Source organism: Puma concolor, chromosome A1 (assembly GCF_028749965.1).
Source record: "Puma concolor isolate L17-30 chromosome A1, mPumCon1.1.hap2, whole genome shotgun sequence".
NCBI classification, from domain to species: Eukaryota; Metazoa; Chordata; class Mammalia; order Carnivora; family Felidae; genus Puma; species Puma concolor.
Window position 1 is genome coordinate 221,668,509 of NC_141667.1, and position 144,179 is coordinate 221,812,687.

The 144,179-nt window shown below is 42.2% G+C and overlaps 2 protein-coding genes and 4 long non-coding RNA genes across 7 annotated transcripts in view; 4 read left to right on the forward strand and 2 right to left on the reverse strand.

Moving 5' to 3' along the window:
• The first annotated feature begins 21,497 nt into the window (after nucleotides 1-21,497).
• Nucleotides 21,498-24,219, forward strand: LOC147584786 (uncharacterized). Its single transcript, XR_015255968.1, has 3 exons — nucleotides 21,498-21,705; nucleotides 22,811-22,876; nucleotides 24,140-24,219. It is a non-coding gene; the product is annotated as an uncharacterized LOC147584786 (long non-coding RNA).
• Nucleotides 24,220-35,507: 11,288 nt separating this feature from the next.
• Nucleotides 35,508-40,414, reverse strand: LOC147584787 (uncharacterized). Its single transcript, XR_015253427.1, has 2 exons — nucleotides 40,028-40,414; nucleotides 35,508-36,617 (listed from the first exon to the last, which is right to left on the reverse strand). It is a non-coding gene; the product is annotated as an uncharacterized LOC147584787 (long non-coding RNA).
• A 230-nt stretch (nucleotides 40,415-40,644) lies between these two features.
• RNASEH2B (ribonuclease H2 subunit B) lies at nucleotides 40,645-98,490 on the forward strand. 2 transcript variants are annotated; one of them, XM_086712625.1, is made up of 11 exons: nucleotides 40,645-40,776; nucleotides 65,445-65,516; nucleotides 67,382-67,489; nucleotides 71,920-71,996; nucleotides 76,278-76,392; nucleotides 86,045-86,109; nucleotides 87,922-88,027; nucleotides 90,364-90,445; nucleotides 92,011-92,053; nucleotides 96,254-96,334; nucleotides 98,041-98,490. In XM_086712625.1, the coding sequence occupies exons 1-11, from the start codon at nucleotides 40,725-40,727 to the stop codon at nucleotides 98,146-98,148; spliced, it is 909 nt and encodes a 302-aa protein (XP_086568751.1). In that variant the 5' UTR covers nucleotides 40,645-40,724; the 3' UTR covers nucleotides 98,149-98,490. The 2 variants fall into 2 exon arrangements, with proteins under 2 accessions (XP_086568751.1, XP_086568762.1); XM_086712636.1 differs by lacking the exon at nucleotides 96,254-96,334.
• Nucleotides 49,234-58,386, forward strand: LOC147584789 (uncharacterized). The gene is made up of 2 exons (XR_015253422.1): nucleotides 49,234-50,337; nucleotides 50,404-58,386. It is a non-coding gene; the product is annotated as an uncharacterized LOC147584789 (long non-coding RNA).
• Nucleotides 77,909-80,379, forward strand: LOC147584790 (uncharacterized). The gene is made up of 2 exons (XR_015253431.1): nucleotides 77,909-79,430; nucleotides 80,264-80,379. It is a non-coding gene; the product is annotated as an uncharacterized LOC147584790 (long non-coding RNA).
• A 29,263-nt stretch (nucleotides 98,491-127,753) lies between the features above and the next one.
• The window catches only part of LOC112860827 (guanylate cyclase soluble subunit beta-2-like), a 71,879-nt gene continuing 55,453 nt past the window's right edge, over nucleotides 127,754-144,179 (reverse strand). The window contains exons 14-17 of the mRNA XM_086717592.1: nucleotides 142,789-142,943; nucleotides 139,705-139,856; nucleotides 137,024-137,119; nucleotides 127,754-128,111 (exon numbers count right to left, since the gene is read on the reverse strand). Of these exons, the coding sequence (XP_086573718.1) occupies nucleotides 127,966-128,111; nucleotides 137,024-137,119; nucleotides 139,705-139,856; nucleotides 142,789-142,943 (549 nt within the window). The 3' untranslated portion in view covers nucleotides 127,754-127,965. The remainder of the gene's footprint in view (nucleotides 128,112-137,023; nucleotides 137,120-139,704; nucleotides 139,857-142,788; nucleotides 142,944-144,179) is intronic.

Genomic DNA, 144,179 nt, shown 5'->3' on the forward strand with positions numbered 1-144,179 from the left:
GGCTTCTTTCCATCAGATATGCTTGTTATTTTTCACATCTTAAAAATTCCATCTTCCCTCAGTCCAGTTTCTTTTCTTCCTTCACCTCTTGAAAGACCTGCCTATTCTCTGTGTGCTCACGTCCTCACTTCTAACTCTGTTCCCATGCTGCAGGGATTTGCCTGCCAAACTTCCTCCACTCCAGAAACAGGCCCTTCCCCAGGTCCCGTCAGCCTCCTGTTGTCAGTTCAGTGGTCACTTGTCAGTCTCTTAACCTTTCCATTCTTGGAAAGCTCTCTTCTCATGGCTTCTGCTACCTTTGTGTATGGATGCTCTCCCAGATCTCAGGTTGGGCCTTCCCAGTCGTCCTTGTGGGATCCTGTCTCTTTGGCCTTTAAAAGCCAGTCTTCCTCCGGCTTCAGTCCTTGGCCCTCTTATCTCTTGGCTCCAATAATACAACACCTCCTCAGAGAATTCCTTCCCTAAACAACGGATCTGAAACACAGAGTCATTCACTGTCATATTTTTAGCACTAGGACGAATTGAAAATCTTATTTATTGATGCGTTTACATGTTTATTTTCTGTCCCCAGAGGTTCCCCCTCTGGATTGTAACTTCAGTGAGAAACAGATCTTGCTTCTTCAGTGCTTTTTCCTAAATGCTGACAGTGAGTGACCAGTTTGATGAATGAATGAACTCTACACATTCTTTTTGAGCCATTTCTTTACTTCAGGCATTACCTGCTACCTTTATGATAATGACATCCCAAAATAAGACTCACTTAGCTCTCTCTACAGTTCTGTGGATGAATATCAACTTGCCATGAGACATCTCTCCCTGGATATATCATGATCACTTCAAACTCAACTTATTCAGGACTGACCTAATTTTCTTCACTCTTTGTAACTACTCTTCCTGCTGTGTTTCCAGCTCCTCTTCCAGCGTCCCAGACAAAAAACTAGATGTCATTCTTTACTCTTCCCTGTCCTCACCTTCTCCATAAACTCAAGCCTTGTGATTTGTCCATCTGCCTCTGAAATATCTCTGTAACCAACCCACTTCTCTCCACCCACTACCTACACCCTACTCTTACCCATCATCGTCATCTGACATCTGGGTGGCTACTACTTTGTCCTGTTTTCTCAGCTTCTGTTGTTACTACCAGCTAACTCATCTTCCGTATGGCACTCAGAATAGTTTTTCTAAAATACAATCCAACATTTAGAAAAGCAAATGTTCACTAGCTTCTCATTACCCTGAAGATAAAGTATGAACACAGTAAGACAACTTATATGATCTTCATGAACTTGACCATGTTCCAGCATGTGTCAGTTTCCAGCATCATGTCTCTTTCTTCCTCTTTCTCATATTACACTTTGGCCACTTAGTGTCCCATTCACACTCAGCTCTTCGGATTCAGTATACTTTCTCTTGCCACTGGAGCTTTTTCCTATGCCGTTCTTTTTGTCAGGAGCAGGGAGCCATTCTCTTCCTAGTCTAACTTCTATTTCATCGATGCTTAACTTAAGTATCACTACTTCCAGGACACCCTCTCTCACCTTCTAAGGATGTCTAATTGTCTCTTCTATATACTTCAAAAACCCCTATCATACCATTATATTAATTAAAAGCTAAAACAAGTAAATTTCAAAAATTCAGTAGTTTAACACAATAGCAGTTTGCTTCTTCCTTCATTGACTGTCCAGTGAAGATGCTCCTGGTTAATGGGGACAAGAAAGAAGGGCACTCACTCTGCACTTTAGGTGCCAGTGAAGATGAGAGCTGTGGAGATTTTTAGCACCCTCAGTAACTTTGAAAGCTTGACAAGAATATAGCACGGATTTCCATCTCAGGGATGCCATTGTTGCATTTTGGTCCTGCAGGGATCTGAGGACTTTCAGTTATGAAATTTTAGCTCCAACCTAAAACTTTAGTCTGTGCTGTGGTTTCATGGCTAAATATTTTGCGTAAGATAGGATGTTGAGCATTATATGGCTTAAAGAAGTATCAGTCAGATAAAAGTAATACCCCTCACAAAGGAAAGATAAATGTATGTGACAGAGTCGGGTAGGATGTTTTCTTTATCCTCATCAATATCACCTCTAACTTGCTAGTACCCTGGGTTCTCACAAGGCCCGAGGTCTAGCTATGTCTCTGTAACTCATCATATGTGAGCTCTTGAGCAGCGAATTAACTCTTTGGTCTTCGTCTTTCCGATTTGCAGCCTTTACATGTGTGATTTCCAAATATCCCTGCTGGTTCTGATTTATATTTTGTTCATTTTTTCATTCTTTTATTCATTCACTCAACAACTATTACTGAATGTCTGTTATGTATAAGGCATTGTTCTGGATATAGCAGTGAACAAAACCAGGCAAAATCCATACCTCTTGGAATTTATGTTCTATAAATCTGCTTCTTTACCATTAATGCAATACAAATTATAAGTGGTCAGAATGCAAATTTGTTGATGCCTTAGTTGATTGTGACTTACATTTCTTGATTTTTCTGATTCTTTTTTTTTTTTTTTTTAATTTTTTTTTTCAACGTTTATTTATTTTTGGGACAGAGAGAGACAGAGCATGAACTGGGGAGGGGCAGAGAGAGAGGGAGACACAGAATCGGAAACAGGCTCCAGGCTCTGAGCCATCAGCCCAGAGCCCGACGCGGGGCTCGAACTCACGGATCGCGAGATCGTGACCTGGCTGAAGTCAGACGCCCAACCGACTGCGCCACCCAGGCGCCCCTTGATTTTTCTGATTCTAAAGTGAACCCTCAATTGATAATATCCTGGATTAGTGAGGATGTAGAAAACGGAATGAGCAGTCTCTGAGCCTATAGGTACAATGTAAATTAAGTCAGCCATTTTAGAGGATGGTTTGGAGGTATTATTAAGATGTCAACCAAAATTTCAAATGTACATGTATTTTGATCCAGCAATTCCCCTCTGTGGAATATTTCTTATGTACACACCATGTTACCATTCTAAAAAAGGAAAACTATATGATTGTATCAACAGATACAGTAAAGGTGTTTGACAGAATCTCACATCCATTCCTGATAAAACTTGCAGCAAACTAAGAGTGGAAAGGAATTTCCTTAATCTGAAAAAGTACATCCTTGAAAAACTTACTGCTACACCATATGAATGGTAAAAGACTGAAAATTTTCTCACTAAGATTTGAGATGAGGAAAGGATATTATTCACTGTTACCACTTCTATTCAATATTGTTCTAAGAGATTCTAGCTAGTGTAATAAGGCAAGAAAAATAAATTATGCATCTAGTTTGGAAAAGAAAAAGTAAAACTATTTTTCTGTTTGCATTCAACATGATCATCTATGTAGAAAATCCAATGGGAACCTATTAAAAAATCACTAGAAGTAACATGAATATAGCTTATTTACAGGATAGAGGTCAATATTCAAAACTCAATTGTATTTTTATACATTAACAACAAATCATTAGAAATTGAAGCTTTAAAAGAAGTGTCATTTATAATACATCAAAAAGTAAGAAATAACTAGGGATACATTTAACAAAACATGTACAACACTTGTGTGCTGAAAATGATAAAACATTGATCAGGGAAACTAAAGAAGATCCAAATAAATGGAGAGATATGCCATGCTCATTGATCAGAAACATTAAATATTATTAAGATGTCAACTCATTGTAAATGGATATACAGATTCAACACAATCTCATTCAAAATTTTAGTATTTATTTGTATAAATTTACAAACTGACACTAAAATTTATATGGAACTGCAAAGGCCTAAAATAGCCATAATATCTTTGAAGAAGAATAAGGTTGATTTCACAACTTTTTGTAAGCTACAGTAATCAAGACAATTTGGTATTAGAATAAGCTAGGCAAAGAGATCAATGAAACAGAATAGAGTCCAGAAATGGACCCACACATATAGTCAATTGATTTTTTGACAAAATTGCTAATGTAATAATGTGGGGAAAATCATTTTAACAAATGGTGTTGGAATACTTGCAAAGAATTTATAATAGTGAGAATTAATTCTGAAAAGGAAGAATGAAACTATAGAACTTCTATACAGACATTTCAGATAATTTTTTTGACAAAACATCTATCCATGGGGGAAAGGAAAGTCTTTTTACTAAAATAAAGTGCTAGAAAAAAATTGGATATCTATATTTTAACAGCAAACTTCAACCCTCATGTCATTATAAAGAAGAAAATTAATTTAAGATGCACCACAGCCTTAAATGTAAACAATATGTACTTATACAGCTTCTAGAAAAAGAAATGTTCTTAGAGAGGGCTCCAAAAACACTAAAAATAGTTGCAAAACTATTGATAAAATGGACTTCATGAAAACTAAATTTTCTGCTATTTAAGAGCTATTGTTGAGAAAATAAATAGGCGAATCACAGACCGGAGAAAATATTTAAAATTAATATATGACAAAGGACTTGTATTCTGATACATACATGTTAATAATTGAGAAAATCCTATTTTTAAAATAGGCACAAAATTTGAACAGACATTTCACAAAAGAAGCCATTAATAGCCAACAGGCACAAGAAAAGTAGCTGAACATCGTTAGTCATCTGGAAAAGACAAATTAAAACCACAACGTGCTACAATTTCACACTCACTAGAATGGCTTAAAAAAAAAAGAAAGAAAGACTGGCAATAACAAATGTAGAGAGCATATGGCACAGTTGAAACTCTCATACATTGCTAGTGGGAGTGTAAAAAAATTGTACGAGCAACTTGGAGAACTGTTTGGCAGCTTCTTATAAAATTAAACATACATGTCCCCTATGACTCAGCAGTTACATTCCTAGGTACTTACCCGGAGAAATGCAAACATATGTTAACGAAAGGACTTATAAAATTATATTCACAGCATTCTTATTCACAATAGCCAAAAATTGAAAAAACACACATGTCAATCACAGGAGAGTAGATAAACAAACTATGGTATATTCGTGGAACAAAATACTTCTCAAGAAAAAAAAACAGTTTAAAACTATTTATGATTGCAAAATATGCCTAAATCTTACAGGTATTAATCTGATTGCAGCAAATGAACCAAAAAAGAGGACTCACCACAGGTGACCGAATTTTGTCCCCATGACCTTGGTCATATGGTTATGCTTGTGAATATGTTACATAACTTGGCAAAGGGACTTTACAGATGCAATTGAGGAAACTCATCAGTTGACTTTGAAATAGGGAGATGATTCAGGATTATCCTGGGAGGCCTAATTAAGCATATGAGCCCTTAAAAGCAGAGGCTGAAGGGAAAGTCGGAGAGGTTCAAAGCTTGATAGGAACTCCGACTGGTTTCAAGGTGGAGGAATCCATGAGGAAACTGTGCAAAGGAAATGGATTCTGCCAACAACCAGCGCTTGGAAGATGACCCTGAGCCCCAGACGAGAACTCCCCTCAGCCAACACCTGGATTTTGGCCTTGTGAGCCCCTGAGCAGAGAATTGAGCCATGCGGTGACAGATTTCTTACCTACAGAAACTGTGAGGTGATAAATGTCTGCCGTTTTAAGCTGCTCAGTTTGTGGCAAACTTTTATGCAGAAATAGGTAACTAACACGCTATGTGATTTCATCTATTTTAATTACTAGAACAGCAAAATGGATATTATCTATGATAATAAAAATCAGAAAATAGTTGCCTGTTAAAGGAGAGAGCTAGCTAAAAGGGGCACAAGGCAAATTTCTGCGGTAATAGAAATAAGTGTTCTATATCTTATTTTACACAGTGACTGCATGGTTTAGAAAACCTTCAAAATTCAATAAACTTTATATGTCCATCAAAAACAAAGAAACACAATGAATGCCCACCAGAATGCCTAAAAACAAAACGAAACCGAAACCAACCAAACAAAATACTGACAATAAGCATTGGCAAGAATGTGGAACAATTAGAACTCTCCGGCATTGCTGGCCAGAGTACAAAATGGTACAACCAATCTGGAGAATGTTTGGAGGTTTCTTAAAAAGTTAAATACACATTTTCCCCATAACCCAGCAATTCCACTCATAGGAATTTACCTAAAAAAATTAAAACTCTGTCCACAAAAAGACTTGTGCAGGAATGCCTGGGTGACTCAGTCGGTTAAGCATCCGACTTCAGCGCAGGTCATGATCTCGTGGTTCATGGGTTCCAGTCCCAGGTCAAGCTCTGTGGTGACAGCTCGGAGCCTGGAGCCTGCTTCAGATCCTGTGTCTCCCTCTGTCTCTGACCCTCCCCTGCTCACACTGTCTCTCTCAAAAAAAAAACACTAAAAAAAAAATGTTTAAAAAATATATTTGTGCATCAGTATTCAAAGCAGTCTTATTCATAATAGCCACAAATTGAAAAATAACCTAACATTCACCGGTGGGAGAATGGGAAGACAAATTGTGGTATATCCATACCATGAATACACTGTATACTAAGTGGCAAAGAACGATACGGCCACATGGATGAGTCTTCAAAATGGCATATTGAGGGGTGCCTGGGTGGCTTAGTTAAGCATCTGACTTCCTTCCGCTCAAGTCACGATCTCGCGGTTTGTGAGTTCGAGCCCTGCGTCGGCTCTGTGCTGATGCTGGAAGCCTCCTTGGGATTCTCTCTCCTTCTCTTTCTGCCTCTTCCACGCTCTTTTTCTCTCTCTCTCAAAAATAAATAAATCAACTTTAAAAAATTTAATACTAAAATGGCATAGTAAGTAAAATAATTTCGGCACAAAAGAATGCATACTGTTGATTCAATTTATGTGAAAGTCCGTGAACAGGAAAAACTAACTATGGTGATAAAAATCAGAAAATGGTTGACTCTGGGTTAGGGGGATGGGTAATGAATTGGAAAGGGCCAGTAAGAAACTTCTGGGGTGATGGGAGTATTCTATATTTTGTTTTGGGTGATGATGACACAGGAGTAAGTAATTATTAACAATTATTAGACTGATAGCATAATGTATAAGCTTGTCAAATCACTAAATTGTACACCTGAAACTAATGTAACATTGTGTGTTAACTATACTCAGATTAACAACAAAATTATTGGACCGAGCACCTGAGTTCTGTGTATTACATGTCAACTGTATTTCATTAAAAACGAAAAAAAAAAAAAATCCTAAGGAGGCAGGGATAGTATTTATTTAATCAGCATTCACTCTCTTACATAGTTAATTGAGTCCCTTCTATCTGCCCAGCCCTGTGCTGAGCTTTGCATTGGAAGACCATTTTGTTTTGACATTCTCTGTCCTGTTTTCCAGACAGATGTGCCTCACACCAGACATATTCCCTTCCTTAATGGCAATTTCATAATTTCAAACAGATCTCTATCACATCCATAGTGGAAAGCTACACATTATAAATACACTACTAACATGTAACATTTGTGTTTCGCAACAACTATGGTATGAAACAGGACGTAGCTTATTTTCCTAGGAAATGGAAATTGTGTATCTGTGAAATGATTTGATTTAGAATTCTGGGTCCAAGCAAACCTTATGGGTTTGAAAGTTTTGAGATTTACGTGAAGGAAGACAGTGAGATTCATATTCCTTTTTCACCTATTTTTATGCTGGCAGGTGTCTACTATGGATTATTTATTTACTGCTTCCACCTTTGCTGATACCATCCAAGATGTTTTTAATATTATATTGCAGTTATTATAAAGATTTGAAAGTTTGCTGCACAGTAGAGGGGTTATTACAGAGATAGAAAGTTTACTTAAAGATTCCACTCAGCCTTTGCAGAGCATTTTGCTTCAAAATTTAAAGCAGTTCAGGAAAGGAGAAATACAAACGATTAATAAACCTATGACAGATGTTAAGGTCTTCTAACAATAAAAGAAAACTAAATTACGAATTAGATACTATTTTTTTTTGCCTCTCAAATGATCAACGATTTTTAAAAGTGACATTATTCAGGTTTGGCTGGGATGGACCATAGGTTGCATCCTATGGTACCACTTTGGAAAAGCAATCTGGCATGTGTGTCTGTAGCCATCCGAAGGCAGGTGGCCCTCTCTTTTGCACACTGTTGTGTGACACTGAAACTCAATCATATAAGAACCATACAGAGTGAGGGGTGTCTTCACGGCTTTAGACACAAAAACCTCCACCCCCAAGCATCCGTGTCGAGGTATTAAATAGGGATGCCTGAAAAGATTAACTATATTTATTGAGGCATTGTTTATAATAAAAAATGGGAAGTAATCCACATGTCCAACAATAAGGAATTGGTTAAATAAATTCTGATGCTTCCATACAGTGGAACAGCACACTTCCATAAAAATCACGTTTTCAAACAACAGCTAAAGACATTTGGAAATGCTTATGATACAGTATTCAATAAGAAAGCAGGATGCAAAAAATTACATACAGAATGATCTCAATTTTATGTGCATCCGTGCAATCGTGCTCCCAAGGAATATACACACATGATACTATTTTAAATTGAACCAAAATGTTAAGAAAGCTCTTTCTGAGTGATGAGATTATGGGTAATCTGTAATTTTTCTTATAAGTTTCTGTACTCCCTGAATCTTTGTTATGAAACCGTAGCTTTTATAGTACATTTTAAAAATCTGGACCTATACAGAGTAAAAAGTTCAAATTTCCAGCCTACCTCCCTGTACAGAGGTGATGGTCCAAACCATTTTCTGTGCCCTTGCATATGTCTGAAGTTGTATATCCATATTAAAAAATGACTTCATTGAGGTATAAGTTACATATAATAAACTGCAACTTTTTTTAGTTAATTTATTAACAGAGGAGACAGCATGAAGGGGAAGAGCAGAGAGACGGTGAGGAGAGAATCCCAAACAGGCTCTGCTCTGTGCTGTGAGCACACAGCCTGAAGCCAGGCTCCCAGGAACCATGAGATCACAACTTGAACCAAAACCAAGAGTCGGACGTTTAACCAACTGAGTCACCCAGGAGCCTCTAAACTACCTCTATTTAAATTGTACAGTTTCATAAATTTGACAGATGTGCATCCCTGTTCATAATTAATGAACCATAATTATGGCACCATAATTAAAACATAAAACATTCCTATCACCCCCCCACACAAATTTTTTCACGTCCCTTGGCAATCCAATGTTCCCTCCACTAATCGATTTTTTGCTACCATAGATTAATTTTTTTCTAGAACTTTATAGAAACGAAATTGTACAGTATTTAGTCCTTTGCATTTAGCTTATTTTACTCATCATTATGGTTTTGAGAGTCATCTATGTGGTTGTAAATAGAAATAGTTCTTTTTTATTGTTGAGTAGTATCTCAATGCATAGATATACTACATTCTGTTTATGTATTCACCTGCTGAAATACTGGGGTTGTTTCTAGTTTTTGACTAATATGAGAGCTCTGCTTTACCATTTAGTGCAGAAGCTTTTTATCTTGATGAAGTCCCAAGAGTTTATTTTTGCTTTTCTTTCCCTTGTCTCAGGAGACCTATCTAGTAATATGTTGCCACGACCAATGTCAAAGGAGTTAACTGCCTGTGTTCTCCTCTAGGATTTTGATGGTTTCCTGCCTCACATTTAGGTCTTTAACCCATTTGAAATTTATTTATGTGTATGATATAAAAAAAAATAGTCCAGTTTCATTTTTTGCATGTTGCTGTTCAGTTTTCCCAACACTATTTGTGGGAGAGGCTGTCTTTTTTCCATTGGATATTCGTTCCTGCTTTGTCGAGTATTAGTTGACTATGTGGCTGTAGGTCCATTTCTGGGTGTCATATTCTGTTCCATTGATTCATGTGTCTGTTTTTATGCCAGTACCATGCCGTCTTGATTACTACAGCTTTGTAATATACCTAGAAGTCCGTAATTGTGATGCTTCCAGCTTTGCTTTCCTTTTTCAAGATTGCTTTGGCTATTCGGGGTCTTTTGTGGTTCCATACAGATTTTCGGATTGTTTGCTCTAGGTCTGCGAAAAACACTGGTTGTGTATTGATGGGAATTACATTAAATGTGTAGATTGCTTTGGGCAGTATGAACATTCTATTTTTCTCCCAGTCCATGGGCATAGAATGTCTTTCCATTTCGTGGTGTCATGTTCCATTTCTTTCATCAGTGTTTTATAGTTTTCAGAGGACGGATCTTTCTCCTCTTTGATTAGGTTTATTCCTAGGCATCTTATTACATTTGATGCAACTGTAAATGGGATTGCTTTCTCAATTTCTCCTTTGCTGCTTCAATATTAGTGTATAAAAATGCAACTGATTCCTGCACATTGACTTTGTGTCCTGTGACCTTACTGAACTCATTCATCAGCTTTCGCAGCTTTTGGGTAGAGTCTTTGGTGTTTTGCTTTGGGTAGTATGGACATTTTAACAATACTCATTCTTCCAATCCAGGAGTGTGGGATGTTTTTCCATTTCTTTGTCTCATCTTCGATTTATTTCATAGGTGTTTTATACTTTCCAGAGCACAGATCTTCTATCTCCTTGGTTAGGTTTATTCCTGGGTATCTGATGGGTTTTGGTGCAACTGTAGATGGGATCGGTTCCTTGATTCCTCTTTCTGCTGCTTTGTAATTGTTAATTACATGTATACTGGATGATTTGCTATTTTCCCACAGGTGTTTTAAAACAAACTTTCTTTTTTTTTTTTTTTTTTTAATTTTTTTTTTTTTCAACGTTTATTCATTTTTGGGACAGAGAGAGACAGAGCATGAACGGGGGAGGGGCAGAGAGAGAGGGAGACACAGAATTGGAAACAGGCTCCAGGCTCTGAGCCATCAGCCCAGAGCCCGACGCGGGGCTCGAACTCACAGACCGCGAGATCACGACCTGGCTGAAGTCGGACGCTTAACCGACTGCGCCACCCAGGCGCCCCTAAAACAAACTTTCTTAAAGGAATAGTTTTAGATGACAAAAAAAGTGCAAAGATAACATAGTTCCCATATACCCCATATCCGATTTCCTCTGTTGTTAACATTTGGGCCATCTGTGGATCTGCTTCTAATAACATTATTTGTATCTTGACTTTGGGTCACATTGTCCTATTACTGTCAGTAGCTCATGATATTGTTGTTTTATACTGGCCATGTGGTCTAATAGAGCAACAAGGATGGAGGTAAATAATATTTACTCCTACTGTGCAGCATGGATCCTGCTCGTTTAGTCCTCTGTGTTTGAGGGGCTGGTCAACCTGATCTTTAGTTGGGCGGGTTTCAAGCTTTGTTGCAAGTTTTTTGATTCAGTTTATGACTGGTTGCATGAGCTTCAAGAGTGGGATCAGGACTTTCCTTTTGGTATGTCTTGAAACCCTAGAGCCTGCAAGACTCTGGAAATTTCCTCAAGCTTCACAGGCCAGCTCCCAGATTTCCAAACTATGGAAACCTGTCTGTGCTTTATAACCCAGCCACCAAATTTTGGGGGTTGTTGTAGCATTTTCTTGCCCCCCCCCCCCCGCCCCCACTCTGCCTCTTCATCATAGAAGTTTGGGATATCTATTTCCAGTCTGATGCCCTCCCCCCAGCTTCCAGTAGGCAGCTGCAATGTGTTGAGTAAGGGCCTGCTGTGCCTCCAGTAGGGGGCATTCCTGTCAGTTCTCCTGCTTTGCCTCAGTTTCTACAGGCTGCTTCCTGGCCCCCGGTGAGAGCCCGTGCTCTGAGGAGAGAACTCCTCTCAGCTTTGCTGGCTACACCCAAGCTTTGCAAGCCAATGCCTAACAATCAATGAAATTCATGTACCTAAGAGAATCTCTCTTCCCGCTCCCGGTCAGCTTCCACCTCCAGCAGGCTGCTTTCCTGTACTGGGGAAGCCTTGATGTACCTCTCGGGGATATTTTTTGGCACCCCTGCCCTGGCATGAACTTTCAGTGTACTCAGCCCATGTACTCAGCACAGGTATCATGCCTGCCCACATACGATCATTGAAAGTGTGTTTACAGATAGGCTGGTCTCTCCCTTCCTTTGCTATATCCCTTCCAGACTGCCCTAGGGGTGAAAGCAGTGTGGGACTCCTCTTCTAGAAAGTACCTGATTCTTTCTAACATTTAGTTAATTTAGTTATTTTTGCCTCACGAATTCTCTGATGGGTATAAAACAAGTAAACAAAAACAGCAACAAATCCAACTATGATTTTTTAGCATTTCTGGCCTGTTCTTGTTAGGGTAAGAGTGACAGACTTGAGGGGTTTCTGAGTGGTTCCATCAGTTGAGTGTCTGACTCTTGATTTCAGCTCAAGTCATGATCCCAGGGTCATGGGATCGAGTCCCATGTGTAGCTCTGGGCTGAGCGTGGAGCCTGCTTAAGATTCTCTGTCTCTCTTTCTCTCCCTCTGCCCCTCTCCCCCACTCACTCTCTCTCTCTAAAAATAAGATAAATTGTAAAAAAGAGATGAGTTACAGACTTGTAACTTTCTGCATCTTATACAGAAATTAAGTCTTGTCCCCTCATTAGATGTGCATTGTCCTGAGGGGGTAGGTTGTATACCTGTCACAAGGTTACCTGAAATACACACACACACACACACACACACACACACATTCCTTTTAAAAGTGGCTAAACAATGCTTTAAAGCCTCAAAGTTCAACATCCATACTAATGTAAAGGAGCTTAAACTTCCCTTTGTCTTCAAAAATGCCCTCTAGAATCTCTCATATTAGTGATGGACTTTATTCACATAATTCTTTATCCAACAAATGCTTGTTGTGTGCCTACTGTGTGCTGGGGGCCATCTCAGGGCCTGAAGGTACAGGATAAAAGTCCCATGGAGCTTACATTTTAGTGTACTTGTAGAAAAATAAAAGGATCATGATTTAGATGGGAGAACTCCCACAATGTACAAGTTCACCATGCTCTAACATTGGAAACAGCCATTTCAGGAGCCAAATTATTAAGGATAATTTATTCCAGATCTCTGCTGAAATAAACAATGCTTCTGAGTTCTGTACAAATGTGTAGCCAGCAGGGAGCCGCCTGACTCCATCAGTTTCTAGGCATCTTTCAGCAAAGTCAGAGCTCCACAAGGAAAGCCGAGTATTCAGGGCCTCTGTGCATATGCAGGCATGCCCTGGGGTCTCAGGCTAATGAGGGGATTACACTCCTCTTTGTGTGCCATTATTTCATTGGTGACAGACTTAATGTGGACAGCAATGCTCACTTAATAAGCAATGCAGTATAATTTAACAGGAGTTGTGAGTGTACGTTAAAGTGAAGCTTCATCTGCAATTTGAAGAGCTTCATGTCTATGACAGAACAGTGAATGGAGAACTCACCTAAAAATAGTGACATCCCGAATTATGTTATTACATTCAGTTCTTTTACTTAAACTTCTTAGACGACGAAAAGTGGAAAAATATATTTCATGATTCGGGTATAATACTAAGAGCTTAAACTAGAAGATGGTACTATTCACCGAACGTATCACAAGACATGAAAGCATGTTTACTCACACAGTTTTAGCTTACCAACTGAATCAGGGTCATGCGTAATTTGTATTGATCCATAGCTGGCTACAGGCAGAAATCAGTGGCTGTGTGTTATGCATAAAATATGACTCTATCATGCAGATATGTATGCAGACGTACATGATGGAATTTATGAGTGAGTATCATATCAGTACATAATGATGCTGTGCCTGAAGGTAGTCAGGGAAATAGATTTTCAATAGACTCTGATGTAGCTTTCCTCTGGGTGGGGAAGAATTAATTAGATTAAGGTCCCTTCAAAGTTAGAGATGTTTTCAACACCATTCCTTCATCCGGCCAGCACTGGTGTTGTTCACATCATGCTAGGATCTGGGGATTCACAGATAAATAGAAAACAGTATCTGCTCCCAAGGGGACACAGTCTAGTGACAGAAAGTGATGAAAAACTAAGACTTAGAGGGATCTGGTAAGTTCCGTAGTAAAAGCATGAGCAAGGTACTCTGATATGGAGAAATGGAATCTCTCGACTTTTCCTGAAGATATTAAGGAAGACTTTGTGACAAAGGTGTCATTTATTTGGTCTTACAAGAGTCAGTATTTGCCAGACAGACAAAGGGAGTAGATAATTTCAGCCAGGCGGGCAAGTTCATGTCTCTTTCTTCACTTTTCCTTAACTCCCTGCCATTTGGCTTTTGTCTCCGTACCTTAAACTATTCTGTCCTGAAGGACACCAAGCCATTAACAGTTTCTCGGGCTGCATTCTCTCCTTGACCGTTCTGTCTCGTTTCACTTTATTAACCACTATCTCCCTCACGCTTCTTTAAACAGATTCCTCCTTTTGGAAGAGCACTTAACCTGAAGTATGAAAATGACTGCAGGCAGTATTGGTTAGGATTTTATTGTGTTAATCAAAGTGAGAAATGATAGGGCCTGACCCGAGACTTGGAGTGCTAATACAGAGGGGGAATAGGTTCTAGAGTGATTCGAAAAACAGACCCTAGGGAGGAAGGGCAGATTGGAAGTACACTGTGGGAGGTGGGTAGGGTATGACCCCACCAGACTGGACTTAATGTCTTAGAACCTTGACAGAGCACTTAACTTCTCTCTCAGACGGGCTGTCATCCCTGGACACGTTATAAAACAGCTCCAAAAAATAATGTTACTCATTTCTTTAATTATTTTTAAAACTGTCTTAAAACACACATAACAAAATTTATCACCTTCCCTATTTTTAAGCGTGCAGTTCAGTGGCAACAGTTACATTCACATTGTTGTGCCACCATCATCACCATCCATTTCCAGAACTTTTCTCGTCTTTTACAAAACTGAAACCCTGTATTCATCAAGCAATAACTCCCCTAGCAACCACCACTTACATTCTATCTCCATGGATTTGACTGTTCTAGGCACCACATATAGATGGGAGTCATACAGTGTTTGTCTTCTGATGATTCACTGATTTCACCCAGCACAGTGAAGCCTCCTGGTTCATCCGTGCTGTGGCACGTGTTCAGATTTCCCGCGAAAGCGGAACAATATTCCATTGTACCTATTTAACGGATTTTGTTTACCTGTTTAATCATCGATGGATACTTGTGTTGCGTCCGCCTTTTGGTTATTTCCTTGCTTCTTAAGGCTGAAAATAACATTTGAAAGATGCTTATACTATTCCATACTGAAAATATCTGCAAAGTACCCATTCTTTAGAAAAAGCATAAATCTGTTATTTTTTTTTTTTCTTACTAACTCACATCATGGAAAAAAAGAGGAAAGCACCAAGTTTGATCTCAACCAGCACAGATTTCTCAGGATCTTCACCTTCTATTGAGTCTGTTCTCTCTGCTTTGCCCTTTCTTACCTTCTATGATATCGTTAAGAAGAGATTGGCTGTGGGGCGCCTGGGTGGCGCAGTCGGTTAAGCGTCCGGCTTCAGCCAGGTCACGATCTCGCGGTTCGTGAGTTCGAGCCCCGCGTCAGGCTCTGGGCTGATGGCTCAGAGCCTGGAGCCTGTTTCCGATTCTGTGTCTCCCTCTCTCTGCCCCTCCCCTGTTCATGCTCTGTCTCTCTCTGTCCCAAAAATAAATAAACGTTGAAAAAAAAAAAAAAAAAAAAAAAAAAAAGAAGAGATTGGCTGTTAAATAATGGTTGGAAGAGCCGACGTGTATTATGATCATTGCTTGATGGTCGGTGCTTGTTTGTTTCAGTTACATCTTTGCCAAATAAAGCAACGATGCACAGCTTTTCTTGTATCTTAATTCCCTCATCTGGTTTCAATTTTCTTCTGCCAGAGGGGTATCTTTCACAGTAGTTCTTTTAGCAAGGATCTAGTAAATGTCCCAGGCTTTGTTTCTCTGAAAGTCTACTTTGCCCTCGCTCTTGAATGAAAATAATAAGACCATAGCTAGACCTGTGACAGTGAAACTTCAGAACGCCAAAGACAAAGAAGTCTAGAAACTTAAGAACTTCGATATAGACATTTGAAACAGCATTACAAGTTAGCAGTCTTGAGGAAATTGGCTATTCAGACAGACGAAACACCTAAACGTCAGAAAGCAATATTGTAAAAGTTTGGACGAGAATAGAAAAATAATATCTTTATGGCATTAGAATAGAGACGTAATTATTATGTAAAATTCAAGAGCATAAACCATGAAAAATATAATATACTTGAATATCTTAAACTTTAAAAAAATCCTCCACCCAGTACCATATAAAAGTAAAAGTAAAAACAAAAACAAAAACAAGACAAACAAAAAGTAAAAACAAAAACAAAAACAAAAACAAGACAAACAAAACAGAAGTGCAAAAGCAAGATGCACACTAGGATATTTGCATAGTACACAGAAATTGTTAGTATGTAAAGAATTCCAACCAATCAATAAAAAAAAAAAAAAGCCCAACAGCCCAATAGAAAACCTGGACAGAGGATGTGAATAGGCAATTTACAGAAGAAGAAACATGAGTAATCAGTAACCAGGTGAAACGATGGCTAGTCTCACCAGTACTCAGAGCAATTAAAACTAAAACAACCTTGAAATGCCCAAGACACTCATTGGCTTGACAGAGAATACATTTTAACCTGACAACACAGAATGTTGGTGGAGATGTGGGAGAAGAAGAGCTCCTGAAAATCACTGGTTCTAGAGTAAATTGCTACACTCACTTAGGAAACAACTTAGCACTACCACAGGAAGTTTACTGGGGAGTGACCACAGGATCGACACCTGTAAGGGAACGAGAGGCGCTGAACCGGCAGAGGGGCAAGTTGAATCGCAGCTCAGCTGCAAAAGAGTCTGTGTTAATTCCACGGGGTGGTCTGGAGCTGCCTCTCCCTTCAGAGTTCCCCTGCATTGAGGCAAGAGACCAGGTCTTTCCATTGGCTCTCCTCCCCCATTCAGATGCTCCCAGGCAGGAGGTGTGACTTTGGGCCAGGTATCCCCCTTTGGCCAATGGAAATTTTCAGAGAGGGAATCAACCATGGCCAACACTACCAAATAGAGGAAAAGTACCTTGCATCTGACTTCAGCTCAGGTCATGATCTCACAGTTTGTGAGTTCAAGCCCTGCGTTGGGCTCTATGCTGACAGAGCAGAGCCTAGAGCCTGCTTGAGTTCTATGTCTCCCTCTCTCTCTCCCGTTCCCCCGCCTCAAAAATAAATATATTTTAAACAAGTTTAATAAATAAAAAATAAAATGAGGATAAATAATAATAATACCTATTCTATTCTACATGTCTCCCAAGGTTATAATGAGGATACAAAGAAGCATTGTGTGTAAAAATAGCTGGTAAATGGGAAACAAATATTCTGTAATAGTACAAAAAGTTTTCCATTTGTAGTCAGCAGGGCAGTATTGGTGACTTGAAATCTGTTTTCTTTTCTGAGAATGTATCATGACTATTGCAGCCTTCAGGCCTTCCCTGGCCTGGAATGGCTTCTCCTCTTTCCTCCACATAGTGAAGTCCTCAGTGTCCTTCAAGCACACTTTCCCCACTAAGGTGCCCTTCTTTTGAGCTTTTCTGAGTCTCTTTAGTGGAGTTTGTGGGATCACTATTGCATACTATCTTTCTCTGGCCATTGCTTTAGGTCTCTTTCTCCCTTGTCAGGGACATTATTTTATACACCTTCTCCTCTCACAGTACATGACAAAAACAGCGGACTCACAGTAAGTAAATGTTTGTTGAGTAGCGTTAAAAGGTAAACTGAGACCTATCAAAATTTTTAAGAGCATGAGCCAAAATTAATTCGAATCAGGAGGTAGCCAGGAGGTAGAAAGGAACTCTGAGGAGCCATACAAAACGAAAGACTTTTACAGCCAATGTAGCAGGATCAAGGAAATGACACTAGGCAAAAAGGATGCTGGTGATTGCAAGATTATTTTCCTTTGGGGGAGAGCATTGTTCCATCCGGCAGTCTACCTAACTAGTACTGACCAGGTGATTCCTGATTGGTTCAAGATTCCATTTCTGGGAGAAGATTCCATTTCTGTAATTAAGTCTCAGTTTGGTGATGGGGGGCTTAGCATAAGCAACTCCATTTTGGATGTGGTTTTTTTTTTTTTTTTAATTTTTTTTTTACATTTATTTATTTTTGAGAAACAGAGTGAGACAAAGCGTGAGCAGGGGAGGGGCAGAGAGAGCAGGAGACACAGAATCAGAAGCAGGCTCCAGGCTCCGAGCAAGCGGTCAGCACACAACCTGACGCGGGGCTCAAACCCACAAACTGTGAGACCACGACCTGAGCTGAAGTCGGACGCTCAACCGACCGAGCCACCCAGGCGCCCCTGGATGTGTTGTTTTTAACAGTAGTTTAATAATCTCTGAGTTGGCTTGTCTCCATTCCCAAGAGCCCATTATGCATATCACTTCCCAATTTTTCACTTAGTGATGTCAAGTTGGTAGCTTGAAAGTGGCAGTTCTGGAAGCGTTTCTACCACAGGAATTGGCAAATGCTACAAATTATAGCCCCATGCTCTACCATAGCCAACTGTTGACATTTATCAGCACACCATCCACGAAGGTTCTGCATGAAGATGGTCTGCAACGGAGAAGAGAACACAGTTCCTAAGATGGAGTCACAGCTGGTAAAGGGTGCAGAAGGGTGGCCTGAGCCTTTAAAGATAGCCTGCACTGGGGTGCCTGGGTGGCTCAGTTGGTTGAGCATTCGACTTAATTTCAGTTCAGGTCATGATCCCAGGGTTATGGGATCAAGCCCTGCATTGGGGCTTAGGATCCTCTCTCTCTCTCCCTCTGCCCCTCTCCTCGACTGTCATTCATATATATGTGTGTGTGTGTGTATATATATATATATATATATATATCCATATTACAAGTACATGTGAGAAGGCTGCCTGATCTTTCTCCTTGAATTCCACTGATGCCCTCTTTTAATCAAGAGTATTACAACTATGATAGACATATAGGAATAGGGGAGGCAAGGTATTTTTATCATTACTGTCAGGGGTGTAGAAACAAAAAAGCAGTTTAAAAAAATCTTTAAAAATATAGGTGGGGGGAAAATATAAAGGTTTGACCAAACTGTACAATTACACAATTAGTTATGGGGGGAAATGTGATTGCTGGGTCTTCGTATTTTAGCCTTACTATTCATGGCATTGAATATGTTGGCATATAAGAGATTTTGTTTAGAGTGAATAGGAAGTGAGAGAGGATATAATCTCCTGGAGGGTCCAAATGACAGCCTAAAGAAGGAGGGCATGGCGACCAGCCTGGGGTGATCAGGAGGAGAGTAGGTTGGGGCATGATGCACAACCTTTTCTACTAGGTTTTTCAGTCCCTTTTCTTAATGCCAGTTATCCATTACCTAAGGCAAGATAAAATAGAGATTTTCCCCTCAAATTAGGGAATAGGGTTAATCTAAATCGTATGTTCCCCTTTTATGAATTAATACACTTTTTTTTTTTAAAATTTTTTTTTTCAACGTTTATTTATTTTTGGGACAGAGAGAGACAGAGCATGAACGGGGGAGGGGCAGAGAGAGAGGGAGACACAGAATCGGAAACAGGCTCCAGGCTCTGAGCCATCAGCCCAGAGCCCGACGCGGGGCTCGAACTCACGGACCGCGAGATCGTGACCTGGCTGAAGTCGGACGCTTAACCGACTGCGCCACCCAGGCGCCCCTAATACACTTTTTAAAGGCATTGTAAGAGAAGAGTACTTTTTGGCAAACCTCCAGCCAAATGCCTATCAAGATAATGCTTTCCACATAAGTTTAAATCTTCAGTCACCTGACTGATTTCAATGTAGAAATTACAGTATCATAACCTATCACCCTTAAGGGTAAAATCAAGAATAAATAAAGGCCAGCCTTTTGGTCCAACCACTTCCCACTCAATGAGTGATCTCATTATTGTCAAAATATTGGCCTACAGTTGTGGGCATCTGTGCTGCTGTGCACAGTCTCGTCCTCACTGCCACACAGGAAACAAGGGGGGGGGTCCCTGGGCAGTGCAACATAGCGCTGGGATGGTGCCCGTTGTCTCCTTGCTCCTGCTCTGCTGTGTGGGCACTTGGCTGCAGCTCATTTTCCCTGGGAACTCTCATTTTCTCTGAGAAACCTTTCCCTCTGTAAAAGAAACATGAGTCAAAGAGCAGAAAAGAAATTGAGGTGATGGAGGAGAAAAGCAAGAAAGGGAAGATGAACTACAGAGTGTGGTTTGAAATGCAAAGCCTGGATAACAGAAAATTAAAACAGACTAGAGGAACACAAATTTAAAAGCTTTGGAACAAAGTAATCAGAGAAACCAAATTTTAAATCTGGAAAAAGAATCATCTGATTATAACAACGGGAGATGGAGACTAGAGCATCCTGAAGTCTCCTTGATTACAGAGAAGGCAGAACTGGACCAAAGCATTTCCGATGGTCGTTTTATGTCGTAAGGATGGTCACTAAAATTTTAAATGATGAAAAATAGCCTTGTAGAAGAAATCAAAGAACTCGTGTGAGTTAATATGGACCTGCCTGAATGAGTTAAATACATTCCCTCCCTCCTAGTGCCCTGCAGTAGTCAGCTTTCCAATTCTACGGGACCATGACAATCTCAGCTATGCTTGGGATTCTTTCACTTTATAATGTTGGTACCAAAGCCTTATAAAATGCTGTTTGTGTAGAGAACTCAATGATGTTAAAAAAGCAATCATTCGTAAGAAAAATTCCGAAGGGAGCAGTAACACGAAATGATGAAAATGCCAAAGATATGAAAAATAAAGACAATTGTTACAAGACGCAATAGCTCTGAATGTTTGCTTTTATGTGACAGATGTTTTTAACCAAAGCTCAACGTTGGCTGTTTGAGTACACTTATGATTTTAATTTGTGCTCTATTCCCTTTTCATATCGATGTCTACTTACAACATCTGTGAAGGCTCTGTAACCTGAATTTGACAGGGGAAAGTGAACAGACTGCTTTTGGAGTGTTTCCATTAAGTCCACATAACAGACTGTTAACAAAAATCTTAAATAGCTATTCTAATCATCAACAGCAATCTTACACAAATTAAATTAGACCCAAAGGGCCCGATTAACTTTAAAATGCCTTACAGGCATGTAACATAAATTTAACTTTTTTTTTTTCCTTTGGAGAAGAAATAGGATTTTTCAGTGTGAGTCAGATATACAGTTAAAAAAAAAAAAAAAGCCAGCATGCATGTTAGACTCATAATAACGTGGAGACAGGATTTCATTTTCTTTATCAGGAAACCACACTTACGTGCATAGAAATTCAGTTAGGCCGCAACCAAGCTCCCTGTTTACATGCAAAGTAGGTGCATTGAATGAGGTCTTATTGCTGAAGAAAAGAGGCATGTATCAATTGGCCTTAACGTTAAAACGATGCCATGAGCAGAGGTAAAGCTGAGCTAGAATTTCTGCGGTTCGTCAACCCCACCTACCAAGAAATAGGCTGAATTCATGATTTAAAGCATAATTAGACCATGAATCAAGGAAAAACCATTAAAAAAGATATCTTCCCTTCTCTGCTTTAGCTAAATCCCCAGGGGTCTGTCCAAATTCATTTCTTGAATTTTCACTTATCCCAAATCCCAGCCAGCAGGTTCACCGTCTATATATTTAATAGCCTCCATTCCTCACACACGTTGGATACCTTCTCTGAGGCAACTTCCTTCCAGCTGCATGAAACATGTGAGTTCTGCCCAAATCAGTAGCGGCAAATGAGAAACTTCGTATTAAAGACCATAAACTGTCGGAATTACCAAAGCTACATTTTGGACAGCCTATTGGTTTGAGGAAACCGTGTCCTTTCAACTCTTGGAAAACTATCACGGACCACCTCCTTGGCAGGCAACACCCCCTGTGTTCTGGTGCCCTCAAGGTAAGTGTTTTCAACCACTTGGACATGCTCTCTTCTCCCCACCTCTCCAGATGCTAGGCAAGAGTCTTGGGAGACGTTCCTTGCCTGCAGAATATTCATCGGTACCTTACAGTACAAAAGTGCTTTTCAGAAACCTACCCTCTTCCACACATTGCTGGGGGCTTTGACCGCCACCTGGATCATCAACAACAGAACCCGATTAATTCAAGTTCACGTCAATGGCCGTCTCCCAGGCACTGTGTTGGGCACATAATCTGAGATGAGATAGGCATGAGGTATTTCATGCCTCTGATAGACCAGGAAGCAAGTAGCTCCCGTTGCCACTGGCAGCCAAACTGGGACTAGAAACAGAACCAGAACCAGTCTTAGGAGGAGACTAAGGCTTCTCTACCTTCAGGACCTGGGTATAGAAATAAGCATTCTGGTTATTTATGCCAGGTGGAGTCAGGCATTTTGATTCCTCACAGTCGAAAATACTTGGGGCACCGGGGTGGCTCAGTTGGTTAAGTATCTGACTCAGTTTCAGCTCAGGTCATGATCTCCTGGTTTGTGAGTTCAAGCCCCGTGTTGGGCTCTGCACCAACAGTGCAGAGCCTGCTTGGATTCTCTCTCTCTCCTTTATCTGCCCCTCCCTTACTTGTGCGCACTCTCTCAAAATAAATAAATCAACTTTAAAAGGAAAAGGAAAAAACTACTCCACTGATTTAAGTGGTCTTCTGAGCAATTTGTACACCAATATCTCAGAAGTTTTCCTAGAATTCAACCACGAGTCCATAAGTGCTGGACCAAAGAGGCTCTAAATAGCAGACAATGCGCTTCATATTGTCTCCATTCTCCAGTGTTGGAGAACTGATTGTGAACCGTGTGTGTGCGTGACTCTCTAGGACTGAGTTCTTTTCCCAAGAGACTTCCTCATGCAACTAGGCCTCTTCTGCCCACCTGTCAGATATGTCCAGTGATACCCTAGAATATGCCAGGTTAAACTCAAGCTAGAACCCCAGGTACATAAATAAATATATTTAATGTATTTTCATACCAAGTTTGAACTGAAAAATGTTGTTTTGTTTTGTTTTCGTTTATCAGACTTAATTCCCCTTCGTTTTAGATAAAACCTAGACTGGAGAAGTGACTTGACCTGACTTGAGTCCGGAAACACTGAGGAGGCACAGAGGTAGGACAGAGACCACATTTCCTGCTCTCCACTCAGTGCTCAGCCTGCTGCTCTGCAATCCTGAACCTTCGAGCATAACCCTCGTGCCCTTTTCCAGTAGCAGATGAGCATTCTACAAGCATTTTTGGGGGATCTGAAGTAAAACTGTTGAGGTTCTATATTTTAGGAAGTCTGAATTTTTCATGGCTCTGCCATGTTAAAACTGTTACTGCTACTTTCCAAGAAATTGTCCTCGGATGCAATGAAAATTTAAAGAAATACTAACTGTCAGGAAAAGAGTTTTAAGCTCCAGGTTAAAGCTCAGACTAAACTGAATGATAAGAAGGTTATTCAATCATACCTAGGCTTCTTTCCTTCAGTGTGTTCTAAAGTAATTAAGAATAGTCATTTAACAATAACAAAAATCCCAAGTTTTAACATAAAAAAGAAGCAGAGGGGCACCTGGGTGGCTCAGTCCCCGGGTTAAACTTCCAACTTTGGCTCTGGTCATGATCTCCCAATTCGTGGGTTCGAGCCCCATGTCGGGCTCTGTGCTGACAGCTCGGAGCCTGGATCCTGCTTCGGATTCTGTGTCTCCCTCTCTCTCTGACCATCTCCCAACTGCGCGCGCGCGCTCTCTCTCTCTCTCTCTCAGATATCTCTCTCTGTCTCTGAATAAGTAAACATTTTTAAAAATGCAGAAAAACATGCAGACCTTTTATGTTGTACCTAATCCATACGAAATATTTAACTGTGAAAATTGCTGCCAAATAAATCCTGGACACACGCTTTTCAGTACATCCCTGCCCGACTCAAGAGCACACCCAGGCTCCTTTCCCCTTCCATCCTTAATTCTAGAATTCTCTGGCTGGTTTCCAAAGCATTCCGTGACCACACACCACTAATCAACCATCTCACTTCATCACCTCCCATGTCCTCTGAAGCATCTGCATGATAGCCAGAAGCCTCCATAAACAACATTCTCTGATACTCATGAATATTCCTCCCTCAGGTCTGAGCCCACATTTAGCTGACATCTGAAATGCCCTCAACTCTCCTGTGATTGTTCAAGCTCCATCCATCCCATAGGGACTCATCATAAACCCCTCCTCAGTGACAGTGAACCCAGCCCATAATCTTTCCTTGCGTTCAGAAGTACTTGCCGTTGATTATCAGTCAGTGTGTTGTTTTTCTAATTATTTCAAACATACGAGTCCTTTCTAAGTTGAGCGTACACTTTTAAGGATAAGCAGTAATGTTACTCTTCCTATATTCATTCTGCAGAGCACTTTGCACAGTATGGATTTCTAACGCTCCTCTACAAATGCTTATTGATGGCTGAGTAGAAATAACCTGTAGTACGGATGAAACCACACCTTACCCTGCATCACGGATGAAACCACACCTTACCCTGCATCACGGGTTCCCCAGAGCCCTGGTCACCACTAGTCCGTTGGTGTATGACAGCTTGTCATTAATTAGTACAGGCTCTTATAAGGGCTGAGGACCAAGTTTCTTGTTCTCTTCCTCGGTGTTCTTCCTGCCGTGCTGTAGATTCTGAGATCTGTTGAGATCTTCATGCCTGGAGAGTTCACAGACCAAATCTCAAATTTCAAAGGACACCTATGACATTGATAATCCTTTCTAGTTCCAAGTAGGCTAGGATCTCGGCTATTTCAGCAAAGCTCTTGTTCTCCAAATCCCCAGGCAATCTTGAATGTCTTGCAGAGATATGTAGTTATTTCTAATGTCTAATCTAAATCTCTTTGGCTGCAACTCAAGTCTGTTGCCTTTATCCCAACCCTAAGTGGAAACAGGGACCAGGACTTTCTTTGCTGAAAAGCATGTCCACATCATATAACTGATTTCTTTAAATGTTATTTACCAGCCTGTCTTCTTTACAAATTAAGGATGTGGTATAGTGTTTTATATCTGGTCTCAGTTTTGTTTTTTTTTAATTATTTAAAAATGTTTGTTATTTATTTTTTATGGAGAGAGAGAGAGAGCATGAGCGAGGTTGGAGCAGAGAGAGAGGGAGACACAGAATTCAAAGCAGGCTCCAGGCTCTGAGCTGTCAGCACAGAGCCCGACGGGGGCCTCGAACTCACGAACCGCGAGATCATGACCGGAGCTGAAGTCGGACGTTTAACCACCTGAGCCACCCAGGCGCCCCAACAACAAATTATACTTTAAAAAAATAATAATAAAATACAGTAAAATCTTGGGGAAAAAAAGACATTCTAAAAATTTGTGTGCTATCAACAAATTCTTCATTCTTGAGAAATCATTTTGTACTTTGTGCTTTAAAGGCTCAAAATCTTTGGATAAAATTGCCTGTTTAATCCAAAGTGAATCACAATTAATAATCACTAATGATTTTTCTTTTTGTAATTATTCTCAAGCAACTATTTTGGGTTTTTTTAGACTTTAAAAAATTTACTTCCCCATCCATTAACAAGCATTTACTGAGCATTAATTATATGCCAGGTCTTGCTATGGGAAAATAAGACAAGATAGACAGAGCCCTTGCCTCATGGAGCTTACAGACATTAAATAAATATGTAATCACAGGGCCAAGCTTTCACTACCACTGTAATAAGTGCTCTCCAGTGCCCTTCTTCTTAGTCCTCACGTAATGTGGCTTCTTTTCCTTCAGAACTTCATTGAAATTGTCATATCCTCTGAGAATCCTCTCCCTACCTGCCATGATTATCTGGTTTGGTTCAGAGCCCAGATTTAAGAAGCTTATCACAATTTACTATTATTGAGATTATTTATTCTAAAAAGTCCATCATCCTAACTAGACTATAAGCTCCACAAAGACAAAGGGCCTGTTTTATCGTGTTCTGTTGTCTTTGCTGTCACTTGCTAGCATGATGCTTGGCTCGCAGTTGGAACTCTAAAAAATATTTGCTGAACGAATGGGTAAGTGAACCAATAATAGAAAGAGACCTAAGAAATGAATAGGCTCTGGCCAAAGAAATGGAGGACGTGAGAGGCGTGTTGGGTGGGGGTGGAGAGAACGTTCCTGTCAGAAGGAGCAACCTGTGTCAGGTCCTTGAGGGTGAAAGGAGAATGGCATGTGGCAGGAACAGAAAGAAGACCAAGGAACCCTGGCATTACGGGAGGAAAGTAGTGGGCAGCTCAGCTTCTCTTGGCCCTGAATATCAAACTGAGGACTTCAAATTTTATTTGAATCATCATTGGAAGCCACTGGTGTGGTTTAAGTAGGGAAATGACTTGTTCAGCTTTTCTTTGTAAAGCTGCTCTATCCAATATGGCAGCCATTAGCCCGGCATGGCTACTTAGATTTAGATTCATTAAGAATAAACGAAATTAAAATTTCAGTTTCTCAGTCGTACAATCCACATTTCAAGTGCTCAAAAGTCACAAGCGGTTAGTGGCTATCTTAACAGAAAGCACAGTTAGAGTGCTCAGTGGTTCAGAGGACGATTCCACTTTACTGTAAAACTTGAACCTAAAAACCTAAATGTGAGATGTGAAACCATAAAACTTCCAAAAGAAAACATAAGCAGTAATCTCTTGTACATTGGCCTCAGCAACATATTTATGTGTATGTCTCCTCAGGCAACAGAAACAAAAGTACGAATAAACTGTTGGGACTGCAGCAAAATAAAGTTTTTTCTTTTTTTTTTTTTTTTTTTGCATAGCAAGGGAAACCAATAAAAAGGCAACCTATTGATTAAGAGAAGATATTTGCAAATGATGTATCCAATAAGGGGTTAACATCCAAAATATGTAAAGAACCTATACAACTCAACGCCAAACAATTAAATAAATAAAATAAATAATCCATTTAAAACTGGTTAGAGAACCTGAATAGACATTGCTCCAAAGAAGACATACAGGTGGCCACAGACCCATGAAAAGATGCTCTATATCCCTCATCATCAGGAAAATGTGAATTGAAACCATAATGAGATAAATCCTCTCACACCAGTCAGAATGGTTAGTATCAAGAAGACAAGAAATAACAAGTATTGACAAGGTTGTGGAGAAAAGGGAACACTTGTGCACTGTTGGTGGGAACGTAAATCGGTGTTAACTACTATGGAAAACAATATGGAGTTTCCTCAAAAAATTAAAAATAAAAATGCCATATGATCCAGTAATTCACTACTGGATACTTACCCAAAGAAAACAGAAACTCTGATTTGAAGGGATACATTCACCTCTACAGCATCATTTACAATAGCCGAGATATGATGATGAATAGATAAAGAAGATGTGGTATATATATATATATATATATATATATATATATACACACACATATATATATACATATATATGTGTGTGTATATATGTATATGTGTGTGTGTGTGTAATGGAATATTACTCAGCCATCAAAAAGAATGAAATCTTGCCATTTGTGACAACATGGATGGACCTAGATAGTATTATGCTTGGTGAAATCAGTCACACAGAGAAAGATAAATATCATATGATTTCACTTATAGGTGGAATCTAATAAAGCGAATGAACAGGCAAACAAAAAACAGACTCAACTACACAGAACAAACTGATGGTTGCCAGAGGGCAAATGGGTGAGAGGATGTGTGAAATAGGTGAAGGGGGTTAAGGGGTACAAACTTCCAATTGTAAAATAACTAAGTCACAAACAAATAAACTGGAACCTATCCAACGGCAAATGTAAGAACTTTTTTTGCAGCGGAAAAAAATATTTATAGCCCCGATTTAAAACAAATTTTGAGTTTTGACAGAGCAATTTAACAGTTCAGAAAAGGACCCGTGCTTATAAGCTCATAAAAAGAAGCTGCTCTCAAACATGTTGAGAATCCGTCAAAACATTTTGAGATACAGTTCTAAAATTTGTATTATCTAAAAACAAATATATCTAAAGACTGGTCTGGAGATAATGAACAGGAATCTATTAGCAAATTTACTAATTAGGGTTACATCTATGCTTTTATGGAAACACTAAATATTTGTTTATTTGAAGTCAAATCTCTTTAGCCAACTACCACGAATATTGGCTGCCTGTCAAAAATGATGTGCCCAAATTTCATATGTTTTACATCTCCTAGTAGTGATCCAGCCCACGCAGTATTTTTATATAATGACAGCTGTCATGAAAGCAGAATATCGTATATATACCTTGGATTTTGATTAATGAGCTAATGGTAGTTCCCGGTCAAAGTCATTAGGCCCTGTGTGGTGTCTGGCATGCTCAGAGTTGATGATGTCGAGGACGTCATCCATGTGTTAGGATGTAGCTAAAATGAGCACATTACTGACAGCCATGCTTTTTCAACGGCAGATCACAACCTATTACTAGGGTGTGAAATTAATTTAGTCAGTGCTATCAGGGTTGAATAAAGAACAGAAACCTAATAGACTAGAATTAGAGTCCATTGAACGTAATGCAAGTAAGTATTGGTTTGGGAAAAGTTTCAGTTGTGTGTCTGTCCCGTGACTGCTGGGTCATACTGTAGAATGTATTTCTTACTGTGGGTTACAGTGAAAATAGGTTTTTCATGTTTATTTATTTTTGAGAGAGAGAGAGAGAGACACAGCGCAAGTCGGGGAGAGGCAGAGAGCGAGAGAGGGAGAGGGAAACACAGAATCTGAAACAGGCTCCAGGTTCTGAGCTGTCAACATAGAGCCCAAGGCGGAGCTCGAACCCACAGACCGTGAGATCATGACCTGAGCTGAAGTTGGACGCCTAAGGAACGGAGCCACCCGGGCGCCCCCAGATGTTACCTTTTTTAATGAGGCCTGCTATGACTTCTTTATTCAGGACTGCAACCCGCCTCATACTCTTTCCTCGTAACCCCCCTTTCCCTGCTGATTTCATTCCTCCATTGTACCAGCCACCCTCAGTTGTACCATAGAATTTATTTATTATGTGTATTGTTTGCCTTTCTCCCTCTACTATATGTAAACTTCAGGAAGGCAGGTATCTTTGTCCCTTGTATTTACTGACAACCAGAGCAGGGTCTGGCACATAGCAGGTGTCAATAAATATTGTAGAATTAATTTAGATTGGGCCCACATCAAGAGAGACCAAGCATCAAATTCAAAATTACCAGATGGATTTTGCATTCATAGGTTATTTTCTGCATTTTATCAGAAACTTCTAACCCTTCTTAAAAAGCAGGCATTCTAACTTACATTTGCTCCTTATAAGGCTCAGTCCACATTTGGTTCTATAAGCCATTAGACCAAGAGCCTCCACTAACTTCTTAGAATCCATCCCAGAGGAGTATAGCATAAGAAATGAGCCTCTGGTGATAATTTATAGATTTAATACAGCTAATCTAGGTAAAATCATCAAAACATGTGCCTCTGCTGAACGCGCTTATTTATCCAACATGGAAAATGAAATAGTAAAGGAGGTCAGAAAATAAATTACAGTGTCACGTGGTTTACAACTTAAAACTTAAGGAGAAAAGTAACCGGATCAAGGTGATGGGCCCTGAAATTTTGGTTCCGAAGCCACCCAGTTCAGGGAATAAAGGTCCCCAGTTCAGGGAATAAAGGAGTTGGCTCTGCCACCCAGGTAGGAGGGTTATGTTCTTGGTACATTTCATTTATCTTGCAGGGACTACTCCTGGCATCTAAGGGAATCACCAATGCCTTTTTGTACTTATTCCAAAACAAGTTACCTTGATCTGCTTAGTGTTATGAGCATCATATATGAAGTAGTTTCCATTTTTAAAAAGCTGGGAGATGGTTGGGTCACCTGGGTAGCTCGGTCGGTTGAGCGTCCGACTTCAGCTCAGGTCATGATCTCGTGATCCGTGAGTTTGAGCCCCGCGTCGGGCTCTGTGCTGACAGCTCAGGGCCTGGAGCCTGCTTCGGATTCCATGTGTCCTTTCTCTGCTCCTTCCCTGCTCACACTCAGCCTCTCTCTCAAAAATAAATAAAGATTAAAATTTTTTTTAAATAAATAAGTACATAAAAAATAAAAAGCTGGAAGATTGTGAAATAAATAAATAATTTCTGGAAGAAATGGTAGAAATATCATTTTGGGTTTGTGCATGATTGCAGTATGGATGCCATTTATAAAATGGCTCACAGAAGACATATTTGATGTTAGAAATAACAAAAGGAGGAGACTTCAAATAGATTGACATCATATAAATAGCAAAAAACTCCAAAACAAGGGCACCAGGGTGGCTCAGTAGGTTAAGTGACCATCTCTTGGTTTTGGCTCAGGTCATGCATGATCTCATGGTTTGTAGGATCGAGCCCCACGTCAGGCTCTGAGCTGACAGCACGGGGCCTGCATGGGATTCTCTCTCTCTCTCGCTCTCTTTCTCAAAATAAATAAATAAGCATTAAAAAAAAAAAAAAAAAAAAAAAAACCCTTCCAAAACAAAATATAACCAAACACTTCACAAAAGGGATGCCTACACATTTGGCCACTTATTTTAATCATTATCTTAATTTGTGCTTATTTATTTACCACACTGTTGTGAGAAACTTAAAGCTATATTATTTTTCCTTTTGTCCCCAAATCTATCCCCCCTTCCTCCCAATCTGTACTGATATTTGAGGAATTTGAACATAAACTCAACTCGAAAGCTTTCTTCTATCTCAGTGTTTATCTCCAAAGCCAGAAGAATTGCACCAAATCTTATTCATACTTCTTAATATTGTTTTTATTTTAAGCTACATTTTAAATAAATGGAAACATGTCTGCATGGTTCCTGTCTACAAGAAAGATGACAGAATCTGTTTCATTACAGGCTTGTCACGGTTCAGTCAATATTGCCAAAGCTGTGGAATAAATATTGCAGCCTTTCAGGGTAGGGCAATTCTTTCACATCTTAAATCAATGTTAAACTTTTAAAATGTCTCTGTTTTTTTTTTCCCAACTCCAGAACAAGGGGTACTTACTTGGTTACAAATTCTTCACCTCTTGGCATGATCTTGATAAGAAATACATGGGATTAGGGGTGCCTGGGTGGCTCAGTTGGTTAAGCATCAACTTCAGCTCAGGTCATGATCTCACGGCTCATGAGTTTGAGCCCGGCATCGGGCTCTGTGCTGACAGCTCAGAGCCTGGAGCTGTTTGGGATTCTGTGTCTCCCTCTCCCTTGGCTCCTGCCCCACTCACATTCTGCACTCTGTCTCTCTCTCTCAAAAATTAATAAATATTAAAAAAAAATTTTTAATAAAAAAAGAAATACATGGGATTCATTTGTTTTGTCTAGAGGTCTTGATAGGTTTTTTTTTTTAGTGTGTTTCATATTTACACTAAAACGTAGAAAAAATACATGAGCACTTTTAAAAGATAATCATTTTATTAATTTAACTAAGTTCTTAAAGAATTAGGGATATTTATGAACTAACAACATTCATTTGTTCTGTCTTGAGATCTAGATGATTTTTTTCGTAAATTTTCTTCATGGTTATGCTAAAAATAGAGAAGTTATAAGCTCTTTTAAAGGACAGTCTTTTTATTAAGTTCTTAAAGGATTAAGGATATTTCATGGACTCTGAAGAAGACTCTAAGACCTAAGAAAAGTTACATAGTCAATGTAATTACAAAGCTTAATGTGAGGGATGCCTGGGTGGCTCAGTTGGTTAAGCATCCTACTTCAGCTCAGGTCATGATCTCATGGTCTTGTGAGTTCGAGCCCCTAGTCAGGCTGGGTGCTGACAGCTCAGAGCCTGGAGCCTCCTTTGGATTCTGTGTCTCCCTCTCTCTCTCTGCCCCTCCCCTGCTCTCTCTCTCTCTCTCAAAAGTAAATAAACATTAGAAAGCTTAATGTGAAATTAAATATCCTGTAGAAGATGCAGAAGTTCCTCTTTAATCAATATTACTAATTTTTGCTGTTGAGCAAAATGTCGGGTGGACGTCACACTACCAGGAAAATTGTTCATCTTTGGTGATGCATTAGTCATATTTGGCAGTTGCAGTTCCTGTTTTCAGATGGTCGGACAGGATGAGTTCCTAAAATATCTCATTACTATTTGAAGAATATTTTACTTGTAGGCAGAGGGCAGCAGAAATGTACTGCTTTGATGTAATCAGTGAACGTGTATCCTCAACCCTCCTAATTGTGAGATCATTGGTAAAGGTAATCGAGACCAAAAGGGAGTAAGAATGTTATTCTTTAAACAGATTGGGGGTGGGGGGGAGGGCCCTGGGTGGCTCAGTCGGTTGAGTGTTCAGCTTCAGCTCAGGTCGTGATCTCGCGGTTGCTGAGCTCGAGCCCCGCGGCGGGCTGTGTGCTGACAGCTCAGAGCCTGGAACTTGCTTCACATTCTGTGTCTCCCTCTCTCTTCTGCCCCCCTCTCCCCAGCTCATGCTCTGTCTTTCCCTCCTCAAAAATAAATAGCCATTAAAAATAACAACAATTACTACAAAAAAAACAGGAGGAAGCACAGAGTAAAATGAAACTAGAAATTAATAATATATTTTTAGAGTACATTATTTATTTATTTAATTTCAAGTTAGTTAACATACAGTGTAGTATTGGTTTCACGAGTAGATCCCAGTGATTCATCACTTGCATATGACACCCAGTGCTCATGCTAACAAGTGCCCTCCTTAATGCCCATGACCCATTTAGCCTGTCCCCCACCTACCTCCCCTCTGGCAACCCTCAGTTTGCTCTCTGTATTTAAGAGTTTCTTTTTTTTTATATATTAAATATGATTTATTGACAAATCGGTTTCCATACAACACCCGGTGCTCATCCCAATGTATTTAAGAGTTCCTTAAGCTTTGCCTCCATCTCTGTTTTTATCTTATTTTTCTTTCCCTTCCCTTATGTTCAGCTGTTTTGTTTCTTAAACTCCACATGTGTGAAATCATATGATATGTCTTTCTATGACTGACTTACTTTGTTTAGCATAATACACTCTAGTTCCATCCACGTTGTTGCAAATGGCAAGATTTTATTCTTTTTCATCGCCAAGTACTATTCGCGCGCGTGTGTGTGTGTGTGTGTGTGTGTGTGTGTGTGTACCACTTCTTTATCCATTCATCAGTCAATGGACGTTTGGGCTCTTTCCATATTTTGGCTATTGTTGATAGCACTGCTACAAACATTGGGGTGCATGTGTCCCTTCAGACCCGCATTTTTGTATCCTTTGGATAAATAGCTAGTAGTGCAATTGCTGGGTCATAGTGTAGATCTATTTTAAATTTGGGGGGGAACCTCCATACTGGAGGTTCTGGAATCACATTCCAGAGTGGCTGCATCAGTTTGCATTCCCACCAACATTTCAAAAGTGTTCCCCTTTCTCCTCACTCTCACCAACATCTGTTGTTTCCTGAGTTATTAATTTTAGCCATTTTGACAGGTGTGGGGTTGTATCTCATTGTGGTTTTGATTTGTATTTTCCTGATGATGAGTGATGTTGAGCAGCTTTTCATGCGTCTGTTAGCCATCTGGATGTCTTCTTTGGAAAAGTGTCAATTCATGCCTTCTGCCCATTTCTTCACTGTCTTATTTACTTTTGGGGGGATGTTGAGTTTGATAAATTCTTTATAGATTTTGGATGCTAATCCTTTATGTGATACATCATTTGCAAATATCTTCTCCCATTCCATCGGTTGCTTTTAGTTATGTTGTTTCCTTTGCTGTGCAGAAGCTTTTTATCTTGATGAGGTCCCAATAGTTCTTTTTTGCTTTTTTTCCCCTTGCCTCTGGAGATATTTCTAGTAATAAGTTGCTGCAGCCGAGGCCAAAGAGGTTGCTGTCTCTTTTCTCCTCTAGGATTTCGATGGTTTCCTATCTCACATTTAGGTCTTTCATCCATTTTGAATTTATTTTTATGTATGGTATAAGACAGTGGCCCAGTTTCTTTCTTCAGCACCATTTGCTGAAGAGACTTTTCCCATTGGATAAACTTTCTTGCTTTGTCAAAGATTAAGCTGGCCACACATTTGTGGGTCCATTTCTGGGCTCTCTATTCTGTTCCATTGATCTATGTGACTGTTTTTGTGCCAGTATCATACTGTCTTCATGATTACAGCTTTGTAATACAGATTGATGTCTGGAATTGTGATGCCTCCAGCTTTGGCTTTTTTTTTTCAACATTACTTTGGGTCTTTTCTGGTTCCATTCAAATTTTAGAATTGTTTGTTGTAGCTTTGTGAAGAATGCTGGTGTTATATTGATAGGGATTGCACTGAATGTGTAGATGGCTTTGGATAGTATAGACATTTTAACCATATTTGTTCTTCCACTCCATAAACATGGGATGTTTCTCCATTTTCTTTGTGTCTTCTTCAGTTTTTTTCATAAGCTTTCTATGGTTTTCAGCATACAGATCTTTTACCTCTTTGGTTAGGTTTACTCCTAGGTATCTTATGGCTTTTGGCACAATTGTAAATGGGATCAATTCCTTGATTTCTCTTTCTGCTACTTCAGTACTGGTGTATTAAAGAAGCAGATGCAACCAATATCTGTACATTGATTTTACATCCTGCAACTTCACTGAATTCACATATCAATCAGTTCTAGCAGTTTTTTGATGGGAGTCTTCCAGTTTTCCATGGACAGCATCACGTCATCTGTGAAGAGTGAAAGTTAGACTTCTTCTTTGCTGATTTGTATGCCTTCTATTTCTTTTGGTTGTTTGATTGCTGAGACTAGGACTTCCAGTACTATGTTGAATAATAGTGGTGAGAGTGGACATCTTTGTCATGTTCCTGATCAGAGGGGGAAAGCTCTCAGTTTTTCCCCGTTGAGGACATGGCCTTCGTGATGTTGAGATATGTTCCTTCTATCCCTACTTTCTTGAGTGTTTTTATCAAGAAAGGATGCTGTATTTTGTCAAGTGCTTTTTCTGCATCTATTGAGAGGATCAGATGGTTCTTATCCTTCCTTTTATAATGTGGTGTATCACATTGATTGATTTGTGAATATTGAACCAGCCCCGCAGCCCAGGAATAAATCCCAATTGATCATGGTGAATAATTCTTTTAATGTACTGTTGAATCGGATTTGCTAGTATCTTGTTGAGAATTTTTTCCTGCAGCTTCATCAGGGATATTGGCCTGTAGTTCTCCTTTTTAGTGGGGTCTTTGTCTGGTTTTGGAATCACGGTCATGCTGGCTTCATGGAATGAGTTTGAAAACTTTCTTTGCATTCTACTTTTTGTAACAGTTTGAGAAGAACAGGTATTAATTCTTCTTTAAATGTCTGGAAGAACTCCCCTGGGAAGCCATCTGGCCGAAGAGTCCTGTTTGTTTGTAGATTTTTGATACCTGATTCAATTTCTTTGCTGGTTATGGATCTGTTCAACTTTCCTATCTCTTCCTGTTTCAGTTTTGGTAGTAAGTTTCTAAGAATTTGTCCATTTCTTCCAGATTGCCCAGTTTGTTGGCATATAATTTTTCATGGTATTCTCTTATAATTGTTTGTATCTACGTTATTTGCTGCCTGTGTGGCTCAGTAGGTTGAGCGCCCGACTCTTGCTATCAGCTCAGGTCATGATCTCTTGGCTCTGAGACCCAGCTCCGTGTTGGGCTCTACACTAGTGTAAAGCCTGCTCGGGATTCTCTTTTTCTCCCACTGCCCGTCTCCCCACCCCTCTCTCTAAAAACAAAATAAAAATTTTAAAAAATATTATCCAATTAAAATATTAATCACACAATTTAGAAAATACACCAAAGAAAGAAAGAATGAAAGAACAACTCTGGTTAGATTTTAGCCACCAGTCTTTTATTTCTGTTATTCTTCTTAGTTGTGACCATACTTTCTGTACAAGTTTGTATCCTGCTTTTGAACATAAATATTTAAATGAAAAGTAGCCGATATTTGAAACATTTCTCAATTTATTGACTTGCTAGGTAATTCATGGCTTAAAAACACACATCTCAAAAGCATTGTACTGTTGAAATATTAGTATTATATGAGAGTAAATTAAATGAGTAATGAAGACATCAAGTTATCAAAATTTTCTGAAGTGTATGATAATTGCTTCATCTGTCATGCAGCAAACTATGTAATTATCTAATTATCTGATTCATGTGATCACGGTAGCCTATCTTTACAGATAGTTCAGGCACAAAAGTATATTTTGGAGTTTGAGTTGCCTGAGATTTCTTGCTACCTTGATTTTATGTAAATATATATGATGTTTATAACTCTATATGCACACACAGACTGGAATGTGTAAGCCTAGTGCCAATAAGCTTCAGCCAAAGACTACTAGAAACACACCTGTAGTTGAACAAGTTCAACTTGTCACTTGTTGCAGGGAGGGTGAATACACGCCATGGGAAATCATGGGTCTTAGTAAGATAGTGTTAGAAGGAAGCTTCAGTTGTGTGACCCGGGGGAGAGCCTAAGGAAGCAGACATGGCCTCCAGATTGGGTGCTGTTGGAAAGTGGGGCAATTCTGTGATTGAGGGTCTTAGTTGAATCTCATCTACAGGAAGGGAAAACTGGAATGAGGATAAAGCTGTACACGGTAAAGAAGTAGCAGTCACTCATTTGGTCTAAGAGAGGGGAGGTGTGTGGCATTTTGTGGGTGGCACAGTGACCTGTTTTTGTCTGTGCTTGGGCCAAAACCATGAAGTGGTCTGGCTTTGTCTCATTTTCTTCTGGTTTCAGGGCAGGCTTGTGTGAGGCTGGTATTCTGGGAAATTGTTTTTGTCTCCTGGCAGAGAGAGTCACACGGTCCAGCTGTGAGCCCCGGGCCAGCTTCTCAATGTCAAGGGTGGTTCTTCTTCCTTTCCTAATAGCTTCAGTCATTTTTCTTCTAGAACTGGCAGATCTCACTAGTTTACACGTGCCACACTGCCCGTCTGCAACAAGTATAATCCAATTTTAGGTTGGGTTGGATAAGAGAGTGAACATAAAGGAAACATTCTCCCCAGAAAGGATGGTTCACTACTACTCATTGGTCCCCTTTGTAAACAATTGGCTCTTTTGAGAGCTGATCCTTTCCTCCTCCCCAGCTTATGCTCAATGTTGTCTTCTCTGTTGTCACTAGATGAACACTTGGCAACAAGACAAAAACAAGGCAACAATCTTTTCTTATGGTAAAAGTGATGATAGATGTGAATTTTCATTTGCATTTTGTTTTGAAAGAAGCATTCTCATAAGTTTTTAATAATCTCTAAGAGAAAGAAATTGTTTCTCTGCGCCTTAGCTCAAGGATTTTGTGCTCTGGTCACCACTAAGCATTGCTACAGGTCATTTGATTCTGAACGTCTTCCTCCCAGTTCCTTTTTTTTTTTTTTTTTTTTTAAACTAGAAAATGAACATCTCTTGCTTTTGGCATTTAGAAGAGCTTCTGTGATTCTCTATTGAATTCTCTACTTGCTGTTTCTTTCTTATTCTTTGGAGAATGACCTGCTTGACTTTTTGCATGTTAGCATGGGCTAGTATAAAAATTAATTTCTGGAATATTTTTTGGTATATTGGAAAATCCATGTGTTCTTGTTTGTAAAACTTAGAAATACCAGAAGCCACACTGTTACCATTACTGCCTATTTATCTACATACATATTTATTCAAAAGATATATGCTAAGCACATGGTGTGCCCATAAGCTTCGTCCTAGACATTGGACACCAGGGCAGGAGGGAGGAAGGGTGAAGAGCCATCTAGGGGTTGGTATTCCTGCTCGGTCACTTGCTGGTTGGGCATGCTGAGCAATTAGTTATCTCTCTAAATTTACATTCTTCCTCTGTACAATGTGGGGATCCCACTAATACTTCCCCTTAAGGCTGCAGGAGGATGGAAAGAGATCATCTGAGTTAAATGTTTAGTGCGGTGCTGTCACGGTTAGTACTAAAAGAAAGCCATTGTTATTTTTAGAGGATTAAATGGTGAATAACTAGATGCTATCCTTCCTCAAGGAACTGGTGGAGGCTTGGGCTCCCCTACCTAGTGATGTACCTGGGAAGACTGGAGGCATCGCATTCATTCTTGGGGAGGGTGTTGGGGGGCAGCAAGACGAGTGCTGTAGAGAAGGAATTGCCTAAATAAGACCTGGTGGGTGAGTAAAAGTTGGCCAAGCCGTGGTGGAGAGTGAGAGAGAAAGTGAAGGAATGCGGCTAGTGGAGAGCAGGGTGTCCCTGCAGTGGGAACACAGTGTCAAATGCTCGATGTGACAAGGGCAGTTCCTTGTGGCTAGACTGTGGACAGGGAGGGAGGCAGTGGGAAGTGTGGTTGGAGGGGCAAGTGAGGACAAGATCTCAAGGTCCCTCTGTTCAAAGCTTAGTATCTTGGACTTTATTTATCCTGAGGACAATAGGACTCTGGAGTCAGTTTCCTATATCACCACTGGTACCCCTTCTAAGAAGGTACTCAAATTAAACATTTTAAGTGGATAAAGGAAATCGTTGAGAAATGTTTGTTGGAACAGATTTTTAAAAAATGTTTTTATCCCTGGACCGAAATGCCAGAAAGTAAATTATACTCTCATTCATAAAACATAGTGACAGTCGCCCATGTGTGCCCTGGCTCCTCTCTTATTTGACTTTTCTTGCCCCCTCATTCTTTACTTGTCCCTTATCCCATTACCCTCCATTTTGAAGATGCCATTCCTTATGCGTTCCATCCATGGTCTTAAAACTGCATGTATCCTTTTAAAAGATACAATGTTTTAAGTGGGTTTTATTTTTTGATGTTTATTTTTGAGAGAGCCAGAGAGCGAGAAAGCATGAGTGGGGGAGGGGCCGGGAGAGAGACTGGAGACACAGAATCTGAAGCAGGCTCTAGGCTCCAAGCTGTCAGCACAGAGCCCCACGCGGGGCTCAAACTCACCAACGGCGAGCGAGATCATGACCTGAGCCGAAGTCGAACGCTTAACCCACTGAGCCGCCCAGGTGCCCCTTATGTGGGTTTTTGATTTATCTACTTGGTATTCTATTAGTCCTGCATCTTTTTTTTTCTCTTGATATGAAGCATCCATGTTGCTGTGTGTACATGTAGTTCATCATATGAACATCTAGTCCATTGCTTTGAACTGCCGCAAAGTCCATGTATAGTATGCACTGTAGCATTATTTATAACAGTTTGAAATAACCTAAATATTGCCCACTAGGGAATGGCTAAGTAACCTTGGTACATTAGCAGTATGAAATAATGCCTCCTTTAACAATACTCTGGATGCCATGGGAAACATGTTTATATAATGTTAAGGGAGAAATGCAGACAAAATTGTCTTTACTCTGCGCAAACTACCTCCTGATAAATACATATTCATACAGCCAATGGCTGGAAAGGATCAGAGAATGAAAATAATTCTGTATGTCAGAGCAAGGGAACTGTGGGTAACGTTTCTCTTGTAGCTGTTAACAGCGATTATGGTGTGCCTGGGAATTTAGCCTACACACGCTTTTCCCCTAGTATAATCTTGGGGGAGGGAAGAGATCAGAGCAATACTAATCTGCCGCCTGTCCCAGCGTTGGCATCTGGATGTCCCTCCTGAGGCAGAAGGGTGTGTCCTCCAGTCAATTTCAGCTGCATTTGCCACCACCACTCCCCATGGGAAATTGGACTGAAATTAAAACTCCTTTCAGAAGGCTGAGATAGATGGAGTTCTGCCAAAGTTAACTATCTTCAAGAAAAGTGAAGTGCATTAAGCTATGTAAAATATTATTCTTCCATTCGTGCAAAAAGACACGGACTTGTACGTGCATGGAAAATTTTTGGAAGAACAGACAAGAAACTGTTAACAGTAGTTGCCCATGGGGATGGAGATTGGGGATCTGGGGTAGGAGGCAGACATATTTTTCTTTACAGTATAAGAGAAGTATTTATTATTTTCTTTTAAGAAACCCTGTACCAGGTACCATTTTCAATTAAAATTTTATTTTTCAAAGTTTAAATCACCAAATTTCATGAACTTAACTTTTAAACATCGCTTTGATTAAAAAAAAAAAACAACTTTTTTTTACTTTATTTGTTTAGAGAGAGAGTATTGGGGGGGGGGGGGGTTGTGCAGAGAGAGGGAGAGAGAATCCCAAGCAGGCTCCACACTGCCAGTGCATGCAGGGCGAACTTACCAACCCTAAGATCATGACCCGAGCGGAAACTGAGTCCCACGCTTAAGAACTGAGCCACCCGGGTGCCCCTTAAATATTACCCTTTTAAAATGTCTTACATTTTTAACTCATTACAAAGATTCTCCCCAAATAACAAATTCGTATTTTGAGCACCTCTTTTTAGTGGTGAGAGCTAAGCCCAATTCGAAGACTACTTACAATGCATTATGAATCCACAAAGCACAAAATACTGTGACCTCAATTCCAACGCAGAATGCAACCGACAAACAAGATATACTAACAAGAATGACATCAGGATTAGAATCTGATGGCAGTTGTCCTTAACACGGATCTGCTGCAGGCTTTTTCCTCCACGCTTGGTGTTCGCGCTCCCCAACCCTCCGGGTGCGGCGGCCTCATCCGTCCCGGCACCCCCCCCCCCGACCCCCCGCTCCCGGGGCGGGGGCGGCCTCGCTCGCTCTCCCACCTGGGACTCCTTCCGCCGCCGTCCGCGCCACCACTTCGCGGGCCGAGGCTCCCCCGCCCGCCGCCGCGTCCCAGGGTGGCCGCCCCGCGCGCCGCGTCACTCCGCGCCCTCGGTGAGGACCTACCACTGGCCGCGCAGCGGAGGGGAGAGGGCGCGACCCTTCCCCTGCCGGCGGGCGACGCGCCACCACTCGGGTCGCCTCGGCCTGGCGCTAAATTTAAAAACGTTCACAGGCGCGGCCGGCTGGCTGCGGAAACGAAAGTTAATTCGTCCCGCGGGCCGCCTCCCGGGCTCCGCCGGCCCCTCCGCGCGCCGCGCTAGCGGGGATACACCCTTCCCCCGCCATCTTCCGCCGGCTCCGGGCAGGTCCCGCGCTCCGCGGGTGAGGCCTGCTCGCGCCCCGCGAAGAAGGCGGGCGGCAGGGACGGCATGGACGGCGGGGACCGGGCTCGCGCCCGGCAGCACGTGTTCCTGCTTCCAGGTAAATACGCCCGCCCCGAGCGGCGGCGCGCCTCGCCCGGACCTCCGCCCGCGCGGTCCGGCGGCGGCGGCGGCGGCGGCGCGCGGCCGGACTTCCACCTGGGGCGGCGGGGCGCGCCCCACGTCGGCTCTCGGCGCTCGCGGCCCTGCGCGCGCACCCCAGCGGGTCCCACTCCCGCGCGGAGCCCGGGCGCCGCGGGCACGGGCGCTGCGCGTCCCCGGGCCCCCGGTGTGGGACCAGATTCTCTCCCCGACGCGTCGCACCCGCTCTTGGTCACTCCTTACAGCTGACTGCGGGGTTTGCAACCCAACGCCGAAAGCGCAGAAACGGGCCGAGCGTTATTTCTCCCGCTGCGGTGGGCTGCAAGGAGCGGCCCAGGCCTGTGGAGAATGACGCGGGCTCAGGGTCTCGCGGCACGCTGTGGGGCCCGGAAGTGTCTGTTTCGGGGGGCAGTTTGCTGTCCCCCTCTCTCTCCCCACCCGGCAGCTGGCCCAGCTCTGGGTTCCTACTGGATAGGATCCAGTGAGCCCGGAAAGGCCTCAGACGCTGTGCACCTTTCTAACAAGGCCCAGATGATGGTAGGGGTTAGGACAAGTCTTCAAAGAAAGTCAGGTGGGTAGTTAATGAAGTGATGGAGCCAGGCCCTTTGTCAGCCTCCCCTAGGTGGTGAGGGGCCATCCGGGGTCTGCAGAGGATTGGAGAAATAGATACCGCACGCGATGGGCTCCAGTACGTGTACACCCCTGTCATCATCCCCCAAGTCAAGATGTAGAACTTTTTCAGCAAGCTCATGCTTGCTGCTGGATAGCCACGGGTCAGTGCTGACCTTTGTCAGTAGAGATTTGTTTTGCCTGTTTGGGTAAGTGTGTACTCCTATAGGTCTGGCTTCTTTCACTCAGCAGTATTTCTTGAGATTCATCCATATTATGTGTAGCAGTGGTTTGGTTTATTGGTCGATTTGTGTTTTCATTGTTGTGTGTATTTTATTGTATGAATATCCATACTGTTTATTTCCTCTGCCGTGGGTGGACATTTGGATTGTTTCCACTTGGTAACTATTGTGAATTGCACTTTTTTTTTTTTTTTTTAATTTATTTATTTTGGGAGCAAGCAGGAGAGAGGGAGAGAGAGAGAATTCCAAGCAGGCTGTGCACTGTCGGCACAGAGCCCAATGCGGAGCTCAAACTCACCAACCTTGAGATCATGACCTGAGCCGAAACCCTAGAGCCAGATGCTTAACTGACTGAGCCACCCAGGCACCCCATGAATTACACTTCTAAGAACATTCTTTTATGAGGCTTTTGGTAGAAAGAGGCACTCATTTCCCTGGCGTGTGTACCCAGGAGTTCCCATTGCTTCATATCTTCACCAGAGATTTGTATAGGCAGTTTTTTAAAAATTTTGTATTTGAGAGAGAGAGACAGGGAGAAAGGCAGAGAGAGAGGGAGAGAGAGAGAATCCCAAGCTCAACATGGGGCTCCATCTTGCGACCCTGAGATCGGGACCTGAGCCAAAATCAAGAGTCCGACACTTAAACAACTGAGCCACCCAGGTGCCCGGAGATGTATATATACTAAAACCATTAAAGCAAATTTCAGGGTTTTGATAGAATCTAGCAAAGGCCTACTCGTATACATGTTTTACATTAGAAAAATCTTCTTCTTGTTTTTTCACATCAATTCAGTGAGATTTTAAGGGTAGGAACTCCAATTCTTTCACAATCAAGTGCATTATTATTATTTGGATACACACAACAGCTGCTGATAATTTGGGTTTCTTATTTTGTTCTGTTTAATTGGTATTGACATTTTCATTCTTGAAAATGCATATATCCTCATCGTATTAAACACAAAAACCTGGGGCGCCTGGGTGGCTTAGTCGGTTGAGCTTCCGACTTCAGCTCAGGTCATGATCTCACGGTCTGTGAGTTCGAGCCCCGCGTCGGGCTCTGTGCTGACAGCTCGGAGCCTGGAGCCTGCTTCAGAGTCTGTGTCCCCTCTCTCTCTGACCCTCCCCCGTTCATGTTCTGTCTCTCTCTGTCTCAAAAATAAATAAACATCTTTAAAAAACCCACAAAAACCTTCATTAACTATTGCATCCCTGAAAATTAAAAAAAAAAAATTTAATGTTTTACCTATTTTTGAGAGAGACAAAGTATGAGCAGGGAGGAGCACAGAGAGAGAGGTAAACACAGAATCCAAAGCAGACTCCAGGCTCTGAGCTGTCAGCACAGAGCCCGACGCGGGGCTCGAACCCACAGACCGTGAGATCATGACCTGCACCGAAGTCGGATGCTCAACCGACTGAGCCACCCAGGCTCAGGAAATATATGCAGGAAATATATGCAATTTCCATATCCCGGGAAATTTTAGGTTTAATGTGTTTACTGCTGGACTGTGAGAAGTTCAGTCTGCTTCCCGTTCAAAGCTGAGATGTCCTGTGGCCTATGAACTCATTGGAGAGGGCTGAGCCAGCTGCTCAGGAGCTGCGTTGTCTGGCTGGCTTGTTCTTTACCACTACTTGAGCTTCCTGTTCCTGCCTGTCCGGCCGGCCTTTAGTGCCACCTGCAGGCTTTGAGCGTACAAACATTGGTGGTTTCACAGTTCCTGCAGTGCAACAATGCCACTCAAACTTGAGGGCGTAGGTCACCTGGGGAACTGGGCCCCACCCCCAGGGTTTTTGATTCGGTGGCTCTCGGGAGAGGCCTGAGAATGTGCATTTCAAACAAGTTCCCAGGTGATGCTGATGCTGTCGGTCTGTGGACACCACTTCGAACCCCTGCACTGAGACAGCCCTTGGGAGTGGGTAGGGAGGAGTAGGAATGGCCAGCCCCAGGTTTAGCTCTCTTTTCGTGGGCCGGAATTTGTATCCTCAGGGGTGTGCATGTAAGTCCAGGGTATGAGGCCCATCTTCACAGATACATATTTGTGGGTTTTTTCTAGCAGATGAGAAATCAGCTACGGTAAGCTATGCATTTGAGACGAGGAGACTATATCCTCCTTGGAGTGAGCACTTTAGCGCCAGTGAAATTGGGCCCTTAATTAAGAAAACAAAGATTATAGAAGATTTTTCAAGAATATTTGGTGGAAGCCGTTTGTACTCAGTTTTAGGAAATTTCTGGGATCGTTAGAACTTACTCTGTCACTGGAACACAAGCTCATTAGCCAACAGATTAATAGAACTTTAGAGATTTACCCATGAGGCAAATGCAAAGCCACTGGTCCTTGGGATGACACTTTTTTCTTGCCATTTAGTTCATGTTGTTTATCAAGTTGTCTACAATAACATTGTGTTATACGTTGAAGGATATATTAAAAAGGACTATTTAGGCCTCTTGCTTTTTAATTCCTCTGGAGAAGTCAAAATTCCCTGAGAAACAAAAACTGAAACTTGGAAAGGATACTTGTGAGGTAGTAAGGCTTAGGGCCTTGACTTTCATAGGCTGCCAGGGACAGAACTGCCTCCCATGCAAACAAGACAAGCATTTCTTGTAGTTTGGGATGGTCTTCAGTGTTTCTCCAAAAAGGCCTGTAGGTTCTAGCCTATTCACAGTTTTAGTTACTGTAAGAGACCATTAACATCTCTATCTTTTAGAATTTGGTGTAAGTTTCTGTCTCTCTTTGCTGCCCTAAAAATAAATGTTTAAGTCATATTCTTAATATTTTTCTCTAGTCTAAGTTTTGTACACTTGTCAGCTCTACTAGGTTGGGATAGACCCTAACGTGAAAGGTGGGCTAGGAACCGATTCACCAAGTATAGAAGTCTGTGTGGATTGTTTGTGTGGCTGCACCCTGTGGCTGGACCATCTCCAAGGAGATGTCAAAACATTGGAAAACCCTAATGTTGTGTGAGGGAAGAAAGGAAGGACGGAAATGATCTCAGGACCACTAAATTGATTTGGGTTAGCTTAGACTGAAAGCATCCCTCATTCAGCCCCCTGATTAAAAAGCCCCCAGATCAAGGTAGATGCCACATCACATTTTCAGTTGTAGACAAGTTTTGAAATAAAATTATTCACCTTTATCTCCAGAAAACACACGTTCAAAAGCATTTTAAGAAGAATTGTATTTGTAATTTCTTTCCCCACAGCATGAATAATGCCAGCTTTTGCATGGTAGAGGATGGGTTGCTTTTGGGGGGGAGGTAAGAATCACAGGCCGGCCTGCCTGCCTACCTTAGACATTCCAAATACATTAATGAGCCTTTTATGAGAGGCAGCATGATGATCACAAACAATACGATCCTCTTTGTCTCTCCAAATAGAATACAGAAATAGATTTGAAAGCATTGTGAGAATGCAGGCTTTAGAACCATGTTCTAATTAAAGGATTAAAAAAAATCAACTTTAAAAGGCAAAAGTAGTTTTTGTAATTAATGGTAGAGACAATTTATATTAATGTTATTTCTGATTCGAGTCTTGTAACTTTTTAATAAGCCCACAAGAAACACCTCTTATTTTGAAAAAAAAAATAATAATAGTGTGAAGTATGTGGTAAAGGAAGAATTGCTATAGACCCAAATGACTTTTTTTCCAGTGACCCTAAGACACATAAATAAATAAAACTTTTTTCCTCCTTTACCTAAAGGCACATGGTTAACGTCAGAAGAAAACTGTAAGCAGATTTTTTGGTTTTTTGTCAACACTGTTTACACATATGCATGTTTGTGTTTGGAAATCTAGCGTGTGGGCTGAAAGCTTCCTTACTTTCAGAAGAGCTTATTCACAGGGCAGGAACCTGTACTGTACTTGGTAGGAGACGGGGCACAATTCCAGCACTGGTTTTAGACCATCTCTGAATAACTAAGCTCCGCTTCTTGGGAGATTCGTCTTTTACTGAATAGTCTTCCGCAGGCCGTCAGCAGCACGGGAGTCTCTGAGTTCGCCAGCATGGAGCATGTTTAACGTTTTCCACACAAATCCTGAGGCTGGTTTTGTCTTTACGAGGCTTTTTTTGGTGGCGGTTCCACCGACCTTTTCTCAGACGGCCACTGGATCTGCCCTATCTGAGCACACTCTGAAGCGGGTGAACTTAGTCGCTTGTCAGTTGTGCAGTCAAGCTGAGCCTGATACTGTCCCGCTAGTAATTGTTCCGAAAGATTTGGGATATTTATAAGAACTTTTAACTCTCACATATTTATCCTCCAGGGCAGAAAAGAGTTTTCATAAAAGGAAAGTAAGAAACGTTCACAATTTTTATTTGAGTATGGTTGTCCCCTAATGTTACATTAGTTTTAGGTGTGCAACATAGTCTTCCAGCCACTCTGTGCGTTATGTGTGCTGTGCCCACCACGAGTGTAGCTGCTGGGTCACACTGGCTGTTCTCCCCATACCCTACCTTTTATTCCCATGACTTGCTCATTCTGTAACTGAAACCTGGGTCTCCCACTCCCCTTCACCCCACCTCTTCTCCTCTGGCAACTGTCAGTTTGTTCTCTGTATTTATGGGTCTTTTCTGCTGTTTGCTTTGCTTTGTTTTGTTTATATTCCACATGTAAGTGAGATCATACGGTATTTGTCTTTCTTCGTCTATTTCACTTAGTATAATACCCTCTAGGTCCATCCATGTTGTTGCAAATAGCAAGATTTCATCGTTTTTATGGCCAAGTAATATTCCATTGTGTATGTACGTATACACACATTTTACATGCACACACACACACACACACACATAATCACATCTTCTTTATCCATTCATCTATTGATGGACACTTGGGTTGATTCCATATCTTGGCTGCCGCAAATAATGCTATAATAAATATAGGGATGGCCATAGCAACCTTTTTCTAGATAGGTCACCTAAGGCAAGGGAAACAAAAGCATGTCAAAATAAAAAGCTTTTAAAAAAAGTTTTGACTACATCAAAATAAAGAGCTTCTGCACAGTGAAGGAAACCGTCAACCGAATGAAAAGGCAACTCACTGAATGGAAAAATATATTTGCAAATAACATGTTCAATAAGGGGTTAATATCCAAAATATAGAGAGAACTTCTACAACACGACATCAGGAAAACAAATAATTTGATTAAAAAATGGGCAGGAGACCTGAATAGGCATCTTCCCAAAGAAGACATCCAGATGGCCAATAGACACATGAAAAGATGCTCACCATCACTCATCATCAGGGAAATGCAAATCAAAACCACAATGAGATGTCACCTCACAACTGTCAGAATGACTAAAATCAAAAAGACAAGAAATAACAAGTATTGGTGAGGATGTGCGGAAAAAGGAACCCTCATGCACTGTTGGTGGGAATGCAAACTGGTACAGCCACTGTGGAGAACAGTATGGAGGTCCCTCAAAAAATTAAAAGTAGAATTGCCATATGAGGGGCACCTGGGTGGCCCAGTCGGCTAAGCCTCCAACTTTGGCTCACGTCATGATGCCTGTGTTTGAGCCTTGCATTGAGCTCTGTTCTGACAGCTCAGAGCCTGGAGCCTGCTTTGGATTCTGGGTCTCCCTTTCTCTCTTCCCCTCCCCCACTGCACTCTGTCTCTCTCAAAAAATAAACATTAAAAAAATAAAAAAGAAATGCCATATGATCTAGTACTTCCACTACTGTGTATTTACCTAAAGAAAACATAATTTTTTTTTTTTTTCAACGTTTTTGGGACAGAGAGAGACAGAGCATGAACGGGGGAGGGGCAGAGAGAGAGGGAGACACAGAATCGGAAACAGGCTCCAGGCTCTGAGCCATCAGCCCAGAGCCCGACGCGGGGCTCGAACTCACGGACCGCGAGATCGTGACCTGGCCGAAGTCGGACGCCAACCGACTGCGCCACCCAGGCGCCCCAAGAAAACATAATTTTTTATTTGAATAGCAGAAAAGGGGGGCACATGGGTTTTTCCCATATCCTCTAAGCTTTTACCATGATGTTAAGACACAAACAACTTATCAGTATTTTCTAAAGTGTTGTAATAAAACATACCTAAAACTAGATTTATGCTATTTGTTGGCTCTATGTCCTCGGACAAATTGCATCTTCTTTGTAAAGCCTCAATGTCCTCATCTCTACAGTGGGGAGAACAGCTCTTTCTCCTAAGCTCCCCTTTGCACCCCAAGATCTTAGTCGCAGACCTGGGACAGAGTGGGCATTCGGTAAACATTCACTGAAGGATGCATGTCTCACGTGCCGTTTTTTCCTGCAGAGTCTTTGCTACACTGCCCTTTGTCCTCCTTTTACACTTCTATCCAAATCCTACCCCTTTCTTCAAGGCCTGGTTCAAAGTTAGTTTCCACAAAGCTAAGCCATTTGTATAGACCACAAATGAATTCCAGTATTCTTCAGTTTTTCTCATTTTTCTATTTCTGCCTTTATTTCACTCTGCACTCATACTACTCGCTAAAATACTCAGGGTTATTGGGGTTATACAACGTATCTCTGTTTGAATGCCCGTGACTTTGGGTCTGCCTGGACTCTCCTGCCTGCTCATCTTCACGTTCTCTGCCTGGCAAATGCCTGCCTGTCTCTTAACCTCAGCCCCTGGCTCCTCCAGGCAACCTTCCCTCCGAGCCTCTCCCCTGTGAGTGTGCGAGCTCGTGGTACCTTCTCGGCCACCTACGCATCTTGTGATTATTCTGTCCACTATCCTTGTTATGTAAAGACGTATTGAACCCCCAGTACATGCCAGCAGCTGGAGAGAATCCACGTGCGTTCTGCCTGCATCACCACCACCGGCTCCTCAGTGCTGGGCACCTTGGCCTGAGGCTCCAGAGCCCTCCCCTGCCCAGTGCCTCTGAAAGCAGAGGCGTGCCACTGAGGACTCCCAGCCTTTTTGTTCAGAGGTCCTTTATCTGTGCCTTTTAAATATCTGCCTTTCTAGGTATACCTTGCCTTTCCAGGTATGACTGTTGCTAAAGTGGAATGGGCTGCCTGCTGGAGTGGTCAGATCTGCATGGTCTCATGCCTGTTTTATCATCTGCCTCTGAAACGCCGAGGATCCAAGCTGGCCGAGGTCTCTAGGCGGAGCTAATTTCTCTGCAAGAGTCTAAGACATTTGGTGAGGCTCTGCTTTATCAGTATAGAATAGTATAAGTTAGACTATTCTGTGCTATACTATGCTATACTATACTGTATATTTTAATAGTAGAATATTATTAGAACAGTAATACAGACCCAGTGCTGTATGGAAACTTTACCCAGTTCCCAGTATGGAAACTTCAGCGATGCAGAAAAATATAAAGAAGGACATAATTTATCTATCATCTTGCCACTGAGAAATAACAATTTTGGAAATATTTCTTTCCAATCTTTTTCTATTGTATGTATCCTAGTGTGAACTCAGTGTTTTTCATTTTTTTTCTCATTTTTCTATTTTTAGCTTTATTTCACTGTTTATTCTTTCTACTTATACTATGAATTTATTTCTTTTTTAAGAAAAAATTTTTAATATTTATTTTTGAGAGAGAGAGAGACAGACAGACAGAGCATGAGCGGTGGGGGAGCAGAGAGAGAGAGAGGGAGACACAGAATCAGAAGCAGGCTCCAAGCTGTTAGCACAGAGACCGGTGCGGGGCTCCAACTCACAAACCGCGAGATCATGACCGGAGCTGAGGACGGACACTTAACCAACTGAGCCACCCAGGTGCCCCTGAATTTATTTGTATTGTAACAAATATACCAAATAAGTTTTGCTTCAGGGCACCTTGGTGGCTCAGTTAAGCCTCTGACTCTTGATTTGGCCTCAGGTCATGATCTCATAGTTTGTCCCTGCATCAGGCTCCGTGCTGTCAACGTGGAGCCTGCTTGGAATTCTCTCCCTCCCTCTCTCTCTCTCTGCCCCTCCCCTGCTCATTCTCTCTCCCTCTCTCTCTCAAAAAACAATTAAAGAAAAAAAGTATTACTTCACAGCATAGACTGCATATTTTGAATGGATTATCTTTAAGAGTGGGTAAAGACTGAAAATACAAATAGATGCAGGAGAGGTGAACGTAAATTCACAGAACCGTAATGGCCACAGTGGCAAGCTGGGATTCTTTGAAAGCCATTTGAGGTTGAGGTTTTTAGGACAACCATGGCCTCCTGCAAACATCCCTTGGTGTGCTTACCATATATAGGATGCCAGTTTGAGTAGACCATGAATCTAGCTTGGTATGGAAATTACTATGCATTTAATGTTGAGACCTTCATCCTAATTGTGTTGCAAAACCTGGCTTATACTTCCTTAGGGGTTCCCTAGCCAGTTCATTGATCCCTGGTAAGGGCCAGCTGTGTGTTGGGGGTAGAGGCGGGGTGGAGAGTATACAAGCATTGGAACTAGGGTGTTGCAGCACTTAGAGGTCCAGGGCGTATGTCCCCCTGAGAGTTTACTTCCTCTGCTCAAACCAACTTCCTCCACTTAGTAGATAATAGGCTGCACGCTGCACCCACGCCTCAAATCCCCCAGTGTCTACTGGGAGAAGCTGCCCCCTTTTCTCTTCTTCTCTTACAGCCTTTTGACTGGCCCCACTGTGATCACATGCAACCCCAGCCTCACCCCCTGTTAGCTGGAGCCTTGGAGGGGCAGCCTCCACTACAGCACCAGGTGGGAGACGGGGAGGACAGAGGGGTTCTGAAGGGTAGGGAATAAGCAATAGCTATATGTCTTCCCTTTCCCTTTCTGAAGGGTAGGGAATAAGCAATAGCTATTGCTTCCTTTTCCAGAAGAAGGAATGGCGAGGCTGGGCAGCGCAAGAGCTAGCTGCTGCCCTCACCCCCCGGTGTGCCTGAGCTCTGGCCAGAAGCCTGCACTGCGTGTGACGGGGTGGTCTCAGCCAAGCATTCTCAGTTTCCCAGTTCTTGGGGGTCTCTTTGGCTAGATGGCATATAGGTGGGGTAGAGGTTTATCATATGAAGAAGTAGATTTGGGCTGTAACTTGCGCTCTTCTTCGTTTACCCAAGGTTTGTGTAATTTCTAGGAAGCCCAACTTCTAGGTCCTGTGTCTTCTAGCTCTTATACCTTTGAGTACACTTTGATGTCTGCTGTTGTATTTGACCCTCACGATGGCCTTGCGAATTAGTCAAGGCAAGCTTTATCATCACCATTTTACAAGACTTGGAGAAGTCAGACAATCTGTCCCAACACCCCACAGGAATTAAGTGGCAGACACTCCAGGCCCTCCCTGGGTGTCTAGGACCCCTGCTGTAGGCCAGAGGCCACTCTGCTGGCCGAGTTGTGGCATCCCACCAGGATGGGAGAGGCGGGAGGATCAGAAAGGGCTGGGGTTCCCTCTGTCGTCAGTTTGATGACCAGGGACCAGGCACACTGCCTGTCCTGGTGCCAGCCCTGGTTATCAGTAGACATCCCAGTCGGATCTGTCCTTTCTGCCTCTCTAGAATATTCCTGCTTCGCAGATATTTCAAAAGCTTAGCTCCATCTGTACGTGTCGTTGGTCTTCGTGACTCTGAATTGCCTGCCACCCTGAAGTTCTTCATCAGTTTCTTCTTCAGCGCACAGGTCCGTCCTAGAAACATGGCTATTGATAGGGGCAGCCTTGAGAAAATGGAAAGTTTATCTTCTGTGGCCTTGGTGAAGGCCAGTTTTTTGGTTTTTTCTTTTTTCTTCAAAGCTTTAAAATTAAAAAGACATTCTTAGAGGAACCCATTACTTGAGAATTATTTTTCTGGTGCGTGCCTCTGTCTAGCTTTCTTGGTTTGCCTCCTGTGGCATTGAAGGAAACAGAGTGCCCCAAAGCCAGGAAAGTGACCCAGATCTCTTTGATGGCAGTGGTTAACATCTTGGGAAGGGAAGACATATAGCTATTGCTTAAATTAACATTCCTGGAAGTGGCAAGTAACTTAAAAATTATGCTGATTTGTCTTGCGTGCATTGCAAGTGTCCTAGCCAAGTGTTCCCAAGGAGCTGTCCCTGGCGATCAAACCAAAAGGAACCAAGGGGGGTGAATATGTTCTAACGGCTGATGACTGCAAGAAAATGAACCAGAACCTATTTAGGACAAGGTATTGCATGAGCATGAGAGTGATGCTCTCATCTTTTTTTTTTTTCTTTTTCCTATTAGATCTTCTTAAGGAAACTGAATAGCCTTGATATAGTATCTAAAAATAAAGTAAATGGTGCTTTGATGTCTGTCCTTTCTTCCCCATGTAATGGCGGGTGTGTGTTTCTCAGAGCTTATCTGCTGTGTGCCAAAAATCGGACAGGGTCACGGACAAATGTCCGTTGCTTCCAAGTCATAAGAACACTTGGCAAAAAGGTGGCTCTTTCTGCTGCCTCATGTCTTTGAACTTTAAATGATACGAAGAAACTTGTCTTAACCAAGAGAGGGATAAGAAAGAGCTGCCAAGTTTAAAAACTGGTTGATAAGTAACTTCGTATCAACGGCACAGCCCATACCATGTAGTCTGAAGATGAAAAATAATGTTGCATTTTGGCTTCTACAAGACTTCCTGACTAACTTTTCAATATTACATAATGGTTAAGTCTGTGCAGTGATACATGCTGTGTACAGGCAAGTTTTCTGTGAAAACTTGGGGGTGTATGTAACTGTGCAGAGGATGTTATATTCTCCAATGGGAAGAGCAGTTTCCTTTTCTTACCTTTGGTCAAACTTCTTTATCTGTTTTTATCACCTGATGTTTCTTGTTTCCCACGACAGATTTCTCTCGTCGTTTGTTCGTATATTTTTTGATCCAGCCCTTTTTGTCTCTCTCGCTTTCCCCAGCACCCCCGCCCCTCTCTTCTTTCTGCGGCACCCCTGGCAGTGTGGGAAGCCGGCTGGATTGGAGTGGGGGCAGCTGATTAGACGACCCTCTGGTCCTCAAAGCCGAACAGGACACAACAAGAGAAGACCAATGGGTCTGCGACGTCTTCGTTGTAAGAGAACAGGCGTGCAAGATAGTCCCTGCGCCTCAGAGCTGCAGTTTGTGTTTTCTGAGTTAATGCGGATGGGATTTGAGATTAAGAGTTTCTCTCAAGTGTCTCTTAAATCTTGGCTCTCTGTCCAGCTACATAGCTCTGAGACCTTGAACAGGTTTCTTAACTTTGGGCAAGTTTTTCACCCAAAAGAGTGGGAATCAAAATAGCACCTACCTCATAGAAATAGTATAAGGATGACATCATGTAACTTGTATCAAGGACGTTGCCTGGTGTGGTAGATGCCCAATACGTATTAGCTATTATTTGCTGTTTTACATTCATTGGACACAGTTGTCTCTTGATCACTGGTATGTTTTCTTTAAAGTTCAAATGTCAGGAAGGTAGCAATGAGACTTTCCTTTCTGTTGAGGTGTTTAGATCGGGATGGTAAACAGATGGAGAATTTGCTGCTAGAGTTAATGGTGACCAGTGGGACATAAAATTGGGTCTTTATAGAAAACACAAAGGCCATAAGAAAACTGCCGTGGAATTGGTTAGACAAAAGCTAGCAGGGCTTGAGACAATTGGCAATTAGCAAGTTTGAGATATCACTGAGTCCAAAATGGCCCAAAATACCAAGTACCTATGTCTGAATTTTTTTATTTTTCTGAAAACACTTTTGGCCAGCATGGCTTAAGTCATCTCTTACGTAAGAGAAAACAGTCAGAAAAAGAAGGGTGGGAAGCTTACTCTTTAAAAAATGCAATTTGAATCTTATTTTATTCAGTGTAGCTTTAGGTGTTTCATATGAGTCAATTCTCTAGATAAATGAAGTTCAACTTGTTGGGTATCAAAATTTGTTTTACTGTTTCTTACTGAGCTTTTTCTAAAGTCAAACAACACATTCATGTAACATTTATTGAGCACATTCCATGTGCCAAAAACTGCTGGGTACTTTACTATATATTGGATTATCTTCATTTTCGCACCTAAAATGAATATTGTGTTTTGGCTTTTAGAAAAGGATATCCTGGTCCTAACTTAGTCTCTTCTTAAAAAGCTAATCATTAAGCCCTTAGGTAATTCTGTGTTTAGAATTTTTAACCTTTATATTTTGATCTTATTATTCCCTGCATATTCTTAATGTTTCCATGTCACTGAGAGAAAGGGAACTGATTTTTAATTGTTTATTACATGTTCTAGGCACTTTGACATATATTTAAGCTTAAGAAAAACACAAAATTTGGGGGTGCCTGGGTGGCTCAGTCAGTTAAGCGTCCGACTTCGGCTCAGGTCATGATCTCGCGGTTTGTGAGTTCGAGCCCCACGTCGGGCTCTGTGCTGACAGCTCGGAGCCTGGAGCCTGCTTCGGATTCTGTGTCTCCCTCTCTCTCTGCCCCTCCCCCGCTCATGCTCTGTCTCTCTCTGTTTCAAAAATAAATAAAACATTAAAACAATTTTTTTTTCTTTAAAAAAACCTATAAAATTATTTTATAAATGAAACAACTGAGGCACACAGTTCATACTGTGCCCAAGTTCATACTGCTGAGCAAGAAAAGGAACTGAGAGTGGGTTATGCGGACCTCTCTGTCTCTGGATCTTGTACTCTTTTTTGTGCTGACATTATCAAAGAAATAGGCCTTAGTTACAACTAGGTTAATAGAGGACAACCCTTTTCCAATTCCCACTCTCATACACTTCTTATTCTTTCTAAAAGCAGATTTTTTTTTTCCTTCTTTAATTAGTTTTGCTATCCTTCAGCTGTGCTAGATGCAGGTAAAAGTTAGAAAAAAGATAGAACTTTTAAGCTTGTGGGTAAGGAAATAGTCCATAGGATGACCCAGAATTTTCCAGATTTAAATGAAAATAAAAAAACTGTAACTTTTATAGAGCCTTTAATTTATAGTCGCAAGTAACTTTGTGTGCCTAAGGCCAGGTATAGACTAAAGAATTTATCAGAAGTGTTATAGCAATATGAGTTCTTTCCTCATGCTAAGCCTTCAAGATTCGGTGGGGGTAAATCCACCCCTCCATAAAGCAATGAAAACGTTGGCAAAGATGGCCAAAATCAACTTTTTCAAAACTCTTCAAATTAGCCAAAGTCTTCCAACAATCTGAGAAGTGTTTATTCAAGAAAAACTGCTGAATCTCATTAAGCAGGGTTTGTGGCATTGTAACTTGAACTGCTCACATCTCCCTCTCTCCAGGTCTACAGGAACCTTGAAAACCAACAGTCTTGCAAACATGGTACTTGTAAAAACCATCAGCATTGCAACCCCTGGATGGGATAGGCCTTGTTGGAGCTTCTCCAAATGTTCCATTCCCAGAGCATTGTCCCTATTTGACCTGTCTTGCAGTTCCCTAGAAAAGCTAGATTGGAGCTCAGAACTTGCTCTGCAAGAAATACCCTGTCCCCAGGGCCTTTGTCAAAAATAATCAGTGGCAATTGTTAATATATCAGCTCCTGACGGAGCAATAGCAGTTGGGCAAATAAGAAAGAACCTGGCCAAAAACTTAAAAGGAAGATATGAGGAGAAGATATCCATAAGGGACTTTGAAAAGCTCTGACATATTCCTAGGAAATTAAAAGGCCGAGCACATATTCAGGACGGTATGCATGCCCAGGAAAGACCTGAGAGGGCCCTAATCTCTCACAGTTAGGTAAGCAGTAAATAAAAGGTAAGGTAGAAGTTTAAATTGGTTGAGTGTTGAGGGCATGTCCCAAAACACATGAGAACTCCTTAGCAAATGTTGGAAGGCTTCTTTGTTCAAAACATTTAAGGGAATCTCTGACTACTCATTAGCTAACCACTAAACTAACTGAGACATCAGTGGTTACAAGCGTAATAGACTTTATAGGATTAGTCCAGGAAGGTCACTAAAAAAACAGCAACAACTACAATGATGACAAAAAGTAGCAACAACAATACATCTTAGGGACTTGGGGCAGGGGGTTCTGATTTTCAGAATTGTCACATCAATCACTATATTATCTAAAATGTCTAGCTTTTTGTTTTTTTTTAAGGGTGTGGGACACCTGAAGAAATAGGAAAGTAGGTTTATACACAGGAGAAGAAAAAAGTAGTCAATAGAAACTGTCCCTGAGGGGGCCCAGTTGTTGGACTTGTTTTGTGAAGATTTTAATCAGCTCTTATAAATACATTCAAAGAACTACAACCAATTATATCTAAAAAATTAAAGTAATGTAATGAAGTCTCACAAAATAAAGTATATCAATAAAAAGAGATAGAAATTATAAAAGAATATATAAATTCCAGAGTTGAAAAGTATAATAACTGAAACGAAAAATTCATGAGCAGGTTCAATAGCAGATTTGAGCTGACAGAGGAAAGAATTAGCAAAACTTGATGATAAGCCAATTAAGATTATCTAGCCTGAGGAACAGAGAGATAAAAATATTAAGAAAACTGAACATAGTCTCAGAGACCTATAGCATACCACCAAGCATAGCTGATATATGTATAGTGGGAGTCCCAACAAGAGAAGAGAGAAAGAGGTAAAAAGAATATTTGAAGAATGGCCAGACCCAAATTTGATGAAAAACATTACATATCTAAGAATCTCAACAAACTCTAAGTAGGATAAACAGAAAGAGATCCATGCCTACACACAGCATAGTCAAACTGTCAAATGACAAAGAAAGAATCTTGAACGCATCAAGAGCAAGTGATTTATCAAGTACAGAGATCCTCAGTAAGATGAATAGCTGACTTCTCATTAGAAATCAAAGAGCCCAGAAAATAGTTGGATGGCATATTCAAGATGCTGAGAGAAAAAGATAACCAAGAATTCTGTATCTGGCAAAACTACCCTTTATAACTGAGGGATTCTCAGATACAGAAGAACTGAGAGAATTCGTCACTAGTAAACTTGACCCTCAAAAATCATGAAGTTAGTCCTTCCAACTGAAAGGAAAAGAGACTAGATGGTAACTTGAATCCACACAAAGAATGCAGAGCACTGGTAAAGATAAATATCGATAACTACAAAAGACAGTAAAAATGTACTTTTGTTTGTAACTCTTTTCTATCTGATTTAAAATATAACTTCATAAGCAAAAAATATAAAATGGTTGATGGGCTTATCATAGATAAAGATAATTTGTGTGTATATGTATATATGTACACACACACATAGATATATGGCACATAGTAATAGCACAAAGGAAGGAGGGGAAAAGGAATATATTGTGGGAAAATTTCTAGATACTATTGAAATTTTCAAGTTAATATTAATTTGAGCTACATTGTTGTAAGTTAGGTTGCTAATTATAACTCTCAAGACAACAACTGAGAAAATTGCTCCCCCAAAAATATAGTAAAAGAAATGACAAGGGAATTAAAATAATGCCCTAGAAGATATCTATTAAACACAAAAGAAGGCAATAATAGAGGAATACAGGATCAAAACCATATGACATATAGAAAATAAAGTTAAATGGCAGATATAAATCCTACCTTATCTGTAATTACATTAAAGGTAAATGCATGAAACATTCCTATTAAAAGGCAGAGATTGGCACAATGGGGAGGCATGATGCAACTATATGTTATCTACCAGGTGCACACTTTAAATTAAAAGACACAAATAGGTTGAAAATAAACAGATGGGAAAAGGTATAATGCAAACAGTAACCAAAGGAGAGTTGAATGACTCTGCTAATCATATGAAATAGACTTTAAGACAGAAATTGTTGCTAGACACAAGAGTGGATACTTTATAATGATAATAATGTTAGTCTATTATATAACATATATACACCTAACAACAGATCCCCAAAATATACAAACCATAAACTGATCAAATTGAAGGTATATATACACAATTGAATAATATTAGTGGGAGATCTAAATAATCCATTTCCAATATGGCTAAAACAACTAAGAGGAAGATCATCAAGGGAATAGAAGACTTGACCAACACTGTAAAACGACTAAAGAGACATCCATAGAACACTCAATAATTGTGGAATATGCATTTTCCTTAAGTGAACATGAAACATTCTCCAGAAAAGACCATATCACAGGCCATAAAACAAACCTCAGTAAATTTAAAAGGATTGATATTATACAGAATATGCTCTCCAAAAACACTGAAGTGAAAATAGAAAGCAATAACAGAAAGAAATTTTGGAAATTCACAAATACGTGGAAGTTAAACAACACACTCTTAAAATAACCAATGGATCGAATGAATCGAATGAAAATGATACATTATATATCAAAAACAGAAGAGATGCAGACAAATGAGTGTTTAGAGCAAAATATGTAGTTGTATATGGCTATATCTAAAAAGGAGAAAGATCTCAAATAATCTAAACTTCCAGTTCAAGAAACTAGAAAAAGGAGAACAAACCAAACCCAAAGCAAGTAGAAGGAAGGAAATGAAGACCAGAGCAGAAATAAACAAAGGAGAGAATAGAAAAACAACATAGAGAAAAATCAATGAAGCCAAAGTTGGTCCTTTTGAAGAGATCAATGAAATTGCCTAATCTTTAGTTAGAATGACCACAAAAAGAGAGGGGAGGGGAGAGAAAGAGAGAGAAGATTCAAATTACTAAAATCAGGAATGCAAGAGGGGACATCACTAATGATCTTACAGAAATTAAAAAGGACCGTGGGGAACGCTATGAACAACTGTATGCCCATAAAATAGATAATTTAGATAAAATGCACAAATTCCTAGAGTGGCATAAATTACCAAAGCCAACTCAGGAAGAAATAGACAATCTAAATGGACCTATAGCAAGTAAAGAAGTTAGTAAATTAAGTTTCCCATAGGAAAAAAAAAAGCCCAATCCTACATAGCTTAACTGATAAAGTCCACTAAACATTTAACATATTGGGGCGCCTGGGTGGCTCAGTCGGTTAAGCGTCCGACTTCGGCTCAGGTCATGATCTCACAGTCTGTGAGTTCGAGCCCTGCGTCGGTCTCTGTGCTGACAGCTCAGAGCCTGGAGCCTGTTTCGGATTCTGTGTCTCCCTCTCTCTCTGACCCTCCCCTGTTCATGCTCTGTCTCTCTGTCTCAAAAATAAATAAATGTTAAAAAAAAAAAAAACATTTAACATATTAATATTAATCCTTTATAAACTTTTCAAAAAAAAAAAAAAGGAAAAAGAACATTTCCAAACTCATTCTGTAAGGCCAGTATTACTTTCATACCAAAACCAGACAAAGGCATAGGAAAAGTATAGATCAATATCCCTAGCAAACATAGATGCCAAAGTGCTCAACAACTAGCAAACTAAATCCAGGAGTATGTAGAAAAGGATTATAAACCATGAGCAAGTGGGATTTATCCTAGGAATGCACGGTTAGTTCAACATACCGAAATCAATCAATATACCATTTTAATAAAATAAAAGCCCCAAACCACGTAACCATCTCAATAGCCACAGAAACAGCATTTGAAAAAATACAGTACTGGGGTGCCTGGGTGGCGCAGTCGGTTAAGCGTCTGACTTCAGCCAGGTCACGATCTCGTGCTCTGTGAGTTCAAGCCCCGTGTTGGGCTCTGGGCTGATGGCTCAGAGCCTGGAGCCTATTTCCGATTCTGTGTCTCCCTCTCTCTCTGCCCCTCCCCCGTTCATGCTCTGTCTCTCTCTGTCCCCAAAATAAATAAACGTTGAAAAAAAAAATTAAAAAAAAAAAAAAATGAAAAAATACAGTACTTTTCATGATTAAAAAAAAAAAGTTAAAAAATTAGGAATAGGGAAGTTTCTCAGTCTGATAGAGCACATCTATAAAAAACAGGTAACATGCTAACACATTTCACACGAAAGTTTTTTACATGTTATGAAAATACTTTAGGTATATTGGGTTAAATAAAATATATCATTGACACTCATTTTACCTATTTTTAATTTTTATTTTACCTATTTAAAATTTTCTAAGTGACTCACATTTGTGGAATGCATGTTATTTCTGTTCTGGACCCAGGGCCTCCGGGTTCTTGGTACATGTGGGCCCTATCCCCTGTCCTGTAGCACTGGATGATTGAGAGGTTAAGGGTAGAGCATGGGGATTGATGAAATGGGGTGGAGAAGAAGTAGACGGAGATGAAGGGGTGTAATGAATGCAGTCTTGCTCTGAGAGCCGGGGCCTTGTTTTATTCACAGCTGTATCCTCAGTGCCTAGGTTAATACCTGGGCTGGTAACAGAAAACTGGTAATAAAATAAAATAAAGATTGGCAATACAACAAAAAAGATTCAGTAAGAGGGTGGTGTCTATTACTAAATGGTTATTTATTCAGCACTTGATACTTGTTAGGCCCTGCTGTGGGTACACAGAATCTAGCAGACAAGAATGCAGTTCAGTGAGGACATATGTGGCATCTGTCAATGGTCTGACCATGGGATGGATGTACGAGCTGCCATAGGGGAATACGGGAACTAGAGAGTGGTAGTTGGGGTTTCACAAAGTTAGCTTGTTGTTGCCAGGTTTCTTTGATTGCACAAGGCAAAATCTTTGCCTAGTAATTTTTTTTTTTTCACGTTTAGGGAAAATATACTTAATTTGCAGTCTGCACTTTATGTAAAATCACCTGATTTCCGAATATTGGCACCTAAATTCAGATTTTTTTTAAAGGCGCACATCAAACAAAACCCTTCTGTGGCTTGGGTTGGGCCCAGGAGACAAGGGAAGATTTAGCTGGTGAAGTGAATGCATAATTCCTTTGACTTCTTAGCCATCAAAGCAAAGTACTTAACCATTGCTAGGCACCCGAGGCCTTAGACCTCCTTGTCTCTGTTGTTATCCTCTGTCTTAAGGTCTCAAGTTCCATGTCTTTTTTCAACTTAGCAGCTGTTATGTTTGGAGTCTGCATTTGTGTGATTATTTCACCCAATATCTTTCTCTTCCATGGAAAGTCCAAAAGCGTCTCATGGGTAGAGGCTGGGTCGGCTTTGCTAATCAATAGTTAATAAATGAATGACTGAAGTAGGGAGGAGAGATTAGTTTTAAAATCCATTGTGTCGTTGAAGAGGAAAAACAACCTGAGTATAGCATCTCACTTGGAATTCTGTGTTGAAAGATTGAGTCCAACAGCAGTTCATTTTATTGGCACGACTGAGAAAAGATGACTTTTTTTCCCTACCAAATAGACATTTCAGCATTATCTACACTAATACCTCTCAAAGTATATTCCAGAGAACCCTGGCATTTGCAGCAGAACACATTGTCAGTATCTATTTGTACTTAGTAAATCCAAAGTTCTTACAGTTTGACATTTTAGGCCATACCTAATCCTCGGACTTAGTGCTCTTCCTGAGAAAAATGGAAACAGTGCTTCCCTTGTCTAGTTGTTAAAAATACATTTTTTGGCCCTTTGGTGTTTGTAAATTTTAATTATTTTAAGCTCTGCAGGAATGGGAAGGCTGAAGGAGACCTGGCAAGAATCACCACAACTGGCAGTTTCTATTAAAAAAAAAAAAAAAGGGAACAGAAAAAATCAATAATGATTCACCGAGTTAACGGTGAAAGATTTACCGTGGTATTGATATAAAATAAAGGGTGTATTGCCGAAAGAGAGAGGTCGCCTTTTCTGTGCCTGGAGACACAATGGAGATAAGCGAGGCTGGGCAAGTGAGAAACAGCAGGGGCAAGGAGAGAAGCCAAAACCTGTTTTCGTTTTGTGGAAAAGTTTTTAACAGCGCTAAACTTTATCCTGTACATTTTTACAAGTTGCAGAAAGGAAAGTCTTAAAAGATTCTTAAAATTAAATCGGTATGGTTCCATTTGTATCACATTCTCAAAAGCACAAAACTGTAGAGACGGGGAACAGATTTAGTGGTTGCCAAGGGTTGAAGACGGGGCAGAGGGTTCTCTGAGGGTTAGCACGTCCTGCGGCTCTGTATTTGTGAGCATAAACATTTAAGATTATTTCCTCTTGGTCTTTTTCTCATTGTGAAATGACATGACCGGCTTTAAAAAAATTATTTTTTTAAATTCCAGTAGAGTTTTTTTTTTTTTTTTTAATTTTTTTTTTTTTCAACGTTTATTTATTTTTGGGACAGAGAGAGACAGAGCATGAATGGGGGAGGGGCAGAGAGGGAGGGAGACAGAATCGGAAACAGGCTCCAGGCTCTGAGGCATCAGCCCAGAGCCCGATGAGGGGCTCGAACTCACGAACCGCGAGATGGTGACCTGGCTGAAGTCGGACGCTTAACCGACTGCGCCACCCAGGCGCCCCTAAATTCCAGTAGAGTTTTATTGGCACATACATACATTAGTTTCCGGGGTACAATACAGTGATTCTACAATTCTATACATTATGCAGTGCTCATCATAGTACATGTATTCTTTGTCCCCATCACCTATTTCACCCATCCCCCAACCCACCTCCCCTCTGGTAGCCGTCAGTTATCTGTAGTTCAGAGTCCGTTTTTTTGTTTGTCTCTTTTTACCTTTTTTCGTTTTTTTTAAATTCTAAATATGAGTGAAATCATATGGAAAACGGTATGGAGTTTCCTCAAAAAACTTAAAAATAGAATTACCATATGATCCAGTAATTTCACTACTGGAAATTTACTCAAAGAAATGAAAACACTAATTTGAAAAGATATGTGCACCTGTATGGTTATTGCAGCGTTATTTACAGTAGCCAAGATACGGCAGCCACCCTAGTGTCCGTCGGCTGATGAGCGGATAAAGAAGAGATGATAAATATATGACGGAATATTACTCAGCCATAACAAAAGAATGAAATCACCGTTTTCAGCAACGTGGATGGAGCTAAAGGGTATAATGCTAAGTGAAACCAGTCAAGTCAGTGAGATGACCTTCTTCATTCCTGGTAATATTCTGTGTCTGTTATTAGCAGAGCTATTTCATCTTTGTCTTTATAAGTAGCATGATAAGGGCGATGTATCTTCTTCCTTCATTGTAACCTGCTAGTGCTTTCAAGTGTGTCTCTTACAGGCAGCATATGGTATTACCTAACTTTTTTAACCAATCTGAAAACTTCTGCCTTTGAATTGGGGTGCCCAGAGATTTATGTCACATGTGATGATTCATAGGGTTAGGTTTGAGTCTGTCAGCCTCTGTTTGTTTTCTCTTTATCTCATCTGCCCTTTGTAACTGCTTTTACTCTCTTTCTGCTTTTTTAAGACTGAGACGGCATAAGAAACTCACAGCAGTATGCTTTCATTTCCCCCACCCTGGCCTTCGTGCTATTGTCGTCATGCATTTCGTTTATATGTAGGTGGTAAGCCCCACACTAACTTGTTATTTTTGTTTAGTCAGTGATCTAAAGAGATTCAAGTAATAAAAAAATTCTTATTGATTTACCCCTGTAGTCACCATTAACGGCACTCTTCATTTCTTTGTTTAGATACATATTTTCATCTGGTATCGTATTCCCTTTTTCCGGGACTTCTTTTAGCATTCCTTGGTAGTATGGGTCTGTTGGTGGTTATTGCTTTCAGCTCTTGCTGTCTGAAAAAGTCTATTTTAATCACCCTCATTTTTCAAGGGTATTTCTCTCGAGGATCATCATGTTTTCTTTCAGTGCTCTAAAGATGTTTCTGTTGTCTTCTGGCTTGCATTATTTCCAACAAGAAATTTGCTGCCATTTTTAGTTTTGTTCCTCTGTACATAAATGTGTCCTCTTTTCTTCTGTCTGTTTTTAAGATTTGTCTCTTTATTACTGGCTTTGAGCTATTGATTATGATGTATAGTTTATTCCTCTTTCTGTCCTTTGGGTTTATTGAACCTCATGGATGTGTGGGTTTATTGTTTTCATCAGATTTGAAAATATTTAGCCATAATTTCTTCAAATATTTTTTCTGTTCCCCACATCCCCTTTCAGAACTCCAGTGACATGTATATTATTAGGATGCTTGAAGTTGTCCCACAGTTCACTGATACTCTATTTATTTTTCATTCTTTTTTCTCTGTGTTTTCATTTTACATAGTTTCTATTGCTATGTCTTCAGTTCATTAATCTTTTCTCCCACCGTTAATCCCATATAGTGTATTTTTCATTTTAATTTGGGTCTTTAAAAAAAAAAAAACTACGTCTCTCTATTTAATTTTTTGTGCATGAGGAATACTGTTCTTATGTCCTTGCCTGTTCATTCTAACATCTGTGTCTAATATCAGTACCCTTCCCTCAATATTGATTTCTTTATTTTTCTCATTATAGGCCATATTTTCCCGCTTCTTTGAATGCGCAGCAACATTCAATTAGATGCCAGACATTGTGAATTTTACCTTTGTGGCTGATGAATACTTTTGTATTCCTATAAATAATCTTGAGCTTCATTCTGGAGCACAGAGGAGGTACTTAGAAACAGTTTGATCCTTTTCGGTTTTGCTTTTAAAATTAGTTTGCTGGGACCACAGCAGCATTTAGTCTAGGGCTATCTGCTCCCCACTGTTGAGGCAAGGCCCTTTTGAGTACTCTGAATTGTGAGGTTTTCCAGCCCATCTGGAATTTGGAGCCCTGAGTGAGTGTGAGGTCCTATTCCCTCTAATCCAATGCGGGTGGCTCCTCTCCTGGCCCTCAGGTAGTGTCATCATATGCATGCACTGATCAGTACTCCGTTGAGTATTCAAGCAGTACCTTTGCACATCTATGGCGTTTTCTTTCTTTGTAGCACTCTCCTTTCCCGTAAACCGCCCTGTGAACTGTAGCCCTGGTGTCTCTAGAACTCTCCGCTCCACCTCTAAAAGGGAGTCTGCCAGGCCTCACCTGGGGCCTTCCATTCCGCTCTGTAGCCCGGAAACTCTCTCAAAGCAATAAGCTGGGGCATTCACAGGGTGCACCTCGGTTGTCTCCGGGGTCACTGTCCTGCAGGGTTCAATGCCCAGTGTCTTGAAAACAGTTGTTTCATGTATTATTTTATTGTTGTTGTCATTGTTGTTACTGTTTTGGTTGTTTCAGGTGGGAGGATAAATCAGCTTCCTGTTACTCCATTTAGTTGCAAGTAGAAATCTCAAAATTAGGGTTTTTAAACCTTTATATATTTAGTGTTACTATTATTTTAAGAAGAAAGTTGTATTTTAACCATGTATGAGTAAGCCGATTTCTAATCATGCTTGCTGTATTTAAGTTTATGAAGATCCGAAATGGGGTGAAGGGAACGTGGGCCACAGAAAAGAAAACACACCGAAGTGCCAGTCCTTACCCCAAAGCTCTCCCATTTGCTCTTTGGTAGGTTGTTGCTCTGCTCGATTAGTAGAGCCCCTTTGTTCCTCTTGGAGAGAGATTCTCCAAATGACTTCTATGAACGTGCATTTAAAACGTCTAGAAGAAATGTTATAAATAAAATTGTCATGATCTTTTGTGTTTCGATCTACACAATTAAAACTTGGACAGGAAAATATTGTAGAGGAAACATACTGCGAGAACTTACTTCAACAGGTAATAAAGTGCATTTTAAAGCTATAATAATTGAAATATTGAAGTAATAATGCTAAAGCAGACACAGATTAGTGGACCAAAATAGAATTTCCATAGACAGACTTATAAATGTATTTTAAACATTCAGCATAAAGGAATTGTTTCAGTAATGAGTCCTTCAGAAGATAGTGTTGGGACAACTGGACAATTCACTGAAAAAAAAAAAAAAAAAAGCTGGATCTCCTCTCCATATCTTACACCCAGATATATTTCAGATAGATTGGAGATACAACGTTAAGGTGTTTGGAGAAAATGCAGGTGATTCACATAAGCTTGAGGAAGAGAAGCCTCTCTAAGTATGACCCAGAAGGTCCAACTCTAATGAAGTTAAAGATTTTACAAAGAAAAACCATATAAACAGAAGGAAGAAAAACCAAGTAAACTAAATAAGGTGAGCAACAAAGCAAATGCCCTTTAATCTTACAGACTCATTGTTTCTTTTCAGAATATTTCAAAGATGCTTCAAAGAAGATGAAAAGTGGGCTTATGTTTGTCAAACTGGTGAACCCGTGTTCAGGTAAGCTTTCCTCCTCTCTCTTCCTCACCACCTCCGAGAACTGTAACTTTAATGTTTTTTAAACACTGCTGCCCCAAAGTGTATATACTTATTACCGTGTATGTTTGTCCTTCCTTAATAGCTTTGAAAGGTAAGCTGGCATTACTGGATGATCAAAACAAGCTTGACCTAAACATTTTTTGTTGTTGTAATTTAAATCTGTAGACGATTCGCTCGCCAGAAATGCATGCAGGACAAAAAAGTGGCATGTTTGGTTTCTCTCGGAAAACGGACTAATTTTCTTTAGCTTTCGTAAGCCAACTCTTCTTAGAGTAGTTATCCAACATTAGCCTCCACTTATATTCATTTTATGTTGTAAAGTAAAATAAACAACCAGAGTGAAAAAAAAAAAGTTTTTGCTTGACATGCCAAGATTTTGAGTGGTTTCATTTTTAGCGGTACTTTCCTTATTTTGTTCTGACCAAAAGGCAGTATATTCGTTCCCAGTCAAGGGGCGAATTTTTTATATTAAAAGCATTGCATACGGAGATACCTATTTTATTGCAACCCGTTTTAGTTTCACTTTATATTCAGTGCATTTTGTTTTCTAATTTTTAGGCAAAAATGTTAAAGTATACCGTAAATATACTGTAATATTGATATTTGTCTTTATGTGGGATTGTTTTTTCATTAATTTATTTTACAAGGTTTATGTTATAAAGTTATTTTATAAGGCTTTGAGTAGACACCTAATACTTAGCAAATTAGAGCGTTGTGCTGGCGGGTACAATATTGAATAGTGAAAGCAAGGGAAAGCCAATGGGTAGTGCCTTGTTATTATTGTTGATGGAAAGACATACAAATAGAAGCCACAAGTGAGGCAGAATTTCCTGGCTTCCTCCAGTTTTCTTTCCTCAAGATGAAATTGAATTTGAATTGAAAATGAAATCGGTCAGCTACGTTATGTGGCACTTCTCACTGGATGTGAGACTAAGCTGAGGTGGGCAGTTTTTTTCAAGAGAAGTCTTAGGTAGTGGTAAAGGTTGTAAAGAATCAAACGAAAATAAAGGTATAAAAAAAAAGCTAAGCTTCTTGTAAAATTTCCATTTTGTCTAAATTGTCTGTAAACAACAGAAGAACAAATGTTTGCATCTTCTACGTTGGCTGTGGAAAAATAAAGGCTAACATTTGCTGAGCGTTTACTATGTTCCGAGTACTGTTTTAGGAACTTTACATATATTCTGTCTTTCTACGCCTTACAAAAACCTGTGAGGTAGCTTCAGTATTGCTTCCGTTTTACCGGAATGGAAACAGAGGCACAGAAAGGTTTCCATAACTTCCCCAATGGCACACGCCAAGCATGTGGTACCCACGGATTCAAACTCAGGGTCCTTGACAGTGCTGTGGTTAGAAAAAGATTTCATGCATTGAAGGGCCCTCGCCTTTTCTCACTTCGAGCTGGCCCTGGGGTGTGTAGGATCCATCCCTCTCTTGGGCCCTCTGTGTGCAGAGCCACACGCTGCACTGTTGACAAGGACCCACATGCCAGCTCAGTTCATCTGGCTGAACCATTAGGTTTGGGTAGTTTAATAATGGGCTTCCCCTCATGATCTAATGGAGGATTCAGTGAGAGGCTTTGTAGCAGTTAAGATGAATGGCTTGTACTTTTGTATTTATTGGTTTAAGTTCAGTGAGGATTATAGAGCTGGAAAACAAGCATCTGTATATAATAGCTATAAGCTTTCCTTGGAGTCAGTTTGTGTAGAATATATCTATGTATGTTTATGTTCATATTAGGAACATTCCTCAGAACTATTGGACAGTCTTTTGATTTTGTGTGTGTGTGTGTGAAAACTTACAAATAAAAAACAGATTTGTCTTAACAGGGGAAGGAACCATTTACTTGTTCAATATGTGTCTTCAGCAGCTGTTTGAAATAAAAGTTTTCAAGGAAAAACACCATTCTTGGTTTATAAATCAGTCAGTTCAATCAGGTAAGTGACTAGCGTATACGTTTCCATTAACTAAACACATACTCTAACTTTTCCAACCTTCATGCATGGTGGGGGTGTGGGGGTTGGTACAGACCTGTCTGCCCAGTTTGGAGTCTGGTCCATGCCTTAGCCTTCCTTGGCACCAGAGCAGGGCTTAATCAAGGGGAAAGGAAAGATAATTTGAGCAAGTTTAAATCAATACCTACATGTCTTAGATAGTAGGAAAATTTAAATGAATACCTCTGCTTTGTCTCCTAAAACACTGACATGTCCTTAGTCAGAAATTAGAGGATCTTCCTACCACTGAAAGTACAAATCTTTCATTTTCACTGCACATTGCGCAGACTGGGAACTCTTTGCTCTTCTGTTAGACACTTTTGAAGATTTTCAAGTTTTAACATCTTATTTCTTTGCAAATGGATACCGATATTGCTTCTAAAATAAGATAGAATATAACAGATTTTTTAATGCTTTGTCATATAAATCACTGCTGCCCCCACCCCAACATACCCCCAACACACACATATACTCAACACTGAAGAAAGTTCTGTTTATTTAATGTTCTAATTTGGGGGTAGTATTGACTCAGAAGGAAAAAGGAAACCGCATGTTGTTCTGATGGTTCTGGCAGTTGGGGGGAGTCAGGGATAGTTGAGGCATTCCGTATTCTCTCTGCCTATTTTCTCATTGTTTCCAGAGAGTGCTTTCTGTTTCTTTCTAAGCCCTCTGCTTTCTGTTGACTGTGTATGTCTCCACTTAGTGCCAAGGTAGAAAAGCCACTTTGTCTTTCTTCTTCTCAGACATTCCAGAACAAGGGTTTATTGCTGGTGATAAATTTCACATGCTTGTGTGCATGAGAATATCTGAAATGGCTTTCAGTTGCCAAAATGCAATGGCAGTCTGTGTATAGTCTGGCAGGTGGAAAGTATATATTCCCTTTTATTGTCACTGCTATGCTTATTCATTTGGCAATATATGAGAGTTCTAACTTCTAACGTAACACACTTGCAGTTGGGTTTAGCTCGATAGACACAGTAATATCCAGATAAAACTGGGATACATTGGGAGGCAGTGATTGATCATCTCTCCCTCTGAGCTGGTACCTGCTTTTTTTTTTTTTTTAATAGACCTTATTTATTTGAGTGGTTTTAGGTTCACAGCAAAGATGTCTGCTTTTTTCATCATTGTCTTCTTTTAAACTTAGCCTTGAAGAAAGAGCTGTTTTTAAGAATAGCCACCAGGATATTAGAAACCTGTTCCTAATTTCTGACTATCATGGATGCCTCCTATAAAATGAGCTTACAGATTGTTTTCATACGTTTCTCTTCTACTTTTAATAAAATAATCAACTAATATAATATGAAATTACTTTCTTAATTTTTCTTTTACTTACTATGAAATGGATTCACATATATAATTTAGGGTTAGAATTTCTTGGCTGTATAGATAGGTTGTTCTGCTAGGGAATAAAAGTAAGTACACGTGTTTCTGAAACCAAAATAAGGATTGGAGATAAAGGAATTGTTTATTGTTCCATTTGATGAAATACCTCTTCTGGCTTACTCCCATGGGAGAAGGAGTCTTGGATGCTTGGAGGGGGCTGTGACAGAGGAAAGAAAAGTGGGGAATAGGTAGGCTAGTTTGTTTGATTCGCCTTTTTTCCCTTCAGCCTGGATGGTAGAGTTAGACTCTTACTGCAGAGTTTCCTGTTTCTTATGCTCAGTCTTGTTAGATTCCTTTCCTCTTGCCTTTTCTTCAGAAGTAGGAGGATAGGGTAGGATGTGGATAGGATAGGGTCTGGGGTGGGGAACCACCTTCTGAGCCTTCGATCATTGGAAGTTCCGAGCTGTGAACCCACAGACCATAGAAGGAGCTATGTATGGAGAGAATACTATTGCTTGCCCATGGCCTCATCCTCAAAAGTGTAGGAAATTACATTTTACTGCAGCTTTATAGATAGACTTCTACAGGTTTTGTAATGTTTTGCTGGTTCATGTTCTGTCCATATTTCCCCCAATTCTTGCCTTTTTAGGGGTGGTGGGAGGACCTCTGCTAAAAATGATTTCTAAATATTCCACACACACACACACACACACACACACACCCTATCTTCTTTATTCATTCATCCTTCAGTGGACACTTAGGTTGTTTCCATACCTTGGCTGTTGTAAATGATGCTGCAGTAAACATCAGAGTGCACGTATCTTTTCAAATTAGTGTTTTCATTTTCTTTGAGTAAACACCTAGTAGTGGAATTACTGGGTTATATGGTACTTCTATTTTTACTTTTTTGAAGCATCTCCATAATGTTTTCCACAATGGCTGCACCAATTTGCATTCCTGTCAGTAGTGCACAATGGCTCCTTTTTCTCTGCATCCTTGTCAACACTTGTTATTTCTCGTATTTTTGATTCTAGCCATTCTGACAGGTGTAAGGTGATATCTCATTGTGGTTTTGATTTGCATTTCCCTGATGATGAGTGATGTTGAGCATCTTTTCATGTGTCTGTTGACCATCTGGATGTCTTCTTTGGAAAAATTTCTGTTCAGGTCTTTGCCCATTTTTAAATCAAATTGTTTTTCTGGTGTTGAGTTGTGTAAGTTCTTTATGTATTTTGGATATTAACCCTCAATTGGATGTATCATTTGCAAATATATTTTTCCATTCAGAGATTTCCTTTTTGTTTGGCCGATGGTTTCCTTCACTGTACAAATCTTTTTATTTTGGTGTAGTCCCAGTAGTTTTTTTTTTTTAATGTTTTTATTTATTTTTGAGACAGAGAGAGACAGAGCATGAGCAGGGGAGGGGCAGAGAGAGAGGGAGGCACAGAATCCGAAGCAGGCTCCAGGCTCTGAGCTGTCAGCACAGATGATGACATGGGTCTTGAACTCACGGACTCTGAGATCATGACCTGAGCTGAAGTCGGACGATTAACCAACTGAGCCACCCAGGAACCCCCCAATAGTTTATTTTTGCTTTTGTTCCCCTTGCCTGAGGAGAAATATTTATATACAATGGAATATTTTTTTAACTTGATTTGTTTGGGGAGAGAGAGCACAAACAAGGGAGAGGCAGAGAGAGAGAGAGAGAGAGAGAGAGAGAATCCCAACCAGGCTTCATGCTGTCAGCACAGAGTCCAATGTGGGGCTCGAGCTCACAAACATGAGATCATGACCTGAGCCAAAATCTAGAGTCAGACGCTCAACCAGCTGAGCCATCCAGATGCCCCTATATACAATGGATATTAGTCTGCCATAAAAAAGAATGGTATCTGGCCATTTGCAACAACATGGATGGACCTAGAGGGCATAATGTTAAATGAAATAAGTCAGAGAAAAATAAATATCATATGATTTCGCTCATGAATGGAATTTAAGAAACAGAACCAACCGACAAATAAAAGAGACCAAAATAACAGACTCTTAAATACAGAATAAAAACTGGTGGTCACCAGAGGGAAGATGGGCTGGGAAGATGGGTGAAATAGATAAAGGGGACTGAGAGGCACACACTTCCAGTTGTAAAATAAAGAAGTCACGGAGATGGAAAGTACAGCATAGGAAATATAATCAGTAAGAGTGCAGTAACATCATTTGGAGGCAGATGGTGAGCACTGAGTATAACGTATGAGCACTAATGTATAGAATTGTTGAATTATGTTGTACACCTGAAACTGATAACATTGTATGTGAATTATACTTCAGTAAACAACAACAACAACAAAAAGATGTCTAAAGACAAAAGGAATTTAAAGATCAGTTTCATTGTCTTGGCTGTCCTCTCCACGTACGGATTTGAAGCTTTTTGGAGTAGAATCTCATGGACCGCATTCTGCCTTTTGAAAGAGTTGTGTAGAATCTTGGGCTTGTGGAGGAAAAACTTCTGAATTTGGAGTTTCACATATATTTTTCTTCTTTTTAAAAAAAAATTTTAATGTTTATTTCTCTCTGAGACAGAGACAGAGCATGAGTGGGGGAGGGCAGAGAGAGAGGGAGACACCGAATCCGAAGCAGAAGACACAGAATCTGAGCTGTCAGCACAGAGCCTGACACAGGGCTCGAACTCACAAACTGTGAGATCCTGACCTGAGCCCAAGTCGGTCACTCAACCGACTGAGCCACCCAGACGCCCCTCTTCTTTTTTTTTTAGATGTTTATTTAGTTTTGAGAGAGGGCACGAGCAGGGGAGGGGCAGAGAGAGAAGGGGCCAGAGGATCTGAAGCAGGTTCTGTGCTGGCAGCAGAGAGCCCAACGTGGGGCTCGAACTCGTGAGCCATGAAATCATGACCTGAGCCAAAGTCGGTAGCTTAACTGACTGAGCCACCCAGGTATATTTTTCAGTAAATGGTTTCCCCACTGGGATTAAGATGAAATAACTAAGTTGTCTTTCCAAGACATTTAATTCCCTTTGTTCTCTTTTTAATCTATAGGAGGTCTTCTCCACTTTGCCACACCTATAGACCCTCTATTTCTGCTTCTCCACTACCTCAGAAAGGCTGATAAAGAGGTGAGTTCCCAGTTTGGGGTATTAACAGAATGCACTGTTTTGGCTTGATCTTCTCTCTCTCCTTTTAATGATCCAAATGTAGATTCCCCACAATTCACATTTGATTCAATTTAATTCAGGTTGGTATAGAACAACTGTATCACACGCGCTGGTATGGACTCGATCACTGACTCAGATCTGAGAAGCAGCACTAATCTCAGACTAGTTTTCCTGTGTCTTCTGAGAATCGCCTAGCCCTCCATGCTATGTACCTTACTTGTTTGACTCAGCCTGACAGTGAAATTTTTATCATTAACTACCCTTTGATACTACTCCAAAAATCAACAAGGAGTAGAGGTTTCTGAAAAGTTAGTTGCAGTGTGGAATCTGAAACCCTGTTAATGAACTTCTCATGCTCTGTTCACATGAAAATCGATTGGCCTGTGTTGCACTGAGAATAGATTTTTTTTTCCCATGTATGACTTTGTAATGTCATGCATTGATCACTTAGAAAATATTGTTTCACTGAATTATGCAGATCTTACAAATGTTGGCACATCTCATTACACACACATAGATTCTCTCTCTCTCTCTCTCACATTTGTTAATATTACCACTGGTCTCATCAGAAAATTATTATTATTATTTATTAGGAAGCTGTCATAGTGGCAGATATAACTTTTCTACAGTTCTAATTTTTGCTTAGAAGTTAAATTTGTATCATTGGTTATAAGCACTGTCAGTCTTTTCCTTGAAGTGACAGGTTCACTTCTTTTATGTTCTATCAAATACCTAAGTCTAAATAGCCATTGTCTGTAACGTTTCCTTTTTTTTCCGGTTAAAAATGGTATCCTACAAAAAATGATTATTTTTGCTCGTGGCTCAGTGACGCAAGCACTTTTCCTTGAGGTGATCACTGTGCCTGGGTAGTGGCAGAAGGACTTTAGCATCTGTCTTAACACACAGAGTATTTAAGTTTATTTATGTATTCTGAGTGGGGGCAGAGAGAGAGAGAGAGGGAGAGGGAGAGGGAATCCCCAGCAGGCTCTGCACTGTCAGTGCAAAGCCCGCCATGGGGCTTGAACTCGCGAACAGCGAGATCATGACCTGAGCCCAGATCAAGAGTGGGACACTCAACCAGCTGAGCCACCCAGGCGCCCCTAACACACAGAGTATTTAAAAGATTTGTACTCAGGCTCAAGGTTTAACTAAAAGTAGTTGCTTTTGCTCCTTGATCAAGGATATCCTTAAAGTGAAACTGGCTTTTTAAAAAAAAAATTTTTTAACTGCCCTGCATGGCCATGAGGAGTACAGGGACTCCTGGGACAGTTTGTTGGCATGGCCGTGACTGGTGCTAAGGAGCCTGCAGTTTAACCCACCTTTGCACTTGAATCTTCAGTGCAAGTGTCAACACAGTGAAAATGCAGATAGCATCTTAGCATTATTGTGCAAATTGTTTTGCGTTTGCGGACCCCCTGAAAGGATGCTGGAGACTCCCAGGGATCTATCAACCACAGTTTGAAAATCTGTGAATTAACAACTTTAAGGAGTAAGTTGTTATTCAAACTGCTCAGAAGAATCTGGATTTTCGTACCCTGGTGTTTACTTACAGTTTAAATGTTTATAGCTCATCTTATTTAGTCCTTAGACCAAATTTCCAAAACTTCCATATTGTAGGTGTGTCAGTTTAATTTGCCGTAAAAACTGAAAGTAATAAAACTGATTTCAAACTTTTCAAGTCCTGCTTTCTCCTGATGCAGCTTAACTTCTTTTGTTCTCCTCCTTTCCTACATCCTCTGTCCTTTAGTGTGGATTAGTGAAGTTGTATTCCTTACTTCATTCACGGTGCTCATTATCATGGAGCCAGTCTATTTAAGGCATGTAAGCAGTGAGGCAAGTAAGTCTTATATCTCTAACAAACAGAAATGGTTCTGGTCACCACCACGAAGGCCCTAGTAGTATTCAGGGGGGAAGCTGAAAACTTCCATTGGCTCCCATTTACTTTCTAAGATACATTAACCGAGAGAAGGCCGTGAACCAGTACCTGTAATGATGCACATTTAAAGTGCCTCCCCACCATGTTGTAGTGATGTTTCCCTAAGACCATGACTGGGGTGAATTAACTCTCACCTTGGCCATCTGTGAGTCCTGAGTGTGCTGTGGCTGGTTCAGAATGGCACAGAATGAAGCAGAAATCCTGCTCAAAGTGGTGCTTGGCTTTCATTGTAAGCTGTCTCACTTCCTCTTCTGAAATACTTGAAATGCCCTATAAAATAACTCATGAGACATTTAGGTAGTTCCTTCCCTGCATTTTAGACATGGTCTTTTCCTGTTTAGTTAAAAAATATCGGTATGCACTTTTAAAATGTTGACCATGGCGCCTGGGTGGCTCAGTTGGTTGAGCGTCCAACTCTTGATTTCGGCTCAGGTCGTGATATTGCAGTTCATGAGTTCAAGCCCTGCATGGGGCTCCGTGCTGACAGTACAGAGCCTGTTTGGGATTCTCTATCTCCCTCTCTGTGCACCTCCCCTGCTTGTACTCTCTCTCTCTCTCTTTCAAAATAAATAAATAAACTTAAAAGAAATAAAATTAAAATGTTGACCTAGTTTTTTTTTTAAGTTTATTTCTTTCTTTTGGGGAGTGGGGGCAGAAAGATAATTCTAACTAGGCTCTGTGCTGTCAGCACATGGACTATGAGATCAAGACTTGAGCCAAAATCAAGAGTCAGACGCTTAACCGACTGAGCCACCCAGGCACCCCAGACCTAGTCTTTTTTAATCCTGAGTTTTAACATCAGGACAATTCTTTTTTCTAGCTGTCCCAACTGTTGTTAACTTTATATTCAAAGCAAGTTGCTATTACATTTCCCTTTGGGGCATGTATGGTAAAGAAAATGAGGATAAAATGTTAGTTAATTATGAAATTATTATATCATAACTGTGTGGCAGTCCATTGTATATAATTAGAATATTTTTTTTAAATTGCTAAATATTTAAGGTATTGGTTGATCATGGAATATAGATTAAGGTAGAAGTCTAAGAGAAAGCCACTAACCAGCCTTAGTACCTATAATGATGCACATTTAAAGTGTCTCCCTCCTATGTAGTGGTGATGTTTCCCTATGTCCCCTTAAGACCACGGGCGGGGGGTGCGGAATTAACCCTCACCCTGGCTGTTTGGAAGTCCTGAGTGTGCTGTGGCTGGTTCACAAGGCACAGAATGAAAGTAAAATTAAGTAAGTAAGTGAAAGTAAGACTTGGAAAATCCCTGGATTATTCTTACACTCTGAAGGAAAAAGATAGCATTTAAATTGAGGCACTTCTTGCCACTTGTTGACCTAAGAGAAAGTATGACAAGCTTTCACATGTGCTGCTAAATGAATGAGATTTCATCTCAAAACCAAAGAAAGCTGCATTTGCAGAAAGAAAGATGATCAGTTTTTCTGTCTTCAAATGGAGTTGTCACTAAAACAGAAAGGCATAGCGAGCTAAAAGTGGGACACGGGCAAAAGAATACATTTTTTATAAAGTCTGGTATCGTTAAGTCAGGGAACTAATCATTTAGACAGACTTCACCCCTCCATGCCCCTGTACAGTTAAGTAAAAATAAACCTGACTGAGAAGAAGAATGTTCTGAATTCCTATGTTCTGCCTTCTGGCCCATTGACTACCAGGCCTTATACACGTATATAGATGAGCCTGATTTAATATGCATGCACCTTCACTGTACTCATCCATCCGGCTATCTTTTCTTTTATTACGGTCTGCATTCGGAAGTACTTCAGACAGCTCCGGCAGGAGTGGATTCATTTTGATAATTTTCTTCTTGCTGTGGGATTTCTTTCTTCAACCTGGAGTAAGGATAGGGAGCGGAGCAGTTTGCTCCGGGCATGATCTGGGCTTATTCCCGAGTGGTGGTCAGGACTCCTGCTCTGTTCACTCAGCTGGTTCTTCTTCATGTTGAAAGGGTCGGAACGGCCCCAGGTAATATCTGCCATCTTCGCAAGCTTCCGTGGCTTCTCTCATTTTGTTCAGAATTTTGTTCCCCTGTTTTATCCAGTGGCTATGCCTTTGATGTGGGTAGTATGCTGCTTGGAACCCCAGTGCTTTCAAGAGCTTGCTGAAGGGAGCTGAGAGTCCGTTCTGGCACCAGTCCCAGTGTAGGGGTTCCTTAGGTGGAACCAGTGGCTTTGAACTTAGTTTAAAGGTTCAGTTACAAGATGATGTATCTTTTCCTCTTTTTTATGTGTGAGTTTGCCGACTGGAGTGCCTACATTCTGACCGAATAAAGTCTTTTTTCAGGGCAAGTTCCAGCCCCTAGATCAAGTCGTGGTGGATGACATGTTCCCAAATTGCATCTTGTTGCTGAAACTTCCTGAACTTGAGAAGTTACTTCAACATGTGACAGAAGAGAAAGGTATAGTACGTGGCCTTTGAAACGAGGCTTTGGCTGCTGGAAAGGCTGGGCGTCCGTCCCACTGAATGTAATACTTGCTCTAGTTTGGTTATAGGGGAGGCCGACATTCAGACTTGCTTCCCCTTGTCAGTACTGGTCCTCTATTCTACTGGATTGTTCAGCCTGTGAAATTCCAACCAGTGGAATACAGTGGCCTCTCTCCTACAGGGCCAGGAATCGTGAAGGTTGGGCTTTGGTCTCAGTTCTTCTTTTAACTAGTCTGTGGCTTTAGTTAAGTTTCTTGCTTACTTTCTGCCTTGGATTTCTCACTTGTAAAATTACATAAAATCTATACCTTCACCGAATCAAGAAGTGTTTATTGAGGGCCAACTAAGAAGCATATGTTGAGCACTAGGGTTAGACTCTAAGCTAGGTATAAATAAGACACCATCCTTTCCCTCACTAAGCTTTGAGTCTGCTGGGGACAAATGCAAGTAGGGCAATGACAGGAAGGAGTCACAGAAGTGAACTCTCGGTTTTCTGGGGATGCACAGGACAGATTCATACCCGGGCAGGTAGGGAGTGCAGAAAGTTGGGTATTGTGTTGCTCTCCTGGGGGAAATGACCTCTAAATGGATCCCTGAAGTGCTCTTAGAGCTCTAAGTGGAGCTCAAAGAATAGCAGCATGACAGGGGCATCAATATATGGGAAAGTGTCATGTTTAGGAAGCTCCAAGGGGTTCAGGGTAGCCAGCGTATAGGATGCCTGGGATGCATTTAGGTTGCTAAGGAGGGAATGGGGTAGGATGTAGGGCAAGGGCTCACATGGTGAAGGGTCTTGTATGTGTCTGACTCTGCCTCGTGGTAGTGGAGTGTCGGCAGAGTTGGAGCAGGGCAGAGCTATAACGTGGAAAACGTGCTAGAGAAGCCAAGTCCAGGTCCATGGAGGCTGCCGCGGCGGTCTCGGCAGGAATGGTGGTGGCCTGAGCTTAGCGCCTGCAGAAAGTAGCACCGAAAGGGAAAACCGGCCTCATTTAGTGTTGGGTGGTAGTCAAGGAGAAGGAGGTGGCAAGGATGACTGTAGAGTTGTGCCCTGACCCGCAGTGAGGTTGGCGTCCTGGAGACACAGGCGAGAGGAGCAGGCTGAGGGTAAAGAAGAGATGAGTAGCAGATACTCTTCATTTGAATTCTGAGGGGGGGGAAGTGAGTCGATAAGTTGATAAGTTAGAAACACTACAACCTTAGTGTCAGTGTCTCAAAAAAGTCATCCAGGTAGTTTCAGGGTTAACATGGAAATATAGCGTGGGACCCAAAACAACAAGCTGATGAGCTGTGGTTGTTCGGGGTCACGGTCGGTTTGGCAACTATGACGGATCTGAGACCAAAGTAGCAGTGGTTCCAAGAAGTGTGAGCTTACTGCGGGAGAGGGGAGAACCTTACTGACTGCATTTCACATTTTAGGTTCTGCTAAATTCACACTTGGCCAGGCCCAGGGCTCCATTCTGGATATGGTGTGTGGCACCAAGGTTTTATTAAAACAGGCCCGTTAAAGACATTCCCTGATGCTGAGCTCGGAGAAGATGTCCATCGTTTTGTGGATGACAAAGAGCCATTTCTGAAAGCTTAAGTAGTGACGAATAATTACAAGTCATTTTAATTTTGCCAAGTTACCGGAAATTGAAAATGCAATTAATTCATTATCCCAGATTCTTACATTAGCTGAATAAAGAACAATTACCTTAAACCCAAACCCAGAAACCCAAATTCAGAAGCAACGTTAACACACTGGCATTTGTTAGCTTACAGCCTGCATTTCAAAGCAAGATCTTCTGTCTCTCTCATTCCTTCCTTCTTGTGTGCTGAACTTGTGACCATTTACTGAGTCATTATCTGAACTCCTGTCGTCATCTCTTTCTGTCCTCAACATCGCCTGATCATTGGAAGTTCTACTGCAATAGAAAGTACGTGCCCTACACTTCTCTTGTTTGACCAGCTCTAAATAAACTTCAAAATACGATGCCTTTCCCTTTGGATCTTCCTGGAAAAAGATGTCTGACTCAGTATGCTGTCCTTGTATTCAGAACTGATGTAAAGAAAATATTTCACATATTTGTGTTCTGGATTAGGGGTGAAATAAGTAATGTGAGATTGCTTATGTGTATTTTGATGAAGAGGCCTTTTTGAGGGTGAAAAATAAGAGATCCTACTATTTCCTTTTTTTGTATTTGTTCTTAAAATTTTTGGTGTTGCTTTTAAGCCTTCCATTATTTTAAGATTTACAGAATGCAGTTCTTTAGGGGAAGAATTTGATTATGAAGAAACTGTCAAGGCTTTTAGAGAACTTCATACATCTTTTAGTATATGAAATGTAATCTGAATTACTTTATGTTTTGCCTTAATATCACTGAGACAGAAAGAAAAATTTGAGGCCTGGAATGTTTAGAAACCTGGTTTATGTACAGGCTGATACTATATCTGCTTTGAAAATGAAAGTACATGGGCAGGTAAAATAATTATTTTAATTAAAAAAATCAAAGATACAGGAAAAACTCAAGAAAAAAAAATGCAAATATTATTTGTACCCAACCCCAATAATCAACAAATGTTAATATTTTGATACAGTTGCTTCAGATATTTTTGAGGAAAGAATTTTTTAAGAACAGTCTGGTAATCTGATCTCAGGATCTGATGGCTTGCAAGAAAAATTAGAAGTGTATTTACTATATAGTTTTGAAGGAATCATTCAAATTTTTCATCATCTTTGGTTTGTAAGATGAAGAGTTTGAAGGGTTGAGAGTATCCCTCATACATTGTATTTACTACCTAGCAAAGTTGTTCTAAATCACAAAATAAAGCTTTTTACTCTTAGCTTTATAGCATTGAGATTACTGAATGACCAGGAATGACCAGAATGTGAACATTATTTAAATATTGCAATTAATAGTGTCCGGTATCTACCTTAAAGAGATGTGTCTGGAATTAATAGTGTCTGGAATCTACCTTAAAGAGATGTGCCATGTCCTACAAGTAACTGAGTGCCAAGAGAGTACTGGATATATAGTAAGTGCTCAATAAGTGTTCATACCGTTAAGGCTGCTAAATTAGAAATTTTAAATTCTTTGCTGATGTTTAAGTACTATATACACTGATACACATGTGTTTTTGAAGGTCCATTGCTAAATTATATTCAAATGGTTTAAGTAGAATGGGGATAATCAGATAACAATAAAAATATCTATCTACCCTATAATGAGAAATTATTATGTATCATTTGTGTGTCTGCTGCTTTACATATGTTATGGTATCCTTACAGTAATTTCCTTTCACTATTATTACAACCTGCATTTTTACAAATGAGGAACAGAGGCTCAAAGAGTTGAAGTTACTGGACTAGAGTCACAGAGGTAGAAGTGGTAGAATCAGGATTTGAACCCGTGTCTGACAGCAACTCTTTCCTTTCCTTCTTGCAACTGCAAAACACTTCCAGAACACTCCATTAGGATTGTCAGTTGGTGTCTCCTGTAAAAATAGAAACATCCAAAAAATCTTGTATACCCCATCTTAAAAGGCAAAAAGAGATAGGAAAGAAGACAGAGAACTTCAATAACTTAAGGAAAAGACGTCTAAGTTTCTCATCCCAACAATGAGCTTTCTTCCGTTCTCAGGTACCCATTCCCCTCTTTTTTAGTGATTGCCTTGGGTACTGGTTGCTTGTTTGAATTTGGTTTACTGTCCATTTATAAGTTAGTGTTTGGTTCTGTTCTGTGTTTTACTGCTAGGATTTTCAAAATAAGTAACAAAGAGGACTGCTAGGGAGTGGTCAGGTGATATCCATGAGAAGGAGCAAAGATAAAGAAGAGAGCTGATTATCTTTAATGTCCTTCTTTCCCCAGGCACTGTGCAGACAGAGCAAAACCTGAAACACTCACATTCCCCAGCCAGATGTTTTGATATTAGACTCCAGATGCTGTCTCAAAAGTCTATGGCATTAAAGACCTGGTTAAGCCTGCTAGGTTTATGACAACCTCCCCCTGCTCCAGTCGTCCCTGCCGTCCCTGTGTCCCTACCGAGTAAACCCAGCCATGGTTGTTTGCATCCCAAATGATGATGGTGGTGACCTTAGTTAACATCGCCTGCTTTGTTAGTGAAGGAAATGATGTGTCTCTGTTTGCTAGCTCTGGGGCCCAGTATATTTTTTGCCAAAGAAGCTCACATTCAGTGGAGGGATGACAGAGGAAAGGCCTAATAAAGGCTTATGAACTTCATCTTGAGTGTAACACTGTTTCGTATTGCAAGCCAGAGCTGCGCTGGGCTGTCCGATGTGATTAACAGGAAGAGCCAGGAAAACTTACCTGATTAAAATACCCCAAGTACAGTTGCCAAGTTTCTATCCCCAAGAGGCAGGAAAAAAAAGAGACCATATGAGTTTCTCCGTTATGGAAAACATTGAGAAAGTAGATGTGAGAATGTGCTCTAGGCAGTTTGTTCAACAATGCATCAGGGAAATTCAAGATTGTGAGCCGATTACCCAATTGCTGAACATGTTATTTAATTGTGGACTCACTTTTATTCCATCTTTATTTTGTAAACCCAATCTTTCCAGATGTTTGAGACCAGTTTTATCGGCACCAGACACATTAGGGAAAGAAACCTTTCCAGCATGTGCACATATTATCTAACGCACCAACTCTTGCAAATATTAAATTTAAGACATGAGCAAACATGTTATGGTATTTTTCATAAGTGTGGGTAAATTCATAATTGTGAGCCTTTGTGGATATTTTGAACTCCCTTGCTTATCAAAATTTGATAATTTCAAAATTAAGCAGTAGTTTAGCACTTGATCCTTTTGTAGCATTCTGGGATATCCGAGCTGGATGTTTTTTAGTGACCATCTTGTCCTGGGAATGTTTAATTAGAAACAAATTTATAATTAAAACCTTCCTAGAAAAACTCCTCCAGGCCCAACTAGCTTCATTGGCAAGTTCTGCCATACTTTAAGAAGAAATAATACAGTGGAATAAAAACATACCATTCATAATATTATCAAAGATCATGTAGTTTTAGAAATAAATATAACACAGTATGTGTAAAACCAGTACACTAGATATTATAAAATATTGCTGAGAAATTAAAGAATTAAATAGAGAGATATACCATCTTCATGAATTTGAAGACTCAATATCGTTAAGATGTTCCTTCTCTCCAAATTGATCGATACATTTAATGTAATGCCTATGAGGCTTTTTTTTGATGGGAAGTAGAAATTGATGAGCTGATTCTAGAATTTATATGAATTTGCAAAAACCTGCAATATCCAGAACAATTTTGAAAAAAAAAAACAAAGTTGTAGAACCTACACAATCTGATGTCAAGACTTACTCTAAAGTTATAATAACCAAAGTGTGGTATTGGTTTAAGAGTAAATATATAGATAATGGAACAGAATAGAGAATGTAGAAGTGGACCCACACTTATATAGTCAATTGAATTTTTGTCAGTGGTGTCAAGATAATGGGAGAAAAGACAGTCTTTCCAACAAATGATCTAGAAAAACTGGATATTCATATAAAAAACAATGTTAACCCTCACCTCACAGTCATACAGAAAAATTAACTCAATATGGATCACTGACTTAAATGAAAAATCAAAATTGTTGAACTTCTAAGAGGAAACTTTGTGACCTTGGGGATAGGCGGGGATTTCTTAGGACACAAACCCACTAACCATAAAAATTGTAAATGTAACCATAAATTACATTTCATCAAAATTAATATCTCCTGTTTTCTGAAAGATACCATTAAGAAAAAAGAAAAGAGAAGTCATAGTTGAAAGAAAATGTTTACATGGCACATCTGATAAAAGATATGTATCTCAAATATATAAACTCTTAACGCAGTACTAATATACATATACAGCCTAGTAAAAATGCAGCAAAAAGTTTGAACAGACACTTGGCAAAAGAAGACTTATAAATAGCCCATAGGCACATGAAAAGATGTTCAATATCATTAGTCACCAGGGAAATGTAAACTAAAACCACAAGGAAATGTCATTAGCATTCACCAGAGTGGTGTGAAATAAAAAGAAAAACTATAAATTGAGGAACAACTGGAACTCACCTACCTGGTTGATGGAAGCATAAAATAATATAACTACTTAACAATTTCTTATGACTCAGTAATTCTAATCCTAGAGATTTACCCAAGCCTTACAAAAACATATCTCCATGTAAAAAGACTTGTGCAAGGATGTTCAGAGCAGCTTTTTTGTTTTTATAGCAACTTTTCCAAAATAGCCCCAAACTGGAAAAAATCGAATGCCCTTCGGTTGGTGAGTGCGTAAACAAAATGTAGGATATCCATACACAGGATACTACTCCATAATACAAAGGAAGGAACTATTACTAGCTGCAACACAATGGGTGAATCTCACAGAAATTATGTGGAGCAAAAGAAGATGATCACAAAAATATACTTACTGTATGATTCCATTTCCATGAAATTCTAGAATCAAGCAAAAACTAAACTCTAATGACGGCAGATCAGTGGTTACCTGAAGTCTGGGTAGGTGTAAAAGCATTGACTACAGAACGGCTCAAGACAACATTTTGGGGTGACAGTTACGTGACCATATGTATACATTTGGCCAAACTCCTCAACTTGTACACTTAAAATGGGTGTATCAACCATATGCACATTATTCCTAAATAAAGGTGATTTTTAAAAAACTAAAGTAGTTACTGATCCAGCACAAGAAGCTAAGCCTCCTCATTTCTGATACAGTGTGTTTTGTGTTTTGTTTTGTTTTGTTTTGTTTTGTTTATTCCTACCCCACAGCTCCCACAAGGTAATGCTGGAATCCAGTGATAGAATGTGGGAAGCAAGGCAGGAGTGAGTAATGGCTTTGAGATTCAAGCCTGGTTGACCAGGAGGATGGTTTGGGAGGAAGCTGAACTGTCTGTCTTTAGATACAGAGCCTCAGCTCAAGCCTTTGGACTTCCTGATTGGGTTTGTTTAGTCTGAAACAAAATGAACTCCTCCCCCCACCCCCCGACCCCCCTGCAGAGAAAGGTATAGTTAGCCTTGGAGCAGGGGGAAGCAGAGCCAGGAAAGAATCAGAGGAAAAGTCATCAAAGACAGAAGAACCAAGAGGAAAATTTTTGTAGAACCTAGAACCATGGAGGAGTTTTTCCCACAAAGAACAAGGTCAGAAGTACTGAGAAGGGTGAATACCTAATTGATCTCAATAAAATGAGTATCAGATCCACAGCTCTGAAGTCATCTGGAGTAGGAATCTGGTGCCTCTGCTTACTAGCTCAGTGACTTTGGACAGTCTAGTTAACTGCACTCTAACCCAGTCTAGGAAGGTAGGGACAAACAATGGTTTTGACCTGAGATCTATTCTGAACATTCAATGAGAAATGTATATAAAGAACTTACAAAGGCTTGACTGTATATTTGTTTCTGATGCTGTTATCATTAACAAGCTGTCATTTAATCTTTTTTTAAAGTAATATTAAGTATTTGTTACATGCCAGGTGCTGTGCTATTGGCTTTGTGTGGATCATGTCACATAATAGGTGACACTGTGCCCTGGGTGGGTCGGAACCCAGGCAGTATGGCTCAGAGCCTGTGGTCTCCGCTTCTTCTGGTAGAGTATTAAGGAAGGGCCTACAAGGGGCTCAGGGAGTGGGAGAGAGGAAGGAAACTGTGGCAGATTGTGGAATGTTCTTGCAGGAAATGCGGAGGTGGAGGCCAGAGAGAAGTGAGCAGCCGAGTCAAGGTGGGATTTCTTAGGAGAGACCTGCATGCTGAGCTTCTCTGGAGATTTGTCTCGGGCAGTGACCAGAGCTTCTTTAGAAGTTTTAACCCATGCAGCAGCATACATTTATTAAGTGATTGCTGTATGCTCTCAGAATGCCCCTTACTCTTGCACATGGGTAGGACACTGTCTCCAGGGAAGTCGAGTCCAGCCTTGCCTGGTTCCACAGCAGACTGTTGCCCCCGGTGGTCCTGGCTCCAGCATGACAGACTTTGCCCCTTGGAATTCTCGGACTCCTGACAGTGCCACTTGCGGCGGTCTCCTTTTCATTACGCCAGTGACACACGCCGAGGGGATGGATGCAAAGGCCCAGCCCGTGCTCCATCATGCCTCCTGTTGCCCACAACGTGAACAACCGCAGGCTGCAATGGGGAGGAAGACTACAGGTGCTGAGGCCAGCCCCTCTCCCATCTAAGCCGTCTCAGGAATGCAAGCAATTTAACAGACTGCAGGAAACGATCCCTCCCTAAGCATTTCCACTTCCCACAATGATTATGGAAGAAAGAGAAATTGTCATTCTGCATGGCTAGCAGCATCACATGGGGCAAGTCTGCATCTGGCCTTAGGATATTGAAGGGTCCCCAAGATAACTCCTGCACTGGGCAGGAGGCTGGGAGTGCAAGCCCCGCCTCTGCTGACTGCACAGAAAGCAAGAAACTCCATGAATGAAGTGTTACCAAGGAACTAACAGCTCAGGTCACAGTATGCAAAGCTGGGTGGATTGTAGGGTGGGGGGGCAGTATAACTTCCAAGAGGGGAACCTTTTATCCCTCATTACGGGCCAAGTCAAGCCTATCATAAATCTAAATTCCCCTGAATAGCTATGGTTAGACTGGTGATGTGTTCAAAGATAGGCATATCTTTTCTTCCTTCTCACTAATCCCACCAGGACAGTACTAAGTAGTTAACGAGATTTTTTTTTCCCTGAATGTTTGCAACACACTTCATATGCATCTCCTTTTAGTTTTTGTTTTCTTTCTTGGGATTTCCATTTTTATTTTAGAAAAGAAGTCTTTCGGGGCGCCTGGGTGGCTCAGTTGGTTAAGCATCTGACTTTGGCTCAGATCGTCATCTCACGGTTTGTGAGTTCGAGCCCCGCGTCGGGCTCTGTGCTGACAGCTCAGAGCCTGGAGCCTGCTTCAGATTCTGTGTCTACCCCTCTCTCTGTTCCTCCCCCTCTGACACTCTGTCTCTGTCTCTCTCTGTCTCTCAAAGATAAATGAACATAAAAAAAATAAACATTAAAAAAATTTTTTTTAAAAAGGAAGAAAAGAAGCCTTTCATTGAAAACACTGAGGTAAGCTTAAACTTATGTCGACAAATGAAGGTTGCTTGGCATGGTTCATTTGCTGAGTTTTAAAAATCACAGATTTTCTACAGATTTGTTGGTAACTTTTTTCCAGTTTTACTGAGAAATAGTTGACACACATCACCTTATAAGTTTAAGATGTACAGCATAATGGCTTGATTTACATATATTATGAAATGATCCCCACAATACGTTTAGTTAACATCTATCGTCTCCTATAGGTGCAATAAAAAGACAAGAAAGAAATTTCTCTTTGGGATGAGAACTATTAGTATAATTTGATGATTTTCTTAAATTCCCATTCATTTAACGGTTGGATGAAACCTGAGTCACCCAAGTTCTGGCTTGGGATGATTTTTTAACTTCTCACGTATGTTCTCAGGCTTAGAGATTGACTTTTTTAAGAATATAAACTGTTACAAAACATTTTTAAATTATTGTGGATGTTACATACATATCTTGTATACGATATAACCTTATGAGTCTATTTTTTTTGCTTAATCCACGCTTCTGTTTTGTTTTGTTTTTCTCTTTAATCCAGAAATAGACAAAAAGAAATATTACAAGTACAGCAAGGAGAAGACGATAAAGTGGCTGGAAAAAAAGGTAGAGTACGCCTCCAGTACCTTACAGCAGAAAAAGTTTTAATGCTCCTTTTAAAAAATATTTACAGGGGCGCCTGGGTGGCGCAGTCGGTTAAGCGTCCGACTTCAGCCAGGTCACGATCTCGCGGTCCGGGAGTTCGAGCCCCGCGTCAGGCTCTGGGCTGATGGCTCAGAGCCTGGAGCCTGTTTCCGATTCTGTGTCTCCCTCTCTCTCTGCCCCTCCCCCGGTTCATGCTCTGTCTCTCTCTGTCCCAAAAATAAATAAACGTTGAAAAAAAATATATATATATATTTACAGAAGGAGGTAAGTGTGAATCTAAAGGGCCATGTTGTTTATCCAGCTAAAATACAGAAACTGTATAGAGATACCCAAATACTCTTCATCCTCCCTAACTCATGTATCTCTGGGTTTAGCTCCATGTTTTCCTTTGACCTGCATCCCCATTTCCCATGATCCTCACCCCTGAATGAAAGAAGTTCCCACCATTTGGTGATGGATATTTGAGCCTTACAAGCCAGATAATACCAGGAGTGACACGCACTTACTGCTTTCAGTCCCTGTCTCAGAGGTTGCTCACACAGCGAGGCAGGGGGCTGAGGCAGACGGGATTCAGGCCTAGGGGAAGTGTGTTTCACCTTCAGCATCCGGATGCTGGAGGGAACTTAGTGATCCTAACATCCCAGAACTAATCTCAGGTCTGGGGCAATGGTTTTCAAATAGATTCTGTGGGTCACAACCAGTGTTTCTCTTGAATGGAATGGGATTGGGGTGGGATGGGATGGGATAGGATAGGATAGGATGTATTAAAATGTAGCACAGAGTAAGGGCAAGTATTAACTATGGTTCTATGAAGCATATATATGTGTTGAAGTACTGGGTTGCTGGGTATTGCTTACTGTAGGTGTAGTAGAAACAAACTCCTTTGAAAGCCACTGGTCTAAGAATATTGTGGACTTTCATACTGATTAAGAATCTCACCAGTCTAGGTCTACTGATGACAGAGTTTTTCAAGTTCAGTATAGTACTGATTCTGAAGATTCTCTTCTGTCTTGTATATGGAAAACACACTTGTCGTACCATGTTACTGGGCACACGGGGAACCCAGAAACATGGAAGTGAACCTTGCAGAATTAATCAGGCTCCTACTATACAAAATAGTGGAAAGATTTTACAAGTGCCCCCATGGTTCAGTTTTCATTTGCATTAGTGGTAGGTGAAAAATAAGGGTGAGTGCTGAGCAGGGTCTCGGCATTTAGGTTTTGTTGTTAGCAAGTGATGATGATGTGAATCGCAAATTCACATGTATATTTATCAATTGTGTTTCTTTTCTTAAATTCCTAGGAAGTGGGATATTTATATGATTTATTCCATTTAGAAAAAAATTATTGCATATAAACTTTGTGCCAGGCTCTTTTCTAAAGGCTTTACATATATGAACTCATTTAAGCCTCACCACAATACTGTGCATTAGGTACTATTTTTGTCCCCATTAGATAGAGGCACAGAGAGGTTAAGTAAGTAGTCCATGGTCACAGAGCACAGCCAAGTAGCCTGACTCCGGAGGCAGTGCTCTCATACTGCGTAGGCATTTAGAGGTCCATGTTTTGACATCATCCCCAAATGCTGCCGCTGTTGCTCAACTCCTGTCCAAATGTGCATCTCTCTCTCATTTTCTGGTATCTGGTCAAGACATTTCTAGGTCCTCAGTTACTTCTTCCTGGGTCTTAAATGGATCGAGGATCATCTGGAAGGTTGTGGATCTCTAAAGTTCCTTGGAAATACCCTGATGTTTCCCTTTTGGTTACTTTATAGGTTAATCAGATTGTGGCAGCCTTAAAAACCAATAATGTAAATGTCAGTGCCCGGGTACAGGCAACTTCATTTTTCTCTGGTGACCAGGCTTCCAGTGACAAGGAAGGTAAGGAAATCAGTTTTGTTAATATTATGTATTTATTTATTTATTTTTAATTTGAGAGAGAGAGAGAGAGAGAGAGAGAAAATGAGCATGAGTGGGGGAGGGGGCAGAAGGAGAGAGAGAGAATCTTAAGCAGGCTCCACACTCAGCATGGAGCCTGATGCAGGGCTCGATCTCAAGAATTATGAGATCATGATCTGAACCAAAATCAAGAGTCTGACACTCACCCAACTGAGCCACCCAGGCACCCCGGTAAATCACTTTATCAGAAATTACTTTTGCCTGGAGTAAGTTGCTGATTTACAAATGCCTGCCTTATGGTTTTAAAATCTTAATGTCCCAGAAGCTTCGCATTCGTGGCCATGTGTTCTCATAGATCTTGTGGCAGTGTGCACTTCGTTTCAGAACCAAGTGGTACTTCTACCATAGATCGCTGCCGTCACTAATCGATGCTTAAATAATTCCTTCGGCAAGTACTTATTTTGCAAAAACAGTAATGGCCACCCTAACAACTCTGGCCGTCATTCGTTGAGATCATGTTGTGTGCCAAGCCCTTGGCTCATTTGCCAGTATACACACAGTATCCCAGCTAACACTCCCCTTAAGCCTCACTTTACAGTGAGAGTCTGGAGGCTGCACCCAAAGCCACACAGCCAGTAAGTGGTGAAGCCGAGCCTGCCTGACTCTGGGGCCCACACGCTTCCCCTTTCCGTCATACTGCTGTGTGTCCCTAGGCTTCCAACAGGCTGCTTCTGTTTGCATCTTGGTCTCCAGAAGTGTATGTCCTACTATGGATCTTAATATTTTGATCTTCGATGGAAATTGATGCCCTTGGCAATTTTTTTCTTTTAGATTCTTAAGGTACATTCTTTTGCTTTTTCCAGTGTAGTGTCCCCTTATTTTTGTACGTATAGTTGAATAAAAACAGCTGTATAATACAATTAACATTCTCAACTGTGGGACAGAAATTATTCTGGGGACGCCCAGGTGGCTCAGTCGGTTAAGCGTCCCGTTCTGGATTTCAGCTCAGGTCATGATCTCATGGTTCATGAGACGGAGCCCCGCGTCAGGCTCCGTGCTGACAACGCAAAACCTGCTTGGTTTTGCCCCTCCCCTGCACTCAATCTCTCTCAAAATAAATAAATAAACATTAAAAAAGAAAAAAACTTATTCTGAGTTTAAACTCCAATTCAGTGTTCCCCTGTTCTAGACAGGCATACCACTCCAAAGCATCAGAATTTCATCATTAAAAAAATTAAAACTAGGACCAGGGATCTGTTTGTGATTGAAGGTAATTCAGGCAGTCCTTGATTTGCAGAAATCTACCTTAAAACACCTTACACATGTAGATGTTAGCAGGCTCCAGGCATTCAGGAAATGGTGGACAGCTCTGCTGAGCTGAGTTTACTGAGTTTACCAGCTATCACTGGTTTTGACTGGCTTTAACAAAAGAGAAGGGATTGAGTCAAATGGATGGATGGACCCCAGATTTTTTTTTTTTTAAGTAGGAGAAGGGATGTTAGACATTATTTAGATAGACCTCATTTTAAAAGTGAAGACTCATGGTATCAGAGAAGGAGATGACTTATCCAGCGTCACCCATCATAGCTAGTAGACTTCTGTCTCTGAATTCAGTTGGGCATCTGACTTCGGCTCAGGTCACGATCTCGTGGTCCATGAGTTCAAGCCCCGTGTCGGGCCGTGTGCAGACAGTTTGGAGCCTGGAGCCTGCTTTGGATTCTGTGTCTCCCTCTCTCTCTTTCTCTGTCCCTCCCCACTTGTGCTCTATCTCTGTCTCTCTTTCAAAAGTAAAATAAACATTTAAAAAATAATAAAAAGAAAAAGATGATGAAAAAGATCGGCCCCTCTTTGTTATGCCTAATTTTTCTACCTTGAAGTCACAGCATTCACATACCACAGACCATAGCGACTATTAAAATATATAAAAACAGGGGCGCCTGGGTGGCTCAGTCGGTTGAGTGTCCGACTTCGGCTCAGGTCATGATCTCGCGGTCCGTGAGTTCGAGCCCTGTGCCGGGCTCTGTGCTGACAGCTCGGAGCCTGGAGCCTGCTTCGGATTCTGCGTGTCTCTCTCTCTGACCCTTCCCCGCTCGTGCTCTGTCTCTCTCTGTCTCAAAAATAAATAAATGTTAAGAAAAAAAAATTTTTGTTTTTTAAATAAAAAAAGAACAAATGACAAAACTGAGGCTGTGAGTTTAAATGAGTCTCTAAGGCCAGCTAGAGCCAGAATTTTAACTCTGGTCAATTTGGTTGTAAAACTATCATAATTGTTACTAATTTTTTTTTTTTCCTTTCACTCTCCATTCTGTTTCTTTCAGAGGATTATATTTGTTATGCCCATGGTCTGGTATCTGATTACATCCCTAGAGAACTCAGTGACGACCTGTGTAAATATTTAAAGTAAGTATCATTCCTCTAAAGTCGTAATTAGGAAGTACCTCGGCGCTTCCTGGTCTCCCAGCAGTAGGTCCTTTATGGCTCATCACATCACATCACGATTTTTGATAAGAGAGTATTCTCGACTTACCTCCTGGACCGTGTGGTTTGAAGGTAATTTTTAGTGGACACTGGTGGACTGGAACAAATTGATTTGGTGGATACTGATTGCGGAAACTTGTGAATGTTAGGACTGGATTTTTGGATTGGTATGATTTTAGAGGGTAAACAGTATTAAAGTTGATCCCCGGTTACACTTAACTAATTTGGTTCTTTGTGATGATTTTAAGAGAAATAAAGGTTAGAAGGAAAGAAGAGATGGCATGTGGAATATTCTTGAAAGCTACATGTAAAGGCTTTGTACCATATTTACTGTCATTGGATACTCACCAAATACCTTCATTTTGCCCAGCACTTGAAGCTGAAAGGATGAAACACAATCTGTGTCAGAGGGCAGAAAACGGGTTTAAGAAGGACCTGATTTGTGTTATGTCCTTCATAAAGATATTTAATATACTATAAAGACTTTACCTTAGGCTGAAAAGAATGTGTTTATTTTCTAGATTTTAGCGACTATTGTTAAGATTTTATGGGTGTGATAATAGCTTTCCCTGATTCTTCTAGTAGCTTTCTCCTTTGATACATAAACATAAAGCGACTTCTTAACAGATGCATAGTTGCTGTTTTTAGCAAATTACTTAGGTCCTACTTTAAAAAAAAAAAACAGTAGTGGGGGCGCCTGGGTGGCTCAGTCGGTTAGGCATCCACCCAACTCTTGGTTTCAGCTCTGGTCACGATCTCATGCATCGGGCTCTGTGCTGTGGCACAGAGTCTGCTTGGGATTCTCTCTCTCTCTCCCTCGCTCTCTGCCCCTCCCCAACTCACGCTGTCGCCATCTCTCTCAAAAATAAACTTAAAAAAAAAACAGTGGGAACTGGTTTCTAGTGTAGTTGAAGTGCTTGCAAAGCCTGCTTTCAATCAATAACCCTATCTTTCTGTTTAATATTCCCCTGGGTTTCTCAGTGCCTGTTTGTCTCATTGGAGACCTATGTCTCTGTACTCCCATTATTTTTTAGATTCTTTTCTTTACCCTGAAGTGTTTGAAGATTTGGGGAGAAAGATAGGTCAATTAAACTTCTCTTTAATTGAAGAAAAGTAAAGTTCGTGTGACTTTTTGTCAACAATTAAAATAATTTTCAATTTCATATATGTGCTGCATTCGTTGTTTTTGAAGAAAAAAAATCCTACAATGCCAGAATGCAAATTTCTAGAGGCTAAAGTAAAGCAATTCCATTTCAACAATGAGTTCTAATTTTGTTTTTTAGTTCAGACAGTTTCACTACAAGGAAAATGAAGATTTCTTCATTTAGAGAAATTTCATTCCTTTCACTGAGGCAGTTGTACAGTCAGATACATGGAGGTGAAGCTATTCCATAAAAGTGGGACTTGTAAGTCCTAAGCTGGCCCAGACTCTCTGTTTGCTTGTCTATGAAAAACAATGACTATGATTCTTATTTTTCACTCCTTAGGCTTCCAGAACCTTCAGCTTCATTGCCAAACCCTCCATCAAAGGTAAGGAGCTGTGACTAAGCTATCTTTGGGGCACTTGGAAAAATATTTCATTTTTACCACATAAGTTTAGTTTGTTCTAGTACATTTGAAAGCTTTTTTTTTTTTAAGTTTATTTATTTTGAGAGGGAGAGAGCACAAGCAGGGAGGGGCAGAGAGAGAGAGGGAGAGAGAGAATCCTAAGCAGGCTCTGAGCCATCAGTGCAGAGCCCGACATGGGGCTCAAACTCACAAACTGTGAGATGGTGACCTGAGCCGAGATAAGAGTCGGATGCTTAACCGACTAAGCCACCCAGGCACCCCCATTTTAAAGCTTTCTAAATCCACCTTGCATGGATTGATGTTGTATGGATTAAAGATTGTAATGAGCTGTCCATCGGTATTTTTTATTTTTGTAGATTTTACCTGAATGATAAAGTGCTGTGAAAACCAGATTAGAGTTGGTTTTAGCCAGATACCTACGTAAAAGTCTTAAAGATACGTGACGAAGTCTTCTTGAGTCAGCCAGATCCTGTAATTAACTTTATTAATCATCAGGAAGCCTCCATGTATAACTTAAACTCACTTTGCCAGATCTAATTGTTACTGGCACAGAGGTGAGCAGAGCATGATTTTTGTAACACAGAGAATCCTTTGAACAAAGATAGCCAAACTTTTTTTTTTCCTCCGCTTGAAATGATCATCGCAACTTTTGTGTTGCACAAAACCCTTCCTCTTCCAGCTGTTCTCCGACCGCCACCCACCGCTCCCCTGCTCCGTGGGCCGCAGCTTGTTTTTGTCTCCCAGATACAGAGAGTAGAGAAGGCAGCCATGAACCACACCTGATGGCACACTGTGGCGTCCCTCAGTCCAGGCCTGATCTCAGACAAGCGAGCGCTGCTCAGAGACAGGGAAATAAACACATGCATCAGCTTGTCAGTGAGGCCATTCTCCTGCCAACAGAATAATGGATGCCCTGAGAATGTACAGTGGACACGTCATGGATGTTAAAGCACTTTCTGTCTTCCCGGCCTTCACGATGGCCAACATACTCGGGGTCGTTTTTGTTTGTTTGTTTTTGTTTGTTTGTTTTGTATCATGTCCTGTTAAAGTGCATCAGGAGTAGCTATGGGACATTTTCAGCAGAGCGTCCGAGGAGGGGCATCCTTTTCTCTGGAGGAATAGCACTGGGCAGAGGTCAGTTGCTAAAGTCATTCTAGGTCAGACCCACACTTCTTCCAGTCTGGTAGTTAATCTCTGACAGTAAGTAGCTCTAGGGGACAGAGACATGATTGCCTTCCTGTAACTAAGGAGATGGGCATATCCGTTTCTCTCTCATATCTCTCCTTCCAAAACCTAAGCATCTTTCTGTCTCCCAAATATCCGTCTTCCATAGTAACTTAGAGGTCATTCGTGAACAGATCGAAGCCTGTTCTTGAAGCTTTTGGCCTCTGATAGCATCCGGGGTAATGCATTTCATACGTTTGCTTTTAACCCGGTTTTCTATTTTCCTATTTTAATTTCCAAAATGTAAATCATTTGTGATGTCATTCATCATTTATGATTTAGATCGGAGGTCAGCAGACTTACTCTACAAAGGCCAGAGAGTGAATACTTGAGGCTTCACGAAGCGGCTGGTTTCTGTCACAACTGCTCAGCCCTGCTGTGGTAGCACAGAGACAGCCACAGACGATTCATAAACGAAGGCGGGCGGCCGTGTTCCAGCCAAACTTCATTTATAAAAACAGGCGGCCGGCAGGGCTTGGCCTGCGGGCGGTTTGCCAAGCCCTGATTTAGATCTCCCAGTCCTGTTTCCCCTAAATCTCAGCCTCATCTCCTGGATTGTTTAGTTGCTTTTTGAGGTCTCCCGGTCTATTGTGTCTTCCTGGGGCTCCGGCGTGCAGAGTGTGAACTGCACTGGATGATGTACCACGGCTTAAACAGGCTTAGGGTAATGTCTTCTGCTAGCTTTCTTGTCTGCGTCCAGGATTTGATTGATTTTTACAGTAATAGAGTTGACCGTTTTCAGGAAATACGTTCCAGTGGCTATTAGGTATCTTTGTATCTGTCTGTAACGATGGCACGAAGCCTGTCATCCTTAATATGTTTCGCATTATTTTCTTACTATCACATGTTTGCCTGTATTGAAGCCCTGCTTCCACCCGTCGCCCCCTTCCATCCTTTGAATTTATCGCTGGCAGCTGGCAGAGCCGAATGCAGTCAGTAGGTTGGAGACGCCCCTGAGCTCCTTCTTGCAGCTCATTTGTAAGAATCAGACCATCCTAGCATGAATCCCTGTGGTACTCTTCTGTTTGCCCCCCTCTCTTTCCAGAACTGTACCCGCTTAGGCATACCCTTTGTTACTGTCTTTCTGAGCCCTTTTCTATTTCTTCTGAAACATCCCTCCAAACCTATAGTGATTTGGTCTTTTAAGCAACAAACATTCAAGTGAGTGTAACAACTATGACTCTTTCAAGGGTATTCAACGTGAGCTGTGAATAACACTCAAGAAAATTCCAGGCAGAGCCTTCCACAATCAATTTCTGCTATTGTGAGCACTGACGACTGGTGTCTTGCTTAGCAGTGAGCCATTAAAACACCTGGACAAGTCAGTCATCTTACGAGACATTTTATATTTGTAAAGAAGCACTTTTCATCTTAACCTTTACCTTGAACATTTTTCATTTGACTTCCTTTTCAGTGAAAAGTAAACACGCCCAAGGGTTTATAATGACATCTGTAGAACATTTTGCCACAGAGAAGGAAAGCAAACCACCTTATAACGTTAAGCTTTTTGCAGTTTGCATCAGAACCTTCATCGTTATTCCCTGCGAGTTCCAGTCTCTTGGCTGAAGAGACTTTTCTAGTAAAAATATGCATCACCTAAATACCCCTTACTGATCTTAATTTAAGTAGAAACATGTATTCTTAAGTTCCTTGTATACATACTTTGCTGGTAGGTAGTTCATTCGTGATAAGCTAGTCTTTTTCTTTTGAAGGTTCCCTTCTTAGATTGTGGTGTGCCCAAGAGAAGGTTTTGCTTTATAGATTTGCAGGATGCCCCTGTTTTTTTTTTTTGAGTGTCACATAATGTTATAGATTCCCAGGAGTGCGCCCCCCCTCCCCGCCCTTATTTAGAATGAAGTATTTCAAGACCTGTTGTTTTATCCCCTTGGGTTTCATTCATGTGCCAGGGTATCTTTTAGCCCTAGCCCTGCAGTTCTTTGTTTAGCAAAAGCTGGGATATGAAGAGGGAAGCCGGGAACAAATCTGCATTTCCCAGGGAAGAGTCACATTAGATCTTGTCAACCCAGTGTCTCCACAAAGAACCCAAAGATCTATAGAAGACCAGGTTGTGGTCACTGTGCAGTTAGTTCTCTGCGTTAATCATCAAGACTTCCCTGCCCTGTTGTGTGCCTTTTACATAGTAAATGTGTCACGATTCCTTCTGTAATGGGACCATTAAGGCCACAGTCTAGCTCTTGACAAGATTCTCCCATTCCTTGGTGCACGAGGCTCATGTGGATGGTGAAAATATGAGGTAGAGGTGGGCTTGGTTGCACCGGGCCTCATGGAAAGAGCACTTGTTAAGAAATGGAGATCCCAGCCCTTGTCCTCTGCTAGGTGGCCTTGATCATTTGTTTAGTCTCTCTGTGCTTCCTTCTGCTGGCTTCATGCTTTGCAGGGTTGTCCTTGTGTGGACAAACTGAGAGAGTTCAGTTGAAAGGAGGTAAGAACATGAAGCTATACAAAAATGGTAACAACAGAATCATGGTGTGCCTTCTTCCTCAGTGGACGTTACACCAGCCCAGATGGTGAATGCAGTGGGGGTTCTGGCTGGACACCTGGACCCCTTAAAGGAAATTCTTGTCTTTGACCCCTGTGCCTGCCTTCACCCCGTTAGACTATCCTGGAAGTCAGCAGTCACCTAGATACCTCCTGGTCCTGGTACATACAAAATATGTGATCAGTACCACTAGACTGCCCAAGGGGCTGGGTCGTGGGCTCACCTGATCATATCCCCCCATCACCAAGGCTGCTTTTCAGAAGGGACGTGTGGCTTCATTCCCCAGACAATTGGCAAAATGCAAAGTAAAGCCCTTTGCCGGGTCTGTTGTTCCATTTGGCCTTGATGTGGGTCCAGATTGGCCCTGTTGTTTTCTTAAAAATGGAGTGATGTGTCGAGGTGACATTTTATACCACTTTACTGCTCTAACATTGCAGAAAGTAAAGTTATCTGATGAGCCTGTAGAAGCAAAAGAAGATTACACTAAGTTTAACAGGAAAGATTGGAAGACTGAAAAGGTATGTGTGTCCAGCTGTAGTGGCATATTCTTGGATCCCGTAGGTGATCCTGCATGAGGACACGTAGGAACAATTACATGCTTGATTGTGATTTTACAGTTTTAACCATGAAGAATTATTAGCTTGCATTTCTGCAACTCAGTAATTCAAAATTGTGAATGACAATGGATATGTCAAGTCAAGAAGACTTGTGAGGCACGAAGGCAATATGCTTAGCAAGAGTGTGCCTACCCTTTGCTCTATATTAAGAGTAGGGGGGCACAAAGAGAGGGGGCCTCCACAGGTCATTTTTTGTCAACTCTACTACCTGGAAGCTTCCCGGAACTTATGACGAGGACCATAATTACTAATATGAAATAGGGTACAAATAATTTTCTAATCTGTGTTTATCCTTTTCATTTGATTTTTTTAACAGCTTTAAGTTTTTCTGAGGATTAAATAATAGGAATTGTTTCTTCTTGTGATTTTCTCATTATTTTTATGCTTAAAAAGACCTTGCCCAATCCAAGAAAAATTAACTTCCATTTGGATTTTAACATTTAACCCCCCACCTTAGAGCTTAATTTTTTTTTTATAATTTTTTTCTTTGATCTATACGTAATTCATCTGGGCATGTGACGTCAGGGGAAAATCCAGGTTGAGATCTGGCAAGACAGCTGGTCACCTCAATGGCTTCTGTAAGCGGGCGGGTTTTGGCATTTTCTGTGAGAACTGCTTCTGCCCCACCCTTGGAACTGCTGCTTTCTGTTGTATCTATTTGGGTACCGCCCCAGGGAAATGAGGGGCTGGACCCGGCTGTCTGTTAAAGACAGGGGATAACTTGTCTCGAAGAGACTGCCACTTTTCACCATCCCGTGAGAAAATAAGCCTTCTAAAATAGAAGTACAGAACGTGAGAAGCAGGGTTTCAGGGATCAGACACCGTGCCCTTAAAAGGTTCTCTGTCAATGACTATCTCACAGTTCACAGGGAGACACAGGAATTTTTTTCCTTCGCTGCTTCCCATCGCGTATGCTTCTGCTGAGAAGTTATGATGCACTGAAGGAAACTGGCTACTATTTACCTCCTGTTAGTGCCCGTTCCAGGATGTGGCAACAAACCAAAACAAACCAAAACAAAACATACAGTGACCATAAAGAGATAGAAATTTAAAAGGCAGAGTCACTTGGAGTCAGCTTTTTGAAAAGTTCTTAGGTGGAGGCATCCCAGGGCAGTGGTCCTGCTGGTCCGGGATGCTCTGCAGTACAGGTTATCTTTTGAATATTATAGTGTTGGCCTTGGTTTCCCGGAGAGCCTATGAATAAACTCCAACAGTAAATTGTTGTGAATTATTCATCGTGCTGTAATACCAGGCTGTAATTCCTCCTCTGACAACCGCAGCCTATGTCAGTTCCTTTGTTGGTATTATTGCACTGAAAACACCCTCCAGAATTATTCCCCTAAAGTAAACCATTGGTTGCAACATTCCCCTCCTTAGAAGGTGGCCGTTTTGCGTCCTGGTTCTTTTAACGTATTTTGTGTCTTAGGTCTGAATTCTGAATAGAAATCAGAACTTTAAAAAAAAAAAATTATCATTCCCTTATGAAGCACGTTACCAGCAAATACTTCTCTTAATGAACCTTGAGACATGCGTGGTCTTGTTTGATTTGCATGTATGATTCATAAATGTTACATTTGTAACAATTGTTCTCTTATTTTCCTTAACAGAAAAATAACAAAATGACCGCAGCTCAGAAGGCTTTGGCTAAAGTTGACAAGAGTGGAATGAAAAGTATTGATTCCTTTTTCGCTGCAAAAAATAAAAAAAAAAATTGAAAAGACTTGAAACTTTGAAAATGAAATCTAGCAAAAAATAGTCGCCTTTTCCAGGTTCCGTTTTTGTCCTTCCTCCATGCCACTCTACCTCCTGACCCTTAATTACCACCTTTTGAAAAAATAAAACAAAAAAACTTTTTTAAAATGAGGGCAATTTTCAGAGTTGAACATTTCTTGGCATTTGATTTTTGTGTTTCTGAACAAAATATGGGAAAGTAATTGGGTAACTTCATGGCCTGTGGCCTTCAGAGTCTTGTCTGACATCATGAAAAGTCATCAAGTGAACAGAGCTGATCTGTAGCTAGCCTCACAGTTTCCTCAATAAACGAACATGTGACCATATTTGAGTGTATGCCTGTAATTTTGCACAACTTTGCCACATGGTACCTGTAGCAATCTGGTTTTCAGGGTACCAAGAGAATTCAGATAACAGCTGTCAGAAACTACTAGTTTGCTAAAAGCCTTTAGTTTTTGGTAAATCTTTTGTTTAACACTGTCTGTTTTATGAGTACCTGTTCTTTGCAGAAAATAGAGAAAAGTAAAATTAAAATTCGAATCTCCCATTTTGACATTGGCTGGAGATAATATGGCCTGTGTTTTTATAAGAATAATTTTTTAAGGAATCATAGTAGTAATTTTATAATCTTTTTCCTTGACAACATCATTTCGTGAGCATTTCCCAGGCTGCCAAAGTATTTTTCATAGATATGCTTTTTAAATGATGGTCATTTTAGGGGCGCCTGGGTGGCTCAGTCGGTTAAGCGGCCGACTTCGGCTCAGGTCATGATCTCGCCGTCCATGAGTTCGAGCCCCGCGTCGGGCTCTGTGCTGACAGCTCAGAGCCTGGAGCCTGTTTCAGATTCTGTGTCTCCCTCTCTCTGACCCTCCCCTGTTCATGCTCTGTCTCTCCCTGTCTCAAAAATAAATAAAACATTAAAAAAAATTTTTTTAAATGGTGGTCATTTTAAATTATTTGGATACTTGATTAGTTCATGACCATGACATTTAGATTACTTACACTGTTTCACTGTTTGAAGAATCACATTATAAGTAAATATTTGTCCAAGCCTTTATTTATTTTTTTATTTTTTTAATGTTTATTTACTTATTTTTTTTTAAATTTTTTTTTTCAATGTTTATTTATTTTTGGGACAGAGAGAGACAGTGCATGAACGGGGGAGGGGCAGAGAGAGAGGGAGACACAGAATCAGAAACAGGCTCTAGGCTCTGAGCCATCAGCCCAGAGCCCGACTCGGGGCTCAAACTCACGGACCGCGAGATCGTGACCTGGCTGAAGTCGGACGCTTAACCGACTGCGCCACCCAGGCGCCCCTATTTACTTATTTTTGAGAGAGAGCAAGAGCAAGAGAGAGAGAGAACAAGCGGGGGTGGGGGGAGGGGGAGCAAAGAGGAAGGGAGACACAGAATCCGAAGTGGGCTCCGGGCTCTGTGAGCTATCAGCACAGAGCCCGAAGAGGGTCTTAAACTCACGGACTGCAAGATCATGACCGGAGCCGAAGTCAGATGCTCAACTGACTAAGCCAGCCGGGTGCCCTTTGTTCAAAACGTTTAGTTCTCCCTTAGAATGGATTTTTAGATGTGGGCTTCCCAGTTTATAACTAAGCTTTCCAAATACATACTTACGGGAAGATCTTTCACAGAAAGTGTATGGGATCTTGTACTGTATCATATGGTAGTATCAGTTCTTGTCTTATTCGTGCCACCTGGTTAGCTTTGAATGTTATCTTTGCAAACAAGTGGGGCAAAAGGCATTTTATTGTGGTTTTAATTCTCATTTCCCTAATTAGTAATAATATTTAATATTTTTTCACATTTCCTTCACCATTTGTCATCTTATAGAGAATTGTCTGATTATGTCCTCTGTTAAATTGTTGGAGTGTCGGGGCGCCTGGGTGGCTCAGTCGGTTAAGCGGCTGACTTTAGCTCAGGTCATGATCTCGCGGTCCGTGAGTTCGAGCCCCGCGTCAGGCTCTGTGCTGACAGCTCAGAGCCTGGAGCCTGCTTCAGATTCAGTGTCTCCCTCTCTCTGACCCTCCCCTGTTCATGCTCTGTCTCTCCCTGTCTCAAAAATAAACGTTAAAAAAAAATTTTTTTTTTAAATTGTTGGAGTGTCAGTATTTTTCTTATGGACCCTAAAGATATTCTATAACTTAAAGACATTCTTGTTTGTCCACTATATTCATTGTTAATTTTTTTCTTGGCCTGTAAATTGTCTTTAATTTTGTGTATGACATTTTTGTCATGCAGATGGTTTTGGTTTTTAAGTAGACGTGTATGTGTGTGTGTGTGTGTGTGTGTGTGTGTGTGTGTGTATAAACTTTTCCTTTATATTGATGTTCTACTTAGAAGGATGTTTCCCTTTGCAGGAAGGTTAACCACTTATTTTCTTCTAATTTTTCAATAATTAATTTTTTGTTTTATATTTAATTCCTTAAATCATCTACAGAATTTGTGTTTAAATGTGCTGTGAGATAAAGTTCTAATTTAATTGTTTTCTCACCTGTTTATTTTTCCATTGGCTCTGTTGGATTATTTTGTCAGGTTCTAAGAATAAGCTCCAATGAGATTTCTATTGAGATGTTGTTAAATCACTAATATTTGGAGACAAACAGATGTCTTTATAAAATTCATTGTTGTTATTCAGGCATGTAGTAGTTTTGCATATTTCCTAAAATCCTAACCATACCTTTCACTAACATTTGGTTCTCCATCTCCATATAGGTTCTAGATATTTCTCTAAAGGCATATCTCTAAGGTATTTTTGTTGCTATTAATGAAATCTTTTTTTTTTTCCTTTAGTTAGATCTTCTAACTGGCTATTTTGTGGCAAAGTTTTACATTTTTACATATTTATCTTTTAAATGACCAGTTTACTAAACTATTAATTTAAATATTTTTATTATATTCATATTGGGGTTTTGATGCATAAGATACGTATCTTCAAAAAGTTGTGTGTAACTCTAATTATTATATCTCTTATATCTTTTATGTCCTTTTACATGGGTTAATACCTGGAACAGTTAAAGTGTAATAATGGTAGTCATTCTAATTTGTGATTTGATTAATGTACGTTTCCATTAATTCTGACACTAGCTGTAGTTAATATAAGGAATGTCTATTTTTTGGGGCGCCTGGGTGGCGCAGTCGGTTAGGCGTCCGACTTCAGCCAGGTCACGATCTCGCGGTCCGTGGGTTCGAGCCCCACGTCCGGCTCTGGGCTGATGGCTCAGAGCCTGGAGCCTGTTTCCGATTCTGTGTCTCCCTGTCTCTCTGCCCCTCCCCCGTTCATGCTCGGTCTCTCTGTCGCAAAAATAACTAAATGTTGGGAAAAAAAAAAAAATTAAAAAAAAAAAAAAGGAATGTCTATTTTTGAAATTTCCTTTCATACTTAGTTTCCTTAAAGTTTTAATTAGTAATTGGTGTTGTTGGCTGTTATCGTATCTTTCTGGCATCTCTTGAGATGACAAGAGAGTTTTTATCACTATTGAACTGTACTTGAGTTCCTACCATAAAGTCCACCTGACATTAGATAAAGAATACCATAGTGTATGCTTTCTATGTGGTTTAGCCATGTCAGTTTGTTTTTCTGGGCTTTTACTTAGAATTTTTGCATCTGTATTCAAAAGTAATATTGCTGTTATGTTTAGCGTTAGAATTATGCCACCTTTCCATATTGACCAATGTTCTGGAAGGAATAATTTTGCATAGGAATATTCTAGTATTGAAACATATTAAAGAAAACGTTTGATAAAACCACCTAGCACTGAGACTTCTTTTTCATTGTTGTTACAGTCTTTAATCTGGAAGAACTTCCCACCTTTTCTTTGTCTTACTTGATCTTGACATTATTGAATACAGGCCATTACTTGGTAGAATGTTCTGTACTTTGAGTTTGCCTAATGTTTCCTCTTGATTAGATTTGAATGATACCTAATGGGCACCCACGGAGGTGATGATGTGTCTTTCTCATTGCACCATATCAGGAGTCACAGTGTGACCCAATACCAATGATGTTCACCTAGATTAAGGTGGTGGTAACCTTTGATACAGGTTTATCCACTGTAGAGTTACTGTTTTTTTCTTTATAATTAATAGATAGTTTACAGATAAATACTCTGGGATTTTTAACTATACTATTCCTCATCAAACATTCACCCACAAGGTTTAGAATTGACTGGTGATTTTTCTAACTCCTTCATTTCTTCTATATTTATTTCTTTTTATTTAGCTGGCATTTTTAAAATAACGAATAGCTTTCCCTTCTTTACTTATTTTTCATCTATGAATTTGTATCAGCATGGACTTGTAGATTTTTTACTTTGCCCACTGTGTTATATTAAATTATTTTGTTGTTCATATTGTCCCAGAAGGGCCAGTGGGAGCCTCTTCTAGCTGGCCTCTGTATCTTCTTGGTGTGTTTCTATTATTCTTTATTACTTCCTTTCTTCTTCTGTGACAGTTTATTCCAGGCTCTGGTACTCCTTCTGCCCAAGCCATGAATCGGCCTTTTTCCTAAAAATCCAGGGTTCCTTATCATGGAGAATGGTATTTAGAAACCAAAATCTAGGCACAAAATGTGCTCATTGCTTCTATCAATCGATGTGCATGGTTTTTGTGGATTTCTCTCCTACCCCCAGTTCACCAAGAGTTTTGATCAGGAATGGGTATTGAATTTTGCCACATTTTTTTTTTCCTAATTTATTGAGATGATCATGTAGTTTTCCTTTAATAGAGGAATATCTCTTAATATGTGAAGTATAATGATTGATTTTGGAAAATTAAAATATCGTTAAATTCCTGGGAAAAAACCCTACTTGGTTTATAGTGTATTATTCTTTTCACATACAGTATTGTGTTTTACTTCCTAATATTTTGTAAATGATTTTTGTATCTCTGTTCATGAAGGATGTTGGTCTGTGGTTTTCCTTACTTGTAATAATTCTGTCTAGTTTTAGTGTCAGAGTAAAACTGACCTTAGAAAATAAATTGAGAAATATCCTCTCATCACCTATTTTCTGAAAGAGTTTATATGAGGTTAGTAATTGTTGCTTCCTTTTATGTTGGACAGAATTCACCAAATGGAGCCATTTGGGCCTGGAATTTTCTTTCTGGGGAAATTTTTAATTACTAATTCAATTTTTGTAATAGATAGAGAGCTATCCTAATTTTCTTCTGTGTGTGCACCAGTTTAAGTAATTTCTTTCAAAGAAATATGTGTTTCATCTGTATTGTCAAGTTTATTGACATAAGTTGTTTCTCATATTTTTATTATCTCTTTTATATCTGTGGATCTGTAGTGATTTTCTTTTTTCATGCCTGATTGGTTGTGTGTGTCTTTTTTTGTTTTTGTTTTTGTTTTTGTTTTTGTTTTTTTTTTGGTTGATCCAACTAAAAACTTTTTAACTTCTTTGATCCCTTCAAAGATTCATTGTCTTGTGGCTTGTGTGATTTCTGATGAGACATCTGTGATAATTTTTGTATTTCCTCTAGCTTATATAAAGTGTGTTCCCTTGGGGCGCCTGGGTGGCGCAGTCGGTTAAGCGTCCGACTTCAGCCAGGTCAGCCAGGTCACGATCTCGCGGTCCATGAGTTCGAGCCCCGCGTCAGGCTCTGGGCTGATGGCTCGGAGCCTGGAGCCTGTTTCTGATTCTGTGCCTCCCTCTCTCTCTGCCCCTCCCCCGTTCATGCTCTGTCTCTCTCTGTCCCAAAAAATAAATAAATGTTGAAAAAAAAATTTTTTTAAAGTGTGTCCCCTTTCCTCCCTGGCTTCTTTTAAGATTTTTCTTTATTGTTAGTTTTCAGCAAGTTGATTATGATGTGTTGAGGTGGGTTTCTTTGTGATAACTTGTTTGTGGGCCTATCGAGCTTCTTGAATCTTTGAATTTGTAATTTTTTATCAAATTTGGAAAATTTCTGGTCAGTGTTTCTTTAAATATTTTTCTGCTTTTTTTTTTTCTTCTCACCCCCTCAGCTTCTAGGACTTCTATTTACACGTATGTTAGACCACTTGATAATAGCCCACCAGTCCTCTCACTGAGTTTCTGGATTTTGTTTTATGTTCCATTTTAGACAGTTCTCCCATTGTGTTTTCAAGTTTACTTTATCTTATTCTGTGTCATCTTCCATTAACCTCAGCTAGTAAATTTTTATTTCAAATATGGTAATTTTCAGTTCCGGATTCTCCGTTTGGTTCTTTTTTATGTCTTTCCATTTCTCTTCTCAAATACTTCATTATAGTTACAATAGTTGCTTAAATGTCCCTGTCTACGGGTTGCATCATCTCTGTCACTTCAGGGTCTCTTTCTCTTTCTTTTTTTCTTTACTTTTTAATTTTGGAATGATTTTAAATATATAGAAAAGTTGCAAAAGCAATAGAGTTTACATATACTTTTCACCCAGCTTCCTCTAATGTCAACACCTTATGTAAACATAGTATAATGATCAAACCCAGGAAATTTACGATAATGCAGTAGTATTAACTGATTTACCACCTTATTTGAGTTTCACCTATTTTTACATTAACATTTTTCTATTCCAGAATCTTTTGAAAACAATTTTTAAGTTTATTTATTTTGAGAGAGAGACAGAGTGAGCAGGGGAGGGGCAGAGAGAGAGGGAGAAAGAGAATCCCCAGCAGGCTCTGTGCTTTCAGCATAGAGCCTGACGCAGGGCTTGAACTCATGAACTGCAAGATCATGACCTGAGCCAGAACCAAGAGTCAGACGCTTAACCGACTGACACTCCACGGCTCCCTAGGCGCCCCTCTACTCCAGAATCCAATCCACCATCACACACTGCATTTAGTTGCCCTGTCTCCTCTGATTTTTCTAACATGTGAGTCTCTCAGTCTTCCTTTGTCTTTCAATGGCTTTGACAATTCTGAGAATACTGGTCAGTTATTTTGTAAAAATGCCCCTCAGTTTTTGAAACTATGCTAATATCCTGTTTTTCATGTGATCATTCCATAATACTAAGAACTGATGATTCTAATAACCACGCACACTGTATAGCATTTATGTATTTCTGCTGTTCTGAGCACTTTACATATAATAACTCCTTGAATCCCCACAACAGCTACAGTCGTAGGGCAGGGTGACATAGGAGCCAGGATAGTGACGTCTAACCCAAAGAGCTTACTTAAATCTCTTGGTCCTTTGCTTCTGTTACTTAACGTTATTTATCTTTTTTGATTCATGTGCTGAGTTCAGGTAAGCTTCAAAAACTTCTGCAAACTATAAAACCACTTAGGTACTTACACAAGAGCCTCCGTTTTCACCAAACCATACATAATTCTGAAGCGGATCTCAGAATTACCAGCGTTCTTTTCTTTTTTATGTCTGGTTTATCTTCGATTTAAATGTTCCCTGCACCCCGCCTCTCAGGCTCTCTCATCTTTCGAGGCTTATACTTCTCTGGTCCTGCGTTCCCGAGGAGATTCTCCTCCATCCGCTTTAATGTGGATGTCAAGTGGATTGTGTTGTGTTAGTTCGGGTGTGTTTCTCGTGTGCTGTGCCCATTCCCAGGATCATGTTTCTCTCATGAGGAAACTTAGCAAGACACGAAGGCAATTTGGAAGTGAGAAACTAAAAAGCATCCATTTACTTACCCAATGTACAGTGTTGCTTTTGTTATATGCGAACTTATGACACTAACAGGAAACAGATATCTGAATCTGTAAAAATGTAATAAAGTGAAAAGTGACCAACAACCACCGTGTTTCCAACTGAACTAAAAAGTTTTAAAAAGTAAGAATAATTGGTCCAAAAAGACCGGTTAATTTACAGTAGCTGGATTATACTGTCCCTGGAACCTGCCTGAACTCTGTGGGCCCGGGAGCAAATCACTAGCTTTGCTGGCCCACAGCCGTGTGTTCCCTGTGAAATGAGTCTCGATCAGTGAGTCCTTTTATGTCCTTCCCTGCAGTTGCTGCTGGGTGGGGAGCCTCAGCTCCTTTATACCCAGGAGAAGAATGCTTCAGAGTTAGTATCCATCCAGTACTTAGCATGCATCAGGCACTCCTCTGAGTTCTTTAAGTGGATTATCTTACCTGTTTGACTGGAAGAAAGTCTGAAGGAAACCTGCCAACATGCTCGTTCTGGCTCTTGCGGTGTGCCTGGTATAGACTTGTCTCTTTTCTTCATTTTCCTTAGATTACATTACCTCACAGTGAAAAAAACCCGTGAAGAACACCATTTGGGGGAAGTAATAACAAAGGCTCACCAAGTGCTCAGCAGATGTTAAGCACTTTTCACGTGGATTTATGTGATTGATCCTTCCAGAAACCGTAGGGCACAATTGGCTATTATTTCCCCCATTTTACAGTTGGAAAAGCGAAGTTCACCTTAGGTGCCTGAGGTCACTCGGCTGATAAAGAGCTGAGCCAGAAGCTCACCTCAGGACCCTGACTCCCAGACCAAACTCCCTCTCTCCAGAGGAACTGACTTCCGTCACACTCTAGGAAGTCATGCCATCGCTAGATTTGAAAGATAGTCTCCTCACATGGTTAGGACGGACTTCCTCCGTTATTAAAGGTGACGGAACTTGCTGGACGCCATGTATCACATGCGTCCTCCCACAAGCCCTCTCTCCAGGACTAATGCAAGCTCTGGAGAGCTCCAGAGTCAGCTGCATTGAAGAGTCAAACCTCTCTGTAGAAGACAAAGAGCTCCTGGTCCAGGAAGGGAGGTGCACTGGTATTTTCCTAGTGTCCTTAGAGGATGGCCACAGGCTTTGACTCGTCTGAATAATGGGAAGAAGCGATCAGGCTTATACACCTTTCATACACTGGTGTTTATACACTGCTCAGGGCCATTAGACTGACAGAGCAGTTTCCTACCTTGTGTTTGAATAGCCCTTTATGGTTTCCGCAGCCACCACTTCTCAGTAGCTGCACTGATCCTTACAACAACCCTCTGACGTAGACCAGAAAGGGAGGGTGTCCCTGTTCCATGTTGGTCACGGTGGGTGGCACAGACTGAAAGTGGCTGAGCCCACCGCTGCCCTTTTACCCTCCGGCCCAGGCCTCTTTCCTTTCAGCCTACTTCAAAGGTACCTTACTCATACCGTTGTGTGTGTAGCTTTAGGGCCGTTTCTCCTTCGCTAGTCTGTTTTAATCGTGAGTTTTATCTTAAGGAAGGGACACTCAGATTTCCTGGGCTTCATCTTCTTGCCGTATTCAAAACGGGTTCTGCAGGTCCGTGCATCCTCAGCAGTGGTGAGCCAGAATTTAAGGAAAGCCTCTACTTAGCTGGTGCCTCTGCACGTCAGATCTTCAATTCAGCCTCAGCATTTTAGCATTTCCTGTACTTTGGTTAATAAATGTTATTTTGATGGCCTCACGTTAGTCAAGCCCGTGTGAGAGGGAGGAAAAACACCATATGTGATTTATAGAGGAATCGACTTCTTCACACATGTTAGAAGAGGTGTTACCTTACACGTGTATTTGAATCAGAAGATGTGTAAAGTTAAAGTTAGTCATGGTATTTGCTCTTTGAAAAGAGAAAAAAGCCAAGGGACAAGCGCAGATTCATTTATTCCTTTAAAAACATATACCGAGCACCTGCTACACGCCAAATGTCCTGGGCGCTGGAAATGCTGTTGTCAACGTGGCCAACAAAAAACACCTGCCTTCAAGAAGTTTCTGGTCTGTGAGCAGAGAGGTGGGCATGTCATGTGGTGCCAGGGCTATGGCAGAAGGGGAAGGGAGGGTGATAGTCCTGGGGAGGCAGGTGCTTAGAGAAGGTCATCCCCCATTACGGCACGGAAATCTGATTTCCATTAACTTAAAATAAATCTTTGAGAACACAGCTCCAGAATAAATGATGTTTGAACTTGGACACGGAAAACAGCAGATCGTAATTACACGTGTTCAGAGTCAAGTCTTCTTTAGGGACGACAACTTCCGCCAACAAGTCTGTAGATACCTATTTTTTATACACTGGAGTCCACATAAGGCCTCCCACTGTCTCATAAAAGGATCTGCGTTTAACAAAAAAGAAAGGAAAAGGCAAAGAGTAGAAGGATTTAAGGATCATTCATCGTAGAACCTTGTTTTCATAGGTTTCTTATATTTTTTTTGTTAAAATGATGGTGTCCATCCCATAAATTCGGGTGAACTGAAGATTCGTCTTTCACTCCATTTGAACAGTGGAAAGAAAATACGCTTCCTCCCCACCCCTGCTCCTGGAGACTAATACTAGCTCCAGAAGGAGCTTGGGGATGGAGGCTGGCCACGACGGGAGCCCTGGCCCTTACCTGAGGTCTTCCCTCAGAGGCAGAAGTTTAACCGCTGCTGTTTCTCAGAACTAGAACAGCCCGCCTCGCTTTTCTGTTCTAGAAGGTGCAGATAGTGCTGGGGGTGTCAGGTGACTGCTTCTCCTCAGCGGAATACAACATATGTTTTCCTTTTCTCTCTAGGTGGCAGCACAAAGACAGAGAAGGGACAAGTGACAGCCGTTCCACTCAAAGCTTGGCTGCTTCTTCTAGAACTTCAGATACTCTCAAAGGGCTAAGACTGTTTCTTCTGCGCCTCCTGGAAATTCTCCAAATGCCAAAAGGTGTATTTTAAAGAACTACCCACTGATGATTCATTTCATCTTTGCTACCGCCCATCCATTGGTTAATGGCATGCCACCCTGGAGGCAATTCCGTCCCTGGAACTTGAGAGCAGCCTCTGGGTGTGAACCCGCCTGGGGTCTGAGGAGCTCCAGCCACACCGCCCCTCTGCCCGCAGCCTGTCTTCTCTTCCACAGCCTTGTGCTTCTGATTTCAAAGCAGTGGGAGGAGAAGGCTCTTTGTGAGATTGGGGTCCTTTCGAAAACCTGACCATGCTGGCCTAGAAGTAATGCCTCCCTGGGGCCAGGTGAATGTGTTTTAGGGATGTGTGTGCTGACCATAAGTACTTGATTTCCACACACTAAAAGCTCTGTTGAACCAAGTTTCTACCCTTACTTAAAAAAGAAAGAAGGGGAGGGGAGGGAAAGCCTGACTTTTCTTTACTCTTTATTAATTTGTCAGCTTCTTCTAATTCAACGTGGTAGCTGAACATGGGTATCTTACGACCTGCTGGAGTTATAAACATTGACATTTTTAAAAGAAGCCTAGTATGTGTGTTATTACTATTTTTAAAAGTGAGGACCTAAGACATGGGGGAAAGTGGCAAGTACCTGCCGGAAAATTTCATGGGGAAATCGATGCACAGTGAGTATGTTGTAGGGGGCAGTGGAGGGATTTGTGCAAAGACATCCAGGGATTTGAGCGGGCTCGTCCACCGGACACACAAGGGGAGCAGAGTAGAAGCCACTCGGTGATCTTCCCGCATTCAGACAGGACCCCGAACCTCTTCTTCTTAAAATAGCTTTGTTTCTGATTCTCTAACTCCAGCAGGTAAGTAGAGCCTGGTTCTGGAAAGTACTTTGTAATTTTTTTACACATCTCCTTCCACACAGAGAAATTTGCATTAGCCTTGAAGGACTTTTAATATTCCCGTGCTCTGTAGTTGGTATGTGAACCGTCCTCTTCAGAAACCCAACTCTAGAGAGTCAGCTGTGGAACGAGGGTGTACCTACAGGCTTCCAAGAGGGAGCACTTGGCAGAAATCACCTGTTTGGAATCCAGGCCATTTGGGTAAGAACCAAGAACCTGACACCTAGTTCAACATACGGTTGTAGAGTTAAAACCTGGCCTTTTCCGTCCTCTCCTTGCATAATCTCAAGCACTGTCCTTGGGGTCCAGTGTATATTTTGGCCCAGAGCAACTGCCAGCCCTGGAGTTTTATTGCAAAGTGTGCTATATATCCGGAAGCAACTCGGTTAGCCTCTCAGGACCTCGTATCAGGGCAGGAAAGCCAGCGGATGTGACAGCTGTCCCTTATCTCTTTCTCCTCCAGAAAGACACTGCTGGGAAACCTTGCGTGGGCACCAGGCTCCCACATGGACGAGGCTTCCCCAGCTTGAGAAAGTCTTGTTGGAACAGTTCTGAGTCTTCCACTGGATCCACTTATCAATTGTGTCCTTGCTCCTCTGCTGCTTTCTTTTCTCCTCTTCTCCCCTCCCTCCCCCTCTCTGTCCCTTGCTACACACACACACACACACACACACACATACACACGTACACATACAAATACACACACAAATATCCACACACATATGTACACATACACATAAACACACACACACACACACACACACTACCTCAAATATAACCCCCTCCTTGGTGGCCAAAGTCATGAACACAGGTGACACCTAACTTGTCACCGGAAGCCCCACTCTCTTACCGACCTCATATTTATTTCATTGACCTTGGAACTGTGAAGAACTACCATCACTTTAAATTCAACACACCTAAAATTCTAAACATTCATTACCTTTTTAATCTGTACGCAGCAATTCATGAGACATTCCCAAAAAGTTTAAAAGACAAGAGAAGGTGAAAACAATCCCTACCCTCACCACTGCTCAGGCTCCTCTAGGTGGGGAACCAGCTTCTTTTCTTAGCTGTTCAATTTCCAATATCGAGTTTCTACCCTTTTCCAGCGGGCAACCCCACACTCACTTTTCATGCAGTCTCTTTCATTGTTTCATCTACGTGGTTTTCATGTCATATACTTATAAATGCCGTATATATTGTGTGTTACTATGTTGTCTTACTGGTTCCTTCTTCAGAAATAGTTCACAGGGAAACTAAAACTAAAGTAGATCAATGGCACTAAAACCCCAGCACTTTCAAAAAAAAAAAAAAAGCCCATTCCTCCACACGCCCGCTGCCCCCAGGTTTCAGGCTGTTGCCCACCTGGATTGTCGGCAGTCTTGAGGGTAGAGACCATGTGGCCCGTGTCTCTAGTCCCCACAGAGCTGAGCGTGTCTCACGTGTTCCCCGCTCAGTACAGGAGTTGCCGACGCACAAATACAAGGAGATCCTCCTTCCTCGTCAAATTGTCAAGGACTTTTAAAAAACAGTCCCGCGTAGAGCCAGAGAGGGTGCTGGAAGTGAACACTGCTGGGAAGAATATAAAAAAGGATAACTTCGGGAGGCCGAGTGGGAAAATAATATCAAAGGCCTTCAAATGCTGCATTCCCTTTGCCTCAGCTGTGCCCACCGTGAGCCACAGAAGAAATAATCACGAATGTGTACAAAGATTCAGCCACACTGTGTGACCCCCTCAATGGAGAGAGAGAGAGAGAGAGAGAGAGAGAGAGAGAGAGGAGCATGAGGAAGCCTGCACAGGATTTCTCCCGACCACCTGTGTCTTTGTCCCTTATGATCTGGCTGTATTCCCTCCATATGCCGCTGTAATGAATCTTAGCTGGGAATACGGCTATTTGCCAACTCCCGTGAGTCCTTATAGCAGATCTTCAAACACGGCAGTGGTCTTGAGGACTCTCCCAGCACCATTGTGTCCCCAGAAACTTGCACAGTATTTGACATTTATTAAGTGCTTTATTATCTATTTTTTAAATGAAAGTGAACATGACTTCAGAGGGCTGGGGCTTAATCTATCCTGTGGAAATTCTCAAAAGAACTAAGAAATATTATAATTTATTAACTATATCCCCATGACCCAAATAAAGAATGCACAAACCTCCCAAAAAAGCGGAATAAGAAATGATTCCGGAAATTTAATACAGTCAAAGCCAGTCAGAATTTTTTCTCAAGACAATGAATTTTCTGTGTCTCAAGTCGGGGGAGGCACGGGGAGCAATGGGCTAGAACCTTCACTCTGGCCCAGGTGTGTCTTCCCTGGCTTTCTTGTCTCCCTGCTGCCCCACCACCCATTGGCTATCACATAGAGTGACACTCAGCGTGGGGAGCAGTGAGTGCGTCCCAACTTTGACTGCGCATTGGGAATCATCTGGAAGTTTTAAAACACAATGACGCTGGGGCCTCTGCTCTAGGAATTCTGATAGAATTGGTCTGAGGTGTCGTCTGGGCACCAGGATTTCAACGTGCAGCCCCTCCTGACACCCGCACTGCCCTTCTCCCCCCGCCCCCCAGGCCATGTTTTTTTGACAATCATATTTCACAAGGCCCAGGCTTCTAGTCAAGGCCAATTTATCCTTATTTTTGAAAGACTTCTTAAAACTTCCGTTTTCTGGCATCTTCGCTCACAACCAATAGGCAGGCACACTGATAAGAGGAAGAAATAACACCTCGTAATCTCAGCAGGGCAAGAAGGGGGGAACAGTTAGGACATGCAGTTAGAAGAACTCAAGGGGCGCCTGGGTGGCGCAGTCGGTTAAGCGTCCGACTTCAGCCAGGTCACGATCTCGCGGTCCGGGAGTTCGAGCCCCGCGTCGGGCTCTGGGCTGATGGCTCGGAGCCTGGGGCCTGTTTCCGATTCTGTGTCTCCCTCTCTCTCTGCCCCTCCCCCGTTCATGCTCTGTCTCTCTCTGTCCCAAAAAAAATAAATAAAAACGTTGAAAAAAAAAATTTTTTAAAAAAAAGAACTCAAAACCATAAAAATCAGGATGATTTCAGAGTGGGTCACTCCTAAGAACATCCCTATAGGGCTGAACATCCTTCGTGAGAACGTTGTGTTCAACAGTGAGCGTCTACACCACCACTTAGTGCCATGCCCATCATACTACCTCACTTTACGTATAAGCTGAGGCCAATTAATTTTAATATTGGTTGTATTTGGCAAGAGCTCAATATCAGTAATAAGGATGCATATGTTACATACCGTCTTGGGGAAGCTCTCTCCTCCAGTAAATGTAAACCCATGCATTTGCTATTTTTAAACTTTTCTCTAGGGAAGACCCAGACTATGAGGCGCAGCAGCCGTTAATTGGCAAAGCTGTGAGCTCTCCTTGCAGGACCCAGCATGGCTGCTCAGGGAATCCGGGAGCAACGTGTAGCAAATTGGGTGAGGTCAGGTTATCCAGGTCTTGAAAGCCAGGCAGAGGAGTTTGGCTTGGAAATGGATGGAAACGTAGGTTCTCAAACAGAATAGAAGAGCCACAAAAAGAGATACGGATTGTGGGATACAGACTGGAAGGTTCCATGGCGAAGGTGCACCTGAGCTGGGATGATTGGGATCTAGGCAGGTGCGGCCTGAGGCGAGGCCCCAGGGAGAGTGAACTGTCCGTGCGCGCGCAGACTGCGTGCGCCCCAGCCCTTCCTCAGGATGAGAAGCAGATGAGAACTCAGGAGGAAACAGTCTCAGCACCTAAGGGTTTGGAGAACCTCTTTGGGATCTGATGTCACTTTTCTCTGCCTGGTGCCATGGCCTAAAGGTGGCAGCAATAATTCCAAGTTGAGTGGTGGTTCGAACCCGTGCTCCAAGGAGACACCACAAAGGCTGACTAACAGGTCTGTGAGGAGCGCCTGTCCAGGGGCCCTGGAGTCGGGCAGGCCCAGGCAGGGCCCCAGGAGACCCCATCTACCCAGGTGCGGAGGAGGAGTCAGCTTTCAAAGCCCCTCAAGTCAGCTCTCCGTGGTTAAGCCCAGAGGTAAGTAATCACTAAATGGGCACTAATCATTTTACTGCTCATTTATCTTCCCAGGCGATGTTTTTCAACACAAGTGTTTATATTTCCAAAGAATAAAGACTTGTAAAAAAGGGTAGTGGAGGTTATGGCTGCAGGAAACTGGCTCCCAGTTTCCTCTGCTGACAGGTTTATAAGGCCAAGGAAGTTCATAAGGTAAAAAGAATTTCTGGGGCGCCTGGGTGGCGCAGTCGGTTAAGCGTCCGACTTCAGCCAGGTCACGATCTCGCGGTCCGTGGGTTCGAGCCCCGCGTCAGGCTCTGGGCTGATGGCTCAGAGCCTGGAGCCTGCTTCCGATTCCGTGTCTCCCTCTCTCTCTGCCCCTCCCCCGTTCATGCTCTGTCTCTCTCTGTCCCAAAAATAAATAAACGTTGAAAAAAAAAAAAAAGAGAGATGAGCTCCGTGAAAGGTGCCTTGGGTCTTCTAATATATGTAGTTTGTCTAGTTCAAAAATGGCTGATATGGCTTAAAATTAAAGTTTTAGTAAATGAATACCGTGTTGTTTAGAATATAGTTTCCAGAGCATTAGCCTGAACAGGCATAATGTAGTTACCTTAACATAGCCTAGATGTGGCCATTGGGGGATTACTAGCAGAGTGCGTCCAATTAACTTGGTTGCATCCATGATTATATCAATATGATGTGTATTAAAACATCTGGTCTTTTAAATAATTACCATGGAGATGGGACGGAAGGCAGGGAAGCAGAAGGCCTTAGTGACTGGGAATGTTACCACGGCCCATGCATTTCAGGCAGGACAGGCCTGCACACCAGAGAGAATTGCTCTAGAAAGAGCACTGAGCTCCAAAACCAAGAAGGTCAGGGTTTCTGTCTTGGTTCTGTCATCTTGAATAAGTTATCCAACCTCTTAGAACCTCATTTTCCATGACTCTAAAATGGAGCCGATAATAATACCTGCCCCCGTGAACATTAATGTATGTTAAGTTCCTAGCACAGAGCCAGGCAGATGGTAACTTCCCTGTACAACTTAATTCTCCTCTAACTCAGGGCCCCAAACTTCCCCCCCATCCAAGTTTCCTCATGCCCAAGTTTCACCGCTAGTCATTAATTTCTTGGAGTTAAGCCTGGGGTTGTCCACTCTGTCTTAAGGTGTTAGAGATCCTTTCCCTTCATTGGAGAAATGAGGTCCAGAGAGATAACTTGCCCAAATGATAAGCTAAGGAAATGTCCTGAATACTTTAAACCCATCTTGAGACTTCAAAACATCACATGCTCTGGAAAGTGAATCCCGTATTGTTTTTCCTTAAAAGATTTTCGAAATTAGCTGCTTTAATCCTTTAGACTGTTGGCATTGAATCTGAAATATGAATGTCCATGAACTTTTCTTATAGGAGTGTAAAGATGGAAGGTCTGTCTCTCTCCCTTCTCTGAAGTTGTGGAACGCAAAAGTAAAATAAGAAATGAAAATAAAATACCCATTTTCAGCAAAAGGAGGAGGGAGTTAAGACTAAGAACAGCAAAATAGAGGGAAGGCCTGCAAATTCTGGAGAGCAGGGAAGGGGAGAGAGGAGCACGTGGCTTCAAATACCAGGATGAATCAGTAAAATACGTTTGTTAAAAGGGCACAATGAGGTGAGGAACAGAATCTGGGGCTCGTGTTTTCCTACAGAGGGAACAATGTACAAACAAGGGTGGCAAGAACTTTCTGGACCCAATTTGGTTGTGATAAGTAGAAATGATGGGGTTAACACACAGACACGCGCGTGCACACACACACACACACACACACACACACACACACACACACTTGCAGGGAAAGCCCTATCTGCCAGCAGCAGGAAAGAGAGGAGTTTTTTGAAAACCCTACTGCTGCCTGTCTTTATTGGCTGGGGAGACTAGATCTAAACCTCATGCACAGGGGCGCTTGGGTGGCTCCGTCGGTTAAGTGTCCGACTTCGGCTCAGGTCATGATCTCACAGTTCATAGGTTCGAGCCCCGTGTCGAGCTCTGTGCTGACAGCTCAAAGCCTGGAACCTGTTTCCAATGCTGTGTCTCCCTCTCTCTGCCCCTCCCCTTTTCACACTCTGTCTCTGTCTCAAGAATAAATAAACATTAAAAAAAAATTTAAAACTCATGCACAAACTCTTGATTCATAAAAAAAAAAAATTCCTACTAGGCTTGGATGGGACCCTGCAAATATTTGGTACAAGAAAAACTCACTGGCTCCAAAAGCGAGACATCAAAAAGAACCCACCCAAATTATTCCAGAGACGCAAGACATAAAACAAGATCAGGAAAAGCAAATGGCAGATAAAATGTTGCCAAAGAACAGATGAAAATAGTATAAAGTATTGTACTACAGATGTGAAATATTTAGTGATGAAGTCACCTCTACAAAGTTGGGGCACAACGCAGAGGTGCAGCCCTCTGTTAGCAGGGACGGCAAGACAAGAGACCGAGAGTGAGCTGGCGACATCCAGGGTAGAAATGGAAGAAAAAATGAACCATCAAAGAAAGAGGATGAATTGGGAGAGAAAATGGATAATAATAAAACATAGGAAGGAGCTTAGAGGGTCAAAATGAGAAAAGCAAACAAAATGAAATGGATATGGGTGTAGAAAAGACGTATTAAGAAGAACACAAAAGTGAGCATAATATTGAATTTAAAAACCTGATAATAACTGTAAATTTTTTTAAATGAAATAATTTTAAAATGCCGATGCAAAAATACAAAGCAAAGTTCTACCGAGTAGACTCAAGCAACTCCTTAAGAGAATAGGATAGCATGAAAAAGGGGCATTTATTCTATGCAAAGATGGTTCAATTTCAGGAAGTCTACTTATATGAATTCACCATATAAATGATCAAAGAAAAGAACTATGTATTTATCTCTTTAGGTGCTTTGAAGATATGTAGTAAAATTAAATTTCCATTCTTGATCTAAAAAATTCAGTGAAATAAGAATAGATGTGCACCTGCTAGGATAAGCCAACTTGAAAGTCAACATATGTTTAAAGGAGAAATACCGGGGCTCAGTCAGTTGAGCATTTCTTGATTTCAGCCCAGGTTATGATCCCAGGGTCTTAGGATTGAGCCCCACTTTGGGGTCCATGCTGAACATAGAGCCTGCTTGGGATTCTCTCTCTCTCTCTCTCTCTCTCTCTCTCTCTCTCTCTCTCTTTCCCCCTCTGCCCCCTTCACACTCACGCTTTCTCTCTCTCTCTAAAAAATAAATAAAGTGGAAATACCAATATCATCCCTACTAATGTCAAGAATAAGCTAAAAATGTTACAAACAGGAAAGAGAAATTAGACACAGAAAAATTGAAAAGATATAAAATTATCATTATTTGCAAATTATATATTTGTATTTTTGGATGTCCCAAGAGGATTATCTGAAAAAGATTCTGAAAATAAAACTTGAGTAAGGTGGCTTAATATAAAATCAATATATAACTTTCAAAAGCTTTCCTTCATTTATGCAGCCGATTAGGAGACGTAATGGAAGGCCTTTTTACACTTAGCATAACAACAAAAAAGCTAAAATAACCAAGAATAAGCCTAAGAAATGTTCCACATCTTTATGAAACAAAAACTTTAAACTGCTCCTGAAAGACACAAAAGCAGTTTTAAACAAATGCAGGCATACCATATGCTTGGATAAAAGGAGTGACTATCTTCAAGATGGCAAATCTCCCTAAATGAAATCTCCCTGTGTTGTAATTCCAACCCATATACTGCCAGATTATGTGTGTAATTCAACAAGTTGACTCGAAAGCTCACGTAAGAAAATAAGAAGAACATTCAGGAGAATCCTTTGAAATAAGAATAACAAGACACGGGGCGCCTAGGTGGCTCAGTCGGTTGAACGTCTGTCTGACTTTGGCTCAGGTCACGATCTTCTGAGATCTCATGGGTTCGAGCCCTGTGTTGGGCTCTGTGCCGACAGCTCAGAGCCTGGAGCCTGCTTCGGATTCTGTGTCTCCCTCTCTCTCTGCCCCTCTCCTGTTTGCTCTCTGTCTCTCTCAAAAATAATAAACATTAAAAAAAATTTTTTTTAATAAAAAAAGAACAAGACGTACACTAGCCGTCTCACATATTAAACTATAGTTCTATGTTACAAAAATTAAGAGTGCAGTAGGAAATGAATAGATGATAAAGAATCAGAATAAACATACTAGGGGTAGACCTAAATGCATACTAAAACTTAGTATATGATAAAGGTAAAATTTCAAATCAGTAGCAAAAATATGGATCTATTTCATACATGATTTTAAGACAAGTAGCAATTTAGAAAAAACAAAGTTAGATGTGTGCATCAGGATGAATTCTAAATGGATCAAAGATTAAATGATAAAAGATAAATGAAAGAAATATGGGAGACTTAAAAATAGAATTCTTCCTGGCAAAAATCAATATAAGCAAAGTCCAAATACAAAATAAATGGGAAAAACTATTTGTATCTCATTTCACAAAGACCCAAGTTTCTAGAAACTGAGAAGTAAAAGAACAAGCCAATAGAAAAATGCACAAGGAATTGGCACTTTAAATGAATGGAAATTCACCAAATTGCAAATGCATCTGTCCTTTGACTCACTATCCGGTTCTAAGAATTTATAAACCTGCAACTGTGCAAAACAGTATATAGGTAAGATTATTCATGACCTCATAGGCTGACACAACAGAAGATTGGAAACAACCCTAATGTGTGTTTATAAGGGGCTAACTAAATAAATTATGCATATCTGCACAATGTGTTCCGGTTATCAGTTGCTATAGCCAAATGACCCCAAAATACAATAGTTAGAACAAAAACACATTATCATCTCTCAGTGTCCTGTGGGTTGACTGGACTCAGCTGGGCGGGTCTCACTTCGGAATTCTCGTGGGGTTGCAGTCAGATGTTGGCTGGGCTGAAATCATCTGAAGCCTCCACGGTCTTCATTGCCATGTCTGGTGCACGGGCCAACATGGCTAAAATAGCTGGGACTGGCTGAGATCTCTCTGCACACGGTCTCTCCACATGGCTGGCTTGGCTGCCACACAGCATGATGGCCGCAGGGTAGTCAGATTTCTCCCCAAGCGTCTTTCCCCCCCAGGGGAGTGTCCCAAGAGGCAGGAGGGGGAAGCAGCCAACCTCTTCGCTCTTGACCTACATGCACGGCCTCACTCGCACTGTGTTGTGTTAACTGAGCAAATCACTACGACCGGCATGTCTTCGAGGGGAGGGAAGTAGAATCTACCTCTCAGTGGGAAGAGGAGCGAAGAATGTGGGGCTGTCTTCAGTGTGTCACCTAATGAAAACCTACACAGTTGCAAGAAGAAGGAGGATGTTCTCTAGATACCGACATGAAAAAATGTCAGGTTCTAGTGTTAAATGAAAAAAGTAAGTGTAGAACCACGTAGATAATATCTCTTGGGGAAGGTAGGTAGGTGTGGGGAATGAAAACACCTATGTGTGCGTGCTTCCAGTTTCATAAAGAAAATATTAGTGAGAAGTTAATTTCAAATGCTGATCTATAATGACAGCAGTGGGTGGATAGGTTCAGAGATTGGAAGAAGACATCCTCACGTATGCCACTTTATGGTATTATTATTATTATTTTATGGTATTACTTATCTTGACTTTGGAAATAAATTGGAAAAAAAATACTTAAAGAAATCCAAAGATGCTCCACCTTGCTCCTTCCCTCAGGGTGCCAGAGCTATCTGGGGACCCGTGGAATGGACTCTGCTTTGACAATCCCATTGGTTTCCAAGAAATCTTCATCTCATCATTGCAATAATAAAGACCAACCCAGAAAATAGTCCATTTGGCCACATGTTTAGTTATGGCTAATGGCCCCTACTAGTAATATTGTCCCCAAATTCACTGCCATATTTGTGCTGGCCCGGGGGTATGGAGAGGGGAGTTATTTTTTCTTCCCTGTGAATCCCAACCTGCCATTTAAAATGCAATGTTAGAGGTGCCTAGGTGGCTCATTTGGGTAAGCGTCTGACTCTTGATTTGGGCTCAGATCCTGATCTCATGGCTGGTGAGATCAAACCCTGCGTAGGCCCCCGTGCTGACAACACAGAGCCTGCTTGGGATTCTCTCTCTCCCTCTCTTTCTGTCCCTTCCCCACTTGTGCTCTCTCTCTCTCTCTCTCTCTCTCTCTCTCAAAATAAATAAATCAACTTTAAAAATAAATCCATCCATCCATACATAACATGCAATTTTCAGATGTAGGAATCGTCAAAAGAGAAGTTCGCCAGTGGCATGCTGGTTCATGAGAGCGAATTGTTAAACATTCAGGAGTTTCCCAAGCCGTTTGCTAAACCACTGGTAGCTTAAAATCAACCACGGTGACTACTTCCAGCACATATAAACAAATCAGCTAGGGTCAGGCTGCAATGGGCGTATGAATGAAAAACACAGGGGAGTGTGGAAGAACAGGAGCCAGAGGAATGCTCACTTACACCAGGGATCAGGCAATGTGGCAAATGGAAATTACATTTGGCTTCATCAGTGAGACTTGGGGTTTCCGCTTTTTCTATTTCTGTAAGAAACCGTACAGACATGGGCCGTTAAAGGATTTTTCTTAAATGGTTAACGTTTATTGCACAGTTCCGTGCCCGAGACGCTATGTGTTTTGCAAGAATTATCCCACTAGCCATCCTAACAACTTTCTGAAACAGGGACTATGATGGTTGCCATTCTACAGATGACATGGAGAGCCCAAAGGTGGAAAGTGATTTGCATAAGCCAATGAGCCACAAAACCAGACTCCAAACCTGGGTGGCTTGGCTCCAGTGCCCATTCATTTAATCAACGTGCTATAAGCCCTTTACATTATTCCTTGGAAAACTCAGAAACTCATGATGAAGAAAAAGAAAGTCAGCCATAATTCTAGCTTCTAAAGATGACTGCTATTAACATGTTGATCTAAATCAGTGGCTTTCAACTGTTCCTTCAATTCCGATCCATCTGAGAACTGTGACTCACTTCTGTGAGTGACTGTGGCTCCCTTTGAAAAGATTTTCTCAAGGGTGTGAAGGGTGTAATCTGAAAAATCCCACATGTGTTTTTTTTATATGGTCTGCTTGCTGTCTCATTTTATTTCTTCTTCCAATAAACGGCACGGTTTTTCAAAGTTCACATTGTCCATAATCACGTATAAAGAAAGTTGATATGTTTTTACTAGAATGATTAATGGAAAGCTTTCCTGCACTGTTGCATTCCCACTGTACTCTCATTATACAGCAATCTGCTTTACTTTTCTTAAGATGCTAAGTACTGTGGTAATATGCACACAGTCACATACAGAGTTACGATACCTAGATGACCTGAGAGCCAGGTTCATATTCAAACACACACACACACACACACACACACACACATACACACACACACAATTTTTTGGAAGAGATGGGTCAAAATCAATTTTGATTTTGCCAATCATACTCACTTTGAAAAAACTCACAATCACAAGATGACCATAATATTTACAAACAAATGTGTTAGAGACAAGAAAAAAGCAAAACCAAACGTAAAACAACTTTTTTATTTTTTTTTAATTTTTTTTAACTTTTTTTTTTTTTTTATTTCTTTTTGAGACAGAGAGAGACAGAACATGAACACGGGAGGGTCAGAGAGAGGGAGACACAGAATCTGAAACAGGCTCCAGGCTCTGAGCTGTCAGCACAGAGCCCGACGCAGGGCTCGAACTCACGGACCGTGAGATCATGACCTGAGCCGAAGTCAGCTGCTCAACCGACTGAGCCACCCAGGCGCCCCGTAAAACAACTTTTTTAATCAGAGGTGGTTTTTTAAAAAAAACTTTCAAAATGGTAAATGGTTGAACCTGAAACATTTTTAGAGATTTCTCTGTGAACTGATTTATTTTTTGTCAAATGTTTAATTAAAAATACTTTTGATATGGGGGTGCCTGGGTGGCTCAGTCTATTCAGCGTCCAACTTTGCCTCAGATTATGATCTCATGGCTTGTGAGTTCGAGCCTCGCATTGGGCTCTGTGCTAACAGCTTAGAGCCTGGAGCCTGCTTTGGATTCTGTGTCTCCCTCTCTCTCTACCCCTCCCCTGTTCAAGCTTTCTCTCTCTCTCTCTCAAAAATAAATAAACATTAAAAAATACTTTTGATAGTTAAAGAACATATAATGAAGATGTTAAAGTTCTTTGTGGAAAGATATTATAGGCTAACTAATCATGGACACTAGCCAGTGTCCAGCTGGTTAGCTATGGCATATATTTTGAGGCTCTTAACCTCTGTTTTAGCTCTTTTTGATTTAAAAGAAAATTAATGTTATTTATTTATTTTGTGGGGGGTGGGCAGAGGGAGAGGGAGAGAGAGAATCCCAAGCAAGCTCTGTGCTACCAGTGCAGAGCCTGACATGGAGCTCGATCTCATGAACCATGAGATCATGACCTGAGCCAATATTAAGAGTCAGATGCTTACCCAACAGCTACCCCAGTGCCCCAGCTTTTCTTGGTTTTCAATGAAAAAAATTTTCATGTTTATTTATTTTCGAGAGACAGAGACAGAGAGACAGAGCGAGAGCCCAGGAGGGGCTGAGAGAGAGAGACACAGCATCTGAAGTAGGCTCCAGGCTCCAAGCTGTCAGCACAGAGCCCAACGTGGGGCTCAAACCCACGAGCCGTGAGATCCTGACCTGAGCCAAAGTCGGACACTTAACCGACTGAGCCACCCAGGTGCCCCGATTTTTTAGATTTTTTAGTTCCTGATTTTTAATTAGTATTCCCATTTTCTTTGCTCCTATTTTTCCTCCCTTCGGTCCTTAGTGCTTGGTCTCTATGACACAAGTCCTTGCTGGGCTCATGGGTTCCTCAGGACGGTGGGCCCACCCAAGGGATGAGGTTCCTGCTGCTTTGCTGAGCTCCTGAGTGGCCCATTCGCGAGTGATTTGTAACTTCAGTCTCTTGTACTTGTCACTGGTGTTTTCAATCCTTTTTAATTGAGGTCTTTATGTAAGAGAATACTTTAATGATTTTTTTTCACTTCTGCAATGCAAGCTTACCATTCTAATCTAATATCTTCAAACAAATGTGTTCAGCAGAAATGAAAAAAGTAAGACTAATTTTCCATAAGAAGAAATGTAATTTATTTCCTAGCCTATGACAAAGCTAACAGTGCAAAGAGTTGTCAGTCTCCTTAAATGTTCTTCCACCCTCGGACAGGGTAGAACAAGTCACGATCAGAGGGCGACGTGCGTGTGACTGGTGTTTACTGATCACCAGCAAATTAGTAAACCTTTTGCCTCCCGCTGCCTCTGGTTTTGTTGGATTAATGTTTTCTCCCTGTCACGGTGCTTCAGGCACTTTCAAAGTGGCGTTTGCTGATCTGAGAACGCGTCAGCGATTCCTATGTAAAGCTGTTTTATTTCTTTCATCATATGCTTAGTTTAAAAATACGGTTTCTGGAAGATAAAACGTCTTCCCTTTTTTCTCAGTGTTATTTGGCGTCCGCTTTCATGTTAATTTCCTGTTAATCCAAGGCAGCCGAGAGTAACGGGGGATCTTCAGGGACTGCTCAAGTCCAAAGCGATGGGCCAAAGCCTGCTCCGAGTTGTTTCTTCCCCGACAGGAGAGAGCAATGAGCAGGATTTGGGGACACTTTACTTCTTGGTAATATAAATGAATTTGAACTCAGTTTTAGACACATCGAGCGATGAATCTTACGGCATGCTTCAGGCTCCAACTAACCATTCGTTTAAACTGCTGGATATTCTATGAGGAAAAAATTCAGTCTTAACTTTCATGTAGGTCTCTCCTATTTAGTTAACTCCAACTATATGTGTCTGACCTCAGGGGCTTTGTCGAGGGAGCAGGCGCGAGCATGCACCTTTCCTCCTACGTCTGTGGAAGCATCAGAGAGGCTGCGAGGGGCCTGAGCCAAGACCAGAGTTGGGGTGGGAGTCGGGGGCTAGAGCCGAAGCCCCGTTCTCGCACTCAGCTCTATGCCTCTTTCCCCAGCTGTAACGTCGGATGGTAACAGTACTCATCTCACACTCACAGGACCGGGGCACCCGGCTGGGGCTTGGAGCCTAACACGGACGCAACCCCTGGTGGCCGCAAGAGCATTGCCACCACGGTTCCCAGCCAGCATGAGCACTCCATGTCTAACGCTGCATGTTGACAGGAAGCTGCTGGTCACGTAGACCTCAGGCTACAACCAGCCCCTCTTGTCTTTAAGCTGAATGGAGCCCCCTGCGAGAGGGAGGCAAAACAAGGGGAAACACTCTGAAGCCGTGCATTGGGAAACTGAAAAACATGCAGAGAAGGGCGTCCGCCCGTGTTTGAATGCACATTGTGGTCGGTTTTCTAATGCTGCCTTCACAGGGATGAGTTAAGCAGTTCGTTGACATATCATTATCACATTTTGAAGTTAAACAGCCACAGGAGCTATGAACTCGCATCACACGGCTCATTATTCCTCGATTTTTCTGCACTCTGCAACATATTCTATTTATTTCACCATCTCCTGGGAGCGCTGGTCGCCTTTGTCCCCGTGACACAGCCAGTGGTGTAAAACTTCTGCATCTGTCAGATGTCTCCATGTGGAGCATAATTGCCTGATTTCCATTTGAAAGTACAGCCCTGACGTTACAAGTACATAGACCCACCAGTGATAACAATGATGCCCTGACACCTACAAGGGGGCGGGGAGTGCATAACGCTGTAACAAACGTGTGTACCAAACGCGGGCTCGCCTTCGGAGGGACCAGGTCTCAGTTTACAGCTGCAGATGAAGTGTTCCTCGGGAACAAAAAAAAATGAAAAAATAATAATAACAAAATAAAAAAAAAAAAAGACTAAAGAAAAAGAAACCAACGGATTAGCATCAGCGTGGGTCTGGTGCAGCCAGATGGCTCTCTGTGGAAATCGAGCTTTCCCGCTTTCTTCCAGTAACCCCGACTAGCAGACAGCAAGCCTGCTAAGAGGGGAGAGAAATGATCTCATTCCTCAGCCAGGCGCGTGATTCGCCTTCTTTCTCGGGCTGAGGGAAAGCTGGAAAAGAAGACAGGGTGAGAAAGAAAAGGTGGGGGAGTTCGGGCTGTTGTAAAGAATGAGCACTGGTACCTAGAGGAGGGGAGAGACCCCAGCCCCTGCCAGGCCTCGGCGTTCGAAAACCAGGCTCAGATGGCCCTGGAGAAAGCCAGGTGGACGGGCAAAAGGGTGGCAGGAGGGGCATCCCGGCATATCGTCGTCCCCTCCACCCGCGCCCATGAACCCCACCTCCAGAGGCTGGTGTGTAAGGGTTGGGAGGTCGGGCTGGCTGTAGAAGCCACAGGATTAAGCTCTGGGCTCCCGTGGGGAAGGACGGTAGATGGTGTTTTCAAGTTCTTGCTGATGAAAACGTCCACCTCTCTCCGTGGGCTGGAGGCCAGCGAGTCCGTAATAGCCCTTGGCTAGCTAGACCGGGTCAGAAGCCATCTGCTTGGATCTAAGTCGGCCGTGCCCAGGACTGTGGCCTGCGGTGCAGGGGGCCGAGGGGCTGGCACCAGACAGGGTGACAGGATGAAATGAACCTAACAGGTGGTAGGTGTGGGAGGGTCCCTCTCCCCCCAAGGTCCTAAGGCCTGGAGGGGGCTCCGTGTGGACTCGTTGCGCCTTCCCTGCTGAGCAAAGCATTCGCGGCTCATAAACAAAAGTCTGTTTCTGGAGTGACAGCCAGATGTTCAGCGGATGGGCATCAGGCAGACCACCAGATGTGGTCGGGAGAGCATAGCACTTGCAGAGGTGTGCAGAGGTACAGGCGTCCCCCGAGCCGACCTGCCCTCTTAGTGGACGGGCACACGCCCCAGCTTGGCGAGGGGGCCCCTGAGGGCTCCAGCGGCGAGGAGGGCATCCAAGAAAGAACGCTCCCTTGAGAGTGCCAGGGGCTCACAGAGCATGTCGGCAGCCCGGCCGGGTTTCTCTGGGCGCCGAAGTTCGTCTCCACCAGTGTTTACTCCCGAGTAAATAGCAGGCTCCGGAGGGATACCAAATGCACGATGTAGTCATTCATTTACAGCTGGAAATAATTATTTCAGTCATAATAAACACTGAACAAAATCCTCTCCATTTTCACGCAAGGCGAGGGCACCTGCTTCCCAGTCTCTGGCGGTCTTAGGTATAACTGAGCATTCAAGGGGCACATTCTGCTGGGGCCAAGGAAGCAAAGCGAGCTGCGGGTGGGGAGCCCTGGCTGCAGGCTCCCGCTCTGCGCCCTCCAAAACCAAAACAAAAAGCCGCCACTCTCTCAAACAGCTGTTTGCTCTCCTGTCTCCAGCCATGCTGCCACCTAACTGTGTTCATAGTCTTGGGCTGGGCTCTTGTGGCTCAAAGCTGAGCTAAAGGACTTCGAAGGAAAGTGTGTGCGGAAAGTGACAAGAATTGTGAGCCGGATCACTTTTGCTCGTTTCGGAGGCGCGTTTCAAGAACGTAAAAATTCCTCGCCTCTGAGGAGGGCTTGCAAAGAGTGGCTACCTCTTCTGAATGCTTTGCGTGTAGTTCGTGACATTCCTATGAGGCAGGTCCTCTAATTATCCCTGTTTTACACAAGGGACACTGAGGCACGGAGATGTTAAGCAACTTTCCCAAACTCACACAGCCGGGAACGTTGAATCCTGAAGCAGGACTCAGACCTGGCCCCACCTGGCTCCAGGGTCCATACCTCCAGGCTGTCCTGCCTTTATTTGACCTAAGAACGTTGAGCAGGGTGCGTCTGGCCTGGGCTATTTGCCAGCACCGTCAGTGTGATCTCGGGCTGCTGAATCTGTGTGAGCTGGTTCCTCGTCTGTTGAGTGGGAAGGGCAAGACCTGACTTATTATGGGATTGTTGCCAGGAGCAGAAGTAACGTGTAACGTACATGTGCGGCCAGTGCCTAGCGTGTGTTTGGTGGTCAACAAACGTCAGTAGCTACTATTATTGGAAGCGTCACGGGCATATTTGTGCTCTTGTATTTCCCCGAATCCTCACCAGAAAACAAAACAAAAACCCTGTGAGGTAGGTGGGGCAGCTGTCACTAACCCGATTTTATAGCTGGAGAGATTGAGGTACCAAGAGGTCAAGCGGTAGAGTCAGGACAAGAACGCACATCTTTTGACTGAGCACTTTGCACTCATTCGAATCCTGGCTTGCTATAGCCCTGCACCTGCCCGTTTCTAGACACAAAGCACTTGCTTTCGGGCCGCACCTGCCCGTTTCTAGACGCAAGACACGGTTGCCTCCCGGAAGGATAGAGCAAGGAATTCAGCTCTTGTTGCCTTCCCCTTCCCTTCTGCCCCTGGGATTGGCTGGGGGACGGAGTCGGGTCCTGCCCGTGCCCTCCTGGGAATCGTCGGAGACAGTTAATGCCTCTTGGGACAAGTCAGGTCCTAGCAAGGATGAATCACAGAACCATGCGTGCCCTCAGATTTTCTTTATTATCTAGGTAAAACATACGTGCTAAGTTTCTGGCCATCCCCAAACGCAGATGCATAGTCCGAAGACCACATCTCTGCCTCCCCCCTGCCCGGGCCCACGCCTCTGAGAACATCTCCGGCGCTCTCTGCGGCAGAAGGTGTTTCCATGCCCACAGCGACGAGTAGTAGAGGGGCCTTCTGTGTCGTGAAGGTGGCTGGCCAAGGGGCCTGGGTGTCTGGCTTCATTCTGCTCTGCTTCCCTATCTTTCCTAAGTCTGCCCTTCCTGTGATTTTCACATTTTCCCCTCCATCCTACTTTCAGAAAGTCTCTGGGGTAATGCAGCTTTCGTTCTATTGCTTCACATAATTCCCAGGGCTGGGAATGAAAATTATTTCCTTTCACAACCCCTGGCCGAGTGCCTTTCACGTCCCGGCTGTGTTATGGGGTGATTTATAAACTGCGGGGTCTGGGTCTCTTTCCTCCGCCTCTTCCTCCCCCTTCCCTCCCACCATCATTTAAAGCAAGACATTGCACACAACGCGCTCAGAGGTCAGGGTGTCCTCTGAAGCTGGCCACTGGGGCTTTTGCTCAGAGGCGAAGATTCAGTGGAACCCTAGCAATGAGAGCATGGAAGCCATTCACCCCTGTTAGAAGAAAACAGAGGGGCCCCTCAGCCGAACTTCTCATCTGTGGGAGCAAACAAGACGCAGTCTCAAAGTTGGCGGGGGGGGGGGGGGGGGGTTGGCTTCGAACTGAGAATGTAAAAGACACTTTCCAAACCTGTCAGGATTGGGTTTCGTTTCTAGACTTCTATTCTCAAAGGGACAATGAGGAAGAGACGCAGCTTAAGACGTTCTGAACTGAGAAATGAAAAGAAGTTACTTTCCTTTGTCTCCATAAAACTAAGTTGGGGAAAAATTAAGCCCAGGCATTCGTTTCCCCTCTGTTACAACAGAGCACAGAAACCAGACGGCAGAACGTCATTAGGAAAGCGAGGTGTCTCTGTCTGATCTGAAGACCGCTGTCTGTCAGCTGCCTCCACGGAGTCCTGTCCTGCCTCTGAACTCCCTTCAGGTGTCATTTCATCAGAAGCTGAAACAAGACAATGAGGTGAGCAAATCAGTCAAGCTTCAGACTGGCCTCAGTCGTCAGGGGGCTTCTGTCCGAGCCAGGCTCTGGGCTCCCTTTCCCACCTCCCCAGCCGGAGAACACCTTTGTAGCCGAGGCTGAGGAAGCCCAGGCAGACCTCGGCCTTGTTGCTGTTGTATTTTTTTCGTCCCACATTGTGTCATCTTGTTGGTCACGTACCGAATCTCTACTTGTGCGTAGCTCACATAATCGCACCTCCAGACTTGCTGGCCTTGGGACTGTCTATGAGGTCCGAGCATCAGCAGGACACAGGCCGAGGGTCACACCGGTATGGCCACAGTTCATTGTTAACCTCCCTGGGCCTCGTTCGGCCTCATCCGAAGAGCGGGGAAATAATGATTACACCTATCTCCCAAGACTGTGGTATTAACTAAATCAGATGATTGATATAAGGTGATTAACACAATGATAACGCAGAGTGTGAACTCAAAATGCCAGTTCTTATTCTAAGTATGGAAAAGAGCCCGAGGAGAGAAGGCACTGGAAAAGAACTACTTTGGGGAATGAGGCACGCAAGGAAGGAGGGTGGGGAGCAGGACTCAGAGAAGGAATGGAAGCAAGAAGGCAGATGGAAAGCCTTGTCTCGATCTCTTCCTGCTTTCCCTGTGGTTTCATTTGGAAAAGTTAGCATCTAAGATTTTAAAGTCATATATCATTCCTGCTTCTCTCTTTCTTTCCCTTTTTTTTTTTTTTTTTTACACTAATCATTGCTCCAGAGACAGCCGAGTTCACAGAGGTTCACGTATTAGATTTGCGGCTCTAGTGTTCTAGAAATTAGGAAATGCAGGAGGGGTTTCTATCTTCAGCCTTCTGCTCCCAAATTAATGAATTAATGAGTGACTTCTTTTACCGTTAGGGACTGTTAGCATTTCAGACCTCTTCCTGAACCCGGTTCAGTGATTAACCTTGCTTTAAGATCTTAAAAGCAATGGGTAGTTTTCAGCACAAACAATTTGCTAATGTACTGGTCGTTAAAGAACATTAGTTCATGTGGAAAAATTTGGACTTACTGGGTCTGTCCCCAGTTTCTCCCCTGTCTCTAGCCCCGGATGAGGTGAGAACTTGGGAAAGGACCCTGGAGCAAACAAGGTGGGAGCTCCATGATTCTAGAACCATGTCACTGGGGCAACTCCTGGTGATGGCTCATATTGGAGTATTCGGCTCATGCCTAAGGTGGGGCTAATCTGACAAGGAATCAAGGTTTGTAACACCCTCAGATGTGACATTCTTATAGGGTATGGCCAAACAGGAGTTACTTAGCTATACGTTCATTGAGCTCCATAGTACGCCCTCCCCCTCCCACCCTGCCTTGCAAAATACTGAATCACCCTCAGCAATATTTTATGCTCTTTGGAAACTGTTAATTATTCAGATATGGGGGGGGGGTTGTTTTGTTTTTGTGTTTTGCTAATTCTCTACAAGTTTTTATTATCCCTTTCACTTTGAATCACAGAATTTATGGTGGTAGAGCTTTTCTTTGAAATATAAGCACTATTATATATTTTTTTTTAATTAATGTTTATTTTTGAGAGAGAAGGAGAGACGGAGTGTGAGCAGGGGAAGGGCAGAGAGAGAGGGAGACACAGAATCCAAAGCAGGCTCCAGGCTCTGAGCTGTTAACACAGAGCCTGATGCTGGGTCAAAAATAGCCCCAGCACTATTATAATTTTTAAAAGAAAGCAAATTTCTCAAAAACGGAATATGCAAGATTAAGTATAAGCATAATATGTTTGAAAAGTTTGAGGGGCGCCTGGGTGGCTCAGTCGGTTAAGCGCCTGACTTCAGCTCAGGTCTCATGGTTCGTGTGTTTCAAGCCCCACATCAGGCTCTGTGCTGACAGCTCAGAAACTGGAGCCTGCTTCAGATTCTGCGTCTCCCTCTCTCTCTGCTCCTCACCCACTCATGCTCTTTCTCTCTCTCTCTCTCTCTCTCTCTCTCTCTCTCTCTCTCTCTCTCAAAAATAAATATCCATTTAAAAACTTTAAAAAATGAAAAAGAGGGGCGCCTGGGTGGCGCAGTCGGTTGGGCATCTGACTTCAGCCAGGTCACGATCTCGCGGTCCGTGAGTTCGAGCCCCGCGTCGGGCTCTGGGCTGACGGCTCAGAGCCTGGAGCCTGTTTCCGATTCTGTGTCTCCCTCTCTCTCTGCCCCTCCCCCGTTCATGCTCTGTCTCTCTCTGTCCCAAAAATAAATAAACGTTGAAAAAAAAAATTAAAAAAAAAAAATGAAAAAGAAAAGTTTGAGATCAGTTTTGCTGTGGTATTATGGCAAACAGAGAGGAAAGTAGTTGATTACTATTGAGAGGACATGACGGCAGCCAGGTCTGTCTCTAACCATCAGCACTAAAAGGGGCAACTGAACTCCCCAGCTAATGTCTCCCCATGCCTCAGTCTCTCCAGCTGTAAAAGGATCACTGCACAACACATCTGCCTCCCACTCAACTCATAGGAAATGTTATGAGACCTGTAAGAGAAAATCTCCACAAGATAACATTGTGAGTGCAGAAATTTGTTTCGTGCCTTCGGAATTGGTACCAAAAGTGGGGATCACCCTGACGAAGACACAAACTGAACAATACGGGGTTGGAGTTGCTAAAATAAGAGAATCCAGCAAAGGAAACCTTTTTGTTTACCTATCCACAGGGAGGCTCTATTTATGATGTGCCCCTGCATCCTGGCAACACCATCATTTCTTTGTAGCCAAGGTGAATAATCTATTTTCTGGCTTACCTCTCACAAAGAATTTTGGAAGTAAACTCAACACCAGGAAATAATATTTCACAGACCCTTTAGTCTTCCCATTCTTTGACACTTTCTCATGTTTTTCTTCCTTCTAATTTCTCTTCTTAGAGAGTTTTCAGCCTACCTTTCCTCACAGTTTCATTTCTCTTGCTCCCACGGCACATTTTTCTCTCTTCTAACTGGGTTGTTTTTTGTTTTGTTTTGTTTTGTTTTTGTTTTTTACTTTCTCGCTTGTGTGTGACTGTGGTCCTCTTTCTCCTCCATTCCTACCCATGTTTCCCTCGCACTCTTATTAAACTCACTCATCTTCCTCTTTCGCTTTTCTGCCCCTGGAGAAAAAGTCCCTGATGGACAAGGGGGGAAAAATGACCAAGTAGCATTGTGTTGGGAGAACTGAGACAGCATATTGAAAGCTACCGGGCCAAACACAGCTTCATTTGAGTCAATGCCACCTGACGATTCAAACAAGCCTTGATCGGCATGGAATTATAAGACTTTCCTGGAATTTCTACACATATATATTTGACATTTTACCCCAATCCCATTCCACACTCCAGATGGTGAAAGACTTTCCTTGTTTATTTGGGATGAATTCTCATTCATCATCTTTCACTCTTACAATACTATTGCTCACAACCCCTGAGGACTGCCTACTGGTACCGTCATTTTGCTACAAGTTAATGTTCATTATTGCGCATCATTGGGAAAGGTAGTGCTGTGGTTGTGTCCTGATTGAGTATTACAATGTGCGTCTCCCATGGATGACTGATATCTAAGTACCTGAAATATTCTAGACATCAAAACTAAGTTGAACTAGGTTAGACTTTCTTGGAAACTTCAAAGGCAACTTGAGGACTCACAGAACATCAGCTACCTCACAGATGTATTCCGAATGTGCAGAAGTACACAATAAGTGGAGTTTCCACTTGATATGATGTAAATTGGCTTTTGGTGTACCACAGCACAAGTCGCATGGGAAACAACTATACCATAACATGTCAAGCTCGTTATGTCTTTTCCAAATATCCCTCTTCTGTTTTGAACTGTGTTTAAATATTCAAAGGAAAGAAATCCATCACCTCCCAAGTTACAGAGCAATGTATGTGTGACAGTCCCCATTCTGTGCGGAGAAGCATCCATGCATATACACGCACGAGTACCCTAACACGCACAAGTGTGGAAGACGGGCACCAGACATTAGTAGTAGCCTCTCTGGGTGGTGGAATTACAGGTGCTTTTGCTTTCTTCTTTTGGTTTATCTGCACTTTCTGGTTTTAACGTAATGGTAATAATTAAATATTACTTCTATACTATAAATGAATAAACAAATAATCTTCAGTTGAACAAACCAACACAACCCAGGAAAGAATTAAAAGCAACACCAAAACCCACTTCGATATCTATTAAACATGAATTAAGTAAAAAAGAATGGTTGTAGAAAGAACCTTCCCTGGCTTGGGGAACAACCATCGCTGTGTATCATTGTCAAATGTGAACGTAGGGGATGCTGTAATTCAGTAGGGGCAGCAAAGGCGAGTTCTGGGAAATATTGTTGCCTTGGGATATATACGTGGAATTTGGGTCCGTGGCTAATCATTACAGACAGGACTCCATGAGTCATAAAGGATATGACATGGGGTTATAAGAAGGAATTCTTACATTTGCGATTGAAATAATTCCTTGTCTGCATTCTGCATCTGCATTTAACCTCCTAGATAGAATAAGATGTGGGAAACCATATCTTGGTTTCAGTACTGAGTTTCCATGACTGGGGTGGGGGCTTTGGCCTGAGCCTGAAGTCTGGCTCTCAGTTGAATCTTCTCAGTTGTCCCCATGACTTCACCCCGTTGGAGTGCTCCCCACATGGAGCCTGCAGTTAGGCGTCCCCTCCCACCTGTACGTCTCACCCTGCACCCGGCCTGGCCTTTACCCTGAATGGTCTCCATGTGTGCAGAACAATTTATCTCCTCCTACTTGGTTCCATCTGAGTTCATTTTCCAACGAATCCACCTGATCTGGGGGACGGTCAGTCTGACCACACCATGCCGTTCATAAGTGTGAACAGAAAAAGGAGCCATGAATTCTAGAAGTGATATTCTTTGGGGGGAAACTCCACCAGTGATAGAATTTTATTCTAGTGATAAAAATGGTGCAGTGGGGTCACCAGGTTTCATGGGGGTGGTTTCCATTCTAGAATTCCTCTCCCCCTTGTCTCCTATTTCTGTCCACGGGCAAAAGAGGTCATGACCCGAAGGAATGAGATCTCCAGCTTCCAGAAGCCCCTGCTTTCTCCAGAGATCAGAGCAGAGGCCTCATCCTGGATCTGCCTGTCCCTGCCATCACATATTTGTCAAGTGAGTGAATTCCCAACAATAGGGTCCCTAATTGACTAAGCAGCTGGCATATGTGACATGTCTTCAGCACTTTACAGTTTCCAGATCATACACAGCCTCTCCCATGTCCCTCAAAGCGACCAGGTAAAACAGGCACTCTGCCTACAGGCTGAGAAAGATGAAACAAAGCAGACTTGCCCAAACTGACACAGCTGGTTACTGGGCACCAGGATGTGGACATGGGCCCAGGAGTTCTGATTTCAAGCTAGTGCTCATTCTACCATGATGGTGGTTCCCTAGCCTGGCAGCTTGTCAGAATGCCCTGTGAAGATGCTTAACAAACCAGAGTTGGAAGGCCCCCTCTGAGCCCACTGAGGTAGGCTCTTGGGGTGAGGCCCAGCCATCCGAGTCTGATGCCTTCCCATGCCGATCAGCGCCTGATGCCACATCCCAGTCGATGATGTCAAGGCTGACAAATGATTCTCGAGGCCAGTCCTAACACTGACAGTGTTCTTCCATTAGGAAACTCCCCACTTGTAAAGAGTTCATTTAGACTTCCCAGGATCTTCCTTCTACAGAGCATTGTTGGGTTGGCAGCGCAACTTCTAGAAAGCCTGAGGTTAAACACAGCTATGCCTCAGGGATAAAAGACACAACACGGGGAATATAGTCAATGGTATTGTAACAGCACTGCATGGTGACAGATGGTGGTGACACCGTGGTGAGCACAGCATAATGTACACATTCTCTTCGAATCCCTGTGTCATACACCTGAAACTAATGTGACGTCGTGTGTCAACAATACTTCAATATTAATAAATAAATACATATGAAGACCAGTCTTCTAGCAAAAAACAAAACAAAACAAAGACAAACAACAACAACAACAAAAAAAAACACCCAGCTATGCCATTCATCAGCCCCAAAGAGAAGAGGTCAGGAAGATCTGACAGCCATGCTTAGAAAGGCCTCAGATGGGCCGCTGAAAGGTCTGAGGGCCAGGAATACAGGCCCAGGCTCCTTCGCCTGGCTCCCAACCAGCGGGGCCCCAGCTCACTGGACACGTCTGGGAAAGACACTTGACTTGTATTGTCAAGACTCTGCAAAGTGAGGGGCGAGGACCTGCCAATTAAGTGACCACAGACTCCTGCCTGCGAGAATCACCCACGAGGAGGATGGCCCAGGGTGGGGAAGTTCCTCCTGTCAGGAAGACTGAGTCAGACTTGGGGGGGAATCGGCGGAGCCCCCAGCAGGTAGACCGCTCAACTCAGAGAGGGACCCCTGTCGCCACCACCCTCCAGCGGAGCCGGTAGGAGTTGTGTAAGAAGTCCTTCAAACTGACTTAACCTGCCATGAACCCAGCAAGTGGTCTGGTTTATAAGACCTTGGGCTGATTTATAAGAAGGGGTCACCTCCAGAGAGGAGCCTGGGCTGCATGCCTAAGTGCTGTATACAGGTCAGCCTGGAACCCATTATTATAATGGTTGGGAGAATCAGTTAGGAGACAAGTCGAAGCAAGTCGAAATTTGAAAAACACAGTAACAGCGGTCTGACGAGATGCCAGAAGAGCCTGCCAGCAGGGACAGCTGGAAGGCCAATTTTTTAGTCAATACTGAAAGGTGGTTGCTTAAATATCTGAGTCAACACACACTGATTTCTCTCCGGCTCAATACTCCCGTTTAATTGCACTGGGGAGTCTCTCCACCGACCCATCTAACACCCAAAACCATAGTGGAGTAGAAGAAAAGAGTGTTATTCAAGTGCAAATCAGGTCCTGGGTGCAGCCTGCAGGCCTGGGTCCTGCTGGAGTGTTTCCTATTGCCAGGGCAGGCAGACACTTGGGCTGGGCCTCACAGAGATTCAGGGAGCCCCCCCCCCCCGCTTTGAAAGAGGGCCAAGGGAAGGGGTGAGCATCACATCTCAGCCGGCCCTCAGAGAGGGGTCTGTGTGGTCTGCTCCCCGCCTCTGCAGCTCTGTGCACAGAGGGGGAGAGGGAGGCAGGGAAGCGCCTGCTTCCCACATCTGGGAGCCAAGTCAGATGGGAATGGATGCCCCTGGAAAGCGATCAGAAGTGTGGCAACCAGGTGACGACCTGGTGAGGTTGATGGCGGACGTGATGGATGAGGTGAGTCTTCAATGGCCTTCCAACTGCCTAGAGGTCCGGAGGCAGGCAGAACCCTGAGGTACCAAGAGCCAACAGCCTAATCTTCAGGGTCCTGACAGGTTTCGGCTGCTAATAGAAGCACTTTCCCATAGTGACGCCCACGTAGGGGCCAACCGGAATGGCCCCGAGGCTGGAGGTGAGAGTGGGGGCTCCTGCAGTGACCTTCTGGCACCCTCAGTGCTAAGCGTGACATTATCACATGTAGCCCCAAACCCACCAGAACTGAGACCTAAATCACAATGACAAGGCAGGCCCTGGGAGCAGGTGACGTGAATCCTTCAAGGGGAAACTCTACGTCCGCTGTCCACCATCAGAGATGCGGAAGAAGCCTGTGTGTCGTGCTAAACTCAAACTCCGATTCCCTGGGGAAGTTGTGCAAAGCAATTTCTGATCTGGTAGGTCTGAGTCTGGACGGCCAGAGTGAGGCCCGGCAGCTCAGCTGCCCTCTGTCCTCATTTTCAAGCCTCTGGCTCATACCACACGTGTTATCATTCACCCACACTGTGTGAGCTGGTCCTCGCTAATACGCCTGCTAATCACACTCAGAAACAACCAAAACGCTGCTCAGTCGGGGCCCAGAGGATCTGAGAGAAACATGGCGGGGCACCGTGAAGTCTGGAGGTCCCCAGGCCTACCACCTGGGGAAACCGAAATCGTTTGGGGCCATTGCTCACGTGAATACAGGCTGCTGAGACAAACAAGCATAAGGATCAAGTCCTACTTCTTCCAATTACTAGCTGTGGGACCTCATCGCAATTACATCACCTTTATGAACTTCAACTTTCTTACCTCTGTTACGGGAACAGTCACAGGACTCTTGTGTCAAATAAGATAAAGTGGGTAAAATGCCCAGGACGAACTTGTTGCCCAACAAATGCCAGTTCTCTACCCATCCAGTTTTCACCCCCAAACTGAAGTGACCTCAGTTTCTCCTTCTTTAGTTGTTGCTATTGGTGTATGTCCAGGAAAGCAGCAGTTGGAGGAGATACCGAATCAGGGGCCCAGCTGAGAAACTTCTGTCTCATGTTAAGCAAGAAGCCCAGCCCCCACCAAGACCTGTTCATCTCTCCTGTGGAGGGATCCCCATGTAGCGCAAGTCTGAACAATGAATTTGTTCCCCTTCCTAGAGCACGAAGGGTTCTTAGACTTCCCATTCCGAGCTGTTTATGGAGCAGTCACTTAGGAACTCAAGTGGTAGAGACCTTCGCCCATGGAACATTTCCATGGAGCTCCCATCGCTCCCTGCCTTCTTCTTCTTCTTTTAATTGACCATGCTCATGTTTGCTTAGACCATGGCTCTGTCTGAAAGTCCCCATGACAGCCACATGGCTGGCTCTTATCCTGCACATTTCAGCTTAAATGCTGCTGCCCCAAAGGAGCCTCCATTGCCCTCTTCTCCATTGCCCAGTTTTTCATTTCCTTCCTAACATCGGTCGCTACCTAAAGTGATCTTATTTATTTGCTCTCTGTTGTGTGTCTTCCACAACTAAAACGCAGGCTGTATGAAGGCAGGGACTCCACCTGAGCTGCCCCACCCCCCCACGAGCCACACCTCTGAACCCACCGATTCTCCTGCTCCGCGGCGCTGGGGGTGTGTGTAGTGGTCAGTGAACTCACCATCTGCTGTGTCACTCTTCAGGGACAGCTGCCTACTGTCCTTGTACTGCATGATGGCAACAGCTGCTCTGTCTTGACGTCCTTGAGTACTTGCTTCTGCAAACAAGCAGGTGGGGAAGGGAAAGTGAGGGTGGCAAGCCAACCTCATGAGCTGCAGAAGTGGGGGCCTTTCTTTGGTGCCTCTGAACATCAGCAGCCCCGTGGGTATTTCCTCAGGTGCCCGTCGTGTGAAGGACTTGCTGGACAGTGGTTCCACCTGTTAAATGTCTGGGGAGATTATGTGACATTTAATATGTTTAACGCATTCACCAGCTAGAAGATGAATCAGTAAATGCACTTGCTTTGGAGAACAAAAGGGAGAAAGGAGAATGGTTTGAGCAAGAGCGCTCCGGGGTGCCATCCTTTCTTGCTCCTGTTACCTCCCGGGTGTCCCCTCCTGCCAGGTGGGGGAGGAGCTCGGACCCACAAGGGCACCGGAAGGTCACTGCTGAGGCCCCCTCACCCTGCTCCACTGCAGTTACCCATAGTTCTTAGCGTGGGCCTCAGTGCCACTCTGCTCACTTTCATCTCCCTGGACTTCTTCCCACGCCTCCCCCAAATCACCCAAAACACCAGTGTGTGTGTCCTATGGGAGATAATCTGAGGAAAGAGGCCAATTCAGGAAGAACATTAGCGTGCATATTAGTGTTTCTGTATCCCCCTCCCCCATCACTGGCTTTGAGAGGCTGGGTCTTGCTGTGTGGGGCAAAGTCCCTTGGCCCCTGCAGGCTAATGGGATCGTGTTTGGGGGCCATCTCCAGCACTGGGTTGCAGTGGGGATGGGAGGGGCAGGCACTCCCTTCCCCAGGGCTCGAACCTCCGCTCCTGGCAGGAGATCCTAGGCTGATGGGGAGGGGGAAATGGAGAGAAGCATGGAAAGAAAAAAGGCTGAGATCTTTCTGCCATTTCTCTGCATGGAGATACCTGGCCAAGGAGGTCAGGAGTGGGGCTGACGTCAGCCCAGAGGAACAGGTGACTTTCCTTTGCCATCAACCATACCTGGGGAGATATCTACCCCCCCCCCCAAAGTGTGCTTTTCCCCAACTTGCACAGAGATGCTGTTTAGGGTCCAGAAGGGGCTAGCCCTCCCTCTCTTTCACACCCTTTCTCTTTCTCAAGGTCCACAGTGAAATCTTTAACTGAGGCAGCTTACTCATATCCTGCTGTTGGTTAGTATTGTTTTTCCAGCTCAGAACCGAACGCGGTTTAGAGTCGACTGACCCACGCCATGTTCTAGAGTCCTGTTTCTCAAACTTTCCCATCTGAGAACCCCTGCGGGGGCAACAAGGGACAAAGCGGTATCGAGTTTCAGCTAGGTGCATCTGGGCTGGATGCTGTTGCGTCCTGGTGCTAAAGCCTCCAGCTCTGTCTCTCCTCTCACACAATCAGGTGGCACAACGCCTCTCCCCATTTACTTTGTCTAGTTCTGACAACAAAGCAAAAAAGGGGGGGGGGGAACCTTGCTTCTCCCTTTCTGGCAATCCTCCCTGTGGGGAGGGCATGCTGGTGGGAGGGAGAAGGTGATGTCATGGACGAGGCACCTTGAGCCTAGAAATTCAGGCCCAAAACTCTGTTAAGGGTGCCCTCTGGTCTATACCAGCCAAAGTTATTCCTAGTTTTTAACTTAGATCTCTCTATCTCAGTGTCTGTATCAGTCAAATGTGGCCCCAACCCGTCCCAGCTCACAGGGAGACCGATGCGAGGTGAACGTGCTATGAAAACAATATTTCAAGCTCTTTAAATACCCATCTCTTTATTGGGATAGCCCCACTTTAAACAATAGTAACGTTAACCCATGTGTCCCAAAGAGACCTCCCGCACGTATTAGCAACCAGAAACCCCTGGGTTTCGAGATTTTCCTTGGCAAGCCCCTGGAGCAGCTAGAGATTAGCTCCTGTCAGAACGAATCCACTTCCTCCTCCACTTTGCTTCAGAGGTTCAGGGAGGTTTTCCTCCTGCTCCTGGGTTTCCCCGTCGGGTCAGCACCTCCCAGCATTAACCAGGGCAGATGTTAAGGGGCCCTGACCTTGTGGGGCGGAGGAGCCTGCCTGGCAGCCGATAGAAACCTCCTCATTGGATTCCATCTGCTGCGGCACCGTGAGCCAAATGGTGATCCCTGGGCTGGCTTAGCACTGGGTTGTTTTAACCTAAACTCACTCTCCCGTCATTCCTGGGGCTGTGTGAGTCACAGATTTTGTCCTTCTTCCCAGTTTTAGAAGCCAGCAGAAAATGAGAAAGGTGGATGGTTTCAGGGTGTGAGGAAAGCCAGTCCTGGAGTCTCCTCTGAGGCTGAGAAGCAGAGAGCTTCTAAAGGCATCCCCCAGCTGCAGGACAGACAGATGTGAAAGCCCCCTTGTGGGACCGGCAAGAACCTTGAGAATGAATGCATGAGGGACCCTTTAGGCTGGGCCCATCAGCCCAGCTCCAGGGGCCCATCAGCCCAGCTCCAGGGGCATCAGACTACCCCGGATGCAAGTGTTCATCCTGGTTGCTCTGATCCTTGGGAGCCTCGACCCAAAGAAAGTCGTGCAAAGGGATGACCCACGCCGACCCCACATGCCCAAGGGCCCCACTAAACACATCTGAAATTGTTAGTGGAAAAAATATCTGACACTGAGATGCGGCTTCTCTTTTCTGCTCACCCTTGCGATCAAGCCGGCTGTGAGGTCTGCCCATGATCTCGTCCTCCGAGGCATGCAGGTTCCGGATCAGAAAGTAGGTGGTCATTTTCCCTTTCCCTTTCACTTCGATTTCGCCCCTCTCAACTATTTCAAACCCTTCATTTTCCAGAGCTCTGCACAGAGAGAACAAATCGCACCAGGTATCAAAGATCACGGATGTATAACTTAAGCTTTGGCAACAATGGAGAGGGTGAGGCGGAAGTGTGCGCCAGCCCCACGTGGTTCTGAAGCAGGAGGCTCCTTGGAGATCAGCGCTCTCCTTTCCATCTTCCCCAGGCACCCCGTTACCCCAGCTTGCTCATCCTAACCACCCAAGCTTGCTCCCTGACTTCTGGCTGCCAAGGAACGGAAGAGAAGGGTGTAGGGAGGGGGCCTGTGAAAAGAGACAGAGCTATGGGATACCTACGGAATGCTTTCTTGCTTATTTATTTACTGGCTGTCGCCAGCTAATGGAGAGAAACCACAGAACAGTGCAGACCAGAGATTTTCTAATTCGTGCTCAGCTGCCTCAGCCAGGTCTTAGCATTCACTGACCTTCCCTTGTCCTTTCCCAGTTTTGTGGAGTTTTCAGACCTTCACTGTTCTCCTCAAGCCCCCCCACCTTGGCACCTGCTTTCCTCACCCTCAAGTCACTGTGGTTCCTACCTTGTGATCTGATTCTTGTATGAAGTTTTAACCATTTATAGGTAAGACCCCACAGCCTCTCACCCCACCGGCTACACGCCCCCTTTTCCCCAGTCTTTGAGGATGAGGTGTCTCAGAGGATGCCGTGTCTTGTGCAGGGGCACCCGATCGATGTCCCTTCCCGCTTGCTCAAGGCTTGGCCCAACCAGCCACTTCTCACTTTCTCTCCGGCTCCCACCGTCTGCAACCTCCCTCAGCCTGCTAGCCTGCTAAGGTCCCTTCCTTCCCAAACAGAAGCGAAAACCTTCCCACGTTATCATCTCCTCCTTTAATCCTATACACTCTCTCCCACTTATCCTTCAACCCATATCCCAGCGTCTATCCCCACCATTCTACCACAACTACTGATCGTGTCCCCAAAACCTCTGGTGCACGTGTCTCAGTCCCTGTCACTATTTTGACATTTTTGTTCAATTCCTCCTCCCTAAAAATATCTCCAAGGGTGCCTCTCACCCTGAACTCTGCCGTTTCTTTCTTATTTCTTTTGCCTCTCACACGGGCCCCTCTTCATCCACCTGCCACTTAAATGTTGGTTCTTTGCGCTGCTCTTTTCCCACTGCACCTTTCCCAGGTGATCTCATCAATCCCCTGGCTGAATTACCAACCATATGTTGCTTTCGCCAAGTTGGGAGCCCCAGCCAACACCTCAACTCCATATTTCATCCATCCATGTAATGGCACCTCTACCTAGGATGCTCTGCGGTTCCTTTGAATTCAACACTTCCGAACCTGAACTCATCGTCTGCCCCTGTAGACTGGAAGCCCTCTTACCTGTCCTGTGTCCAGTGGTGAGATTCAGGTCGCTGTCACCAGGATGGAGGCCTGGGAGACATTCAAGTCTTCTCCCTCTTTCTCATTCTCCATTTCTAGCAGTTACCAGGTTCAGCTGATTTTACTTTCCCCCAAATTCCCACCACCAATGCTCTGGCTCAAACCCAGCTCCTAACAGGTCCTCTCTGTCCTGTTTCCTGATCCTCAAATCTGTCCTCGCACAGTCTTTTTTTTTTTTTTTTTAAGTTTATTTATTTTGAGAGAGAGAGAGAATAAGTGGGAGAGGGGCAGAGAGGGAGAGGGAGAGAGAGAGAATCCCAAACAGGCCCCACACCATCAGCGTAGAACCTGATGCGGGGCTTGAACTCACAAACCATGAGATCATGACCTAAGCCAAAGTCCGATGCTTAACCAACTAAGCCACCCAGGTACCCCTGTCCTTGCAGGGTCTTGAGTATCAGCATCAAATAAAACCCTGGGCCCCCCATTGTCTCCAATCTCACACTCCCCGGGGGCTCTTCTCCACCTACAATGCACACCCTTGCTCTTCGACAGGGCACACACAGCTCACGCTACTTTCTGCTCCATATTGTCTACTCTAGCAAGCTAAATTGTAGTTCTTAGCTCCTACTCTACATCTGTGCTGGTACTGCTGGGTTTTCTCCCCCAAAGCCTCAGCTTTGGCTAAATCCTACTCGGAACTCCTTGTTCAAGATTCAGCTCAGGAATCTCTTCCTCCACAAAGGATTTCTTTACTGGATGAGGCACCCCGCTTAGTCTCCCAAGACACACACGCTTGAATTACCTCAAGCACAAGAGTACAGTGGATAAAGCAGGGACTCAGAGCCTCACCCCACATTTGATCTGGGCTCTTTTCCTTCCTAGCCAACTTGGGACCCAAAGCGAGTCATTAACTTTTTTGTGCCTGATTTTTTTTTTCTCCTCTGTAGATAAGAATAATAGTACATTTTCATAGAGCCGTTGTGAGAGTAAATGAACATATACATATATAAAATAACTCAGAACAGAATTTGGTTCACCTCCTGTAAGGTCTCAAGAAACCATAAGTATTATTTTATGCTTATCTTTACCATTGTACTTATCACACTTTCAAAATAATTATTAGTGAACACTTCTTTCTTTTTCTGCGAGACCAAGGGTCAGCACACTTTTTTTGCAAAAGATCAGAGAGTAAATATTTTCAGCTTTGCAGGCCATACGGCCTCTGCCACAGCTCCTCGACTCTGCTGTTGTCCCATGAGAGCAGCCATAGACAATGTGTAAATCAACAAGCATGGCTGTGTTCCAATAAAACTTTATTTACAAAAAACAAGCAGCAGACTGGATTTGGCCTATGACTATGCTTTGCCAATCCCTGCGTTAGACCATATGCTCCTTGGGAGCAAAACTATCTTATGGAAGAGGCTCGACAGTATTTGTTGTCTGGTACAATGTCTTCTATAAGCCAGCGTGGCACGGGAGAAGAACCATGGGTTTCCTTCACTACCCCCGATCCCACAGCTGCCAGGCACCGTGAGCATTCTTGAGGTAGGAAAAGACAAAGGAAGGAAGGAATAAATGAATGGCTACCTGTAGGCCGTGGGGCTGAGGTGCACTTTATTGGGAAGCCCGTGACTCTCCATCCTAGAAGCCGTGTTCACAGTGTCACCGAACAAACAGTACCGCGGCATCTTGTCTCCCACCACACCTGCTAAGACTGGTCCCGTGTGGATCCCCACTCTGATCTGTACAAAGAGAATCTCACTGAAAAGGGACCGTCGAATACTCTTGCTTTTATTTTTAAATTAAGGTATAATATACCTAAAACGGAAAGACAGATCTTCAGCATTTAGCTCCGTGAGTTTTGACAGGAGCATATACCCTATAATCCACCATCCAGAATAAAATACAGACTACTTTCATTACTTCACCACGTCCCCTTGTTGCCCTTTCCAGTTAAGTTCCCTCCCTCTCTGCAGGGGTAACGGCTTCCTCGTTTCTTTTACAAAGAATTATTTGCCTGTTCTAGGACTATGCACAAATGGAATCATAGAGCATATTGTTCTGTGCCTGCCTTCATTTATCCAGTTGAATGTTTCTGAGATTCATCCATGTTGTTGTATGTTCCAGTCATTCATTCTTCTATTACTGCGACTGTTCTATTGTAAAAACATACCGCAGTTTCTTTATCCAGGCTTCTAACTTCACGAACATTTGGGTTATTTCCAGTTTGGGGCCATTAGGAACACTCTTATACAGATCTGTTTGTAGACACACATTTTCATTTTTCTTAGGTAAGTGCCTACAAGCAGAATTCCTGGATCACAAGGTAGATGCGTATTTAATGTTACAAAAAAACAAAAAACAGACCGTTTGCTAGCAATTTTCCGGAGTGTTTGCACCATTTTACATTCTCATCAGCAATGTGACACTCCAGTTGCTCCACAGTCTCACCATCATTTGGTCTTCTGGTGGGTGTGAAATGCTACCTCGTTGTGGTCTTAATTTGCATGTTGCTGACGGCTAACGATGTTAAGCACATTTTCATGCAGCTTGTGTCCGTTCTTGTATCTTTTTTCTTGAAAAGTCTGTTCAAGAGTTTGCTCATATAAAAACCGGGATTATCTTTCATCGTTAATATAGAGGAGTGCTCTACTATATGCTTGGATATGGGATACACATATATTTCAAGTATTTTCCCCATTCTGTACACCCACAGACTGAGTGGCTTCAACAACAGGAATTTATTTTCTCCCAGTTCTGGAGGCTGGAACTATGAGATCGAAGTGTTGGCAGGCTTCGTTTCCTCTGCAGCATCTCCCCTGGGTTTGTGGATGGCCTCACATAGTCTCTTCTTCGTGCCTGTGCATCCCTGGTGTTTCTTCCTATGTCCAGATTTCCTCTTCTTGCAAGGACACCAGTCAAATGGGATTAGGGCCCACCCTAACAGCTTCATTTTAACTTGACCACCTCTGTAAAGG

Coding starts and splice junctions, on each gene's coding strand:
- RNASEH2B (XM_086712625.1), top strand. CDS start 40,725: ATGGACGGCGGGGACCGGGCTCGCGCCCGGCAGCACGTGTTCCTGCTT. Junction 67,490..71,919: donor AAATCAGTCAGTTCAATCAG/GTAAGTGACTAG, acceptor TTTAATCTATAG/GAGGTCTTCTCCACTTTGCC. Junction 76,393..86,044: donor ACATGTGACAGAAGAGAAAG/GTATAGTACGTG, acceptor TCTTTAATCCAG/AAATAGACAAAAAGAAATAT.